The sequence below is a fragment of the Ambystoma mexicanum genome, chromosome 1q (genome assembly GCF_040938575.1).
Source record: "Ambystoma mexicanum isolate Mex_15411 chromosome 1q, UKY_AmexF1_1, whole genome shotgun sequence".
Classification (NCBI taxonomy): domain Eukaryota; kingdom Metazoa; phylum Chordata; class Amphibia; order Caudata; family Ambystomatidae; genus Ambystoma; species Ambystoma mexicanum.
Genome location: NC_090922.1, coordinates 653,027,849 through 653,172,027, shown reverse-complemented (window position 1 = coordinate 653,172,027; position 144,179 = coordinate 653,027,849). Strand labels below are relative to the sequence as shown.

At 45.0% G+C, this 144,179-nt stretch overlaps 1 protein-coding gene across 1 annotated transcript; it reads right to left on the bottom strand.

The window, feature by feature from the left end:
• Positions 1–35,599: 35,599 nt before the first annotated feature.
• Positions 35,600–115,286, bottom strand: LOC138534660 (V-type proton ATPase subunit G 3-like). The gene is made up of 3 exons (XM_069641239.1): positions 115,132–115,286; positions 65,208–65,308; positions 35,600–36,090 (listed from the first exon to the last, which is right to left on the bottom strand). Exons 1-3 carry the CDS (start codon positions 115,211–115,213, stop codon positions 35,917–35,919), a joined length of 357 nt encoding a protein of 118 aa, XP_069497340.1. The 5' UTR covers positions 115,214–115,286; the 3' UTR covers positions 35,600–35,916.
• Between the last annotated feature and the right edge of the window lie 28,893 nt (positions 115,287–144,179).

Sequence of the window (144,179 nt, the reverse complement as noted above, 5' to 3'; positions counted from 1 at the left end):
GAGCTTGCATTACAAAAAAAATGTTCTTTTTTTTAGCGGTCACAAGGGAGACCACAGAGGTCGCAAGCGCGACCTAAGAGGTCACAGTTGCGACCTCTGGCGACCCCTAAATGACATCCCTGGCTGCCATCAGTGTAAAGACTGGAGGAGGGGTCTGTACTTCCGCTCTCTATATGGTAGAGGAGAGGCACCGAGGACCCAGGCCAAGATTCTCTATTATTCGTAAACGTGGGAGAGCAATCAAGGTCTAGCTTCTCAGGAGGTGAGGCAGGCTGGTTCTTAAGTACAGTGTAGTCCCCCAGCCCCCACAAAGGAATGTCCACACACTGTATTAGTTAAAGCACAGTCTTAATATAATACTGGCCTTGCTACCTAGACACAGGTCTGTGTGGAGATCCCCCACCTGGGCAACCTGTAAAATAAAGCTATATCACAAGCCCAGTCAATATATTGTCCTATAAGTCTTATTTCCTTCTACAATGTTTCTACCACCCCAATGTACCTGGAATAGCAGAGTTCGACGTCGGGTCGATGGATCATTCTTGAGCGGCTCCCTTTAAAGCAGGAGCCACAGATCGTCGAGATCCCTCGAAGAAAGTGAACTTGGCGTTGAGGCCGCAGCTTCGGTCCTAGCGTTGCTCGTCAACGACGGTTCGAAGACATCCTGCAAGGAAGAGGCGTGCGGGGCACCTCAAGGTCGATAGCTCAGGACCGCAAAGACAAAGAGATTGTGAAGAACTGTGGCCCAGCAAGGGCGTCGAGTCGTCCAGCGTCTCTACGGTCTTTGGGTGGCAGGAAACCCACCGGTGGATGCTCTTTTGCGCATCAATGGTCTGGCCTTCTCCGGCAGGATGAGGCGGGCGGCGGTGCGGACGAGTGAGTCTGTGAATCTAAAGTCTTAGGCAAAGGAGCGTGCGGCTCCGGTCATTGGCGGCCCATCGTCAAATGGTCCCCTCTTCTGGGCAACATGGCTTTGACCGGCCTCCAGCGGTTACAGCAAGCTTGCGAACCCTGGGCGACGGCGGTGGACAGAATGTCCGGTGCTTATCTTCGTTCCCCTTGGCAGTCCCAGTCTTTGGTCAGCAGCCTTTTGAGGGTCTGACTTCCAGGGAGCTTCGGCGAAGGTTAGCGGTGCTCGATGGTCCCTCAGAGCACGGGAAGTGGGCGCCTAACCAGGTCCTCTCTTGGATCAGTCTTGACGGATTTCGGCTTTCGGATTTCATCGAAGGGAGACAGCAATCAACGTTCTTCTTCCGGCTCGGCTTTGAGATTAAGCGTCAGTTTCAACTTAAGCTTCTGAACGATTTCTAGCAGTGAGAGGCCGCCTATATACTAGTTGATCTCCCATTCATTCTGCTGGGTCACACTCAGGCAACTAATCACTCAGAAGGGAATTCAGCAGTCAGTAAGCCAATCAGGCTAACAGTGCATTCAGGCCATGCTCTTCCCTCTCAGACACTCAAAACAAGGAATGTGTATTGGGACAAGTACCCAGCCATTCAACACTACAACTGCATTCATACCAGTTTCGGGCAGAGCTGTCTCAGTCATTGTGTCAAACACCAGAAACCAGACATCCACAAAAAGAAGTGCAAATTGGTCACACACTCCATTCACCCAGGTCCCACCCACAGGGTGTACCCACAACATACAGTCACTGTGAAAGCTCCAGCCAGTCTGGTCTGGACTTCACAACAACACCATATATGGAACTTCCACCCAACAGCCAGTCAGGTGGAAGGGACAGAGTGAGGGATTCCCAGGACTTTGGGAAAACAAGGTAACAGGCAATAGAAAGCAAGAGGTCACAGGGGCCATCTTGTTTCCTATCAGGAATCAACTGATTCCAATGGCAGGGCCTGGGTATCCCAAAATTAAGGATATTCAGAGCATCTGTCAAATTCAGCATGGAGCTGCCACTAGCCCATACCCTACTCTGTGAGCCACACACAGGTGCCCAAAAACATACACTAGGGGCACAGGGATGTACCCCCACCAATGGGTGCCATAAAGGTATCCCATGGGTCTGTACACCAAACCAAAAACAGTAAGAGCTGCACTGCCTGGAGTCGTACATGGACTCCTGGGCAGAACACAATACAGAAAAAAATGAAAATAGGACTACAGGACAAGGACAGGGAGGCCCTGTCCCTCTAATGCATTTCCAGCGTCACAGTCACCCCCCCAGACTGAGGTTAGGGTGCCTAATCTCCCACGAGATAGACACCCTCATCCAGAAGGTCAACATTCCTTCTGGAAAGGCCCTGTCCCTCCAATGCATTTCCAGCATCATAGAAACATTCTTGCATTTAGGAAAGCGAGGGTGAAGACTAACCAACCCGCAGGGTATATTGAAGAAATGCATGTGAAGCTCTCTGAGAGCGCCAGGTATCTGGGATTCAATTTTGGATCACGTAAGGGATCTAAATTGGTCTCTGAGGCATTGTTGCATAAGGCCAAGCTGCTAGAATTCTAGATGATCAAAATTGACCGTAAGTTTGGCAGGTTCTCCCTCAAACCGGCGATAATGTTCTTTGAAGGGAAGATAGTGCCTAAATAAAGCTATGGCCTTGAACTAACGTCGGATAAAGTGCCGAAAATATTGGATAAATTGAGAGTAGAATATGGAGGCAGATCTTCGGTGTCCCTAATGCATTGCCACTACCCGCATTAAGATATGAACTAGGGGTTTCATCAATATGGGCAAGGGTGCAATGGTGCCTTTTGACATTACATGCAAAGACAATGTCCCCATACCCAATTCCCTGTACCAGTTGATGGGTGAAAATGTTAACTTTTCCGTGGATCTAACGGACCTTAGCGAAAGATGTGAATCCATCCTCCATGATATTGGCTCGAATCTGGAGACCTTGGTCCACAACCCCTTGAAGGTTAAAAGGGCTTTGCTTGATTTTTATTGCATTCAGATGATTGATGTGTTCCACTCATATGCATCTTTGGGTCATCTTGCACATGAACATAAACGCAGAGGATCTCTCTCTAATATTCTGCTCCAATTTCCTAATCAGTAATATTGTGGGTTGCGACTTAGGGTACGGTGGAATCTTCTACCTACTAAGGAAATCCAGTTTAGGAGGAAACTAATAATGAATTATGTAGTTGGCTGTAGGTTCTGGTTGTTGACACCTGAGTCATTACGACATTTAGTTTTGGAGTGTGCATCACTAAAGATATTAAGGTCTATATTTTTGTCGTCCCTATATTTAAACCACTCACTCTGTAGTGAGGAAACAACATGGAAGCGCGGTCTCAGTATCCAGAATGTTCATGAGGGCCTGGCTTTATCAGGTTTCATTAAAAGTCTTAACCTGCAGAAAACCTGATAAGGAAAGTCATAATGAGTGTCCAATCGATTTGGCAAGGGGACTTGGAATCGTAAACTATTCTCCTTTGTATTTGACCAGTTAGGGTGGAATGTGTATAATATTTTATTTGGATTTTGCAATTTTATAATGATATGATGTCCTCTTTATGAACTGTGTTTAGTGGGCATGTTGTCTTAATTCATTTGGATGTTCTCTGTTCTTTTTAAGGTGGCTATATTTATGCCTCTTTTGTTTTTATTTGTATTGTTCATGTCATGTATTATTTATTCTGTTTTACCCTATGGGTCTTTTTCTTTTTTTTTTTCTCTTTTTATCATGGCTATGCAATTTTATTGTGTTTGTGTTCTCTAGTTTAATTTCAATTTGTAAAGGTTTCATTTAAACCGAATGCAAAAACAAAAATTGGTTGAAAAATTGGTTTTACAATCTACAGCTCACCAGGATTTGTTTCTGCTAGAACGTCTCAGCACAGGCAGAAGGAAATAAAACAACATTGCAATTCATGGATTCCGTGTCACAGTCGTACTCCCTCATGTTTTCCCTCTTCCCCTTGCTTGTTCATGTCCCACTTCCTTTTCTTCATCGCAGTCCTGTGTTCTTGTCCCTCTTCCTCAACCTTGTCTCTCTTCTTACTCCTCAACCCTCTTCCTCATAGTAGTCCTTATCCTGGTACTTCTTATTCACCATAATCCCTCTTCCTTGTACTTCTTCTTCACCCTAGTCCCTCTTTCTCACACAAGTCCTACTTCCTCTTCATATTCCCTCATCCTAGTGCCTCTTACCCATGCTTCTTCCTCATTCCTTTCCCTCTTCCAACTCCCCGACCCTCTTTCTAAGCCGCTGGACCTAGTCCATATCCTCAAGACCTATTCTCCCTAATCCTAGCCTTTCTTTCACTTTATCTTTCTCATCCTAGTATTTATTCCTCATCCTACCTCTATTCTTTCTTCCTCATCCTAGTCCCTCTTTCATGCCCAAGACCCTCTTCCTCATTTTAGTCCTTCATTATAGTCTCACTGCCTCATCCTGTTCCTCATCCTAGTCCCTCTTCTTTTTCCTAGCCACGCTTACTATCCCCTCTTCCTCCTCCTAGACCCCCTTTCTTATCCCAGTCATTTGTCCCAGTCCATCTTTCACTTCTTCCTTCTAATCACCCTTCCTCCTCCCAGTCCCTCTTCCTCATATTTCTTCATCATCCTAGTTAATGATCCTAGTCACACTTCCATGTCCTTGTTTATTTTCTTCTTTCTGGTCCCACACCTTAGTCCTGTTTCTTCGTCATAGTCCCTCGTCCTGTGTCGTGCTTCACAGTATGCTTATTTCTGCAAGCATGTTTCAATGTATTCACAAGTAAACAAAATAATACTCTAGAGTCCTGTAAATCATGGCGTCACAGTCATAGTACCTTTTCCTAGTCCCTCATCCTCTTCCTTGTACTAGTTCTGTAAGAAAATATGGAGCCAAAGATCATTATCCTAAAATGAATTGAGAACAGAAAGTGTTTCAATAGTACAAGATAGGCATTGCCCAAAAGAGTTTCTTTATGTAACAAATGTCCACCTCTTGCTCCCACCACAATAAAAAAGGGTGCCTGTGAGATGTGGGTAATTATTTTACACCCGAGACACCAGAGACTGGAGTGTCAATTCCAAGAACATGCAGAGAGCTATTAATATTGAAATTGGAACATTGCCATGTCTAGTGTAAAAAATATGGCCCTGGCATTGAGAGTGGGAGTATGAGAAAAGGAACTCAGCAGGCCCCAGAATCTTATTTTGGGGACCTTTAGATAAATGAACAATTCCAGAATTTCACCACAGTGCCATATTTGTGAGTCAAATTAAAGGGTCAAATTAAAGAGAGAAATGTACTTGGGAACGTCAAATGTTAAATAATCTTTTATTTGTTTTCAACAATTGTATCTTGCAATATATTTCATTTAACTAAAATGATGCAAAGTTTCAATGAGGAAAAGAAACCTCATTTGAAGTTCCATTACTTTCAATAACACTACATATATTTACATTGCTATCGTGCAAGCTGCTGTCTGTAAACTGGGTTAAGCCTAGAGTAGTAAGCCCCCACCTCAGGAATTTGTGTCATAAGACAGATCATGGATGGTTCTCCACAGTAAGATTCACCTATTAAATCTTGTTGAAACTGGTTTTCCAGGCCCTAGTTATGAGATGTTTACTTCAACTGAAAGTCAGGAGATGTGTACGCTTATATTAATTAGTATTACGCAAAATAGCTTATTTGAAATGTACCACCAGTGACATCCTGTGGTCGCAATTGCCATTTATTTAAAATATACTTCTTGTCAAGCTGAGGAAAAATATTCTGTGTGCTGCATTTAAACCCAAAAATATAATAGATAAAAATAACTTTATAGTGGAAGATCCTAGGAATCTGAGGTAAATTGTGATTTGCAGATAAGACAATATTTGTTTAGCATGTACATGACCCTACTAGTTTAGAATGATGAAAGGTATATAAATATGAAAAAAAGATTTTCTTTATAAATATACATTTTACATCATCTATCCTACTGTGTGGATTTTAGTTATCTTTATTTTTATTAAACTAGCACATTAACATCAAAAGTTATATTACAAAAACAAAATCCCTATCTACAAGCCTTGGAGTGATTTCCCCTCTCTTATTTCCATTCATAAGTATAGGGGTGGATCTTACCAGCCACAAGACAAACAGTGAAGGCCCCCACCACTTAGACACAAGATTAGGGGAGGAACTTAATTTATAAAATACCTACACACAGATAGAGAACATGGTTACCTTTATTATGGATATTAATATCCCCAGCTGGCTGGGGAAGATAACTGAGACCAGCTGGACAATTGGTTTCAATGCAGGCTGCAGAAAGGAGCAAATTCATAAAGAGATGAGCAGGCAATTTTGGAGACTGGTTTCCAGACAAGCAGTTGAAAAGGACATTGCTGATGGAGTAGCTGCAGACGGAGAGGGCTCAAACTGATTCCCCAAAATGAGAACCCACATAGATATAACTCCAGATTCCCGTACAGTGCTGTCCATGGTCAATACTGGGAATAAGAGGGGCTAAGAGCAAAAGGGGAGGCTAATTAATCAGGGAAACTGGTGCAGTATCCAATACAATGTCCTGTGTCTTCTGTTTCACTTAAGTACATAGTGAGATTTCATGTTCAACAAAACTGAGTGCATTTTATAAAGTCTCGGTGTAAAACTGACATTTTGTGAAATGTAAATGCAGTTTTGTTTTTGTAAAATTAAGTACCTTTTAAAATAGAATCCATGATTTCCTATTGGCATAGAGATTGATGCAGATCACAATGTAGCCATGAAACATTATCACCTGACAGGATATAATATAAAATTGTCACTGGTGGGAGCTTGGTCCTTAAATAGATATTTGCACAACAGAAAGTAGCATTGAGAATTCATTGTATTCACAGAAAATTGTGCAAAGTGTAAACCCCATGCAATCCCTGATCCTGAAATGTACAGGTAGACCTGTGTGTGATATGAAAAACCAAGGGTGCATTTAGCATTGCACCTGTGTAAAATATTTGATCTCAATTAAAAAAATCAGTATATCTGAAAGCAAACATATAGAAATATATTGAAAGCTGAACACACGCACAGACACACATGTCCATTGAATGTTGTGCACACACAGGGGGCCTCATTACACGGTAGGCGCTAAGGGATTACTGGCACCGGTAAGATCACCATTGCCGGTAATCCCTTAGTGCCCTACTACGAGGTCCCTCAGCGGGTCCCGTCCTGAATGCCTGGTGTGACCAGGCGTTCAGGACGGGACCCGCTAAGGGACTTCAGAGCTAATAATGGTCCCGCAAATTGCGGTACTGTTATTAGCTCCTTCCCCATTCCCATTGAGCCCAATGGGGCCTCAAATGGGAATGTGGAATGGTATTTGGAATGGGGATTTACCAGGTCCTCTAGGGTCAGAATGACCAGGTAAGTCCCCATACCGCATACCCAGACCCGGTATGCGGTAAGGACGAAGCCATGCCGCTAATAGCAGCATGGTTACCTCCTACCGTGTAATGAGGCCCCGGGTAATTGAAAGCTACAGCCACATGTTCAGGAACCCCTGCACCACATTTAGTTGAGGCACTGTGAATGGCAAAACAGTCCTCTGATTTTGTAAATAGTGGGTGTCTTAAGCGAACATGCAGACTGTATTTCAATGCATTTAAAATGTGATATTATGCCTTATATTGAAATGATTTTGTGAAGACTTTCAGAGATATTTATTGACTAACAGAAGAAGTGTATTTAAAATCCCCAGTATCCTTTAAAGCTTAAGGTATACAGAAAATTGATAATGAAAATGAATGCTTTTGTGTGAATTAGTGAGATTCATGCAGGCAGGTAAAACTTTGTTTTGCTGACAAACTGTTTATGTGGATATAGCATTGTGGTAACTTTTCTGGCATAAAGCAGGAGGTCACAATTGTTTGAATTTGACTTTAATTATTTTAAATAGATTTGAGTTTTCTTAAAACTGCCTGTTCTTTTCCCAGAATTGTGAGGTGAGACAGTATGAGCGGGTGTCTTGGACCAGTGATATCATACTTGCACTGAGTCTGTGATTTAAAAGAAAAATAAATACCTTTACAGTCCATTATCCCCATCACTGTTCTTCACCCGTCTTTCTCTTTCTCATGTTCCCCTCCTCCTAATTATAGTCCCTCTTCTTTGTCTTAGTCCTTATTGATCTTATTTATACTAGCCCCTCTTCCTCTTTTTCAGTCTAGTCTCTCATCCTCCTATCTGTCCTTCTTCCATGTCGTAGGCCATCTTGCTCATCCTAGACCCTTGTTTTAGTCCATCTTCTTTGTCCTAGCCCCTCCTTTGCATCCTAGACCCTCTTCCTTCTCCTCCCCACTCTTCCTCATACTGGTCTCTAGTATTAATCAAAATCCCTCATCCTGATCCACTTCTTCATTCTAGTCCCTCTTTCTTGTACGAGTCCTTCTTCCTCTTCCTTATCCTGCTTCTTCATCTTAGTCCCTCTTCTTTGTCCTAGTGCCTCTTCCTTGTCCTTAGCCATCTTCCTCTTCCACATCCTACTTCCTTATCCCTCTTATTTATTATAGCCCCTCCTTCTTAACGCTCTCCCTAGTCTCTGTCCCTCTTCATAATCCTTCTTCTTAGACCTTTATCATAGTCCCTCATCCTTATCACCTGTTCTGTTCTTCATCTCACACTTTCTACCGTGTCCTCTTCCTCAATCTGGTGTCTCTTCCTCATTTTACCCACTATTCTGTCATCCCATCAGAGTCTCTTTTCCTTATTTTAGTCCTTCATCCTAGTCCCTCTTCTTCATATTAGTCACTCTTGCTGGTCCCTATTCTTTCTCCTACTCCCGCTTTATTCTCCTACTCCTTTGTTTTAATCCCTCTTCTTCATTATAGCCCAACTTCCTCTTCCATATTTCTCCAATGCATACTTTTTCCTCATCCTAGTTCCTTTTACGTGACCCTGTTCCTTGTCCTAGTCACTCTTCCTTGTACTAGTTCAGTTGTCTTCCTGCTCCCAGATCTTGTTTTGTCCTACTCCCTCAACCTGTGTAGCACCGTTAACCATGCTGATGTATGCTAGCATATCTCAGTGCAGTCACAAATAAACAACAGGAAACTGCAGGGCTCTGTAATTCATGGAGTATGAGTCACAGTCCTAGACCTCTTTCCTAGTTCCTCTCTCTCTGCCCTGTGCTATTTCCTTATCCTCTTCACTGTTCCTCCTCCTCATCCCCTTCCTGTTCCTTGCCTCAGTCCTTTTTCCTCCTATTTGCACTAGCCCCTCTTTCCCATTCTAGTCTATTCTCCTAGTACCTCTTCCTCATCCTAATCCCTTTTTTAATCCATCTTGCTTGTCCCAATACCTTGTCTAAGTGCCTTTTCCTTGTCCTAGTCCCTCTTCACACCCAAGCCTCTTTATTTCATCCTAGACTATCGTCTTCATCCGCTTTCATTGTTTTAGGGCTTCTTCCTCATTCATGTCCCTCTTTCTCCTCTTCCTCCTCTTACTCCAGCCTACTGGTTCCCTTTTACATCATCCTCATTCTCATCCATCTTTCGCATCCTTTGTCTTTGTCCCTCTTCATCGTCCTAGTCTCTCTTCTCTATTCTAGTCCTTCTTACTTCTCGCTCTTTGTAGTCCATGTCCCTTTTCATAGTCCCTGCCCATGTTCCTCATGCCTACCCCATTCCTTTCTCTGCTACCTAGTTCTCTGTCTTAGTCCCTTATCCTTCCCTATTATAGTCTGTTGACTTCTTCCTCTTCCTAGTCTCACTTCTTCTTCCTTGCCACTTTCTCTGTTTATGGTACTAGTCCCTCTTAATCATCCTAGCCTCTCTCGTCATCCCTCTCCCTTGTCCTAGTCCTCATTCCTAATCCTATCCCTTTCCTCATTCGAGGCACTCCTCTTCTTTTGGTCAGCCTTTGTCCTAGTCCCTCTTCCTCTTCCTAGCCTTTGCCCTTGTCCCTGTTCCCTTCCCTCATACCTCTTCCTAGTTCCAGTACCTATTCTTTGATCTGGCTCCTCTTCCTGGTCCTTGAACCATTCCTAATCCCTTATCCTTTTCCTCAACCTCATCCTCCTCTTTCTCCTCCATTCTAGTCTTCCATTTTCTAATATTTATTCCCTCTTCCTCATTCAACTTCCTTGTTCGAATGCCTCTTCCCGATCTGGGTCCATCCTCTCAGTCCCCCTTAATCATTCATCGGCATCATCCTAGTCCTTCTTCTTCATCCTAGCCCCTCTTCCTCATCCTAGAACTCTCGCTTTTGATAGTCCTTCCTTCTCATCCTAGTACCTCTTCCTCATCCCTGTCTCTTTTTCTGATCCCTATCTACCTTCCACTACCTCATCATTATGCCTCAACCTTGCCCATCATCCTCATCCTACTCCCAATTCCTCCTTCTCGTCCCTCTCCCTGATCCTCATCATAGTCCCTCATTCTCATTAGGACTCTCTTCGTCATCCATGTGCATTTTATGAGTCCCTTCTCCATTTCTTAATCCTTATCCCTTTTCCTATTCCCTGCCCCTCTTTCTAGCCCCTCTTTCCTATCCTCTTACTTGCCTTTCTTTTTTGTCATCCTCCTAGTCTTTCTTCCCCCTTCTTTTGCTTTCTTTCCTTTATTTTTTAAACAAATGTATCACGTGCAACACAACACATATTGTTTACAGGCATTGGGCAAGATGATAGTCATTTGGGGGAAGTATAGAGGAAATGGGTGTGCTTAAAAATGTATTGGAAGAAAAAAATGCTTTTAACCTATGTTTGAAAGAAGAGAGAGGTCTTTAAAGGTTTTCTAAATTGTAGCCAGGGAGTAGAATAATGGATGTATAGCAACAGACAGTTCAATAGTGAAGGAAGTGCCCCCGAGCATCTTCTGTTTCTTCTGCTCTGGGTTTGGATGGAAGAACTTTTAGAAAATCTATTTAACAGAATAAGGGATTCTGCGACAGGTGTATGTTTTGTGGGATATTTTGACCCATTCCAATGTGCCCCACTGCATCACTTTACAAATGAGGAAAGAAACAGCCGAAAATGGAGGCGCTGACTCCTGTGTGCACCAAAATCTGCAAAACTGCATTGGGGTCACAACCAAGAAAAGGCTGCACACCCTGCCACACACAGTCAGGGGGGTGAAAAACAGAGTTCTCACTGAAGGAGCATGCCAGTGGGCTCTGCAGCTATTCAGGTGACATTCAACATGGAGCAAAGCAACAGAATTGTGCTAAAAACTGAAAATGCCTTTTAAATGTTAGCTTTGCAACTTCAAAAGTGCTGTTTTGGCGCTAGATCCATTTATTTCCATTGGATCATTGACTTAAAAGGGTACTGAAATGCCAGGATCACCCAGTGTGGCTCAGAGGAACCGGGCCTCATTGACTGACAGATTTATAAAAAGTATCTAAGGAAAAAGCAGCCCAGGCACATTTGTTTTCATTTCCACAGGAAAAACAGAAAAACGCTGCTAAAATTGCAACAAGTAACAAAATCAGCTATGCAGAGAGAAACTCCAAGCAAGGGCTGGATACATGTATCTAGACTGCAAACAATCCCAGCACTCAAGGGAAGAAAGAATGATGAATAAAAGGTGCATGTACTGCATAGGAAAATCGTATTTAAAAGAACTAATTTTGATGTGTTTTTTCCATGAAGAAAGTGCAAAATCGCCTGTTTTGAAAGCATGTTTCGTTGAAAGGCCTAATTCTTTAAGAAATGTCAAAGGATTGCTAATGTAAGAATCCACCTATAAATGGTGTTCATTTTATATGTTTTAATGAAAGATTTAGGAGAACTTAAAGTAACCCAGTTTGGAGTTAAGTAAGTATTTTAAAAAAAAACTATTCTGCCTTGACAGTCCTCAGCCTGGGAAAGATTGACACTTCACTGCTGGCAGGAAAGGACTAATTGCTGCTGGGAGGCCTCACATACTCATGACAAAGGACTCATTAGACATTCATCTGTGGCCCAGGCAAAAACAATGGCAGGCTTGAACACTCATCCCTATAGGGGAGGGGCAGGATATTCCATTCTCTGGGAGGAGCCTTCTCATTGAACTTCGAAGGACTGGCCATTTGCTCACACTTGTGAAGGAAGAAAAAAAAAGACTTGTGATTTTTGGATTTAAAATGCTTATTTGCCACTGAACTTCAAGACATTTAACTTGGCAGCCAAAATAAGTAAACGAGGGAAAAATGCATACATATAAATCTGAATTTAAGCTAGCCATTTGAAGACTTGGTAGGATTTCTTCATGCGTAAGGAACTGAAGTTATGAAAAAGGACTAATTGTGCAGAAACTATTAATGCTGCAAATCTAATAGTGTACCCATGTTCTAGGGGTGATTGCGCATATATGTACCAAATTAGGAATTGTTAGGCCAAACCTTTATGTTTAAAATTGACAGAATTGCACAGAAAGACAAAGCCAGGTCCCAACGACTTGGGAGTTGGATGTAAATGTAACCCACAAAATATGTAATGTATGTGCCCAATTTTATTTTAGGGCATAATTATATAAATATGTATTTGTGGGAAAGTTACATTTTGGTCCAAATCACTGTGAGAAGTTCCCAAGTCACATCATAAAATATGACAACCATTTCTGTCATCCTACCAACAAAGAGCAAGGAGGGAACTTTGCCTTTCAGCAATCATAGCCTTGTGGGTGTGGGTTGTAAGTCTGTCCCTACCATAAACGTGTTCCCATTTCACATCATAAAATATGACAACCCTTTCTGTCATCCTACCAGCAAACAGCAAGGAGGGAACTGTGCCTTTGACCAATCATAGCCTTGTGGGTGTGGGTTGTAAGTCTGCCCCTACCATAAACTTAGTGATTTAATTTGCCAGGATAAATAAGGGAACCTCACAACCCACAGACACACTGATTCATTCCTGACTCCATCCTGATTTCTGCGTGGCGCTCTGTTCCTGAATCCTTCATCTTTTTCCTGATTCCAAATTTCCTTACCAAGCCAAGGCCTCAGCATTGCTGAACTCTTCTTCAGCTGGGCCCAAATCCTGAAACCATCCCAAAACTTAAGGGAAATAATTCTGATCCAGTCTGGCTTGTTACTATTCATGCTTGCCTGCTGAAACTCGCCATCCCGCTGATCTACAGTGCCCAGTAACCAGAAGAGCCAATGCAGTCCAGTCTGATGAGCCGTCCAATTGACCAGAACCACCCAGCTGACCTATCCCGCCAGAAGTGCCCTGCTGTCTGTAGACCCTATCCGGATGACCAGAACCCTGACGGTCCAAATCTTAAATTAAAGTGGACTGTAAGTATCAATAGGAATCATAGTGAACCATAGCATATATTGCCTTGTCCTATCCCAACCTATAACCTACCCCATCTTTAACTTAAGAACCATAATATTGTCAGAACCATTCTTGCAACCGTGTCTGTAATTCTTAGTGTTAGCACAGAATTTATCTAATTTTTGTTTTTCTTGAACATAAGTCATTAGTGATTTTGAGTAAATAAAGTAATTCCCATAAAGAACGGGGTATCCATCGCATGAAGAGTTACAAGGGGCCGTGCTTAACTGTGGAGATTCATGGATGGCATTCTCTTTTTCTTAGCAATTAATATAGCTTGAGTCAAATCAACCTGTCATTTTAAACCGATTTTCTGTTTTTCACTGTTCTATTTTTCTAAAAACGCCTCTCTTTCAAACTTGCATAACTTCCTCACTGTTATAGCTCCCAAAACAGTGTATTTAACCCGTTATTATTATTATTAAACAATGCATAGGGACATTTAGGCAGGAATTTGCAATTTTGCAAACGTTTTACACGTGTGTTTTCCCATTCAAAGTATTTCCAAACTTTTATTTTGATTCAAAGTGTGTACTGTTGCTCATATTATAGCTTATGTTTGTTAGGATCTTTTCAGTGTTGCTCCCTTACAAATTTATATCAATTTAAGGATTTTTATACACTTTTCATTGTTTCACACAGCCATTTTCAAATGTCATTTTAAAAAAATTAAAATGTACCAAAACGTTTTTCTCTTTGTTTGCAGAGGGTGAGATTGTATTCAAACCCTGAATGCTGTTCTATATTCCTGAATACCTGCTGCTTACTTACATCTGTGTAGAATTGCTTCTTTGTGAGTTGAGAATTTTGCAGGCGAAATCTTAATTTAAGCGCTATCTTTTCAACAAGCCAAAACTGTTCTTTTCCCTGTGTTTTATCTTCTGTGTGTTAAAAAATGAATTCAACTGCATTACCTACTTTCTGATTTGTATTTTCACCATTGGTGATTGCTGCCCCAGATAGTAAAACATACGTTGGAACAGAATTTTAAATACATAAGTAAATAAATAAATATTAACTTTACCAACCAGCCTGATTCCTGGTCCATTGTGACCTGGGGGTATTTTGAGAAGGGGTGTGATATGAGTGGTATCTCACTCAGAATATTGAACTTATAGACACAATAAAATAAGTATTTAATTTGTGCATTGCATTCTAGGCTGAGACCCGGGTGTATTGCCTGATTGAAATCCTTAACAGCCTATATGACGAATATGTTGTAGCAGCTATGTTGAGGGATTGTAAAGTGAAGCCATGCAGTTTGAGGGAGATGCAAAGTTTGACAGGCAGCCAGTGGAGTTGTCGCAGGAATTTGGCAATGGGCGTTTATGAATGCCGGCAATGGCATGTCCTGCAGAATCTTGTACCAGTTTCAGTCTATGTATTTATGAAGTGGAAGGATTGGCACAGAGGGTTGTAAGTCAAGTCTACCTCCACGTAGTAAAAATAAATCCAAAAGAGCCAAAAATTAATGCATACAAAAAGAGAAAGACAAAAATGTATTTTAGCAGCCTAAGCAGTGAATAATCTAAAACGACATTCAACTACAAATGATAACATATCTGGTTATGTAGCAAATTACAGAAATTAAAAGACAACAAATGTTGCAGTATGATCACATTAAATTGATATGTTAACCAGTTAGCTCATTTGCACTGAGATCAACTCCTTTTACATGTTTTCTGATTGGATAGCACTCTTTTAAAATGTATCATTCAAACTTGACTTCAAATTAGTTACTCCAAGAGGAGTATGTGTGTAGTGTAATGACTAAGTAAATTTCGACCAATCCCTATTTGATATTTGGCAGTGTGACATTGAAATTATAACTCTTACATCCTTTCCATTGGCCTAAGCGATTGGCACCATATTACCGTTGGCACCACTGTGAACTGCTCATCGTCAGTCCACTTTGCAACACGGTACTTGCTTCCCCTTCCTTTCTCATGATTTTTTCTATCCTGATTTTGACTCTATGCGCTAGGGCTTAGCTGCTTGCAAATTTTATTCTCTTACAATGGCAAGAATACGTCTATATGTATATGTGGGGGGCGTGGCCAACACCTTTGTAGTGAAGATGTGCCTTCTGCAGCTCCTACTCGATCCTACATTGATCCGAAGAAAAAAGCAAATTAATGAGGTGTTGAAAGACAAGAACGAGAATCGCAGCAGAAGAAGCAGCAGGGAGCAACTTGGGAAGCGTACCAAGGTTCAGGACTCACGGAAGGAAGAGCACTACTTGGCCTTATTCGGAAAGCAACGTGAAAGCAGAAGAAAGATGGCGGCTGCTAATGCAGAGAAGTGAAGCCGGGGCAGCTGAGAGGGAGCCACTGGTGGTGAGGATGGGGACCTGCGTGCCAACTAGAGAAGAACCCTACTCCCTGCAGCTACCGTTGGCTTTGGGTGGTTTGGCTTCTGCAACTGAGCGCTGCATAGATCCCTTGCAGCATGGAAGCTTTCAGGAAGTGGCGGCGGAGAGGACTGCAGAGGTGGCACTGCAGGAACTATTGAGGCATCAGAGCCGACGGTTGGCTGCCAAACGAGCCAGCTGATGGTAGGTCGGAGGAGAGCAAGCACAACTGATAAGGGAATAATGCAGGGCACAAGCTGGCATTCAGAAGTGGACAGTGATTACAGATATAAGCTCAAGCATGAGGGAACAATGTATTCTTAATGAAGCAAGGCACGCATTCTTCAAACGAGCAACACACAGTAAGGGCCCCTAGAAAGCCACTGGATAAAGTGATAATGGTAAAGCTGGACTACAAGACTCTCGAAGCAGATACAAGGCAGAAGGCTGAACTGGTGCAACACCTGGGGTACCTGGCAAAATGAGAAACAGGCGCATGTAGCAAAGTGCAACAGGCAGAACCACAAGGAAAGTGCAGCCTCTGGACTGCGAGCACAGCACATCACTCTTATCATAAACTGGTCAACTAGGAGCCTCGAATCTGGAATAACCAAGGCACCAAGCTGGAAGGCACAGATGATTCTGGAATGTGTGCAAGGTGGACAAGTGAGCTTAAGCACATGAAATGGGAGATAAAGCCTAAGGATTAGTCCATAATACAGTAAGGTCTGTGGTGCGGCACATCCCAGCACATGCTGTGTAAGTGGGAAGTGGAATGAATAAGACACACTGAGCTGGTGGCAAACAAACTAAATCTGTCTCAACTGCAAGAAACAAGGACACTCTGGGGCACAACTGGCAGTAATGCTGAGCAGGGCAGATTGCTGAAGCAGACAGGGGTTCTTCTCCCCAGATGGCGAACAAGAGCAACAAAGGGACAAGTAAGTAGACCACCATGGAAATTTATCCAAAAGGCAAGATGGCCCGAAGGGGGGACCAATGGCTGAGTCTGCAGAAGTCACGGTAAACATACAAGACAGTGGGGAGGAAAAAATACTGGCTGGTATAGCAGCATTAAAGACAGCGTTGGAAGCCAAGATAGATGAGGTGATGGTAGATTGTTGAGGCAAGATGTGCGCTTATTAGCAGAATGAACTGGACAAATCGAAGAACAAGTGAAGGATAACACCAAGGTTGTGACACAAGAAACTGTAGATGTTATAGTATTGCAGAAGAAGGTTAAATTACTGGAAGACAGAGCGGATGATGCAGAAGGCCGAGCCCACAGGAATAAAATCAGGGTCCTGGACCTGCCGTAAGGTATGGAGGGAGCAGACCCCACAAACTACATTGAAATTTGCTCGTGCAAGAAATTGGCCCAGGTGACCTCACACAGGGTTTCACGGTAGAGCGTGCACATTGATCCTTGACTAGAAAGCCACCGCTGGGGGCTCTGCCGAGACCTATCATTGCTAAAATACTGAATTACAAAGACAGGGAGAAGATATTGGCATTCTCGAGAACCAGAAAAACAATACAACGAGCATCGGCTAAACTGGCAATTTTGCCGGATTACACCTTCCAAGTACAGAAATGTTTGACCCAATTTGCCCCCACAAAGGAGAGATTGAGAAAGACGGGCCTGAAATACATGTTAATCTACCCAGCTAAATTGAAGATATTGTATAACGCCGGGCATTGTTCTTTGATAGCACAAAGGAAGCGCAAGACTGGATGGACAGTGTGATGCTGACGGCACCGGAGACAGACTGATATGCGCACAGGATACAGAAGCAACCTAAGCCATTTCAGAAATTTTGTAGGTGGTGAGTTTGAAGTTGGGGTCGCGAATCGGATAACAATGACACAAATTCAGATTTAGGGGTGCTTCATTTGAGGGGTTGCTGTTCAGAGCAGGAGATAACATGACTGATCAAAGGACCCAGAACAATGGTTGCTTTTCAGAACAGTGGTCTATTGAGCAGGAGTGTAAACCGTAAGGACAGTATTCAGAGGAGGGGTGGTACTAGACTCTGTACCACCCTGACATCCCCTTTCTTTTTGTTTAGGGTACTTCTTACCAGTTACCCCCCATTGGGCACTGGATGCCTGGTTGTTTGTCTAGTAGGAAGGGAGCTGAAACGGGCACGTATAAGCATGTGTTGCACAGCTGGGTGGTTATTGTTGGGGAAGGGACAGTTGGAAAGAGGGGAGGGTGGGGATATGTTAACGAATTGGGGAAAGGCCTGTTATTGTACTAATATGTCCCATCACCTGTGAACACTGAACCTTGAGAAACCAAAGGCAAGCAGTGATACAACAGTATCTTCCAGCACTACACGCACATTATGGCCTGCATTATTATGGTGATGACCTGGAACATCCACGGTCTTAACTATGTGAAAAGGCACAGAATAATGACTTAATTGCATAGAAATAAGATAGAGATTGCCCTATTACAAGAGACGCATCGCACTAACACACCGCAAGATACGCTGGTGTAGAAATGGGGCAGTTTGATAGCGGGATCCACATACTCAGCATATGCTAGAGGGGTTCATATTTGGGTACCCCCGTCTGTCCCGCTGAAATTTCTTCAAACCGAGACAGATGATGAAGGCAGAATGGTACAAATCTATGGTATGCTGGAAAAAAGGGAGATATGTATTGTAAACACTTATGCAGCAACCCTTGATGCCACGCCCTTCTTTAGGTCTTTATACGCAAGAATAGGTCCTCACAGAATGAGGGTCCCGTTATGGGGAGGAGATTTTATTTGTACGCTGGACCCTACGTTATGCAAATCTGATGACACATTCAGGAGGCCAGCTCTGCCGGCAAAAGTCTTGAATACCCTTCTTCTTTCCTTTCATTTAGTAGACATCTGGAGGACACTCCACCCGAATGTGCAGGACTATCACCAGCACTCTACTCCGCATAAGGTCTATACAGGATTAGATTATTTTTACATTGGGGTGGAACACATGAGGGAATTCAGAGAGGCAGAATTGAAGGCTAGGGTTTTGTCAGATCATACCCCATTGAATTCAAAGTGGACCATAGCTGCACCTAGACGGGCAATACCAACCTTGAAACTTAGAAGGAAGACCCTATTACACACAGTGTTTAAGGAACATATACACAAGCACACAAAATAATTCTTCCCGCTCAAGAAGGGGAGTGTGAAATCAGCATTCACCCTATGGGAAACATTCAAAGTAGTGAGTAGGGGTGAGATGATTGTCAAATCAGAAGGCATACAAAAAGCCATTACTTCAGAGTCAAACAGAACGGAAGAAGAGCTGGAAGAAGTGGAGAAAAGAAATAGCGCCGGAGAGGATAACTTACAGAAATAAGTAGAGCTGAGACAAAATTGCCTATTACAATGGAATAGGTTGGGTAAATTAAATTATATGATACACATCGAGAAATTGCATGCAGAAGGGGATAAACCAAGTAGACTCTTATTATAGCTATATAAGAGTGACAGTAGGAAAACATCAATACACTTGGTACGGAAAAACGAGGGCCTCCCTTGTAATACATGAGTAGAAGTGAATAGAACATTCTACGAATATAATAGTACACTGAGGGCCTGATTCATGGAAGTGTTTTATAATGGCGCAAAGCCATAGGAAAACATTCTGTGAATCAGGCCCTATATGAGGATGCCAGCTCTGTGCAGCACATAGAGCTGCAGCAGGCATTAGACGTTATACAATTGCCACAATTAGGGAAAGAGGCAGTTGAGTTGTAAGATAAACCTATAACGGTAGATGAGGTTTTAGCCACAATCAAAACATTGCCCTCTGGAAAAACACCAGTCATGGACGGACTCCAGGGCAAATTCTATAAAGATAACTTTGCACCGGCCATGCTGGAAAGGTTCATGGAAGCGTATGACATAGAACCACTCCCTGGTAGCTTAAGAAAAGCAGTAATAATAACCCTACCTAAGACCCATAAAAAGGTAACAGACTGCGGCTCTTACAGGCCCTTGTCTCTACTAAATCAGGATAGTAACATTCTTACAGCATTAATGATGAATCAGTTTAGGAGAGTAATAACTGAACTCATACATCCTGATCAAAAGGGATATGTGCCTGGTAGGAACATCACTTGGAATTTGAGAATGCTACATCATGTAATTGATAGCCCTAAGGCATGGGACCCTCACTGAGCGGTAGCCTCGCTTGATGAGGGGGAAGGCATTTGATTCCATCCATTGGGATTGGTTCTATGCAACACTGGGAAGTTTGGCTTTGGTCCAAAGTACATTAGATGGGTGAAACTGGTGGTCTACACTAACCCAATGGCTAGGGTGAGAATGGGCAGCACATTCTTTGACAAATGGGGATTACAGAAGGGTACCAGACAAGGTTGCCCGCTGGCCCCAATACTCTATATTCTAGCCATAGAGACAATGGCTGTATTCCTAAGAAGCAGGAATCAGAATAGATGGTATGTGTTATGTAGTGTCCATGTATGCAGATGACATGCCGTTATACATACCAAACCCTGAGGTGAATCTGCAACATATCTTAGATGTGCTGGATAACTTTAGCATGCTGTGAGGAATCCTGATTAGCAAAGAGAGATCCTGTCTATTTCCACTTGCCAAGTTTGCTGATAGCGGGGATAGGGAACTACCTGCCCTGGCACTTTCATGGAATAAAGACACCTTCCGGTATTTGGGGTTAGACATTTATCATACACCATGGCAGGAGCACACATGCAACACACTTAAGGCAGTGGAGGACATAGTTAACTCCATTAGATTCTGGGGTAAGCTACCATTGTCTGTAATGGGGAGAGCAGTGCTCTTAAAAATTGTGCTGTTACCCAGACTGCTACATTGCTTTGGGAATAGAGTCTGTAAGAAACTGAAGATAAAAGACCTTGCATGCCACACATACCCCTTGCTGCGGTACGGACAGGTAACAGAGGCCTGAGAGCCAATGTGCGACTTTACTGGGAAACGTGTGGGGTAGCCACAATTGGGGATCTAATGTCAAACAATACCTTCATGAGCTTTCAAGAGTTGCTGGAAAGCTCATGGATACATGATTGACAATACCTTCTGCACAAAACTATTATAAATACAGTAAAGAGAAGGTGGCCAACAGATGGAGGGAATACAATCAGGTATCAGGCTGTAGTAATGATAATAAATATATTGGAAAGAGGGCATGGTATATCAAGATTATATGAAGTGCTGCTAGAAAATCACTCAGGGTTCGAACTGCGAATTCGGCTGAGATGGGAATCTGATTTGGGCAAATCGTTTACAGACAATGAATGTCTTAGGGTGCGATGTGCATAAGTGTGTATCCAGAAACACGAGATTGCAGCTATTTCAACTGTATGTAATACATAGATCTTACTTATCACAAGAAATAATAGCGGGATTTAAAGGTGCAGATAGACAAAGTTGCCCCAAATGTACTGCTGTAAATGCTGGAATGCTTCACATGTTTTGGGATTGCCCAACTATAAGGATGTTCTGGGAGAACATTGCCCAAAAAATGTCAGAAGGTGAGGTGCAACTAAACGTCCAAACCCCAGCTTACTGCATGTCGGGTCTCTACCTGCGAGGTAAGACTGGGAAGTGTGTGGGCAAATTGTAAGACCTGGCCTACGTGTTGGCCAAGCACCGCATAGCCATGAACTGGAAATCAGGGTCAGGCCTGTCAGTTGAGATGTGGTGGAGAGATTTGCAAAAATGGACATTAGCAGAGACAGTGGTATTGAAAAAGGCAGTCAGCATGCATCAGCAGGACCCAGGGGATGATATATTGCAGTGGAACAAACTCACACAAACCTTATTTAAACCAGAAAATGCTGGATAAAGGCACCACAATGCTGTGGGACAGAGACAAGATGCATAAAAGGGTGGAGTACATGGACATAGAGTGACAGGAGTGAGGGACAAGATATTATACTAAGGACAGTTGGGGTACGGGAGAGGGAGGGAAGGGAAGTTCTTGAGGAGGGCATGTTATAAGGATACAGTTGGTAAATGTGACTTTGAAAAATGCACGAATTAGAAGCATCATAATGGGATAAGCAGGCTGTCATTGGTAGTTTTAATGACACATTTGTTTCTGTTGTTTTATTTTTGGAGTCTGACTAACTGTATGTCTGATGTTATTGAAAACAAAAAAAAATAAAAAACAATGTGTATATGTGTTTATATGACTTGTGATTTCATAAAGTTGTTTTTATTACTATTGTATACATACTGGGAGAGTTATGTGTGAGTTGATTGTACCTCCTGGGTAAAGGTGCTTGCATGTCTTTTCCCTTAGCATTTGGAGCTTTGTTAGTGAGATTTATCCTACTGAGGGCAGTGTTGCACTGTGATCATTCTATCTTGACCACTATACTTCTTCACTTCCGGTCATTTAATTCCTTCCACCTTGTGAGCTTCGTTATGATATGTTTGGATGTTCTGGCTAGGAACATAAATTGTTATAACTCTTTTGAACATGGGCTTGGGAACCCAGCTAAGCTGATGTGTTTTGATCAATCGGTGTGCAGTGTCTTGTCCTTTAGCTTCAGGGTCTGATATCTCATGTTGTTGCTCTTTTATGACCTCATTACCGCAAATCAGGCCTGGGAAGATGCTCGCCCACCGTGTCTTTACAAATCACTGTGTGGTATTCAGCCTTTGATTTTGGGAAGTTGCAATTTTGAATGTGTGTGCCTCTCTGCAAGGGTCTGGCTGATATTCTCTGCTGAATTGCTGGTGGGGGGTTTCATGCTTCAGGGATAGCTAACTAGATTTCAAGGCCTACATGCATTGTGCATTCAGCTAATGTAACAGGTGGTGATCATTCATTATCATTATGAATACTTCTTCTATGTTTCCATAACTAATGTTAAATGGTGCTGTATCTGTTTAAGGACACAAGGTTATGTTCATCTACAGGGTGTACGCATTATGGCTTAATGAAGCAAGGCTACTAGTGCCTTGTTGGGCCTATGCAGGAAAGCCTTCTTTATATGGGCCTACTTGCTTCTACGCTGTTTGCCTTTTCATAGTGACTTTCGCAGCTTGTATTTTCACGCATGTTTAGTGCATTGGACCTACTCTCCAATGTTACTGTATTTTCCAACATGTTCCCTTATGCCCGTCGCTACTGCTGCCTCACATGCGGCCTCACTCACCCCTAAAATGGTGGACATGGTTGCCCCCGAAACCACCAACAACATGGGAGCATCAGAAGGCATCACTGCCGTGGCCCGAGCCCGGATTGGGTGCTTCAACCTGCCTTCTCCTCCCCTCCTGCCTTAAAGGCAGAGGGAGAGCACTGGCAGGCAAAGCCGTGCGGTGAAGGCTGGAGGAAAAGGCCTCACACCGCTCTCTGCAGATCCACGCTGCTCGGAAAAACCACCCGCCGCTAGCCTCTCCAGCACACCTTTACACCAAGGTAAACATTCTCTTGCTATAAGAAGCAAAGTCTCCCTCTCCACTCATGCTTAGGATGTGGCCCCTGACGTCACATTACATAGATCCAGGCCAGCCCTGTTAGCTACGAGGTTTACACGCCTCCGTGTGTGCACCCTTAGAGAACCATTTTCCTCCCATTACCCGACTTCTCACGCCAGGAACTCGCGGCTAGGGTCTAGGTTTACATACCCTAGAGTTGCCCTTCATGTGCAGCCTAAACCAAATTCCCTCAATAATGTCTATACAAGTGTTAAACGGGAAATCATATTGTGCCTCCTTCTGTATATATATTGGCCTAAACCCAGTCGCTCTGCGAAGAAAACCGCGTTTCAAATGTGCTGATTTTAGATCGACTTCGTCTCCATTTTAGGATCATCCGCCATTTTGATTTCTGTTCAAATGTAACTCTGTGTTCTAAAATGGTGGACTGTGTTTCCAACTTGTAACCGAGCCTTCCCGAACCTTGCACTTTAGTTAATGTTTAGACTGCCCGTTGGCCAAATGTGTAGGCTGAGTAAAGAGACCTTGTCCCATGCCTGACTTGTAGTCTAAGGATTGTCTGCATCAATAAGCCTGATCCACGGACACATCGACACAATGTAAAGTAAATATCAAACGTGGACACTGGCTGAACTGCATTGTGAAGGGACATGTACTAAGGCTTACTGCTAAACCTGGAATACACTGTTGCCATTGTAACTTGTTTGTATGTAAACTGAAGATAATCCGTGTGCATATTGTTGTATGAGCCATAAGTGAACTAGACACGAACTGTAGACCATGGATTATTAACTTGCAGAGGGGCTGGACATTATTACTGAAAATGTATAAATAACCGAATGTCCAGATGTCCAGTACCTCTCACTTCTCACACTGAAGGGCTGGTATTCACTGTGACGTACAGAGGGCCAGATAGCTATCTGATTTGTTTCTTTGTAAACTGCGCAATAGTAATAAAGATCTGTGAATCTTTGTAAGCCCGTGTTTGGTGTATTTCCTTTTGATGGTACTCAGCCTCAATATTTCCTATTGCTTTTACACGAGTTCCTTAGCACTCGCAGTCTCCCACATGACACCCGTGCATTTGACTATGCCGGCTTCCCGTTTCATTCAACCGGAGGCTACTCCAATTAATATGCCTCCCGCCCAATGCTTGGCACCAACTGCTCCTACCACTAATCGTGACAATCCTAGTCTCCCCCCAACCTTGCATACTCCTTTCATCGATATAAATGCTCAAATACAAACTAAGGCGCACAGGGCTTTACAGCTCTCACCAGTACCATCTTCACAAAGGAAAGATTCCTGGCCTGCAAGACCATCGCTCACAAAAGCAACCCACGCCACTGTTGCCACCACCTGGCACTGACTTTGCCCGCAAATGCCCTTGAGAGTACAGTGCTCACCTTAGAGGATGCATTATTTGCACGTGTGCTAGCACCTATGGTCACTATAACCATGTCTGTGCCCGATACCAACCAGGATACTACACTGTAGGCCACTATGATACTACCTGTTGCTGTTTCCACCATGCCTGTGCTTAATCATTCTGATATTGCTATATTGAATGCACCTGTACTACCTCCTATGGTTACTACCACCATGCTTGTGCCTGATACTGCCCATGATGCTACTATGTATGTACCCACGATTCCACCTGCTATAATGACTACCATGCATGTGCCTGTTACTGCCCATGATGATATGCTGTATGCCCCTACTCTACCACCTTCCATAATGTTCACCATACCTGTGCCTGATATTGCCCATGATGCCACATTGTATGTACCCATGCCACCATCTGTTGTTATAAATGCCACACCTTTGCCGGTCATCTCACATAAGGCCTCACCGAATACACCCTTGTTACCATCTACTGTTATCAATACCATGCATGCATCGGCTAATGCACATATCACCAGAACATCCACATCTGTCACACGACCCTCAGCGGTATCGAACGACAACCCACCCCCTTGGTCCACTCCCCGCCTATCCCTAAACTCAGCAAATCCCATACCCTTCTTCTCAGCTGCACCCTTATCAACGCCCGGTCACTTCCAGCCCATGCCTTGGATGTTCACGATTTTATGACCAGCTGCAACCTTGATCTCTTCATAATCAGCCCTTGCATTAGCCATCTCTCTGGGTTACACTATTTTTAGGCAAGACCACACACTCCAGAAAGGTGGAGGGGTGGCTCTCATAGCTAAAGAGACCATACCGATCAGAATGGTGGAAGGGGAACTTGGCTACAATAGTGACTACCTTCTCCTTAAAGTGAACCCCTTCCCAAACTGCACTATTGTCCTCCACATTGTTTACTGACCACCAGGGACAGTCACAGACTTCCAAGATGCCTTTGTACACCCCTCTCTGATCATCTAAATAAATCCACAAAAGCCATCCAACTAGGAGACCTCAACCTAGGCCTTAATGACCCTAACGACTCCCAAGCAGCCACTCTCAATAACGCTTTATCCACTCTAGGGTTCAAACAGGCCTTCACGGAGCCCAGCCACATCAAGGGACGCACCCTTGACTGGGTTGCCTGCCACTATTGCCCTCTCACGGTCAGAGCCATTTTGCCCATTCCCTGGTCAGAACACCATTCCATTTGATGCGATCTTAACTTCGCCAAGGGGTCCACCAAGAAAGAGATTTCCCTCCCATCAGCTCCTACTATGAGCTCCTGTCTGCTCACCAAGGATAGGCTCACACCCTACCTCTTGGTGGCTGCACTCCAACCCCCTTTTTCCAGTCACCCTGAAATTCTTGCATCTAGCTTCAACATCATCATCACTCATCATCACTCAAGTGGTTGATGCCATTGCCCCTCTCACCCTGAGGAAAGCCAAGTGCACTAAGCACACTAATGCTTGGTTCTCCTCAGAGATTCTTGAGCTGTGCACCAGAAAAAGGGCAGCGCACTCCTCCTGGAAAGTCAACCCTAGTGACTCCTGAAAACTAGCATTCAGGATTATCTCCAGAGAATACAAAGACGCCATAATTAAAGCCAAAGCCAACTCGTTTAACACTAGGATAGCAAATGCAAAATCAGATTCCAAAGAGATCTTTGCCATTTTCAGGGAGCTGGAAACACCCACTCCCACCCAGCCGACTCTCACCAAAGATGAAGACTGGTGTAACAACATCCAAGCTGCTATGCATCATAAGCTCAACAACCGTCAAACAAAATCCTCGCCCGCCAAGAGGCCCTCAGCCACCAAATATCCAACCTCCACAATAGCTCCTCCTGCGATTCCTCCTCCTTCACCTTCAAATAAATGAACAAGAAGTAATCGCCCTCTTTAAATCCATCAAACCCTCCAATTGTAAAGGGGACACCTCCCCTGCTCAACTCATCAAAGAATGTGCCTCCAGCCTTTCCCCTTTCCTTACCACCTTTATCAATGCCTCATTCACAACAGGTATGTCCCAACCTGCCTCAAGGAAGCATAGGTACGCCCTCTCCTGAAGAAACCCATGCTCGACCCAACTATCCCAGGGAACTACAGACCTATAACCACAGTGTTTTAAAAATCCCCGACAAAGCAGCCTATATGCAAGTCCAAAAATTCCTCAAGGCTAATAACCTTCTCGGTCTCCGGCAGTCAGGTTTCCGTCTTGGCCACGGTACCAAAACCACATTATTAGACCTAAAAAATCAAATGGATGATTTCAGAGACTCTGGAAAATCAGCCCTCCTTCTGCTCCTTGACCTGTCTGCAGCTATTGATTTGGTGGACAACAATAACCTTTGCCACCATCTCTCTTCCGCTGCCAATTCTTCCCCGAAGGCCACAGCTTGGATCACCTCCTTTCTCCAGGAAACAGTTATGAACGTTTTTTCTGACCAAGCCTGTGCCCACCCGAGTCCTATCAAATGAAGAGTCCCACAGGGCTTCTGCATTTCACCCACCATTTACAACCCGTTCACGAGGCTACTAGTCAACATTCTGGACGCGCTAGGCATCACATATACCAACTATGCTGACAACACACAGGTCCTCATCCCCCTCATCAACGACTATGAGTCTGACATGGGAACCCTCAATTTAATTTACTCCACACTCCAAACTTGGATGGCAGAAAACTGGCTATGCCTTAACGGCGAAAAAACCGAATGACTACTTATTGGATCACCTGCAACCCTAAAGAAGCTCGACGGACAGTATAGCTCTTTCACAATCGACAACACTAAAATCCCTGTCTCCCAAGCGGTCAAAACCTTGGGGGTCTACTTAGACTCCAACCTCTCAATTATAAAAGACAGGTCAACGCCATAGCATCTTTTGCGGAATACCACTCGAAACTGCTCAATGCAGCAAGACCATTCCTGTCAGAGCAGAACTGCCTCACCATAGCGAAAGCAATAATCGGGTCTCGGCTTGATTATTACAACACCCTCCTAGAAGACACTTCCTCAAAAAACATCAGTAAACTCCAGACTGTCCAAAACAATGCCCTCAGGGCCGGCAGTGGAATATCCAAAAGGGACCACATTTCAGCAACAAGGAAACAAGGAGCGCATCATATTCAAAACTCTCACCCTCATGCACAAATGTACCCATAACACTGCGCGCCTGTACCTATCACAGAGAATCGCCAAACCGATCACAAACAGACCCACCAGAACTGCACACAGCAACCCGAAGCACCATTCCTAAGACCCTGAGGATTCACATAGGAGGCTCTAGCTTCCCTGTCATGGCCGTGACTCACTGCAACGCTCTACCTCTCCACCTCAGAAACATAGATTTCCAGAAAGCTATATAAACTCTGCTGTTTGTATAAACGGGACCCTACTGGCCTTGCTGATTTGCTTTGCTGTATGCTACTACTCATCATGTGATGTAACCTTCACTGTTACTGTGTGATAAATGTAACCTGTAATCACCTATGTAACCATCTACATTTCACATTGTAAGGTTAGACGCTCGCTGTAACCCTGAGCTAAGTACCCGTCCTTGTAACTAAGACATTTTCTTGCAACAGTGCCTCGATGCCCCTGGGCTGGTAGTGCGCTTTACAAATTTAAAAATAAATAAATAAATGATTAAAAGGATGAGGATAGGAAACAAAACTCTGAAAAAGTTTGTGAGCCATTGGGATTTCCATGATGTAAGCATTGCTAGCCAGTAATGATCCTTAACAATTACTCCTGCTTTCTCCATGTCGGTTCTCAATCTGGCCATTTGCTTAATTGTGTGTGTTAGAGTTCCCATGTCTGCATCTTTGGGAAGCACATAGGTACAGCAGGTGCTGCCTATCTGATTGCAGACCCTGAGCTCAATTGCTGTAAGTAGGTCGAGAAACATTGGATTCTGGAGTGTCATGAGCCCGAGTGTGCGAAGTTCCTCGCAGATTGCATTGAGACCGTTTTGTGTGGTGTTTGAGAGATCCATTAAGTTCCAGCAAGTAATCTGAATCCATTTTGAATTGGCAGCAGTCTGTATCTCTGGAGCTAGAAATGAGGCAAAGAATACCTCAGTCTTTGAAAACAATCAGGAGTGTGCAGGTACCTTCCGCCAGGCTTCATCGGCTTCCTTTGAAAAATACCCTGAACATTTCATTCTTTGCACCCTGGGTGAGTTAATTTGTCCGACAATCATTAGGGGACTGGGATTGTCCTTTAGGCAGAGAGAGATAGAAAAATAGACAGCATATCCCTATAAACACATTCTTAACATTTCTACAATTATTTTCTGTGCACATTGTTTGCAGCACTTGCTCTGTTGTGCCCAAAAGGTTTAAGTCTCATCTTGTGCTTTTTCTACAATTCAGTACTAATACTCAACTTTCATTGTTGCTCCTTTATTTGAGTCCCAATGTTTATTGCTCAACAATATTACAGTGCTGAACTTGTGACTTTATGCAGTGAACCCAGGTGTGAGGTTTCTTTAACTTGGCCGCTGTTGGTGATGATCGTTCCACTTCAAAAGGCCAGCAAACATGGGTTGTTTCCATTGTTGCAGGTGCTGTCTGGTGTGAACTCTATCTCCGGGTTGTAGCTGAAGAGACACTCTGTTGCTGTGTTCTGCTAATCAGGTGGGGCTCTTTTGCGCAGTTTGATGTCTATCTGATGACATCCATATGAAATTAATTTTTATGAAAAGTCCCTGCAAGGGGTTGTTTTTATAATGTTGGTAACAAGATGTCAAGGGTGCTTGTGTAATGTCAAACATGTAATAACTAGCTAACAATTCAAGACTTACTACACACTTGTGCTAGTACAAACAATACATGTGAAGACCCACAATGCATACAAATCAGAAACACATAGAGGGAAACTAAAGTAAGGAAGAAAGAAACCGAATCAGAAAATGTTAATAGCATTAAAGTTTATCTTCATGTATACAAATGAATTTTGTGTTTGAGGCCTGCTATTGCCCCATGCATGTGCACCATGAGCTGAGACCAAACCCTAAGGAAAGTACTTTAAGAACATATGACAAGGTTACCGTCTAGATATACAGCACCTTTTGAATTTTAATATTCTGAATGTCAGTGAACAAAACCACCTGCCCTAGATATTTCAGTGAACCAAAATAAGTGAGCCAGATACGTGATGTCATCAATGACATTTGTGATGTCATCTTTGATGTCCTGGGTGTTAGTTTTAGCAGTGCATGGTGGTGGTGTGAGTTATGGTTGCTTAGCTTACCATAATTGGCGAATTTCTGAGATTTTTCAGTTTTACCTGTAACCATAATGTCCCTGTAACAATGTTTTTCCATTGAACTTAATAGGTTTTTATTGGTGCAACTTAACCATAACTACGCTTTTTCATTGAAAATATATATATATATATATATATATATATATATATATATATATATATATATATATATATATATATATATGGAAGAACAATGTGTTCTTGATTGCAAAAGAACGTGCAATAGATATGATATCAGATTAGATGATATGATATGGCATTTATAATGTGCCTATACACAAGTGTATAGGCACAAGATGGTCTTGGAAGGATAGCTCAGAGGCAAAGTGCTCGCCTTGGAAGCAAGATGACATGGAGCAACACAGGTTCGAGCCCCTGGTCCGCGCTTAGAAACTTCTGGGTATTAAGCGTGTTATAAATAACCAATCATATCATTAGATGGGAAGCAGTGAGCTTCTTACAATAGGGTGAATTTGAGTGACATTCTGACCAGGATCTGGTTAGGAGTAAATACATGGGTGGATTTACATGGATTAAGGACAATCAAAATTAGACATTTTTAAGTGCAGGCAGGCAATACAGCCAGCTATGTTAGCGATGTGACCGTAATGGATTAAGTGCTAGGTTGGAGGCAGAGAAAGTGAGGGACAGAGGCAGGTTACAGGTGAAGGAAACATGTAAGATTGAAGGTAGATGAGAAGTAGGTTAAGAGGGTAACTCAGATGTGAGGAGGTAGGCTTTCAATTTGGCTTTCAGCAAATCGGTGTGGTTTGTTTCTCAGATTTCCAAGTGAAGAGAATTCCATGAAAGTGGAGCAAGAAGAGATAAAGAGCGGAAGTTAGACGAAGGACAGGGAAGGCGAGGTTCCACAAGAGTAGTCGAGGAAGCAGAGCAGAGATTACAAGAAGGCTTCCAGAGTTGGATAGAGGATGATAGATATTGTGGTGCCTTACCATGGATAGATGTGAACCAGGAGAAGACATTTAAATAAAGCCCTGTTTTAGAGAAATGTAAGATTGCGAAGGCAGCATGGGTTAGGGTATTAACCAGGACTTCCTAAAGACCCAGTATCAGTGGAGCCTTGGTAGTGATTACTGAGTCGATTGTCAGTGGAAACTCCCCCTCAACATTCCTTTCAGCAGATCATCAGACCACATGAGAAGCCAGTCCCATAGAGTAGGGGTTGATATTATGCACACATGGTGAGTATTTGTCCATTTTAGCCCAACTCTGTTTTTCACCAAGTCTGTTCTTCACCCATTCGACCACCAAGCCAGTCCCATAGGGGCCCGGGTAGCAATACCCCTTGATAATTAGCTTATTGGAGCCAGCAACCCTCTTTTCCTCCGACTACACCACCAGACCAGATTGTGTGAGTTGAGTGTGCAGGCATCCTCGTTTCATTCCTAATAGATCAAAATGCCATCAGGGGAACCTAGACCTTTGTTATGTTATGTTACCTGCATTTCTAAAGCACAACAACCACCAAAAAGGCATCTTGGTGCTAAGAGAAAAAACCCAGAAAGTACAGACCAAAAGCAGAAATGGTCTGGAAGATATACTTTTTTAATGAGTGTCTAAAAAGAAAGTAATTCTCTGTAGCCCGGAGAGGGAGAGGGAGCTGATTCTACAATCTAGCCGGAGCCCAGAAAAGGCACTATCCCCAATATGAGAGTACTTAAAATGTGTACCCTGGATGAGATAAGCGTCTTGCGACCTAAGGGTCCGAGTGGGAGTGTAGGGATGGAATTTCAGCTGGAGGTATTCCGTACCATAAAAAGCAGGTTGTACTATACACACGGATTTAAAAACAATCTGTTTAGGTACCGGGAGCAAATGTAAAGTATGAAGAATTGGAGAAATGTGGACTCTAAACTGAGTCGCTACTCTGGCAGCCAAATTCTGGAGGACTTGAAGGCACTAAATAAGATATGCTGGCTGTGCCAGAAAAAGGGAATTGCAATAATCCAAGGAGACAAAGACCAGTGAGTCCATAACTAGGGCCCACAGATGGGGCGACAGAAAGGGGAGGACTTTCAAAAGCACCTTCAATTGGAAATTACTTGATTGGCACACCACACACTCACCTAGGTTTCAGCTGATAGGGAAGCTAGGATCTTAAAGCCCAAATCCTTAACCATAGAGGTAGGTGCTGGACACGGCCCAAGGGAGGAAGGCCAAATTGATGAAGGCCTAAAGAGAAGTAGCTAGGGGAGGACCTACAAACAACATCTCTGTCTTATCACTGTTTAACTTTGTATGATTATAATGTAATTATAATTGTTCTTTTATAAGACGCTTAATGGAGAACAGTTCCTTAATGCTAGACTGGGATTCGAACCTGTGGTGTTAGGAGTTGTCTTGCTGCCAAGACAAATGCGTTTTGCCCCGAGCTATCCTCCCGGCCCAACCAACTTCAAACAATTGCTACTCATCCCATTTCCTACGGATTCTAAACAAAATGTCATATGTCATACAAAAAGAGGTCTCAGCTGAACTAGCCGAACATGATCTGGGTATTGTCTGTGTATGAATAACAAAGACAACCATGGGAGGGGATGAGTTTCGAAAGTGGTTGAATGTACAGATTAAACAGGACATGGGAAATAGCGCCTATACATGGAAGAGCATACTGTGAGAAAACATAATTGTACAACTCACTAGGACAATAGGGAAAAGTGCATGGAATTGTGGGCATTAAAAAGAGGTTATACACCCAACTAGACCACCAGTGTTATGTGTGGTCTTATAGGGACAATTTAAAGAAGATATCCAGTACACTAGACCACTGGAGTCGTCACATGCATTATCAGAGGGTGTCAAACACTGGGTGTTGATTGTATCACTGTAAGCCATCTAGACCCTCAGAAGTTGTGGTATTTCTTTTATTGTTATGTGCTTCTATAGTGCTGCTGCTAATGTACTTTTCACTTGAATTGCTGAACAGCGACTCATATGATTTTGGCCAGGGGGCAAACCTGTTGAATGGAGCATCGTAGGTAACAGTGCCTATTTTGAACAAAACTAGCCTTATGTTTCTTTAACCAGCCTTAGCTCAACACAACAGGATGCCACCAGCCAAAAAGACCCCCAAACAGCTTGCTGATCCTCTTGACCCCACAGGCTGGACATGGCATTAGGATAATTCAAGGGTTGGATTTAAAAGAAGATGGGAGAGATGCTACAGCAATCAGTGAAGCCAAGGAAGAAGCAGCACAGGTGGGGAAGAAAAAGGTACAGCGTAGAAGGGTGACAGAGGACTATGAGATAGGGGTTAACATTACAAGAGGGGACAAGTAAGAAGAGGCACAGATAAGGGTCTCCATCGAGTGGAGATAACATTCTCCTTAATGGCAAAGAGGAATCTGGGAGCTCTATAGGTACAAAGAACAGGTAAGAAGAAACTGATAAGTGAAAACCCAACATACAGCCTATGCATTTTGAGAATCCCTCTAAAAGCAGCGGGAATAAACCTAGAGTAGATTCAACAGGAAACAAGGCACCTACTAGCAGGGAGATGGGGCAGAAGACGAAGAGGGTGAAGAGAAGCCAGAGGATGAGATGATGTTCCTAACAAGAAAGAAGAACATTACCAAGAGTATGTTGGGGCCTAGAAGAACAAACAAGGTGTTTTGAGTGTCATGGATTGGGTATCAAAAGAGTCGAAAATAACCAAGATTTTGCAAAAAAAGAACTGTGTAAGAAAGGCCAAAGAATGAATAAGCAACATAACTGGCATAGAGTATGGCCCTTCCAGAATTGCAATGTAGTGATAAAACTCTCCCTTCACATTATCCTTCCTGCGACCACAGACACTGCAACTCTCCATGCGGGTAGAGCTCCCTTACAGTATTCTCCCTTCAAAGCCCTCTTCCTATAGTCGCAGCACTGTCCATTCAGGGCACTCTTCCTTCACAGCACTTTACCTTCACAGCACTCTTCCTGCAGCACTCTTCCTGCAGCTGGAGTCCTCTCCCAACGCAACATTTCCAGTCGTACACTGATTCGCGTTGTGTCCTGGTCATGCATAGCGGTCCCCTTGGTCAGTAGATTAATGTAGAGGACCATAGATAGAACTATCACAGGTGTTAAGAGACGTGTCGTTCCTACCACAAGCTTGATTGCCTCATTGCTGATAAACGGGAAGCCTTGAACTGCTTCTTCCTGCCAGCATGGTTGCAGCTTCCTTCTAGACACCTCCTGTTACCCCTCTGCTGAAAGGATGATGTCAGGCTGATCACCCGATTCCTCTCACTTTAGACCAATCTCGAACCTACCGTACCCGGAAAGGTTGATGGGCATGCATCATGCACTGGCTCTAACCACCTATCACAGCAGATGCAGGCAGGCTTCCGGCTACTCTACAGGATGGAGTCAGTGGTCATATCAAACCTCGATGTCTTCAGGAAGTGAATGATGTCGGTGGAGCAGGGCTTGGCGCTATTAGACCAGTCACCAGTATCCGACAATGTAAGACATTCTACTCTGCTTTTCCATCTCTACGGTGTGTGGGGGGTGGGGTTGTGGAATGGCCCTTCGGATCCAGCTTTTTGCACCAGGACTGAGGGTGCCACAGGGGTTTGAGCTGCTCCCGCTCCATGTTAACATCTATGTGACCCATTCATAAAGATCCTTAAGACACTGATGGCCTGATTTACAGAAACGTTTTACAATGGCACAGTCCCATTGGAAAATGCTTTGTAAAGTAGGCCCTGCGTGTCAAAGCATATAGCTTTGCAGGTGTCAGCTGATTTTCAAACTTGACTTGAAACTTGTAACTCATCAGATAACTTCACATGGTGCTTCCTATTAGTGAACCAGTGGATCAATAAGAACAGCTTGAAGAATAGCTGGATGGAATGAGCGATTCTAGGGGGCGTGTGCCGCACCTGCCCACCTGACTTAGGGGCGTGTCTCCAACGTGCCTCACTGGTGAAGAAAGAAGAGGCACTCCTCACAAATTGATATGACTCATGATTTGGCCTTGTTAAGAATAAAATATTTTCTGTAACACATTCTGAAGGACATCTTCTGTTTTCCATGTTTCCTAGGCAGAGTAAAAGCATTAATGACTCTCGTCATGTCCCACTTGGATTAAGAGAACATCTTTTAGCACTCCCAAAATATCACCTCATAATTCATCTGTACCTTTGATCCTTGGGTTGAAATACTCGGAGCATATTACACCGGCATTATTCCAGTTGGATTGGCTGCCCGATGATGGAAGAATCCCTGTGCATGGATTACTTAACCCTTTCATGGTAGCGGACACCATTTCCAACTGGAACAATTGAAAAACTACCAATACACACGTGCCGCAAGATCTTCATAAGTCCTTCCTTTGACGCTCGCGAGAGTACTCGTTTTCTCACCTGGTCAACGGCCTGTAGAACGCTGTGCCACAGAACTTTAGGCCCTCTCACGACAGCGCAATCTTCTGAAGACTCCTTAAGACTTTCCTCTTTCCCTGCTAATGCTGCTGGCAGTTATGTTACGAGGCATTTTATACTAACCCAGATCCTCACTGTAGTCGTCTCGGAGTGCCCAGGTCTGCCCGTAAACTGGCGTACTGTGCCCTCACTAGCAGCACCCAGACCTTAGTCTGCAGAAGCAAAAGGAGCAGGCTGAAGAGAAGAGATGGGGAAGAAAGAATAGGGGCGACGCTGTACTTCGATACACATTTGGAAAATGCTATGTTGTGCCCGTTAGCTTTGAGGTCAGGGGCAACTGGAGTGGCCATAGCAGCGCTCTAGAAAATATAACGTAACATAACAGCTTGATTCATGGAAGTTACAAAATGCGTTGCAAAAAAACATAACATGTGTCTTCAAGAAGCCAGGTTAAATATGGGGTGTGGCGTGAACCACAGAGGCCATTCAACTCAACCACGTACTAATACGTTTAGCACAATACAATTTTATTTAAAAACACAAAAGAAGTACAGATTGAAAGTAAAGGAGGGAACACATTGTGTCTGACGGGTTAAAGTTTCTGAGACAAATAGGATGAGACAAACAATTGTTTCATTTTTAATATTACCATCATTGCATTTGCTTCTCATCACACTAATAACACATGCTGGATAAAGTAGCAGGGCCGTATGTGGCATCAGACACAGAAGTACCCGGAAGTACAATGAGTGAGGTTTGCAATGGAAACGAGGAAATGAAACAGGCAGGTGTAAAGAACGCAAGGCGGTGTTCTGGTCTCCACTCAGAAGCTGTCCCTGTAGTTTGCGTGGAGTTCGGGGTTGATGTCGTAGATGAGTCCCAGCAGATCTTGCATCACTTTCTCGCGGCACTGCCCGTAGCTGACCTTCAGAGACTGGATCTTGGCCCCCGTTTGTTCGTCCACTTTGACAGCAAGGTTACCCTGAGAGCCCAAGATCTGGAACAAGGCCATGAAAAGCAGGTGAAGCAAAAACAAGGCAGTGATTACTGTAAGCAAAGGAACCGTGTGCCAAGTGTCAACATTAGAAACGCAAACAGGAAGGCATTCTCAGGTCCAAGTATGGCCCACACGCATCTTCAACCGCGATTTAGCATTTCCAACATTCCTTTAAAGGCAAGTGACATCCATAAAAATGCAATTTGCAAACAGTTTGGAGTTTTCTAGAAAACGTTCTCAGGTAGGTTTTAAAATAAAAAGAGGTACACTGGACCGATAGAGCTTTTTGAGGATCTGATTCCAGGAGAATGCACTGGAAAAGAAGAGGGGCATCATGGGATCACTGGCCTGCTTACATTAAAGGTGGTCACATATGAGACGAAATTCTTCAACTGGACATTATGCGAAATTCCCTCAACTGGACATTATGCGGGAGGATAGCTCAGTTGCACCGCACTCGCCTTGGAAACAAGACGACGCGGAGCAACGCAGTCTCAATCCCGGGGTCCACGCTTAGAAACCTCTGGGTATTAAGCGTGTCATGGATAACCATTTATAAACGCTAAGTGCTAAGGGCGCCTATGTTAGTCCTGAATTCCCATAAGAAATCATTGTAGGCTCCGCCCACTTCCGCAGCAACCTTAACACTTACGACCTTATCAGGGATGGCTTTAGCTCAGCCAGTGCCCAGAGCGAGCCAAAATGTGGTGCCCCCCCAAAAAAGCTGCGTCTCATTAAACCCAACAGAGCAATACTCATAATCCTTGTCCACATGGCAAATCGCAGTGTATGTGGATTTGCCTTCATGTCACAACAAAAATGCAAGGTTGCTTAATTTGATGAACCCAGAAAACATCTGCTAAAAACAGGAGCAAAAATAGTCACAAAGAAAGTTGAAAAATACAATCTGTAGTGGCATATATTCGTATTGGACTGGTATTGAGCGACAGCAATGATAAAGAAATGCTGTTCCAGGGATTTGAGGAGGGCAAGAAATGTTTTTAAAAAAGGCAAACCCACACAATTGGGCAAAAACTGGACTTCAAAACGTGAGACCTGGTCTTAAAAGGCGGATGATGCTGTCCTTGCTGTTGCCAAACGCAGTTAAGACATTTGAAAACTGTATATACTCTTAGCCATGTCATTTACAATTTAGAGCACTTCCCGTTACACAAGCATCTTTGCTCATGTTTGAGCGGGCATCGGTTTTCATTAATTGCAGTTGGAGAAGTTGATTATTCCACTGGCTACAGAGACTGGAACCTTCAAAAGAAGAAATGTGCAAATGCTTGGGTTGAGAAGCTCATATGGAGACACAAGTTGGCCCTGCCGTTACTGGAGATAGCCAATCCCACTATGGGACTTTATATGCGGAGACAGTGTCCTTACTTCTGACGTCCAGGGAAGCCCTCCTCCTTTAACACGTACAGCGCAAGGCAAACCACTTACCATATACTTCAATGGCCTCTCCAATAAACCATCCTAACCTTAAAACCTGGAAAGATGAAGATGCCGAAAGGACATGGGGCGGCAAATGAGAATGAGTGGGCGGGGTGCGGGGGGTACTCCTGGCGTTATCAGACTCCAAACTGCCCTACGCTGCGATGTATGTCAAGCTGCACACTGCAAGCCTGCAACGCTTATTCAATTGCCAGTGCATTTCATGTTAATACATACTTCTCTCAAAACAAACAGCAGAGCTCTAGAAATGTATACAACAAAACTGTTGGGCGATTACATCTTTTCAATCCCACATCCGATTGCATGTAGGGGATGTGTAAAGCTGAAACCTAGCTGGGAAGCAAGAGAGACTGCGCATAGGGGATGAAGCGTGTAAGCAGGCAAGGAGCGTGGTGGCGCGGGGTGGCAAAGGTATATGAAATAGGTGGGGGGAACATGGGAGTGGAAGTGCTTTGGATGGGGGAGGTCATAGGGGACGCCACCTGCAGTTACAGGCAGGGTGCAGTGTAGAGGTATCTGGGATGGGTAGTGGGCACAGAGGAGTGGCAGAGCTCTGGGGTGGAAGAAGGACTGAGTACAGCTCTCAGCTTGGAAGCACTCTCTGAGCATCCACTGATAGCACGGATGAAATAATATGTGTAATGCATGGGATGCAGAGAGAATTCCAGGCGTTCGACCTACACTCAGGGGGCTATGTCCTGGACTATAGCTGTAGACACGATGAGTGATTGCACCCTTTCTGCTCAGAATGGAACTAAAATAAGATTCCGGTGATATAGCTTGGTGGGTAAAAGCATTTGCTGCAGAAGTGTGTTAACAACTCACACCACCTCTCTGAATCTATTTGTAGCTAGACTTTGCCTTCCACAATTAATACAATTGGGGACACGATTGGTAACATAAACCCTTGTCATTTACTACCATGCTAAAAGCCACAAGGGTTGTACATAAAAACGCAATATATAATAACTACTTTTGGTTACAATACGAATACGGCCAACCACTAATGTGCTGGGTGACCTACTTGTGACGCCATTCACGCAATGAGACGTGTGACCCATTATATACGTGAGACAAAGCCTCGTGCAAAGTGACCATTTCCAAGTCTTCTCATTTTAAAATCTAAAAATGAAGTAATTTTGTTATGTACTCCTTGACACTAGCAGTCCCTTCAGCCCCTTCAAGTGTGCATGGCAGTGTAAACCATAGCACGCAGGGCATTTTTACAAGACTTGAAGAGCAAGCGCCTTCCTAGAGGCACTCAGCAAAGGCAGCTAGGATGTTTGGCCGCATTCAGCAGCCGACGTGAGAGCAGACAGTGGATGCCGAGGAGTAACAGAAAGCCCCTGCATAAACATTGCCTTTTAAATGGGGACTGCATTTAAAAAACAGGTTTTGGTGACTGCTACCATCCTCATTGGCCCACGCCTTCTCAGTCCCCTGCTGCTGGCACAGAACCCCACTGCACTGGCCCTCCTCTGTGCCGCTCTGGTGCTCGTTAGGTGTCCCTCCTCTCTCTTCCTGTGTAAAGTGTGTCACAGGATTAGTCCAGCCCACAAAGCAATGGGGATATTTTCCAAGCCCAGCTTTGGTTTTAAAACGACCCCACCATGCCTCTACAACCAATGGGAGTTTCGCTGGGGCAGGCGGGTGGAGGAGGAGAGCAGACAACCTGTGTGCCCCATGCATCCCCCACACTCTACTTCAGGTGCAACTAGGCCCACCAATGTGACATGGCGCCTCACAGTTGTTTACTTTGATGATCATTTCTTTAATTGCTGTGCTCCCCCATGAGTCAGCACCCACAAAGCTGCTGGTCTACACAATCCTTAAGTAAATTGGCGCCCTGGGCAACCACTAAGGTGGCCCATGCCTAAAGTCGGCCCTGGACCTTATTTTCCAAGTGTCTGCCATTAGCACAGAGGGGACTGCAAACATGACCACGTACAGGCTAATGTCATTGTTTACATTGCGAATTGCAAGCAAGCAAGGAAGGAAATTCGAGCAGACCTGGATTTCCAGCTTCCACCAGGTATGTGCATACTGGGGGTCATTTACATGGATTCCTACATAAAGCAACAGCTTTTAGCAGGTGCTAGTAGCTGGTGGATCCCAGAGGAATCCAGATCATCGCTTCCACCATCAATATCAGAGCTGGCGGGGATGCTCACATATTGGGAAAGCGAAGTGGCTGGTGGAGACAGAAAGGTCCTCCTGTGCTTGGCTCTTCCATTCAAATACATTAACATCTCCTGAAATGGAAAATATCAATTAAACCAAACATAAACCCCTTACACGTGGCTTTAAAATCCCCACCTCAGAGCTCCAGGCAGTTTTAAATTGAACACTTTAGAATTCAAGCGAGTGTGATTTCATGATTCAATGTCATTTTTATAATAAAAAAGCACAGCTTACTGCAGTGGGCTTCAAAAACTTTCAACAGCATTTCCATGTGCGGCCAAACAGTGCAACATTACAAGCCAAGTCGGGTAGGAAAGGCAGCTGTTCTCGCCTCACTGAGCTGGTGCTATTGGGAGGGCCAGGGGGGAGACAGACAACCTCCGAGCCTCCGGAAGTGAGCCAAGCTCCCATCCCCGTGCAGGTGAGAGAGTGCAGTCTTTAACTGCACATCCCTGTGCGCATGCTCAGGAGATTGCCTATGCACATACTTTGATAACTCAAAGTAGGTGTTCCAAAAATGTGGAGTCACTCCTTTGCACCGGGGCACACCCAGATACAAATGCGGTTCTTCCCTTTGAATGAGCCCCCAGAACGTTAGTGGGTGTACATTTGGTATTACAGATGGGGCCTCTGGGACTTTGGTCCCCCTCTGGAATACCAATGAGCGTCTGCTGCTGCACACCAAATACAAAAATGTCCCGTTTGCATGGGGGGGTGTGGGGGCAAGAGGGCGCACATGTGTAAGGGGAAGCCTGTCCAGGGCACTACCATTCTTGCTCCACTGGCCCACAACACAGAACAGCAAGCGACTGCTCCACAGCCTGATCCTTAAAGTGCTAATGTTGTATCCACTAAGTGTTACTACTTAAAATTCCACACGACCAGGAGGTAAGGATAGGACGTAGTGTAGCCCATAAAGACGTTTTTTGCTGAAATGCTGATTTTGATGTGCAGATTTAGGTAGTGAAAGTCTCATGTGTGCATTAATTTTACAACATATTATTGGATGAGCACTGTTTAAAGTGTTTCTCTTGATTACGACTGTGTTTTCAAGACCAAGATTATTCCACATTAAAGATGGCTGATAGGACAATCGATAGGTGGAGAGCAACTTATGCTCTGTGGGAGCAGTAATGTGCAAACACATCCAGTCCTGGTTAGCTTCAATTATTCTCAATAGTTTCCCTGCCTAGTCCTCGGATTTAGTTATTTATTTACTTGAATAGATTTTTTTTAATGTACTTGTGAGACAGCACAGCCCATAGGCATAGACATGCTCTGCCAGCAATGCAACAAAATGTTTAGAGCCAGAGTTTAGAAAAGGCAGGTTTAATCTCATTTCGGATAGTCTAGAAGATCCAGGGTGCTTTTCAAGGGGAAAATAACACATTTGGCTTTTATATCGTGCATAATGCCGGAGTCCAGCCTCTAAGCTCGAGACTGGGTATCAATGTCATGATGCCTACCCCCAGGCATCCGGACCAAGCCCATCAGCACCGGGAGCAGGCATCTAGACATTTAGTAAAACCTCAGCAGCCCCGGCTAGGGGCTATCTGGGTTCAGTCCTGGCGCCTTAGGCGCCAGGCTCATAGTAGGAATCAGTCCTGGCGCCTAAGGCGCCAGGCTCATAGTCATTACTTACCTCAGGCAGACCATGCTGCAAATGACTCCAATCCAACATGAAGCCTGAAAGAGACTATTTTTCTACAGGGACTATTTTTTTCTCGGGTGTGGTTCTAGGGACTTCTTACCTGGGACTACTTTTTTTTTTCATAAAATACTTTTTATTGTTTTATAGGTACAAACAAAACACAACCAAAATACATAATTCACCCTTAGTCATTATGGTTAAACACACATGTATACAATTCTTCCCGGCATCTGGCCTGTCTTTGCGTACATTATGCAGTTATCATGAGTTTGTTTCGATCACTTATCTAAGTTCAGTGCTTGGCATTCAGTGTTTTATGGCTCTTCTTTATCAGCCTTCAGTTGACCTGCCATCTTTGCCATATCTTGGTCGCTTTCTCTGGGCATCCCCTCGTAGTATACACTCTTATTTCCATTGGCACACATCCATCTACATCCGTTATCCATTTTTCGTACCTGGGTGGTGTGGGTGAGCCCCATAATTGAGCAATGTTCCTTTTGGCAAGACTTGTGGTTGTTGCGAACATGAGTTTTTCAAATCTTGATAGTTCTATCTCTGCATCTATCCCCAGTATTAGGAGTTTGGGATCCATTGGAATTTCGCGGCCAAGTACTGTTGATAGTCTATCGCAGCATCGTTGCCAAAAGTCTTGTATCTGCGAACATTCCCATAAAGTGTGAAAGAAGGTTCCTCTCTGGTGATGGCATCTTAGACAGTTGGGGTCCGTCGCTCTCCCCCATTGGTACAGGTCTTCCCTGGGGTAGTATATCCTATGTAGAATTTTTAGCTGAATCAGCCTAATTCTGGCTGAGATTGCTGATTCTCGGGGGTACATAAGAGCCACTGTCCAGTCTTCTGGTTGTATTTGACCCACGTCTCTTTCCCATTTCTCTTTGAGCCTTGTGAGCTCCTTTGTGGCAAACAAATTGATGGCGTTATAACCTGGGACTACTTTTGAGGCTATTTAAACCACGCCCGACCAGCAACACACGCTTTGCGTTATTCTGCATCCAGCAGTGTAACACTCACTGTGCCTGCAGCCTGCATCCAGTCTTCTGCCACGCCCGCCTCGAATCCGGAGCTCCTAAAACAAAGAGGAAAGAAAGGGACAAGGTTAGAAAACAAACTTATTTCTATTCCACACCTGATTCTGGATCCATCTTGTCTCCGGACCTGTAAAGAACATCATTTCTGCACCCGCCGCACCTTCAGCTGCAGCGCCGCGCCATACTCACCAGTCTTCACAGCATCCTTTGGGTCGGCGCTGCCTCCATCATTTCTTCGCCGAACTTCGGCACCTAGGAGACAAAAGAAAACCACAAGGCGAGCCGATGGAACCAACAAATATAATTCTTACCACCATAGACTTACCTGATTTACCACCGGAGGCATCATTTTGTGACTCTCCATATTTTCACGTGCCACATCTGTAAAGAGAGACAAAACACGTTTTCCTCGTGCAACATTTACCGGACAGCGCCGTGTAATACAGACTCTTACCTGAGCGCCACCAGCTGCCACAAGAGCATCTTTTCACGAGCCAGCTGCAAGACAAGAAAGGAAGGGGGGAACAAGAGTGAACATCGGACATATTGAACTCTATGAACTTAATACTTACTTGTCCTCACCAGGAACCTCACAGTCAATACTCTCCGGAACTCTCCCGAGCCTTCAAACCAGTGAAGTAACTGGAATCGACGCGCCCCTGCAAATCCACGCAGGATGGAGAGCTCATCTTTCAAGAATATAAGGTGAGATTGCTGTGAGGGCATTTTGGATGTGATTAGTTGGGGAGGACTGTAGGGGTGCCATCACTTGAATCCACAAGTAGCTAAATCCATCTCTCCACTTGCAGGAGAATATTTCTACGGGTTAAGCAGACAAGATTAGGAGGGCAGATGTAGTCAGTCATCGCTGCACTACGCATCACGTGGGTGGAGACCGCAGCTGTCCGGGTCCGACCGACACCCCTGTGGGAGCCAGGTGAGCGTAACAGAACGCAAAACCTATCTACAAATCCCCACCCGGGCGTTATGAAAACCTCAGAAACCGACCAACTAGCCCTATTGTTAGGGGAACTTAGGGCAGAAGTGCACTCTGCGCGCCAAGAGACTAATGCCCTCAGGAGAGAACTGATTGTGTCAAAGGAGCGCACTGATGATCTTGCTAGACAATTACTGCAAAACCAAGCTGGGCAAACACCATTACCTGGACTCGGGGGGAATCCATCTCCTGCTTCATCGAGCAATCCTGTGCAAGTGGTTCTACCATGGAGCATTCCTTTAGCTCCACCCGAACGTTTTGCTGGGGACCCAAAAAAGTTTGCCGTGTTTATGAACCAATGCCGCTTGCAATTTTTATGCAGACCTGGAGCTTTTCCGAATGATCAAACCAAAGTAGCCTTTGTACTATCATATCTTAGTGGCAGCTCAGCGGATTGGTCAATTCCATTGGTTAACCGGGATGACCCTCTTCTTCGGGATTTTCAAGGTTTTCAGTTGAGCATGGAAAGACTATTTGCCAGACATTCACAGGAACAGGCCCTGGATAACGAACTTTTATCATTACGACAAGGTAACCAGGATCTACTAACCTATATCGCCACTTTCAATAGGTTAGTGGTGGAAACCGGATGGCCAGAGGTAAAACGAATTACATTATTTCATTGTGGACTTCGGGGTGAACTTAAAGACGTTTTGGCCGAAGTTGTGAACCCACCTCAGGATTGTGCAGAATATATAGACTTAGTGGTCCAGTTAGACCACCGACTTCAGAATAGAAAGGCTGATCGAGCTAAGTTCGAGAATCGGGTATTGGTTAAACCCAATGTTACCCTCAAAGGAACAGATGTATCAGAACTGATGCAGATCGGGGGGGGGGGGTCAAGGGAACCTTAACTCAAAATGAAAGAGAAAGAAGACAGCAGATGCAATTTTGTCTGTACTGTGGGGCCTCAGGACATTTTCTACAGGATTGCCCTATAAAACCATCTAAAAAAGTAGTCAGAGTTGAAGATAATAATCAAACAGAGCCTGATTCGAGAAATGACCACGCCCGACAAGCGTAGTGGTCCGCTTGCCAAGCTTGAAGAAGGATACTCAGACCTCGCACTTCCTCATACCAATGGTCCTTATAGATCCAAGGCAGCCATCGCGTATGCACGCAGTGAGGGCATACATTGATAGCGGGGCCATAGGAAACTATGTGGACCACGAGTTGGCTTCTAGGATGAATCTATCTCTCTCTAAAAAGACCACTTCGGATGTCATCACCACAGTCGATGGAACTGAAATTGCCTCTGGGCCTGTAACTCATTCCACCGCAGAGATGACACTATTGGGTCAGGATGGGCATTGAGAGACTATTGTGTTTGATTTAATCAAAGCCCCGCAGTTCCAAATAATACTGGGGATACCTTGGTTGGAAACACATAATCCTTGTATTTATTGGCGAGAGAAGAGAATAACCTTCCCGGATTGTGCACATACTTGTTACCCAAAAAAAACCTTGAACCAAGGCCTGGCCGCAGTCGCTACTCCAGTCGTGCAGTTACCTCAGGAATATCAAGAATTTCAGGATGTTTTCCAAAAGGAACAGGCAAACACCCTACCACCTCACAGATCATACAATTGACAAATCGATCTCATACCCGGTGCACAACCTCCATGTAGTAGGATCTACGCCCTTACGGAACCCGAAAACCTTCACCTATGACAATACTTGGACCAATACCTTGCTAATGGCTTCATTCGTCCATCCAAGTCCCCTGCATCTTCAGCTTTGTTCGTCGTGCCTAAAAAGGAAGGTGACCTCAGAACGTGCATAGACTACCGCGCATTAAATCAGATCACGGTTAAGAACCAATACCCATTGCCTCTGATCCCCGAATTACTAGACCAAGTAAAGGACGCTTGCATCTACACTAAATTAGATCTCCGAGGGGCATATCATCTGGTATGTGTAAAGAAAGGCGACAAATGGAAGACTGCTTTTTGCACTAAGTACGGGTTATTCGAATACCAGGTGATGCCCTTCGGGTTGTGCAATGCACCAGCAGCCTTCCAGTATTTTATGAACGATGTCCTTCGTGAACTCATTGACGTCTGTGTTGTCGTATACATAGACGATATTCTAGTGTACTCCTCTTCAGAATCAGACCATGTGAAGCACGTATGTGCAGTCCTTGAGAAACTACGCCAGCACAGGTTATATGCAAAATTGGAAAAATGCGTTTTTCATGCTATGGAAGTTGAATTCCTTGGATTTATCCTGACTCCAAAAGGAGTCCGAATAGACTCTCGAAAGGTGGACCCAATCCTCAAGTGGCCATCACCCAGTTCAGTTAAAGGGGTACAAAGCATGCTCGTATTTGCTAATTTCTACCGCAGATTCATTCCGGATTTCTCACATGTTGTACACCCTATGACAGCACTTTTGCAAAAAAACAAACACTTCTTGTGGACCAAAGAAGCTGAAAAGGCCTTCCAAGAGCTGAAAGCAAAATTCACGTCTGCACCTGTCTTAAAGCATCCACGCCCCGAACTTCCATACATAGTTGAAACTGATGCATCCAGTTTAGCCATGGGAGCTGTCCTGTCCCAGAAGGATCCTGAAACCGGTCAACTTCACCCAGTAGCATTTTGGTCCAGAAAGTTCTCGGCACCCGAGTTAAACTATGTGGTTACCGATAAAGAATTATTAGCCATCAAATCCGCCTTCAAGGCTTGGCGGCATTATCTTCTCGGTGCCAGGCATACCATTACGGTAATCACCGATCACCGGAACTTGCAGTATTTAAAAACAGCCAAGGCCCAATCGTCGCGTCAACTTCGATGGGCATTGTTCTTTGCCGAGTTCGATTTCGTGATCACTTATCGACCAGGTTGTAAAAATGGCAAGGCAGATGCCTTATCCAGAATAGGGTTGGGAGAAGCATATGCGAACCCGGAACCGGTGCCTATAATTTCAGAACAAAGAATTCTTGGCATAACCACTCTACAGACACTAGAGGATATTCAAGTAAAGATCCAACAACTCTTCGATCCAACAGCCCTGCAGGACTGGGTGAAGAAAGGCCCGGACTACTCAGTCATCAATGACCTACCTTATTATCAAGGGCGACTATTTCTACCACACAAGGAACTACAAGAACTAGTCATCTCCAATTATCATGACACCCTGATGGAAGGACACCCAGGTATCGCAAAAACTGAAGCTAAAATTAAGAGACAATTCTGGTGGCCCACCTGGTGAAAAGACGTAAAGTCATTTGTAATGTCTTGTGGCATTTGCGCCCAAAACAAAAGTCAGAAGAAAAAACCAGCTGGCCTCTTACAACCTTTGGATATTCCACCTACACCATGGCACACCTTATCGTTAGACTTTATTACAGATCTACCTCCATGTAATGGATTTAACACCATTCTAGTTATTGTGGATCTTTTTTCCAAGATGGCCCACTTTATTCCTCTAAAGGTATTACCTTCTGCTTCAATTCTGGCCAAGCAGTTCCTCGAAAACATTGTTCGAATACACTGATTTCCTTCCGTGTTGGTCTCTGACCGAGGTAGTCAATTCATTTCACATTTTTGGAAGAAATGTTGTCAACTGGCGCAAATCGACGTGAGGTTATCAACCAGTCACCATCCCCAGAACAATGGTCAGACGGAGAGGACCAACCAGACCCTTGAACAGTACCTTCGTTGCATGCTACACCAGACCGAAAGTAATTGGAAAGATATTTTATGGATTTCCTAGTATGCATACAATAACTCTGTACATTCAGGAACCGGACAAAGCCCATTTTATACCATATATGGACATCACCCTCGAACCTCAGAACTAGATTCGCCTCAGCATTTAGAAATGCCTGCAGTTAGTAATTTGCATTGTACTATTACACAAGCCTTTAAAGAGGCAACAGAACATTTGAAACAAGCAAAAGAGAAATATAAGAAAAATGCTGATCAACATAGAAGTGAAACTCCACAATACCAGATTGGGGATCAAGTTTGGCTGGCTACAAAACACATAGCTCTGAAGGGAACTCTGACTTTTAACCCTAGATATTTGGGACCTTACACTATTAAGGCCATTATCAACCCGGTAGCCGTCAAATTGGAATTACCCTCTAATGTGCGCATTCATCCTGTCTTTCATGTTTCACTTTTAAAACCAGTTCAACCAGGAACAAGATTAACCAAACCACCCGACCCCATCTTGATATATGGAGAACCTGAATTCGAGGTAATAAATATCCTGGACTCCAAGATGGTTAAATCAAAACTCTTTTATTTAATCGATTGGAAGGGCTACAGACCACAAGAAAGGTCATGGGAACCTAGTGACCACGTCCATGCACCTCGGTTGGTGAAAAGATTCCATCGGAACTTCCCAGACAAACCAGGGCCCAGGTGAAGAACAACTTTAGGAGGGGCCTTGGGGGTGGGGGAGTGCTGTCATGATGCCTACCCCCAGGCATCAGGACCAAGCCCATCAGCCCCGGGAGCAGGCATCTAGACATTTAGTAAAACCTCAGCAGCCCCGGCTAGGGGCTATCTGGGTTCAGTCCTGGCGCCTTAGGCGCCAGGCTCATAGTAGGAATCAGTCCTGGCGCCTAGTCATTACTTACCTCAGGCAGACCATGCTGCAAATGACTCCAATCCAACATGAAGCCTGAAAGAGACTATTTTTCTACAGGGACTATTTTTTTACTCGGGTGTGGTCCTAGGGACTTCTTACCTGGGACTACTTTTGAGGCTATTTAAACCACGCCCGACCAGCAACACACACTTCGCGTTATTCTGCATCCAGCAGCGTAACACTCACCGTGCCTGCAGCCTGCATCCAGGCTTCTGCCACGCCCGCCTCGAATCCGGAGCTCCTAAAACAAAGAGGAAAGAAAGTTGGAAAACAAACGTATTTCTATTCCACACCTGATTCTGGATCCATCTTGTCTCCGGACCAGTAAAGAACATCATTCCTGCACGCGCCGCACCTTCAGCTGCAGTGCTGCGCCATACTCACCAGTCTTCACAGCATCCTTCGGGTCGGCGCTGCCTCCATCATTTCTTCGCCGAACTTCGGCACCTAGGAGACAACAGAAAACCACAAGGTGCGCTGAGGTAACCAACAAAAATAATTCTTACCACCATAGACTTACCCGATCTACCACCGGAGGCATCCTTTTGTGACTCTCCATATTTTCATGTGCCGCATCTGTAAAGAGAGACAAAACAACATGTTTTCCTCGTGCAACATTTACCGGACAGCGCCGGCTAATACAGACTCTTACCTGAGCACCACCAGCTGCCACAAGAGCATCTTTTCACAAACCAGCTGCAAGACAAGAAAGGAAGGGGGGAACAAGAGTGAACATCGGACATATTGAACTCTATGAACTTAATACTTACTGGTCCTCACCAGGAACCCCAGAGTCAATACTCCCCGGAACTCTCTCTCAAACCAGTGAAGTAACTGGAATCAACGCGCCCCTGCAAATCCACGCAGGATGGAGAGCTCATCTTTCAAGAATATAAGGTGAGATTGCTGTGAGGGCATTTTGGAGGCGATTATTTGGGGAGGACTGTGGGGGTGCCATCACTTGAATCCACAAGTGGCTAAATCCATCTCTCCACTTGCAGGAGAATATTTCTACGGGTTAAGCAGACAAGATTAGGAGGGCAGATCCAGTCAGTCATCGCTGCACTACGTATCACGTGGGTGGTGTTGGGTGTCCTGACCCACATTTGGACTATTAAGCTGCAACATTTGGTGCTGTGGGCTTAGAAAATCCAAGATGGCGGAAAAGCCCACAGTTGCGCCAGAATCCGGGAAAACCACGCAGTTTGTGCGCACACCAAAATGGTTGCCTAACCTGCCACCCACCAGTGCAAGAATGATGGGCCAGGAGTGCCATGAGTGAAATGTGTGCCAAAGGAAAAACAGCAGTGCCGGTTGGCTAAAAAGGCGCTTTAAAATCACCTTTGTTTCCCTGAATGCAAGCTCAAAATGCCTATTTCAAACATTGCAGGATATTCAAAAATCTTACTGAACACCAGCAGACATCTGGCAGAATGAAGTTTTGTGTGCATACAAAATCTGGAAAGATGAAGAGCCCAAAACAATGTTTATAACAAAACTGGCTGAGCTGTGGATGTCAGCAGCTTAACTGAAATTGGATTTAAAACCCCTAAAATCGAAATGTTTAAATTAAATGAGTGACCTACTTTTGAGTGTCACATAGTTTGCAACTGTTAAATGTCATAGTTTTGAACTTAGAATCAGCATTCTAGCTGCATGTGTAAAAATTGTGAGTTTGATTTGAATGAAGAAAAACTGGGAACAAAAGTGACATTTAGCTGAAGCCTGGCTTAATGAAACTGGATTCTGCCTGACAACTACCCCCGGCAGGAGAGGGAATTCAGCAGCTGTGTTCCCAGGCCTGGCTGCATCCTGCTGCCCCTGCCAAAAGGAGATGACACCTCTCTGATTGAATTAGGGGAGTGGTACCTGCAGACTGCAGGAAATTGAACAAAACCCTGTCCTGGACTCAGGCAAATGTTATATTTGGGGGGGGGGTCGTAAAATGGCTTCCTCTTGTGAGAAACTGGGAGGGGCACTGCATCTGTGAACAAGCTGAGCTTGGGGGAAGTGGATAAACCAGAAATTCCACCATGTGCTTTGGAAAACCACACCCCTTTGGGGCCAGAGCATAATTTTAAAAAGATGGATAATTCATAGTGCAGACTTGTAAAAATTATATAAATAACATCATCATTCTTGTGATTGTTCTGTGCACCTTTTAAGAGGTGTTAGGACCCTGTCGTATGTTCTTGGGGATAGTAGCGGAAAAAAAGGTTGTTACTCCAAATGTATGCATGTTAAAAATCTGACACTTTATCATCTGAAACCCATATCCCTGGTGCACATTTGTGTAAAATCTGGAAAGGTTTAGAGGTCGTGATCTGGATGAAATGGGCAGAATTCTGTCATAAGTGGACACGACATCTTACAAAGACAGGGATCGGATGGTTTGGTGCTACAGAAAATATGTTAACTGGACGTATAATATTAGAAAAATGGTACATAGATAAATATGTATTTGGATCAGAAATAGATGTGTGCAATTTGACAAGGGGAGGATCCTCTGACCATAAACCTACCTCATCACTCTGACTCACAACCCAGTTCCCCCAATCAAGGAAGAGAGGAGGAACTGGCCAATGATAAGTTGAGAGGGTTGGGCATGCAGAATTAGCCGACCCACCCACTTTCTAAACACATAAAAAGAGCCACTGGAAGCCAGATAGGACTTTTCTTTTTCACTTTCTGCGGAGCATTTTGACTTCAGACTTCACATCCAGAGATCCAGACTTCAAATCCATCAATCTCCAGAGACCAGAAATTAACTCCAGAATTTGTAGCAGAGAGGCCTGAATCCACAAGATGAATCCTTTTTCAGCAGGCCTCCAAATCATTTGCAAACTATTCAACAGCCGGGCGAGCTGTTTGAATTTTTTCCAAGAACGTTTGTCAAAACCAGAGACCAGACCACCGTGCAGTGCCGAGAACTTTTATCAGAACCAGAGATCCAGACCGCTGTGCAGTGCCGCTAGCAGAGCTGACCCAGAAGGTAGAATTATCCAGTGAGCAGAACCAGGCCGAGACCGTCCGTGGCGAGGGAACCGCAGTCCAATCCTGACCCGATTCGTGGCGAAGTCACATTCCTGTCCAAAATATAGTGCGAGTACCGCCAGAACTGTGCAAAACCCAATCTCTTAGTTTAAAATAATCTGATCCAAACTATTCTAACCTATTTAGAACTGCCTCCTAGAATCGTGTCATTCTGTCATCTTTAAACCTGAAAACTGTCATCTGTCATTCTGAGCTTTAAAATTTAAAATCCGAAAAACTACCTTTACTAAATCAGCCCTATCTCTGGAACCGTTTATGATAGAGGATTTAACTTTTATTTCGAAGCTGAGATTCTAAGCTTTCCAACAAGCTCTAAACTGACTTGCTACTCCTCATACTCCCTCCGTAATTGCGCTCGACGCACGCGACTAAATTGCCGCGATTTGACATTTTGCTTAATTTCAGCCACGTGTAAAAATATTTGTCCTTGCTTTCCTTTGCTGAAATTCGTTTGCAACCTGACAATCATTCATAGAGCATCGCTAAAGTGATCCTGAACTAATACAAAGTAGCTGTCACCCACCCTGAACCTCTAGAGGGAATTAAAAGCAATTTTAGCACATTTCTCACTTCATTGTCATCACATTCAAAGCATTTTGGGCCTGTGTTTAAAACTTCTACCTGTTTTCCTCTAAGCTTGCTGGGGGGGGGGGCGGGGAGGGACTGAATTATATTTGATTGCATTCCTGAGAACTGTGTGCTTTCCTTCCATCTCTTTACCTTGCATAAAGGGGGCGGGGGGGGGGTGAATTGTCAAAGAAAAGTGATTACATTGTCTTTTGTTGAAGTCAGATCAAGTTTATTTTCTGTACTGCATTTTCATTCATCATTGCATTGCCCTTGAAGCCATAAAAGCATGCTCAGCTACTTTATCCTCTCTATATCACTTCTAAGCCATCAAGAAGAGTGTACCACTGTAACATTATCCATTGTTGATCACTATCATCCTCACAAGTGTGCTATCAAATATTAATTTACTATAAAAGTGTGATAGATATATATTGTTTAATTTTCAAATAAACCTTTTAAATTTGCAAAACAAACCTACTTCTTGGCTCAGCGGGGTCAGGGGGATTCTGAGAGGGGTGTTATATAAGGGTTGTCATCCAGAGTAAACGAACTGGACATTAAAATACATCAATAAGGACTTCCATCAGCATCCCAGACTAGGCATTGACTTAGCTGTAGTGTTGAATTGAAGTCTCTTACAGTGGAGACCGCAGCTGTCTGAGTCCGACCGACGCCCTTGTGGGAGCCAGGTGAGCGTAACAATCAAACCCATACTGTTCAGTGTTGCTACAGCATGTTTTTCCTGAATTCTCCTCCCGGCAAGTTCCAATGGAGAAGCGTGTTCCAATGCTTACTAGCATAAACCAGGTGATATCAGAAAAGAGAGACATGCCCGATCTAGGTGCCCGAGTAGGGATGCATGTCCACATTCAATTCTTGATGTACAGCGGATAGTTTCCATGGAAGGCCTTGTGTGCTATTGTAAGAAGTTTGAAGGTCCTGATCCTGGTCTTGATCGGGATCCAATGTAGTGCCCCGAGGTTAGGAGTTATAGGTGAATGTCAATGAGTATTAATTATTATGTGGGCTGCAGTGTTCTGCAGCACCTAAAGAGATGTGACTATATTACTAAGAGACCATGCCTATAAAGTATTTCAGTAGTCTAGTTTAGAGCCTATTATAGCTCTCGCAAATGTTGCACAATGGTACCCTGACAGCAATGCGTGTAGCTGTCTCAGCGACATTAGATGGTAGTTAGTAGAAATGATTACTGCATTGCTCTGCAGGATCCTGGAAAGGGTGGAGTCAAGTAGAACACCCAGTGCTTTGACTTTTGGTCGGATGGGTATTGAACAACCTAACTGTTTACTTCAAGTCACAAGTAATAGCTCTGTCTTATTTGGTTTTAACCCTAAACAGTTGTCAGACATCCACCTTTCTAGTTTGTCTGGAATACACTAAACTCCTGTGATGCTAGTCAACTAATCCTTCCCAAGTTAGGAGACAAGTTGAGTATCATCCCCAAAACTCTGGAATGTGATATCAAATTCAAGAATAAATTGTGCAAAGGCTTTACATAGATGTGAAATAACAGTGGGGACAGGCATTATCCACGAGGAACATTCAACAATTTCTTTCTGGAACTGATATGGTCCTATTTTGACTGCAGACGACCGACACGTAACAAATGAGGCACGCAACTGAGCTGATTTCTTAGAAACATAAGCTACATCTTTAATACGATTGATTTAAATGTTATGGTACAGCCTTGAAAGGTGATGGCAAATCCAACAGCATGAGAGGTCCAAGCTACCCATTGTCAATAATATTGAGCGCTGAATCTATAACATCAATGATTGCAATTCAGTAGTTCTGACTGGTCTAAAACTTGGCTGGCAATCTCAAAGTAGATTATGTTGTTCAGCAAAATTACTTAGTTTGATTGTAGCCACATTATCCAATACCTTCAGGAAAAAAGGGCATGTGTCTGATGGGGATAGCTAGAACAGAATGTAGGATACACATTATGCATCTTCAAACAAGGTGTGACCCATGACTTTTTACAGACGGAGGAACCACATCCCTATCGAATGATGAATTTAGGAGTGCCGTTATAATTAGATACAAAGTATTAGCACATTCTTTTATAAGTGTTGAAGGACATGGATCATCTGTACAAGTTGGTTTTAGACTAGCTAAAATGGATATGGTCTCTTAACAGGAGACTTTAGTAAAACTGAAGGCCATGTCTAGTGAGCAAGAATAGGCAGTGTCTTGGCCAGGCCCGGTAGTGGAGGGTGGGCAGTTTAGGTAGTTGAGCAACATCGTCTATGGGTTTAAAATAACGAGCCAGCTTCGACAGAATGTTGATTCTTTTTTTCTCCCTGAAACAGGACGGTATGGCATTACATCATTTCTCTAATGGCTCTTGTGAAACAATGACACAAGTACTCTTGGACAGACAATGTAGAATGTCAAGTCATGTTTGGTAGAATTTGGAGCTAAGTTTATCTCAGTAGCATTAAAGTTGTGCTTGGTTTCTACTACTGCATGCTCATACTCGGAACTAAATAATCTGTATTTTATAATATTTTCTGAATTTGGATTTCTCCCACATGTTCTCCTGCATATTATTAGAGTGGATTTCATTACTCCTAAATCAGTGTAGTGCCAGTTTGCAGTATTATTTCTAGGAAGCACACACCTGGTTTGCATTGGGGCAATAGCCTCAATGATGTTAGAGATCTTTTGAATATACAAATCAATAATATGGTCCTGATCTGAAGTACTAAAAGGGTTTCAGTAAACATAATAAAATGTGGTGTCAGGCATTGGGCATTGTTGGGCATTGAGATGGTGTTTATTCCTAAAAGAAATCTGATTGTTACCCTGTTTGGGTTTGACATGGGTGAAAAGCCTAGATATATTCAATAGAATGGCAGGGAGGTCAAACCATGGCAACCTAAAGAGACAATGGGCCTCATTATAACTGTTGTGGAATGCGTTTAACGGCACCGGTAATGCTGCTGGTGCCGTTAAACGCATTCCGCACTATTACGAGGTTCCCTCGCGGGACCCGATGTGGATGTCTGGTTTATCCAGATGTCCATAGCAGGTCCTGCGAGGGAACCAGGGAGCTAACAACGGGCCATCTGGTAATGGGCCCGTTGTTAGCTCCCTCCCCATTCCCATTGAGCCCTATGGGGGCTCGAATGGGAATGGGGAAGGTCCGGGTTCCCTAAATGGGGAAACACCGGGCCCTCCATACTCGGAATGGCCCGGTATTTCCCCATTCAGGGAACCGGGACCCGGACACGGTTTTGGAGGCAGCCATGGCGCCAATAGCGCCATGGCTACCTCCAAAGTCGTAATGAGGCGCAATGATTAGCAATAGATATATTACTGGAACGACCCCAATGAATAGTGCAACCCTTATTTTGGGTTGTGTCTGTTGTTAAGACTACAAATCTCAATTAGAGAGGATGGACGATCTGTGGAATCATTACAAGCAAGTCTGAAGTATCCGAAAATTAAAAAGATGGCTGGGGGTGGGGGATTCATAAGAGGCAATATAGCTTCAGCAAAGTAGTTAAGGAAATCAATGTAGCACTGGGTTGGGTCGTAGACCACCTTCATTTCTAAGGATGATGTTGGGTCAAAGAGCATTGAAGAGTTAAAATTTCACATTGTGGAATCACTGAAGTTTGAATGGGATGAACATCCCTGAATGGGCAAACTTCCTGGCCGATACTGAAACTGCAATGGTTACCTGGCTACCCTCAGGCCCAGGCCCCCTCCCCCACCAGTCACACTCCTGCGCTGCCTTCCTGGTAACCCCCGCACTTGGAGACTGTTTCTGTATCCCTACAGTCCCACTACCAGCACTTGACACATGCTGTCTGCACTTACCCTTGAACTTGCCATCTGCTGGCCGTACTTTTACTTTGTTATCTATTTTATTATCCCAAGCACTGTACTATCCCCTCCCTTCACACTTTCCTCCTACTCCTTCCCATGCACTTGCACGATCTGAATGACACCTGGCCTAGTAGGATCATTGTCTGTCTTCCCTCTGTTCCCCCTCCCTTGCCTCGTCGCGCCTTGAAACACTTGTGTATAGGCACGTTATAAATGCCATATCATATCAGAGCTACCATTGCACCCCTCCTGTGGGTCCTGGTAAATGAAAACATAGTATAGCCCTCTAGCTGGTCCAAAAAGTATGTTTTTGCCAAGACTCCGAGATGGCAAAAAAGTCGAGATTCTGATGTAAAATAAAGTCACGGACATCAATAGCATGGCCTGGGAGAGAGCGAACATTTAAGAGAGCCCATTTTAGGGTTTTCAATGGGGGAGCAGACGTGCCAGAGACTAGAGTGTGTTTAGAAGAGCAACCTGTATTGGTAGGAACGGTATACTTTACAAACGAAGGAGACAGAAGGTTATCTACTTGACAGAAGTAGCAAGAACCAATTGGATCGGGTACATCGGGAAATAGTTTTAAATTACCTGATATGGATGGTCTAGGTCTGCTACCTTGATTGAGGCTCAATGCTAATGGTGAAAATAATGCCTCTGCTCTTGGTTTTGTTGGAGCTCAGGGCAAGGTGCAAAAATTGACACGTTGATATAGAATTCAAGTGATTAGTTAAAGATGTTTTCCTAAACGAGGTTTGAATATTCTGATAAATGAATAACCTAACACTATTAACAGGCTGTCGCTGAATGGCTGGGAAGATTCCCTTATTATATATAACATCCTTCATATCATAACAATATTGAGACAAGTATATATTTAATTTGGCGCCAAGACGGTTATGCTAAGAATTCGACCTGTCCATGCTGTGAAACTTTAGTAGAGGATCTTTTGCATTTTGTTATAGTTTGCCCCAGTTACCCTGAGATTCGGAAACGGACTATTCCACTGTTAAAACTATCACGAATCACCCATTGTCACCCGGCCCTCATTTTTTTACTATTGGGTGGACTTGCTGTTCGCTGCCTGGTGTTTTATAGTATTCCTGAGGAGGGCTTGGTATTTGAGGAAATGTATTGTTGCTAGAATGGTGTAGTATGTTTTAATTTTTGGAAGACTGTGATTTTAATTTGTGTGATAAATTGCTGTAAGATTTTAACCTGATTTTAGGTTTACTTGCTTTTATGGTATATTTTACCAAGATAACGCTGATATGATGATAAATATGACACAATGGCGTTAGCTATAGGTATCCTAAATATGGGGCAAAGCTGTATCTATAATGATAAACTAAGCGTACAAGAACTGGAAGGAACAAAGACAAGCAATGACCAGAGGTTGAGATAGTACCAGTCTATCTGGAGAACGGGAAAGAAGGTGCAAAGCAAACAAGCAGGACCCGTGGCCCGCTGCCCTGGCACAAAAGGCACAACAGGCTTTGGTTCAGCGATTTTGGCAGAAACTGCTCAGGTATGCCTGTCAGCACCTGAAGGTAATGTTATCGTGGGTGGCCCACGTTCACAAAACTGGTACAAATCTGGGTAATGTAGTTCCCAGTAAGGCTAGCTCAATCGAAGTTGTGGCATGCAACAAGGTAAGCCTAAGGACCTGAAATTCCCTAACAAAGCAGTGAATAATCTCAGAGCACCGACATTTGACTAACAACCCTATATGTATAATTCAAATCAGCAATACAGTATGACAAAGATGCATCAGCACAAACCAGATAGCATCTCCCTACTCTTGACAAAGACTACTCATTGAAAGCTCCATGACTAAGGAGACTCAGATGGCATGGTATTCGCTAACAGAACTGCATCACAAGGCTTATTTCTGTCCCCTGGTTATCATGACAACCTCACACATATTAGATCATCCAATCTGGCCTCTAGAAAGCCATGTAGCAGCACAACGCACCACTAGAACAAAGACATTAAATTACATCACAAGGGTGCTCAGAAACCTTCACTGCCTAGCTTGTCAGGCCTGCATCCCCGTCCATCCATTACCTACTGGCATGCAATTCTACCAAGCTAGGAAACCCAAGATCTCTGCCTCATTCAAAGTCAGAGCTTCATCAGCATGGGATTGTCAAAAGATATTCAGCCACCCCACATCTCCCCCACTCGCCTTAGTAGCTCGTTCTTCAATACAATCAATACCATCAGTGGGAAACATGACTCTGTCCACGTTCAGCTTGAAGGGCAAGAAGGACAGAGATTGTGCTAATTTATTTTGTTACCCTGTCAACCTTAGCATTACATTCCACAAACAATCATATTTTAATCTTCTTTACGACACATCAGGGAAGGTAGTATGAAAATGGAAGGTCCAAGAGGAACCAAACATTAGTGCATGGAAGGATTATTTAATGAATCTGGCAAAATTGGAAAACATTTTTTCAATGTGGAAAAAAGAATAGACCAGTATGAAGTGAATCTCTTCCTAAATACTCCCCTTCCCGAGCCCTCCGCTTGTCTTCCTTGAAATCTCTGAGGGTGAGCTGCTTCTCCAAGAAGAGACATGGGGGGAGATCTTTATCCACTGCAGGTGCCTCCCTCTGGAACAGCCTCCCTGCCTCTCTCCAGAGCCGTATCTCCTTAAATTCCGGAAACTCCTCAAGACTTTCCTCTTCACCTCTTCCTTCTCTCTCCCTCTCCCCTGCTAACCACCTCTTTCTGCTCTCTCGCTCTCTCTCCTCTACTTCTGCTCAGTTTCGCTGACTGGCTGCCTGATGTACCTTCAGAGCCTCACAGGTCCCAATCTTTCCTCGCCAGCACTTGCCTCCGGCCCTTGCACTTCTCGCAGCACTACTGCACTTCAGAAACAACCTATGACAGTGGTATCTGTCTGCTCTTAACCCATGTTCTTATGGGACTGGGCGCACTTGGTCCCTAATGCCCCCCCACACTTCCTGTTCTGTGCATCTGCATGATCTGAATCTACCACGCCTAGTAAGAAAGTTTGTCTTGTCCTTCTTATATCTTCCCCTCTCATGGATGGTTGCGCTTTGAAACACTTGTGTATAAGCGCATAATAAACAATCAATCAATATGTCTGAGGTTTGAAAACTACTGCAGAAACATATGAATTGCATGGTACTGAATGCACATAAAAATGTCAAAGTGATACAGTTGCAGCTCTGACATCCAATTACAGGGTTATGCCAATTACAGCCGGAAACAATCTCTACTATCTTATGATCAGGACATATGGGAAACGAAACACCCTAAAAAAAGAAAAGGACTACCACACAATAATTACTTTCAGCCATTTCCGAGTACTGGAAGCAGGGTATGTTACCATACAAAATCTGAGATGCAGCGGTAGCCAGTCCTGCTGAGATGGAGTAGCACGTAGCTCTTCCCACTGGCAGCAGTGGCAAGAAAAGAACAATATGGTGGATCATCTCTGAGCCACCATATTGTGTGTTCCCCACTCATTTCAATCTTTGCTTGTTAAAATGCCCATCTACACTGCAAGGTCCATGCAAATAGTGCACCCTCTTTCAGTATCCACCGAATTGGTAGACAGAAATATCTCAACAAATCTGGAGTTGTATTCTTAGAGGGCCAGAAAAGAACAAACTTTTTCTTTTTCCTTGGCTTGGGGCCTTCACCACTATATTCCCAATTTACTCTTTTTTTGCTACAGTTGCCATTTGCAGTGTTGCCTAAGTATGCAAGGCCCCTCACCCCAATTTGGCACTTCTCCATATTCATTGTCAAAGCAATTTCTTCAAGATATACACATAGTTCTGAGGGCTACTTCAGGTTTGTGACATGGTGCCCAGTTCTGGAATCCACATGCATAATGTATCATCCAGTGCTGGAGGCCTCGTCTGAAGTTTTTAGCCCCAAGACCTCACCTGGTCTACAACTGCAACCATTTCTGCAATCCTTATATAGACTGTATCATCCGATCTGAAGTTATGTATCTAGATCTGAAGGCCTTATCTGTGCTGTGCCATTATGTCTAGTTCCACAACCCACATATGGAATATAGCACCCATTTCAGGAGTAATCAACATATGGTGTAATGAAGACAGTCCCGGAGGCCTCATTATCAAATAAATCCCCCCTCTCTTTTCTTAAAGAGTGTAGTAAGGTCAACAATGATGGCAGAAAGGTGTCAGGCGGAGGAAGGGTAGCTCAGGGGTAACGTGTTTGTTTTGGAAGCAAGACAGCACAGCACAACACAGGTTCGAATCCTGATCCCCGCTTAGAAACCACTCGCGCTTTATAAAGGCAAATGATAATTATATAATGCAAATTTTCATTACATAGCATACTGCATGGTACATGGTCAGGCCTTATGTAGCAATACTAGCCCCAGATTACAATATACTGAACCCTGCAGGGTCAGGCTTTAGACATGAGACATATCCCCTAAATTGCATGCACTGCACCTTACATGGTGAGGCTTTAGATAGCAGAGCTACCCCCTGAATGTTTATTATATAAGAAAATTTGGTTATGGCAAACTAACTGAATTCCCCCATGAGCTTCTCTAAATATGTATCTTTTGCATAAAATATAGCTTATCTTGGCTTTAGCACAGTCTCTAATTTATAAAAGAATGTAGCTCTGCCAACAGGTTCAAAAGTGTATTACTCAGTTGAAGCCACTGTTTGTTTACTATGCAAATGGATTCCTGTTTCAGTTCCAAAAAGGGCAATGCGCTATTTAAAATAACTTTCTAGACATGCTACCAATACATCCTTTTGAGGCTACCTCCCTGATGGTGTCTGGAATGTACCTACTTATGCGTTGACTGCTAGCATTTTTCTAGCAGGAATGCCAACCATAAATTGGTTCCCACTTTGTAAGTTTAACAAATCTGCTCAGCACTTTTATTGGTGGTGGAGGGGGAGTGGATTGTAATTTAGTGGTGGGAACCTGGACGATGCCAGTCAATAACAAGATATGTGATGTTGGTGTTTCTCTCACACAGAAGTGATCATGTAGTGGTTGTAGATGAGGTCAGAGTGGTAGTTTCCTGGCAGAGACATGGTATCTGACATTTAATTATGGGTCAGGTGATTTTGAGGGTTCTAGGACACGGAGGCAGAGGAGTTCAAGACTCCTAAATCCCACATCTGCACCATTTGACAGACCCACATGCATTTCTCCCCGATTGACTTGCCATTCTGGCTGCCCTGTGGTTTTGGGCAGTCATGTAAATGCCGTCTGGTATGCAAGGACATGACAGGTGGCATTAACAACTTGTTTTGTGAATGGATGTAAACGTAACTCACACACCTGGGTCTAGCCAGATGTATGTGTTAGATATGCAACCAATGACACACCAACTATTCTAGCAAGGGCCGAACTGATTACACAAGTGTGCACCTATTCAATCCTACACACGCGATTTAAGGGCTCAACCAAAATTAGCCCCAGTGCTGTATCTGTTTGCTTACCTCCCCTCCAGTCATTAAAGGAACAGGACAAGCTCTGCATCATGGTTCTGTACAAGCATTGTAACTACAAGCATTTTCTCAGAATTTGGAAGTCAGTTAGCTTTTGTCTTGATCAGATTTCTGACATGTATGTTGTACATTCGTTCTGTATTTTAAAAGGTAAATAAAGAAACTAACATACAAATAGGAGAAATCAGATCCAGACAACGGCAAACTGGCTTATAAAGTCCTACCAAGGCGCAATAAAAATGCACTTTGACGCAGGAAAAGCAATACTGCTTGAGCCGGACCCTGGAAGCCACTAATAGGACACCAGAGGTATTCAAAATATACAATGAACTCAACACACAACACCAAATCCAACAAAGTATGCTGCCCACCCATAATAATTACACACAACATATTTGCCTTTGACACATTCTATTACATCAGCATGAAACTGGGACAAAGGCTCTCTTCCGCACCTGCATCTAAGCAAGACTCAAAGACAAGCAATACCTTCTCTTGGTTCTCTTTTGTAACAGAGAAAATGCTCAACTAAACTGAATAAAACCACCAAGGCCTCCACAGTTCAGAAAGACCCCAGCCATGTGAGTTTAATGAAAACCCACATCTCCACCCTGGCACCAACGTTCACCTCTCTCAGCAATGCCCCGCTAACAAAGGTCTTACTGGTCAGAGCCCTGAAGAGAACCACGGTCCTGATACATTTGAATAAGCAAATCCAGATCCTAACACATATTTTCCCAAATACCACTCCCTCAAGTGACTGGGGGTCCTTCACCCACCACAAGGCTTCCTTGCTTGATACCTCGAGGTCCAGAGGGTGCAATATCACTGCTGCCAGTGGAGGTGGCTCTATTATGTTCCAAACACCAAGCAATGACCCTAGGAAATACATTTTGCATGCTAGAAAGTATATTTTCTGCAATGATAATGCAGATGAGACAGGCCGCTCACCATTCCATAACAGTTACAGTGGAGCGCTGCCGTGGGCAGACGTGAACCATAGAGTTCCAAACAGGCAGTACCACTAAATACAAGTGAGGATCCAAGATTGTGGGAAGTCTTAATCATGACTTAAGCCCGATTTTCACAGACGCAGGGGAGAGGCAATGGCAGCATGAGAGAATGTGTGATTAAAAGAAGTCCAGCCACTCAGCTCTGAAACATAATTCTGACCCACACCTGAGAGTGGTTAGGCACAGGTGGTCTCCACAAGCAGGGCTGAAGCCCTACATATCAAGTTAGCCGGCAGAGAGGGGAGTTTTGGCAAAGGGGACGGAGAGTGGGAGATGAGCAGGAAAGGAATTTGAGGCAGAACCAAAAGGTGAAGTCTGGAGAAAGGTGGCCAAAAGGAGGGTGAGGAAGAGTGAGGTGTAGAAGGAGGAGGAGGTGGTAAACAGGAATACCAGAAGAAGGGAAGTGTTAGGAGAATGAGTCCAGGAAGGGGAGGAGGAGTTTGTTGGAGAGGCAACTGGAGGTGATACCTTGAGGGAAAGGTGGAAAACATGCAGATGGTTGGAGAAAACATGAAGATGGGTGAGGAAGAATTCATTGAGATGGGGTGTAGGAAAACCAGCAAGAGGATAGATATGAATAGCGATGAGGAGGAAGAACCCCATGAGAAGCTGAAGATAAAACAGGTGGAGAGATGGGAAAGGATAACAACAAGAGAAAGAGTTGAGAAAATGTTGGACATGAGGAGGAACAGCATGAAACAAACCTGAAAGGATAGAGTTAATGAAGGGTGCAGATATGTTTATATATTATGGTATCCAGGAGGCACAAAGGGAAGGGTGGTAGAGGGGTAATAGAGGCGAGAAGAGAGGAGGTGCAGGAGAGATACCCTTCCTTTTGAAACGATTGTGATTCATTGAGCGAGCAGCCAAGGACAAGGTGATAGGGATCACGGCTAGAAACAAAAGACATGGCGGAGGGAAGGCAATATGACCCAATCTGCAGAAAGGTTAAAGTGGCCAGCCTTTCAGGAAAGAAGGTCTTAAAGCTGTTGCTATTAACCCAACCATCTGCTGCCCTGATCACCCTCAATGTGTTAGAAGCAAATTACACAGCAGATGGGAATTTTTGGAATAACTATGTTGGGGATCTCACTGTTCCTAATGGACAGTGGTCCTCAGATGTCCATGGGCCAAGTTTAAAACAGTCGATCTGCGTGAAGATTGGTGACCCACGGTGATTGGCACTCTCACCCTGTTTGTCTGACATATATATGCACATTAGCGAACGTGAATGAATCCTTTTCCATTCCAGTAAACGCAGATGAAACCAAATCCTGGTTCACCTGGACAATGTGACCATCCCTGTGAAAGACATTACATTACAACTAAGCTTGATCCACAATTGGATGTCTAGCTATAACGCTTGTCTACATGGATACAAAACACATATCTAACAGTTAGGCATTCTGTACCGACACAGGGTACCACCCTGGATGATACATACAAAGACTATATAGGTTACTGTTCAAACTCTTCATTAGAGTATTGGTTACACTGACAGGAAACTCAAATTAAAAATGGGATCATGTCACACAAAACAAAATGCCAGCATGGGTCATTCTCCTAGTGGTCCAGTTCCATTTCTATCGCAGACCCTCCCCTTATAAAAATGTATTTTCAGTGAATGCAAGTTTCTCAGCCTCTTGAAGCAAGATGTCCCAAGTTCAAGCCCCCACAAGGGGATGCCTCAGCTCTTCCTGGTGTTGCCAGATTCAGGGTGACCCAAACCCTTTTTCTTGAACTAATCTAGATGCGCGGTTTTCAGGATCCTGTACCCCATGACTCAATGTATCATCATTTCTTCAGACTAGGTGGCTAGTGGACACAGATGGCAGGGAGAGCTAGAGAAGGCTCTAGTCTAGGGACCTGCCTGGACCTGTTTGTGGTCTTTCTCTATTCCAACTTGTGGCTCCTCCCATCATCTGGTCCTGAATAGGGTCAACCGGGCCTGCAGGTACCAACCTGCTCTAACTAGCTGGGTATTGGCGTTCTTTCCCACCCTGATCTTTCTCCTTCCTGCCTAATGATTATGGCTTGTCCTTCTTTTCTGTCATCTCTTCCTAGAATCACATTACAGAGTGCTAAGTCGGGTAGATAATTGCAGCATTCGGTTCGCAGGGCTCCTAAAGAATACCTTAAGACAACTTCAAATGGTTTAAAACCGGCATCTCATCTGGCTCTAAAATCGCTACACTGGCTACCTGTCAAACAGAGAGAAATCTTTAAAATCCTATTCTTACAGTATATAAAGCAAGGCAGGGTCCCTGCCCTGAATACCTATCAACATTATGGCACAGATATACCCCTGCTAGCCCATGCGAGTTATATGGTTCAGGCCAGCTGGGGTAGTGTAATCTGGAGAAAGAATGAAGTGGAAATAGAACATTGGCACATGTTGGATCCAAGCTAAGGAGCCACCCTCAGAGAAACTGACTTCAAGAAGACCACTTATAATTCAGAAAGTGCTGAAAATGTACCTGTTTTACACAGCTTTCTCCCAAGAGATGCCCCTGCTCATATTGCCTATATGTCCATCTTCACTTCAAAGGGCCACACATCAGGTGTGATGTAGTACACACACATGTTGCCGTTTTCAACCATTCTATTCCACAAGCAGATCTTCTTAATATGGTCCACTGATCAATATGACACAGGCATTTAAACCCATCTCTGAATGTGAGGAGGAACATCTCAAAGTGTCTTATGTTACATCCTATGGGTATGCAACTATTGTCCAGCCGTGAACAAAGCCTTCTATGTTTTTTCTCTGGTGTTCACTTTTTCACTTTTCTTCCTCCCTGTTCCTTACCGACCTTCCAAACCCATGATGCTCCACTCTCGGTGATCTGAAGTAGATTGGGATCTTGATCGCCTGTTTGCATAAAGCATCTGTCATAACCACTCATGATTGCTGACAAATGGCCAACATCAGAATTTCCACTTATAGTCTACTGCTCTCCTGCCCGTGCATCAATTATGGGGTTAAGCATTTGCCAGAACTGATGCTTATCATTGTTGCTCATAAACTGTACTCATGTAACTCGCCCAGAACCAAATGACTGTGATAATAAACTAAAAATAAAAAATATAATAAAAAATAAGGATAGTTTCAAGCATGTATTAGCCATTGATCGCAAGCCATGGACCTGCAGATTAGTTCTTCCCCCTTAGCAGCATACTCTGTTCTATTCCACTTACCGTCGATTGTATCCGCCTGAAGTCATTCTCCCTCTGTAGCTTGTACTGGTCAATCTCTGCGATGGCTTCTTCTTTTGCTTGCCTCAGTCTTTTCCCTTTCCCTTAATGAAAATAAAAAACGAAGTATAAGGTCTGGAGTTTGTAATTTGGTACTTCTGCCAGCTAGCCTGGTACTCACAGATTCCATCAAGGTGGAATCAAGTGGGGCATTAAAAACGGTTTCTGTTGAAGAAGTCTCCACACTCCAAGGGCATGCTTGAGCACAACTCTAGTCCATCAGACTTAATATATATTTGTTTGTGTCTTGCCATGATGGGTGCTTTTGCAGCCGACATACATCTGAGGGTTTAGCCCGCTTTTGACCCATATAAACAGGAGTAAAGGCTCAGCAGAGGGCCTTTGTTTTCTGTGTATTTTGCATGTGGGGCCACAGGGGCGAGCTGGGGTGCAAGTTTGAGTGTGGAACTCAGCGTGAGGGTGTAGCAGTGCTTAAGCTACTTTTGCACGGCCTTGCCCACGTGAAAAAGCCATTGTCCCGGCACTGACCTAAAAACATCAATTCTACAGGGGATGCTCGCTAACATAATAAATGTGGCTTATGGTAGCAGAGTTGCGTTTGCACAGCTATGCAAAGTGCTAAGGAATGCTGTAGCTGTACACCATTCCTCAGCACAGAGCTTGAGTGGCTATCATACCGCTTGCTTCACAACATGGAGGTCAAAGAACATAATTCAAGATGCATGTTAATTGCAGTGAAAGGAACCCTTTTGCCAATCTTCAAAACAGTACTCCAGTTTGAGACCAGACTTATCAACTTCCAGAAACCTTAACACAGTCAGCTGAGTATTGCACTGCGCTATATAAACTAGATGATTGAAAGTTTGTAAAGCAGGACTACCGTAACAAAGCTCTACGTGATTACATCGAAAAGGATTAATCGAATACGATTTCGTCCAATTTAATTTTTTCTAATTCGATTTGCCCGCAAATATATGCAGCGGGAGACCACTCCGCAGCCCCCTCTTGACCATCCCCTATTTTTGTTATCACGGTTACACCCCCCACACATATATGTGTGGGCAAATGCGGTTAAAAAAAAAGGACAAATTTGAATTCGACCAATTCTTCTGCATTGTAATCTTCCTATCCCCTGCTACAATACCATATTCATGATATGACCTAAGCCTGTGCGAAAGAGCATCTCAAGTTCAATTCAGACCTTGGCATGAAACATGTGCAGGTGTAGTCTATCTACTTTCTTTAAGATTGGCCAGGTCTAACAGTCCCCTGTTCACATCGTGTGCATTTGTCTTTGGGTACAATTAATACTTAATTCGATTGTGTTAGTCTACACAATGTTATGTTGACAAATGTGGTGTACACACTTGTTGCAAATATTAATGATGATAGAATGTTGTAACTAAAGGAAGGTTTCATGATCTTTATATAGTACTTTAACACCGTCTATTTTAGGTAGAACAGTTCACACACATTTGTTGAAAGTTATTTATCAGTGAAGCACAATGTTTCCCCACTTTGGAGTCACTATCACATGAGCACTGTAATGACTAGTACAAACACAAAACATAATTATTCTATAACTTCAATCAAATAACGTTTTAAATAACTGACGAATTTTCCTTCACAGAGATTTGCCTAAATGCAGTATTATTTAAAATTCAAAACCATTAGAACACTTTTCTTATTGGCTTCACAATTCCATCAATTGCTTATTATTATATGCCTTCATGCTTTTTGTCACGTCCATTTATGCATAATTAGTGGTCCGATTATTCTGATAAATAATCGATTCGTTGGACTTGCTTTTTATCCCTTTGGGCTCTGATTTACACCCTAATCCCACTGAACACCTGTTGACAATTGTTTTGACAGTAAAACCACATTTTAGTCTGCCTTCTTCAGGACACGCCAATAAAACTGTGTTTTTGTAGTCTGGTTGGCGTTCAGCTTCTTCATCTTTGCACATTCAAGAGAACAGTATTAACTGAAATTCAACCTTTCAACTTCTTTTGCTTGACTGCATCTCTGGAACCTCGACTCTTGCCATATAGAATTTCAGATATCTAGCAGTCTGTAGACTTGTATGCAAGTGTCTAGCAATTCAAGACTGTCAATACCACTGATAGACCAGCCTGCTAATGAGTACAATCAGAAATATTGCAAACATTTCAAATAAGTGAGGGAAAGTCTATTTGCAGGTTCAAGCCTCAGGGACCCGTCACTGCAAATGCAATTTCCGGCATGAAATTAAAAGAAGGAAACACTCATTCTTTCCATGGGTATCTCCATGTAAAAGCAGACAGGGATTATTGCAGACCAAAGCAAGCATTACAACCTTTATTTCGTTCACCTGACTTCCATCAGGAAAGACCAGACACCGAGGAATCAGTTACAGAAACGTGCACAGTTCGGAGTAAGTCCACATCTGAATAAGGGAGATACTCACAACTGTGTTTTGCAGGCGTGCTGTAAAATACCAGATGCAGTGCTCTTCAGGAAAGAGTAGAGATGCTGGAAGAGCACAGTGAGGGGTGATCCTGCCAGAGTGGAAGAGTACACCTGGCAAACAGGGTTCCCTGAAAGGCAGAAGTGGGGATCCAACCAGAGAAGAAGTGGGATGCTCATGAAGTGTTTGAGAAAGATATAACCCTCAAAAGCACAGAACAATCAACACTGAGCATAGTGAGATAGAGCGGAGCCTCACACTGCATCCTAGTACCTGGAATGAAGATGCTCAAGCATGCAACGGTCAATACTGAACATTGAGAGCGGGAGAACTCACACATTGCATCGTGGACCCTGCAATAAAGTTACCCAAGCATACAGCCGTCATAAATAACCACAGCGAGAGAGAGGGACCCCTTGCACTACATCCAGTAACCTGGAGTGAATGCTCCCAAGTGTGCAACTGTCAGAAATAGACATTGTTAAAGCAAGAGAATACATAGTATGTAGCTTACACCAATTCTATAGCTAAAGTAAATCGTGTGAAGTTGTGCTGCAGATATTGTGTCCATCGTGTATTTTGCTCACAACCTGAGATTTAGTAATGAAAGACCTGAAAGCATTGAGAGTAGATCATCTAATAAAAAGGTTAATGCTAGGGTACCTTTCTGCAAACCACATGGGCAACAATTTTGTGATCCCACCAAGCAAGCCTTCCTTGTCAAACCCAGGATCAATTTTCCATGTACATAATGGATCAGGAGGACTGTGTGTGGGCTTCAGCCTAGTGGACCAACTGGAAGCTCGTCAAAATTCTAAGCTTGGGATTCTGATTGTTGAACACATTTAATTACCCTGTTGGACACGTCTTGATACTGCCATGATTATGCAAACATTTAATACATAACGATTCTGCCTGCAACTATCTGCAATTATCTGCCTGCAACTATCTGCAATGGGATAGGGAGGTTTTGCAGCAGCAGAATTGGTAGAGGGAGAATTCATCGATTTATTTAAATAATATTTGCTGCAAATACATGTGGGGGTTGGGTTTAGGTTAATAATTAATGTTGGAGGGTTATGAGGGGGAAGGCTGTGGGGTGTCTTCCACCCCCATATATTTGTGGCAAAATCAAAAGACTTTTTTTTTTTTAAATCTCCCTCGAGCAATTACTTTTGAGGAAATCACATACGACCATATCCCACAATCTGTTTGCAAATATTCTGATTGAGTGTGAATCGCGTAGGACCCTGAAAAGTTAACCCTCCAGCTAGCCACCACCATGTTTGTCAAATGTTAGTGGTATCCCCACCAGTATTAGCCCTATGAGTGACTGAATGATGCATCATAAAACACGTCTGCTCTTACATTAATTCTTGTCAAATTTGTCACCATATTCACAAGTGGCTCTTCGCATTTCGGCTTCTAAAATGAGTGCATCACATGTTCATGTGATTGTTCTCAGGGCACCAGCATTTCCCCCAGGATTTGCAGTATGCAAGATATTAGGAATCATCTCTAGTCCATACCCATGAGTTCTGCGTAGGATGACCAAAATCGTTGACTGAGAAAATATTTGTAACATCCTTGATGATAAAAAAAAATATTCTACTAAAGATCTGTGGGCCATTTCTGAGCCGGCAAGGGAAGAGAATTAGTGGGCACTACTGGTCAGATATATATTGGATATTAAAAACGGTGGGATGTTTGGTAGATCCCACTGTGCGGGGCTGTCACATGCTCGAAGATGTTCAGGGATAGGGGGAGGCCGGGAGCCTGCATCTGGAGTTCATGCTTGTTGCTCATTGTCAAATGTGCCCTGAACAAGTGTGCCTAGAACAAGAAGAATGAAACAGAGTTATTCAGAACACTAGTACTACACATCATTCAAAGATGGCTTCCGAATGGGGGGCCAATCTCAGAGATCTACATATGAGGATCGAAAAGCATCTACTTCTGGGTCGGCACAACTATTGCCAGCAACTGTCCTATCGGAGATAAGACACTGGTAGCCACTCATACGAAAGCTCAGATATCCAGGTCTAATTTGATACTGTGAATCCCTTTACTCATGCTGCGTCTTGCCTGCTGGGACTTCAACTGCTATCTAATCCCCTCTTCCTCCTCTGGGGTTTCCTTTTGTGTTTCCTGCCTTCTGTAATCTCTTGCCATTCCTTGGAGAGTTACATTGCAATGTTGTTGTGTCCCTTGTTCGTCAGTTTATGTTTTGCCCTATGCACGTTTGGCATTGCCCAACAGTCTCTTACCTGGATCCAGTCTCTCTGTTGCCTGCCCCTTATGGGTGTTGGTTAACATCTCATCTAACCCAAGATTCTCCAGTCTGGTTCCTAGTCATTGCTTCGACTGGCAAACCGTTGAATGCCATACCATTGAAAGAAATGCATCGAAGAAAAAGCATTGAATGCATTAAAAACATATATATTTATGGGGGGTCCCCCCAGGCCCCTGTTTGTTAACCTTTAAAACTCATTATAATGAAACTAAACCCTTTATCATTTAAAAAAATGCATTCAATGCTTTTTTTCGATGCATTTTTTTTCAATGGAATGGCATTTTGCGGTTTGGCAGTCGATGCAATGACCAGATACCTCCTGTCCACCCAAGCAGACATCAGAGTGTATTACTTTGGCATTTTCCTCTTGCTGGGCCACTCCACGGGCAGCTGGGTACCAGCACTAACAGTGAGGCGACTGGAAGGGATAGACCATTCCTCGCCACCTCAAGAAGACTTAAGCATTCAGAGGTAAGGTCTGTCGCTGACTGGGGCTCAGCAAAGGGTTACAAAAAAGGTGAATAATGTGTGAGATGAAGCCTACCTGCGTGCACACACCAGCGAGTGGATCAATCTATCACATTGATGTTAATGAAGGATATTGATCTAAAATGTGCACATGGCGGCAGATCCAGTCAAATCTTTCTTCACACCACGACCTTGACTTTCCTTCATAAACTGTGTGACACATGTGCACGTTAATACCAGTGCTTATATAGTGGTTCATGATGGATTCCTCCTGCGTTTGACGGCTGCAATGTTAGATGCTATTATGATTTTGATCAGTGGCACTAACCTTGATTGTTTAAAGGGGGAATTGCCCCTGTTGTGACAGCAGGTTGCACAGCCCCTCACAAAGCAAGTGATTAACTCACCCTGCTACCTTACTGGCTTAGGAATGAGTTTGAGAATCAGCCTGTTTTAGAATATATTATAGGACAGGACTTCCACCTCTTACTTGATGTATTAGTGAACACAGTGGTGCAAAACGACATTCTCAGGCCCAATCGGGCATTGCAATCACTGCAGGTAACCGCATGGGTGTGGTTGCCAGGGAGAAGTAGACATCGCGATCTGAACGACACCTGGCCTAGTAAGATCGTTGTCTGTCTTCCCTCTGTTCACCCTCCCTTGCCTTGTCGCGCCTCGAAACACTTGTGTATAGGCGCGTTATAAATGCCGTATCATATCATATCAAACATTACATTTAGGAAAACTGAAAAGTTGGTTGCAACAAGTTTAAGGCTAACTATACAAATCCTGACTCTGTGCAAGATAAATGCAAACAGCACGTCCTTCATTCAGGTCATGGGTTTGAAGTCATGCATTTCAAGATTGGAATACTGTGATAAGACTGCATTTTTTCAAACTTTATGGTGCTTAATTTTGCTAAAACATTCTGTGCAACTGTCTCGCGTGAGTAATTCGTGCTTGCTTACATTGCAATTTTACACAGTAGCGCAAAGTGCCTTTCTTAGGCCTAATTGGCGTTGCAATAACTGCAGTGTGGCTGCCAGGCGGATGTAGACACGCATTATATTTGGACAGAGTTGGCTGCGGAAATGTATATTTACGTCTACCTATCAGCAGCTAGATAGTCTGCGCGAGGTCAATGCTAACACCACATATTCCTTTCAGGTTGTGTTTTTTTTTTTAATAGTGCATCTCAAGATTGCCCTACAGTGCAATAAATAATGTTTTTTTAAACATACTAAGTCCCACTGTAAAATGACTTGCATTTAATTTTGCAAACACATTACATGCAACTGTGTTATCTAGTAACTTGACGCCTGCTTAAAATGTAGGAATTGTAAATTGTGTTTCAATGCACTCATTTATATGTCTGGCCTGTTCCCTAATGCATTGCTCAGTACATAATGTGCGTATCTGAGGACTGCTTTCCAGTGGATTTTAAAGGGAACATTTTCTCTTGTTTTCTCTATGTGAAAGGAATGCCAAGCACTGTTCGAGTGCTGCACATTTTATTATGTGAACCCCATTCACGAAGATGTCTAAGGGACTTTGAAAGGGAATGCATTGAACCATTTTAGCATAATAATATAAGTTACTCCAATATAAGGTATTGTGGAGGGTCAAAAATGTGAGGCGGACAACTTTGTGAAGGTTTTTCAACAGATGCCATTTTATTATCTTAGAATTGGATACACGCCTCACTATCCCTACCCTGATGAGGATTTCCCAGCTGAAAATAAACGAAAGTTAACACTCTAATAAAAGAATTATGTCCCTCACACTTAATTCTACACAACTTACCAATGCATACATATGGCAGTTCTGCAACAAATATAACAGTTAAATACACATCATAAAAAATGGTTCTCATTCTAATCTGGGTGAATTCCCCTTCCCCAGATTGAAGTAGGCTTTTGTTCAACAGTTCCAAAAAGGTTAAGGAAATTCTGTATCGTAACAATGTTCTCTGTGGTTCCAACTTTGAGAGCACACAGTTCTGATTTGATAACACCAAGCTCTTGAAATAACTTCTGTTCAGCAACTCAGAATATTTATTTACTTAATTGGTTTCAACAAAAAGGTATTTGTCAGGATAATTTTGCACCAGTTCATAAATCCAAAAAACATTTGTTTGATAAGATTTAAGATTTCAGTAGCAGTTCACATAACACTTGCTTCAATTGATGATTAAAGGATGATTCTGCATCATTCAAAACAATGTTTCAGTCGTTCTTCAAGACTTTTAACCATACCACAGTACTTCAAATGCTACTACCTGGCTCATTCACCTGCCAGCCTTCATTGATACAAAGTTCTCTCTCTACCAGCACAGATCCAACTACTACAATAATCTCTGACCCAGGTGTAATCTCCTGCCCATAGTAAACTACTACTTGTCAGTACTTCAGTGGTAAAGTTTGAACTCAAAACAAATTAGGTGGTTGCCAAATTCTCTGCAGGTTATGCTCAACTCCCTCTGAACATCTTCCCTCGGAAGGGCAGCCTTCCTGCCACTCTTGTTTCTTCCCTTTTCCACTGACCAACAACTGATAAGGTTTTTGTTTCAATTTCACACTTCTTTGGCTTTGGGAATGTAGGTTTAAGTCCATCTCTCTGAGGACCTCCTTTTACTATGGGCAATCATTTTTATCAACAGTGAAAACACCAGTTGTCTTCTTTTGACTTTGGCAATTATGGTTCTTACTTAATTGCTTTGGTATATTTCTCTTTTGGCTTTGGCAATGAGTGTTTATCTTTTCTGTCATAGATATTGCCCTTGTGTGTTGCTGGCTCTAGCTGTACGCCCCGCAAAGTCACAATCGCCTGCTTCTGATATGGCAATCAGATTCTTATATTGTCATGTGTGCCCTTTTAAAATCAGCTTGGTTGTTAGCATAGGAATTTATTTGAATTCTGTTAGTTGGGTATTCAAAAGGGTTCTTTTACACTTGTTTCACTTCATTTATTACTTTACTACAGTTGAGGCTCCTGGACTTGGCCACAGTAGCGAAGGCAGTGGGGGAAAGAGGGGTGCTTGCACCCCTGGCTCCAACCTGGTACCTGGTGCACCCTACCAGGCTCCTGCTGGGCTGGCGCTCCACTTGAGGCAAGAGCCCAGTAAAAAATACATGCAAAAAGGCACTTTAAAAAGAATACCTGGGGCACGGTGGCAAAGATACTGTGTGTGCCGTGAGCCTGCAGTGTGACCAAGCAGTGGGCGGTCCTTCCCTGTTTGTCTCTGGGGATGCCGTCCATTTGGAAAAACAGAGATCACCATCTGTCACGATTCCTGCCCCCAGCCCCCTGGCATATCAGGCTGGAGCCAGGTCACGGCCACCTAATCGGCCCCTAAGGGCCTCTTCATCTCCCCAGACACCTACTTGGACTCAGACTTGGTGCTTTTGGCACCAAGCTCACACACAGTCCTGAGATCCACTTAGTATTGGACTTGCAATGTATTATGGGGCAATGGATGCCCCCATGTAATTCAGTTCCTTGAACTGGATGAGCGGTCTAGTCTTTCGGGTGTGGCACAGCACCGGGATACCTGCAGACTATTTAAACCACACCCGGCCTGAGAAACATGCTTTGCGTTTTTCTGCACCTGCAGCGTAATACTAACTGTGCTCGGATCTCCTGAAGAGGCCCACTTCTTTCTTCAGCGCCAGCGCACCCGCAAGAATAAGAACTTTGTTGCCAATACTCACCTCGAAGAGCATCCAACTTCTGTCCAGCTCTTCCCAGTCTTGCGGATTCCTATGGCAGAGTCATCTCCATCTCGGCACGCCGCGCCCTACCAAAGGGGAGAAGAATAGAAGAAAAGATGTTAGTAAGCATTCTGCAATACTTAGCTCTCTCGAATTTGCAAATAGAGTTTAATCCTTACCTGAACTCCCATTGATCGGACAACTTCTGCTCCGGAGCATCCTGTCAATCTGAAAAAGGGGAAAAGACACATCAGTTTAGCGCAAAACATTTAAGAGGCGCCGCACATCGCGCTTTCTCACCGCAGCTCATCTCCTCAGCTCGCTTCCATGCTGGGTTACTGCGGCACCTAAAAGGACACGGAAAAGACGAACATTGGTTAGTGCTAAGGAAGCCAATAAGCATCACGCTCCGCATTCCTACTTACTTCAGCAGCGCATCACCATCCTCAAGACCTTCATCACCTAAGGAAAGAAAGACACAGTATTAAAGGGACTAGAGCCATCAGAACTTTTGTAAGACTCATTCCAATTACCGGTCGGGCTGATGCCGCAGCAAGCCTCGTCCGCCGGGCCCGTGCCAGTGAAGCAACTAGGCACCCTCCAGCCTGCATCACCCAACGCACCTCTGCATTGAAGGCAGGACGGAGAGCGCCCAACATCAAAAAACAAGGCCCACTGCTTGGTTGAGCAAGTGCAGGGAAGGGTTCGAAGTGGTCGGAAGTCCGGACCGGCTGAGTGGCGTCCCCGTGGATATCAGGTGAGCATTACAGAACGCAAAGCCTCACACCAAAAATCCACCTGGGCGTCATGAAAACGTCAGAAATCGACCAGTTAGCCCAAATGTTGGGACAGTTACGCTCTGAAGTACACGCAGCCCGGCAGGAGACCAACACCCTGAACGAACAGAGACCTAAGACGACAACTTCTCCAGTCTCAAGCGGGACATGCACCATTGCCGGGAAACGTGCCTACAATGCCAGTACCATCAGCTAGCCCTGTTCAGATAACCCTTACTGGGGCAGTTCCCTTGGCGCCACCGGAGCGATTCACTGGGGATCCTAAGAAATATGCCACTTTTATGAACCAGTTTCGTCTGCACTTCCTTTGCAGGCCCAGGGCCTTTCCAAATGACGAATCACGGGTCGCATTTGTGCTATCTTATTTGAGCTGAAGTGCTGCAGACTGGTCAGTACCATTTGTGACTCAAGACGATCATCTGTTACGCAATTTCAGGGGTTTTCAACAGGAAATGGAAAAACTTTTCGCCCATCGTACTCATGGACAGGCTCTAGACAACAAACTTCTATCCATTCGTCAAGGGAACCAAGACCTATTGACATACATCGCCACATTCAATAGACTTGTGGTTGAAGCTGAATGGCCTGCAGAGAAGAGAACCACGTTATTTCATAGGGGTCTGCTGGGAGAGCAAAAGGATGTCCTCGCACAAGTAGTGGACCCCCCTCAAGACTGTGCAGAATTTATTAACCTGGTGGTTAAGCTAGATCAAAGATTGCAAGACCGAAGAGCAGATCAGATCAGACCCAACTCTCGCCCTATTTATGTGCGTTCAAGGGACAATGTTTCTCGATCAACAGAAGGCTCAGGGGAACCAATGCAGATCAGAGGCGTCGGGTCACCCCTGACTAAGGCGGAACGAGATAGGAGGAGGCAATAGCAATTATGTTTGTACTGTGGAAAATCGGGTCACTTTCTAAAGGAGTGCCCAGTGAAGCCACCGAGAATGATAGTAGGAGCTACGGACAAGGAAGACCCCACCAAAGAGTCGGAAAACTGCCCAGCCCGGCAAGTGTATGGGTCCACTTGTCGAGCGAAGAAAGTGAACTACAGACCTCCCATTTTGCACTACCTGTGATCCTGATCGATCACCAACAACCATCGCGGATGCACGCAGCAAGAGCGTACATAGACAGTGGAGCTGTTGGGAATTACATAAACAAAGATCTTGCAGCAAAGATGGGACTTCCTTTATGTCCAAAGTTACCCACAGACACTGTAACCAGTCGATGGCACAGAAATAGCCTCTGGTCCAGTATCCCAATGCACTGCAACATTAACCCTTCTGTGCCAGGATGGGCATCAAGAATCTATCGCTTTCGACCTCATCAAGGCATCTCAGTTTCGACTGATCTTAGGGATGCCCTGGTTGGTAGCTCATAATCCTCGAATAGATTGGCGAGCAAAGGAGCTGGCCTTCTCCAAGACCTGTGCTCAAACGTGTTAACGTGAAGAGAAACAATCAATCAACACCAGAATCTCTATGCTGGGAACAGTGGCGGCCAGGACCCTACCAAGAGAGTAGCAGGATTTTCAAGACGTGTTTCAGAAGGAACAAGCTAATACCCTACCTCCACACAGACCATACGATTTCCAGATTGACCTGATACCCAGCGCCCAGATCCCTTGTGGACAAATCTACGCACTCACAGAACCAGAAAACCAGCACCTGAAGTCCTATCTCGACCATTACCAGGCAAACGGGTTCATCAGTCCCTCGAAGTCCCCGGCGGCCAGTCCTCTGTTCTTCGTACCAAAAAAGGAAGGGGACTTAAGAACTTGCATCGACTATCGCGCATTTAACCAGATTACCGTCAAACACCATTACCCCCTGCCATTGATTCCTTAACTACTTGACCAAGTCAAAGACGCCCAAATCTACACAAAACTAGATCTAAGAGGAGCATATCACCTTGTCCGAGTTAAAAAGGGGCACGAATGGAAAACCGCCTTTCGTACCAAGTATGGCCTGTACTAATATCAAGTAATGCCCTTTGGCCTTTGCAACGCGCCAGCTGCATTTCAATATTTCATGAACAATGTTTTAAGGGAATTAATTGATGTCTGTGCTTTAGTATACATTGACGACATCCTAGTGTACTCCGCATCAAAACAAGACAACTACAAACACGTTCGATCCGTACTGGCAAAACTCTGCCAGCATCAGCTCTATGCTAAGCTTGAAAAGTGTTCATTCCATGTTTCCGAGGTGGAGTTCCTTGGTTTCATTCTTAGTCCGAAGGGTATCCGTATGGATGTACACATGGTAGATGCGATCCTAAACTGGCCATCACCAAACTCGTTCAATGGAGTACAGAGCATGTTAGGTTTCGCAAACTTCTACTGTCGGTTCGTCCCGGAATTCTCACAGATAGTACATCCCATCACATCGTTACTAAAAAAGAGCAATAAAAAATGTCAATGGACAGACGAAGCAGAAAGAGCTTTCCAGGAACTTAAGGCTCGATTCACTTTGGCCCCAATTCTATGCCATCCTCGCCCAGAACTCCCATGCGTGGTGGAAACGGACGCATCAAACATGGCCATGGGAGCCGTCCTCTCGCGAAAGGATCCTGAAACGGGTCGGTTACACCCGGTTGCCTTCTGGTCGCGTAAATTTACACCCCCCGAGCTCAATTACACCATCACAGATAAAGAGCTCCTAGCCATCAAGTCTGCCTTTAAGGCCTGGTGCCATTACCTTCTGGGTGCAAGACACACCATCACTGTCATAACAGATCACCGAAATCTCCAGTATCTAAAAACTGCTAAGGCGCAATCTTAACGACAGTTACGTTGGGCCCTATTCTTTGCTGAATATGACTACATGATTACATTTCGACCTGGAGTCAAAAACAGGAAGGCCGATGCCCTTTCCCGTATGGGTATTGAAGAACAGGACTACAAACCACCGGACCCGATACCTATTATCCCATGTGATAAACTCCTGGGAATTACAGCAACCATCACTCAGAAAGAACTGCACAAAAAAAATCCCAAACTTGATGAGTCCTAAGCAATCACAAGAGTGGTGCACACAAGGGGAACATTACACGATAAGGGACCAGTTGCCCTACTTCAGAAACTGCTTGTCCTTACCAAATCAGGAACTACGAGAACAAGTCATGTCCAGCTATCGAGATTCCTTAATCGAAGGCCATCCGGGGATCGCAAAAACTTTAGCCAAAGTAAAACGGAATTATTGGTGGCCCAAGTGGCATAAAGACATTGTTCCATTTATCCGATCTTGTGGAGTATGCGCTCAAAACAAATCATCCAAACAGAAACCGACAGGACTCTTGCAACCGTTGGATATCCCACCAGTACCCTGGCACACGTTATCCCTCGACTTTATTACTGACCTAGCATCCATTCAGGGATTCAACACCATTCTAGTAGTTGTGGACCTGTTTTCAAAAATGGCACACTTCATCCCTCTAAAGGGGCTCCCAAACAGTTCCACTCTAGCAAAAATATTTCTGCAATGCATCGTACGGCTCCATGGTTTCCCCTCGGTATTGGTTTTGGATTGTGGTACTCAGTTTGTGTCCAATTTCTGGAGGAAGTGCTGCTCACATTGACATCCGACTATCCACCAGTCACCATCCCCAAACGGATGGTTAAACTGAGCGAACGAATCAGACGCTCGAACAGTATCTCCGCTGTATGTGCCATCAAGCTGAGGAGAGCTGGTCAGATGGGCAGATATATTATGGATTGCTGAATATGCCTATAACAACTCCCTACACGCCAGTACTGGGCAAACACCCTTCTATACCATATATGGTCGACACCCACGCACGTCCGCGTTGGACACCCCTATGACCTTAGAAATGCCAGCAATTAAAACCTTACATACAACCATTTCACAAACCTTCAAAAGGGCAGCAGAACACCTACTCCAAGCTAAGGATCGTCAGAAGAAATTTGCAGACCAACACTGAATCAAAGCCCCTAACTACCAAGTGGGAGACAAAGTCTGGCTGGCATCCAAGCATATACCCATTAAAGGGACCTGAACCTTCCATCCAAGATACCTAGGCCCATACACTATCACCTCTGTGATAAATCCAGTAGCTGTCAAACTAGCCTTACCAGCTAATATGCTAATTCATCCTGTGTTCCACGTGTCTCTCTTAAAGCCTGTACAAACTGGGACCCGTGTGACACCAGCACCGAAGCCAATAGAGATCGCAGGAGAGCCAGAATTTGAGGTCAAGGACATCCTGGATTCCAAGTATGTCAGATCCAAACTATACTATCTAGTGGACTGGAAAGGGTACGGTCCCCAGGACAGAACATAGGAACCATGTGAATACATCCACACACCTCGTCTGCTTAGGAGGTTCCACCAAAACCACCCAAACAAGCCGGGACCTGAGGGGAAAGCCACCTTGAGAGGGGCCTTGGGAGGGGAGTGCTGTCACGATTCCTGCCCCCAGCCCACCGGCATATCAGGCTGGAGCCAGGTCACGGCCACCTAGTCAGCCCCTAAGGGCCTCTCCATCTCCCCAGACACCTACTTGGACTCAGACTTGGCGCCTTTGGCACCAAGCTCACACACAGTCCTGAGATCCACTTAGTATTGGACTTGCAATGCAGCATGGGGCAATGGATGCCCCCATGTGATTCAGTTCCTTGAACTGGATGAGCGGTCTAGTCTTTTGGGTGTGGCTCAGCCCAGGGATACCTGGGATACCTACAGACTATTTAAACCACACCCAGCCTGAGAAACATGCTTTGCGTTTCTCTGCACCTGCAGCGTGACACTCATCATGCTCGGATCGCCTGAAGAGGCCCACTTCTCTCTTCAGCGCCAGCGCACCTGTAAGAATAAGAACTTTGTTGCCAATACTCACCTCGAAGAGGATCCAACTTCTGTCCAGCTCTTCCCAGTCTTGCGGACTCCTATGGCAGAGTCATCTCCATCTCGGCACGCCGCGCCCTACCAAAGGGGAGAAGAATAGAAGAATAGAAGAAAAGACGTTAGTAAGCATTCTGCAATACTTAGCTCTCTTGAATTTGCAAATAGAGTTTAATCCTTACCTGAACTCCCGTTGATCGGACAACTTCTGCTCCGGAGCATCCCGCCGATCTGAAAAAGGGGAAAAGACACATCAGGTTAGCGCAAAACATATAAGAGGCGCCGCACATCGCGCTTTCTCACCGCAGCTCATCTCCTCAGCTCGCTTCCATGCTGGGTTACTGCGGCACCTAAAATGACACGGAAAAGACGAACATTGGTTAGTGCTAAGGAAGCCAATAAGCATCACGCTCCGCATTCCTACTTACTTCAGCAGCACATCACCATCCTCAAGACCTTCATCACCTAAGGAAAGAAAGACACAGTATTAAAAGGGACTAGAGCCATCAGAACTTTTGTAAGACTCATTCCAATTACCGGTCGGGCTGAAGCCGCAGCAAGCCCTGTCCGCCGGGCCCGTGGAGCAACTAGGTACCCTCCAGCCTGCATCACCCAACGCACCCCTGCATCGAAGGCAGGACGGAGAGTGCCCCATATAAAAAAACAAGGCCCAGTGCTTGGTTGAGCAAGTCCAGGGAAGGGTTTGAAGTGGTCTGAAGTCCGGACCGGCTGACTGGAGTCCCCGTTGATATCGGGTGAGCGTTACACCATCCCAGGCATGAGCGTTTGGTCCGAAATGTGTTGGGAATGCGATTTCCTCACGCCACCCAGACCCAGGCTCAGTGGAGCCAATGTGGACAGGCAGGCACTAGGCAGGGAACATTTGTGCCCATTCATATATCATGCACCAAAACACTGAACACAAACCCTTTCTTTCCATTTGATCTCTGTCCTCCATCTCTCTCGTTTGCTCCTGCAAGAACAATTATTTTCAGACATTTCAAAGAAATTTTTGAGAAACCTCCTTGTCCCATAATTCCTTTAAGCACGTGTGTAGCCATTCCGCATTTCTGCCCCAATGCAAACAAAGCAAACACATTAAAGGCACAACCTTAGCACCACTCACATCACCCCCTCCTTCCCTCACTCTCCTGTCCATACTCCTCGCCAATTACAAAAATATCTCCAAGGCACTTGACAAAATAGCACCTCTTAAAACACAAAAACTCCACAACCACCATCAGAAAACAGGGTTAAACAATTCCCTCCTTGCCTTAAAACAGAAAGTCAGTTGCCTTGAAACAGTCTGCAAAAGATCCCATGTATCACCACAGGACACCACTCAAGTACTGCTGCAACAAATACAAGATGACCATATGTGACATTGAAGCTCTCCACTATCTCCAAGGACTCCAATTTGCCACCAATCACCCGCAGAAATGTTTCAGCGTCATTAAGTCGCTCTTCAAAACTCCTTCAAGCCCAAATCCACCTCGGTATGTAACTGCCTCATGGACTACTTCAACTCTAAAATATACATCAGACAAACCCTCCCTTTCTGCAGTCCCAATCCGACCCCTAATACCAAATCTTTATACCCAATTGACCATGATGTTCTCATCGTCTTCAGAGCAACAACATAAACAACACACTTTGTGGATGGTGCTTGCCCATCCCAAGCCTCATCAAATGGTATCGCCACAGTGGCTCCACACTGGCTCAACATCAACATCTCATGTCTCTCACATAGTACCATCCCATCCACACTCAAAACAGGACGAATCTCCCCGTCCTCCTGAAACCATCTCTCGACCCCACGCTCCCTGCAAACTACCATCACATCACTATCCTGCCATACCTAACGAGAATCATGATTCCTAGTGTATTACCAGAATCATGGAACACTTTGTCACAAGCCAACTCCAAGAACAACTTACCACTAAAACCATCTCAACCCTTCTAATCTACCTTTCAACCCGGCCACATCACAGAGACTGCTACACTTCAAATCTTCGATGACCTCCACAACATCACTGACAAAGGACAGACACACAGCTCTCATCCTAGACGTCGCTGGAGCTTTCAATAACAAAAACCACCATCCACAACATTCTAAGCCAGAGGAGGATCAAGCACTGTCCTTGACTGGTTCGCCTCCTTTCTCAATGACAGGACACACTTGGACTCTATACCAACCTATCAATCCAACCCCAGTCAGGGACAAAGTTCTGCAAGTGTCCTCCCTGTATGCCCTCCTCTTCCACCTATATCTGGAATCACCTGCATACATAGTTAGCAAGCTCAACATCCATTTACACCAATAGGCAGAAAACATTCTAATATACTTCCAAATGTACTCCCTCTTACTTATCTGCACCCCAAACAGCTGTCTCCCTACCATTAACACCCAAATGACCACCCACTTCCTCAAACTCAACCCTTCTAAAACAGAATACCTCCTCATCTGCAAAGCAGGCACAAACCAAACCTCACACCCTGGATCAATGAACTCGCCACTGTCAACCCACACATATACCTCTCCACACATTTTAAGTACCTAGGCTTCAACATCGACCCCCCCACCTTTCCTTCACTCACCACATAGCTGCCATTAGCAAAACATGCAACTTAAAACTATACCTGCTATGATGACTTCCAAACCACAGTCCAAGCTGGACTGTGGGAATGCTCTCCTTACTAGACTCCACAATAGCACCCTCGCCCCCCGCAAACCATACAGAATGCAACAGGAAGATTCATCCTGCACCTACTCCCACATCATACCAGCTCTCGCCCATCAGCACAGGCTTTCCGTACTCCTTAGAAACCCTTTCAGGGGACTCAGCCTTTTATACAAAGCCATCCACCTTAAAACCCATCCTACCTTCATAACAAACTGAAGTCCATCACCCACACAAACACCAGTCAAGCTATCCAAAATATCGTAAACATTCTGCTCTGCAAAGTTACATGCACACAGAGCCAAAGATCCCCTCAGTGAGCACCCAGTGCCTGCAATACCCTACCACTCCACATCCACTTCACATCCTCCATCACCACTTTCTGAAAAAGCTTTAAAACATACCTCTTTACCCACACATGATCCACCACACGACCCCCTAGCGTCACCTGTCTATCCTATTTTCCTATCCTCCCCTGACAAATGTCGTAGCTTCTATCTCACCTACCAGCTTTTGAACATTTGCACCTTGTAAGGTGGCCTGAATCTCACTGGATAGGACCAGCGCTTAATGAAAACTGTATCAAATAAAACAATCAAATACATTAAAGCTGGGGGACATCTGGAGATGCCCGCAGCATCATCTTGATCCTCAGGTGCAAACGTGATTCACAAAGACATTTACAGGTATGCAAGAGATCCTACAGGCATCTACATACTTGCTTTAGTTCTAAACTCACTGAAACATGTAAAGGGTAGCAGCTGCAAATCTGAAATGCTCACAGGCATCTCTTGATGTGCTCCTGTACACAATAAGGTCCAATCTGTAAATGCTTGCATTTAGACATACTTTGCTAGTTCTGTACACATGTTGTAATAGCAAAACGTACTGTTTGTGTGTTCACCAGCAGTATAGGAAAAGTGATACGTTACTATTGCTGGGGTCTTCTGATTTAAATAGCAGACTTTTGTCTTTTTGAGTTTGAACCTGCCATGAGTTTACCTATATTATTTCTGTAATTGTTTCTTATCTATAATATGTCCCAAGACACATACACACTTTTTCAAATAGACTGAAAGAGTCTGAACCAAATGACTTCTGACTTAAACTAGAGTTACGCACCAGCCCCCTTCCCGTGAATGCACAGGTCACCATCTGTCCCCTGGAAAAGGTGAACACGTCATCTCTCCAAGCTATCCTATCCAACATTATCCAGTCCATTCAGGAGTTGTTAATCCAGTCCTGGTTGTAACTTTGCATCCTTAGACGTCCAGTCCTGGATTTATAATAAGGTTAATCCAGGACTACAAGCCCCAGAATGAAGTTACCAAATGGATTGGATAATGTTGGCATGTATGCCCCCCCTCAGGCAGAAGCCGCTATGGTGCGTTGTTTGTATGCGGATAGAAGCGGGCAAGCTCAGGGCTTTTGTTGGGAAGAGGGACTGTGGGCACCGTGGCCCACTCCCAAAACACAGGGTGCAAGGTTGCAGGAAAGGCATCAGGGGTTGCTGAGATCGGGTCTAAGAAATGAGGGTAGTGGAATGAGTAATAGCGGCACAACATGGACATTTATGTGGGGGAACACCCTGAAAAATGTAATTACTAGGCAATGGTGAGGCCCGTTATGGAGGACCTATAAGGGGGGCACCCATTGAGGAGGAGAGGGTGGGGATTCAGAAGTATGAATGGTGGTGAGGTTGGGAGGGAGTGGTGAACTAAGTGGGACTCAGACTGAGGGGCTCCTCTTTGTCATAAGCAAGGTGAAAAAAGCTGTGAGTGTTGACCACTTTAATGTTGGTGACGAGCATAGGCTCACGTTCAATGCAATAACTGCATGCCATAGTCATACATGGGGAGCTGTAACATGACAACCTCCTGCTGCGGGATGAACATTTGCCACGGGTTTAAGTGGGCTGGAGCTAGCTACAGTTCTGTCCGAACTGATGTTCCGGAATAGATCCCTTCTTGCAGTAATGGAAATACAAAGCTGTGTCACAATACTACTTTAGGCCAGTAGATGTCACTATCAGTCATGTTTACAAATTACATCATCAGTAAAATACATTTTAAAATGGGTTGTTTTCAAACAGGTTTGATTATTGCAACTATGATGTTTATTAGTGCATAAGAAACATGGATTTCTTTCAAAGGGTCTATGGGATTGCTTGGTGACGTGGCCTATTTTGATTTGAAGTTTATGTATGGAAGTAGAATGTACTCCCTTTCATTGCACGTGTAAACACTTGATTGGGTCGATTAGGTCACTACAAACTACATAGGACCCACGTCTTTTAAAGGTTTGGGATTTGAGGGTGCGCAAAACTTTATTAGGCCCCGCCCCCAGAACAATGCGTATCATGGAGTGCCAGAGCCTCCATACCCCTCGATTTCGTATCCCACTTAAATCACTGACATTTGTGGATAAACTGTCATACACAGTGGTCGAAGTGTACGAAAAGAAGTAGTGGAACTATGTTCCCTGCTGGTCTACCCCGATTTCCCCAAACTCCATCCCTGTGCCTCCTCCCACACACAATCCAAACAAACACACCTGCTATTTATGGAAATGTGCAGTGCAGTGCAGTGCAGCAAAGTGCAAGCTTCAACTTCTTCCTACACTTCAATTTTAAAACTAAACCATTCCAGAACGGTTTCTTTTTCAAATAAAAAGTATAGGAGCTGTGAAACTTAAAAATAAAAAGTATGGGAGCACCGCTCCCGCCCACATCGACCTCTGGTCATACATAAAAAAAAAGCAAGTGGTTTAAATACCTTATGGGCCTCATTACACGGTAGGCGGTAAGGGTTTACCGGTACCGCTATTTTACCGGTACCAGTAAATCCTTACCGCCTTACTATGAGGTCCCTTTGCGGGTTGGGGTATTTAACGCCTGCTTTTTGCAGGCGTTAAAAACCAACCCGCAAAGGGACCCAGGGTGCTAATTACGGTACCGCAATTTGCGGTACCGTAATTAGCGCCTTCCCCATTCCCATTATGCCCTATGGGGCAAAAATGGGAATGGGGAAGGGCAATGGTGGAAGGGGGAATTACCGCCCCGCCAACCTTCGAATGGGGCGGTAATTCCCCTTTCCACCAAGGCGGTGCCGGTATTTTACCGGCATGAACCATGGCGCTAATAGCGCCATGGTTCTCCGCCATCCGTGTAATGAGGCCCTATATCTTTAAAACATCGCCTAATTACAGCTCGTGATTACACGGAGTATTTACTGGCGAACAGAGCTGGATAATGTGCAAATATATTGTTACATTTGATGGATGGCTCCTTTGTTGCAGAGTATGTAAAGGAGATTTATAAATGAGAAAATAATATCCATAATCAGTCAATACATACGGGGCTTAATAGTTCTCCACATGGAGAGAAGGGGAAGGCACGTGCTGTATAATTCCTAACGGCCCAAAACATGGCGCGCGCGCACACAGGCTGCAAGAGGATGCGGAAACTCTCAGTCAGATGGCACACACCCTCCTTAGTTTTGTCAGGAGCCGCTCCAGTGACTGGCCATGCCACTACTCTCGGAGCCTGAGCAGACCTGGCCACTGGGAACTGGGGAGAACTAGCCTGCAGTGGGTGCAGGCAAGGGCTGCGCCGCGTGCCTGCTGCTGATTGGAGCTGTTTCCCCCTCTGCGTTTTGTAAACAAAGTCACTGCGTTCTCAAAGACAAACGCCAACGCGACCTTTGCAAAGGCAATGCGATTGCAAACAAGGCCCCACCAATGTCCTTTTCTTCCTCACCGAGGAACCCATCTTAAATGAAGACAGGGGGAAACACAGAAAACTGTTCCTCAATTTATATCGCGATATTTTAAAAAATGATGACGTGAACGCCAATGCGTATTTTTCCATCCCCATTTTTCAGTAGCAAATGGATGTGTATATCAAAACAATTACAAGACCGACCGAAACACTGGGTGGGCACAAGACAAATATGCATCACCCCATCTCATCAGTAGTGCCTGATACAGGGTCCCCCAACTGCAGCCACTGAAACCTATGGATCGCCAGATGTGTTGGGCTAAACATCCCATCAGCCCGAGGCAGCACGGTAAATAGCGCTGTAATAGTTCAAAAGACATGGAGCCAAAGGTCGCAGACACCAGCTCTACTACTTTAGGAACAAGCTTTGACACAGGCAATAGTTTTCACTAGCAGGTAAGAACTGTGTAGGCATTGGTGCCATGTCCCCACATACACTCACACCTTGACAACCATCTCCTCATTTGTCACAATAAGCTCTGGTAATCAAATGTCAGAAAATGCTATCACACTGTAAACCTGGTAATGCATCAAAGGTCACAAGAGGAGCTGGAAAGCCTCAAAGCTCAAGTCCAGGGTAGACACGGGTGGATGGTGTCCGCCCACATTTTTTGTCCAGGGTAGACACGGGTGGATGATGTCCGCCCACATTTTTCAGAGGGCCCGAGATATTAAAGAGGCCGTGTGTAAAATGGCAAACTGGGACCGTTTTTGGGAATTAATGGCGACCTGGGGATTCAAACCGCAGACGCCAGCTTCACAGGTCAGGAACTTCACCACTGCACCATATAACAGATGGAAAATTAGCACTGAAGGTGAAATGTTGCATTCGGGACCGCATGTTCCATGGGAAAACATTGACATTCATGATTGGAGTACAAAACATACACCTTTTAACATTTTCAAGTACTAATAGAATAAAATATCCTCTATTAGTACCCGGCGAGGGCGCAATCAGAATGAAAGAGCCATTCTGATTGGCCCTCGCCGAGTCAATACCAGGCCGGGAATCCCTCTGTCGGGATTCCACGGCCTTTATCCCCGGCGAGGGGCGTGGCAGCCCCTCAGCCAATGAGGATGTTCGAAGCGGGGCCATCCCTGCTCGAGCCTCCTCACAGCTGAGAGGCTACCTTCGCCCCCCGCTAGGAACAGAGGTAAGGCTTTTTTTCCCCTCTCCTTTCCTCCCTCCTTCCACCTTCCTGCCCTTCCTACCCCACTTACCTTCTATGCCTTGGTCCCCGGCGGGGGACGATGGCAGCCTCCTGCCGTGTGGAGACTCAGAGCGGGGCCATCCCCGCTCGGACCCTCCACACGCAGGAAGCTTCCATCGTCCCCCGCCGGGGACCCAGGTACGTTTTTTTTCCCCTTCCCCTCACTTCCGCCCTCCCAACAGACTTACCTTCTTTTTTTTTGGGAGTGGATGCGCTGGAAACGCTTCTGTTTCCAGCATGTCTGCTCCCGATGGTCGCCATGGAAAGGGAAAACGGAGTCCGTTTTCCCTTTCCCGGCGGCCATTTTCTTAATCTTTATTTATTATTTTTTATTGCAGCGTTTCGGGACAAAAAAAAATCTTTTAGTGCCCTGGTCACGCAGTTTTTGCGGGCCGGGGTACTAATAGCTATATGCCCCTCGCGGCGGGGGCATTACTGACTCTGGTAATGCTCTGGGGCCTTCATTAAGGCCCTCGCTTCGCTCGGCCCTATAACTATGGGTCCCGGGGCATTACCTGAGTCGGTAATGCCCCTGCCGCTCGGGGCATATTGCTTTATTGTTTTTTCGTGTGTGTTGATTTGATGAAAGGCATTCGCCCTGTGCAATTTGTATGGTTAGGCAAAGCCAACTGAATGACATTTGCTTAGTTCACCTTGATATGCTAATTTATGGTGACATCAGATACCATTGCATAGGTTAATGAGAACCCCCACTTTTTTTTTTAGGACTTGACCCCGGGATACGGTGCTGCATGGGGAGCAGTGGTGGTGGCCTGCACTGCCATTTTTCCAAGGAAAGTGTGGACTGCCACACCACAAGCAGCATCTGGCGCTGCGCTGTCGGAGGCGCATGTCTGGTAACAAATGTGATGAACATGCCTCCAGGGAGTTGCAACACCATCAGGGCAAATAGAGGGAAACATGCATAGGATAGCGCAGAGATCAGAGTATTGTGAAGGAGAGTCAAGAGAGTGGGCCCATGCACCCCCTCCTGGTAAAGCCATCATTACTGACGAGCTGCTGCTGTGCCAACTGTGAAAATAGGACTCCGGTGAACTAACAAGCACTTTCGCAAAATGGCAAAGATGAAAGTGAAACCGGAAAAAAAGCATTATGACATAGAACCTACCATACAACGTCCAGGTGCTCCACCTGTTATCAAGGCTATTCATATTTAGTGCAGCAGTGCCAAATTCCAGTATAGCCAGTAAGCACAGCAGTGCCAGATCCAAGTAAGCCCAGTTTGAAACCAGATGCCATCATGTCAAGTTAGCAAAACAAAGCAAGATTCCATTGCAACCAATTGGAACAACTTTGCTATGATACGTTATACATGCTTAACACAGTGTGCCCAGATACTAATCTGGCCTGTTAGTACAGATATACTGGATTCCCTTGGATCCATGTGTAAATATCCCCGGAAAAATATTGCGATACAAAAATATCGCCATATTTTTGCGGCAATATTGACCCATGGACCCTGCGGGGAATACCCCCAGAACCCCTGCATTATTTTAAAATGTGCGGGGGACACCCCCGCAACCCCTGCTCCCACAAATGATCACCCCCAAAAATATCGCCTATGATGAGACAAACGGACATATGTACAGTGATATTTTTGGTGGGAATATTTTGTAGGGATACCCTTCCCTTATGTCCAGCTAATATACTAAGGCTGCATTGCATAGTATGTAGTTATCACAGTGAAGTAAAGACCCTCCTCTTCAGTGACTGGCTTCTCCTTAACACCTAGGTCCACACCCCTTATACTCTCCACCTATCCTTGACACTGGCCGATCTGCTCCCAACTCTCCCACTCCCCGTTGTTGGCTCCCTGCTCCCTTGTATTGATCCCTTGCGATCTGCTTCCCTCACTGTGTACTACCCCTATGACATAAAGTTCTGTGTTGCTTCCCGGAGCTAGGTCTGCACTGAATACATATTACAAATGAAGAAGCCAGATCCCCTATACACAGTCATCCCATTCGCCAATATTCTCAGTTACCACCATGATCCCAGATTCAGTGGAGGCTGCTTGTGTGGTTGTGGGGGAAGTGTGTGTGCGTTACTGGGGGTTGACTATGCAGTATAACGGTTGGTTTGCATGTGCACAGTGCGGTATTTGGAGCATTGTGCTTGTGTGTATTCATGTGCGTGCATGTGGTGCTGGAGGCAGTGTGTCTAGTGGTAAGTGTAGTGTGTTGAGTGCAGTCATGTGGTATTGTCGGTTTAGTTGTGGGCTTGTATGTCTGTTTAGTGCTGAGTGGGTGTGTATGTGAAGTTCATTTCTGGGGGCACTGCATTGCAGTGGGTGTGTGTATAGGGCAGTGCTAGTCATGGAAGTGTGTGTTTATGCATAGAGCATGGGTGGTGGGTGTATGTGTGTGGCTGTGTCAGTGCAGTTCTGGCAAATGTGTGTGCATGGATGTGCATGTGTGTGTTTTATGCAGTGATGGGATGGTGTTTGTGCATGTGTACTAGGGTGGTGTAGGCGATTGTGCAGTGGTTGGATGTGTCTGTGTTGGCGTGTTTATGTGCATGCAGCACAATCAGCTGCTGTGTAGTACTGCGATGTACAGCAAAAAAAAACGTAGTCACATGACGGTTACAAATGGCGCATGCCTAAGAAATGCCTGCACCATACACGCCCAAATCTATTGTGGGAGCAAGGGGGCAGAGAGTGCTACTTCATTGCCATCGGCCAGGGGTCTGCGACCTTTGGCTCGACAGGTGTTTTGGACTTCAACTCCCATAACCCTCTCCACCATGGTCTGTGCTGGGCAGGGCTATTGGGAGGCGACGTCCAAAGAATTTGGAGAGCCAAAGGTAGCAGCCCCCTGGCACAGGCAGTGTAATTTTGCGGAGGAAAGAAATGCTAATATCTGTGGGATAATAATCAAAATATGCAGGTAAAAGCACTAAAGCTGCATGATCGCTGGTAATAAGTGTACCCCTTGGTTTCTCTATTTAATAGACAAACAATGAATATAAATAACTCATTACGATTACAAAATTACTTTAAACTGAGCAATTGTAATTTAATTTCCACATGTGTGCTTATTTATAAAGACAAGCAATTTAAATAGTCCTGTCCTAAGCACTCTCTGTTAATCACCCTTTCAGGTAATATGTTAGAGAAGCACACAACATAAACAGTACACAATTAAATGATTGCACACTATGATAAAAACACACACACACACACTTATGGTAATGAACGGAGTTCCCTTGATTTTGGACCTGGCTTCAGACTGCATTCTTTTTGATGTGGACTGCAGGATTCTCAATTGGACCGCAGACTAAGCACATCAAGTCCTAGCTGTGTTCTTTGCATTTTGGTACTTGCAGTCCTCCATTAATAACAGAAGGGGCAAAAACTATAAATCCAGATTGCAGAGAAAATCCAGGACTGGTCATGCGTCTAGCTGAGAGCAATGCCAATGGTAAATAGAATAAATAACCTTTGGAACAGGTGTGCCCGAGTCATGCTTTAAATGTAAGGAAGCTCCATGCGGCTGAGCCTGTGATGGCTGGTGGACATGGGCAGGGCAGGGTGGAGCAAAGGGCAATGCCGTGCAGGGAGGGACATTGCATTGAAGATTTTACTCAGGGCTCCCCCGGATGCTGCGCTCTGGATGGTCCTAGGTGGAAGTCTGAGTGCAGGAGTTGACGTATGCACCTGCGTGCCTGGTTTATTGTGACAGCTTTGGAGTTTGCAGAGCTCCAGGGAGGAGCTAAAAAGCAGGGGCGCAACAAAACCTACATTTCAAGGTGGAAGGGCGGGGAGGGCTCACTCTTCAAATGTTGGGAGAGATGCTAACTTCAGAGACAGTGGGGCAGGGGCAAACTTATATGTGAGGTTGGCATCCAAGTTCTTTGCGCATTCTGATTAGACTATTCTAGAGCACATTCGATGTTACAAACAGTTAACTCTCTCCTTTAAGTCTGAGAGCACCCACTTAAGGACTGCTGTGAGAATGTGGGGTCTCCTGTACCATCTCTACCCTTCCAATCATGCATGCAAGTACTAAACCCACATCACGATTTCAGTTGCCTGAAAATGTATGCATATGAAGGCAGGTGCTAACAGTGAAATGCTTTGTGTTAGTAATTGAAGGGCCTATGTTAACAGCGAAGCCCAGGCACCGTTTAACATCTGTGTTCTGTTCTGTCCAGCCACGGCTCTGTAGGTCAGCCAGGTAGAGTCAACATAGCCCAAAATGTCGGGGGGGGGGGGCGTTCTGGGGGGTGTGCTGAAACTCGTCAGCTCAATGGTGTTACACCACTGCTATGGAAGATCCTAGGGTTCTACTACCAGTTAGTTGGTCCTGGAGTGTAGGAGATGGCTATAAAGGGAACATGGAATTGGAATTCTGTATGGACCACTGCTGGGGCTGGCAGTGATGCAACTCCCTGAATAGCTGACTGTGCTCCCCACGGACTCAACGGTACAGGTGCTGAGGTTATCTGCAGTGGGTGGGGGACTCTCTCCGGTGCCAGTAATTGCTTTTTTGATGTGGGGTTAGGACAGGGACGTCAATTGGGTGTCTCCAGGGGTCGCCATTGCAATCCCTGCCAACTCCTGTGCTACCCCTGGCTCTGCCTCTGCGACCCCTGGGGTCTGCAGAGGCAGAGAGAAACCGAAAGTAAAGAAGGCTCTCAGGGAAGAGCCCTCTTTACATTCATTTCTTTTTTAAGTCAGTCTGATTTCAAAAATACATTATTTCCATTACTGTTTTCATTTCCTTTTGAAGTTAGAATGACTTAAAAAAGAACCCTCTCCTGTATTGGCAGGAGAGCCCTATTTCAGATTACCTTCCAGTGGCCACTGAGGTGATCATATCTATTCTAAAGGTTCGGAGCATTGGTTCACCGGGAGAGATTCTCAGTCTAGCACAGAGTTTGTACTGATTACCGGCCTTGAGTTTGTCTTTCCCTGTTTGGCAGTGTCATTGGTGCTGAGTGGCCCTATTCCTAATTTTTATTGGGTTAAGCGAATTGCAGATCTATGGTCATCCCTGTGTCGCGTTGAGTCTGCCATTTTTTATTAGGAAGATACTTTCTCATTGTACAGTGACATCCAGTTTTGTTCTATCATACATACGAGTCCTAGCTAGATTCGATAACTGGTGTTCAGAGGACCCAGGGACCAGCAACAGCCACTATGGTCAGCTCTGTGTCTTGTTGGGTGTGAAGATTGCATATTGGAGAACACCTTCTCAGTGTGAATTTACTTCAGTTCTGCTCTATTAGATATACAAGTACATCCTAGGTATGAATACCAGTAATCGGTATGCCCGAAGCTCATGCAACAGATCAGGCCATGATGTAAGTGGTGTGTCTGAACTAGCAAAGTTATATGCAGCAGGGGTTAGAGTGCTCATGATCTGGTGTGCGTTGAGAGTATTGATGACATGTGGCAGCACCTCAATGTCACTTGCAGGAGCTTGCCTTGCCAGATTCCTCGCTTGTTTCAGAGAGAATTCCCTTGAGATGAAACAGTCAGTCCATTGCTGAAGCTCGGTTATAAGTGCCAGTGGGCCCATTTTCCCGGTCCCGGGTAATTCTTTACAGTGGGTTGATGGTTATTCCTGTCGTAGTTTAAGGTTTTAATTGCTGAATTATATCATATCATTGTCCTTTCCGAAAGCCGAGAGTGCTAGGGAGCTCATCTGATTAGAGAGCACAGTTTATATCTGCAAGAGAAAAAAGAGCAAGCCCAACCCAAGCATACTTGATACTGTGCCCCGGGTGAAGGAGTTAATGGCATCAATTCCCAAGCAGATCAGGGTAGCATGCGTTGATCAGAGACCACATTGGCTAATCTTCACAATTCTATCTAAATGTGACGAATTGCTAATCTTCACAATTCTACTTAAACGCGATGCATGGCTGATCTTCACAATTCTATCTAGATGTGACAAATGGCTAATTTTCACAATTCTATCAACATATGCCGCCTGGCTCTTCTTCGCAAATCTATCTAAATATGACGCAAGGCTAGTCTTCACAATTCGATGTAAATGTGACGCATGGCTAATCTTCACAATTCTATCTAGATGGGCTGCATGGCTATTCTTTGCAAAGATACCTAAATGTGACGCATGGCTATTCGTCACAGATCTATCCAAATGAAACACATTGCTAACCTTCCTAATATGTCTGTTGTAACACATTTCCTGCCCCCAAAATACATTTGGGAGCAACACATTTAATTTCCCGCAAAATACATGTATATCCCGCATGAAGTCTGCCCCTCAGTATACATGTAGGTGCAACACATTTTCTTCCACAATGCAGTACAATGGCCAACTGTGAGGTGTATATCAATTGCTGACTATGGAGGGTTGCACAATTCAACTCAGAGGCCAATTATATCAGCAACGTTTACAGAGTTGTAATAGTGTAAGAATGGCTGGGTTCTGGGCAATAGTAATGGTTGTGCTTCCCGTCCATATCGCCTTACGATGGCTAGTTACAGGGCGTGACAACGTTCAATACAAATCAGCGATGGTGTCGAACATAATGACTAACTATGGGGCGCGGCACAGTTATGCAGAGTGCAGCAGGTACATATAACAAATCTACACCAACAGTTTGGGCATGAGGTATTACTTCCGTACGTAATTTAGGCTCCAATTAGATTATAGCTATTTTACACACTTAGACTGGGTGCCAAAATGGGTACATTACACAATGAGGCTTGATAACAGGTAATAAGAGTAGTGGGGGTTTTCTGGAGTAGAGTAATGGATGTACTCCTCACCCACACCACACTTACCTTACCCATCGCTGTAGGTTGTCTGCGTCAGGCGTCCCAGGCGAACACGAGCAAACATGGAGTGGAGCTGCCCTTTGGCTCTGGCCCTTAGTCGAAGGTTGCCCTGGGAGGGCTGGTGATGAATGGTGTTGACTGGTCATGTGGCCAAGGACGCAGGCCAATCGGGAGTAAATGAAAGCAGGCTGTGGCCTATGGATTTCTAACTGTAACAGGGGAAACTACAGACAACGACAGGCACCCCTGACTCCTTCAGCCAATTCCTATCAAACATGGGAGGGGAGAAGACATTGGAACAGAAACAAACAAAGGACTACACCTCCCAAGGCAGACCTTTCTAGAAGTTGAACCAGCAGAAAGAAAACGATTTTAAAACTCCACTTAAAACACAGATAAAGCCCTTTAAAAAGGACCTAACTAGGCTGGAAATGTATTATCAGGTTCCTGCTGCGCAGGATGCCTATGGATTACTAACTGTACCGGAACCAACTTATGAGCCTGAGGATCCTACATTATTTCACTTTCTTATGGTGGCATTGCATTTTTAATAGCAGAGCTGTAAGATAGCTCAGCGAGTTGAGCGATCGCTGTTGTGATCTGTGTGTGAGGTGGAGGCCCAAGGTTAAAATCCTGGCAAGGCCAACTCAACCTTTCATTCTTCTGAGGTTAATAAATGAGTACAGTTCGGTTGGGATGATAATTGTATTTAAATATGAGCGATGTACAATGCTTTTGCAAAAGCACTATATACATTTATTTATATTTTTAAAGCACTCACACAACCCACGGGCATTGAGGCGCTGCTACAGGAATTGTTTTTAGTAGCGTAATTGTATTTTTTGTCTTAGGTCTTAGTTGCATATTAATAATGTGCATAAATATCCAGAGGTTTCTAAGGCGCGGACCCGGGATTCAAACCTATGTTGCTTCGTGTCGTCTTGCTTTCAAGGCGAACACGTTGCTGCTGAGCTATCCTCCTGTGACATACATAACAAATCATTATCATTAAAGCATTAATGTTCATGTGCACTGAAAGTGACTTGCATCTATTGGATTTCTGGATACTGTATTATCGCAGTAACAGGTAATGTAGGAGAACTACTTTTTATATAATGACAATACCCGACATGCAACTATAATTAGCATAATATGGAAGTAACTGGCCATGCAATGCTGAAGTGGCATATCTATGGCAGTGCCTCTGTCTACTTTTGTGTGTTTATAGTTTATAAATACTTTAAAACATTTTTAATCATATACTTCACAACACTTGGTTCATTACAAATGGCAAAAAATTTACTTCAGGCACAACATTCTAAAACAAACATTACAGATATTAATTTATTCGACACAATACAATATAATATCATATTCTATATACCTATCGGGGCCTCCCTTTCTAACCCCCCAAGATTACATGTTCTATCTATCTGAAATATTTCTCCCTTCCCTACTTTATTATGGTGGACTAATCGAGAAAACCCTTTTTCCCCGAACATTTTGTGTATCAGTATTAAATAATTCACTAAAGCAATGGCCATTGAGATAAAGTGTCCATACAAGAGCATAGCCCATTTGACTTCACTGTTGAAATCCTCTAATCTCCTTATGAATTTCCCAACCACATTTCCCTTGGCCCTAGTGTTGTGCTACAGCCAATCAGCCAATGCTTTAGTGTTTCTGCCTCCCCCCGCTTTTTACAATGTCTTTCTTTCTACGGGATCCCTGGTATGGAACCACACCTTTTGGGGCCCTAGTAAGTTAAGGCGAAAGCACACATGAATGTCATGATATTTTGGCCCTGGGAATCTCATCACAGAGGGCTGCACCTCCTGTTATGCCCTCAGGTTTGTGGTTAGCCCCCTTCATAGATTATACAATGACATTCTCTGTATATCTTTCCCCATTTTACAATTTTCATTTTGTTTCACTGGGCTTTGCATCAATGTAAGCTCCAGCAAGGTGCAGATGCTGAAGGGGGAGCACCACAGCAGAAGATATGCATGTTCATTTCAATAGTAATTATCTGACCAAATGTGAATGGTGAGCTTGTGGGCAGAAGGGCAGTTCAGTGGCAAGCCATAGGGTTACTGGGGGATTCACACCACAGAATGGAGGGTTTAACTGAGCTAGCGAGAAGGAGCGATGTAATTCAGAAGTCACTGGAGAGCTGGGATGGGTAAGCATTTGCTGAATTGGAAGGGGTAAACATGGTGGAAGGAGGGCAGAACACCAAACAGGAAGTAAAATAGTGGATTTGGAAGAAGGTGGAAGAATTGGAGGGGACAATAGATGAAGAGGGGGAGAGAGGTGGGAGCAAGAAGTGAGTGTTTGAAAGATTGGCAAATGAGAGTTTCTGGAAGGGGTTGGAGTGGTGAATGGGTTTTGAGAGACTCTTGGCGAAGGTAGGAGTTGGAGTGTGAGGTGGGAACAGTGAAAGATGGAGGGTGGGAGTAGGAGGTGCAAGAGAGGTATAACTACGGGGAACATTATAGTTTCTTTAGACCATGTGCGTTTCGATATGGAGATTCGGCTGTCATTTCAATGGAAGCACAGAGGGCAGGCCCCGACTGGGCAGCAACCTAATTTAGTTCAGCTGGTAGCTTTTCCTGAGACGGACAGACATGTAAAAGCAGCGTCTGGATCATTTTTGAATTAGAAACTGTAAGAGAAGAAACACATTAAATGCAAAGATACCCTTGCATACGAAGAAACACACTTTTCCCTTGTCACCTGTGGCATCTTGAACCACTCTTGGTGCCTTCTGGAACATGTAGATTTGTATTTCTCACTGAAGGGGTTGACGTAGAAGTCCTAAAACGCTAAGGGAACTAACAAGACTTTCACAAGGATTTTGGGCATGACACTCCTGGATATCCACAAGGTTTTTTTCAATGATCTCAACCTCATCCTTGAGTCCCACCTCACACAGGATCGTCTCATCCTCATAGGTGACACTGTTAAAGTACAACTCCTCGAGCTTCAGTCTGTCCTTATTCGTCACGGTCTGCCCTTCACAACAAATGCGCATGATCCAGGCCACCCCCCCTAACCTCGTCCTACTTCCACATCGCTTAGCTCTGCTCCTCACTCCATTGATCCCTCTCACTTCGACCATGCCTTGCTACACTTTCCTACCATTCCTCCTGTTCCACTCCCCACTCTTCCTGCTACCCCCATCACTAAGGCCACATTCACATCAGGCGTGATGGCTGGCTACCTAGCCAAACCCAGACCTTCCTTCCTTACCATCGCTCCACCCCACGCCAGTTCTATTGAACAGGCCTTTGCAGATGTCAGCTTGGCTCACTTAAACTACTGCCCTGGTGGCTCCAACACAAAAGGTTGCCTGCACATCCAGCCTAGGAGCACACCACTCTTACACCAGCTTGAGACAGCTGCTCCTCTCACTCTGTCAAATACTAGTTCTCCTGCAAGGATAAATGCATTGGCCAATCTCCTACCCCCCTCCTACATCTCGCATTTGTCCCCGGCCATTATGGATCCTTTCTTCACTACAATCATTCACACACCCTTTCTCCTAACGAGCTGGCTCCCATCCTCTAGGACGACAATCCATGTGGTGCTCCAACAACTCGTTTCAGCCCCAGGTAATCAAGAGCCTAGCATAAGTACATGGTTTTAATTCTCCTCTCTGTTTAAACTCTCTCTTGCCTCTGATACCAGATATGCCTACTATAATAAAAAGAGATTCTTTTAACTTTTCCAAAGAAATTCTGTCTGCTGACCGAATAACCCTACCAACTATTGGCAAGTCTCTCGCTCTCTCTTTGGCTGTTATGGTACATCTTGGTATGTTACGATACATTATGTCATGTTTCATTATGCCGGATTTGCAATGTCGTGTCAATTTGTACAAGGCTGCCAAGGGCTGTGAAGCAGCAGGCAAATAACAGAACACTTTGTAGCCCTCACATAATTAAATAATGCATGTTGGCAACACTCACTTCGGAAACATACAAACATTCTGCCCCTAACACTGCGACCTTACCTTCCATGCACCTGTGTGCCCTACTAAAATGCTGACCCCCCAATAGACTGACTAATGTGAGTGGTGTAGCAGGGGTGTCCCCTTAGTCGGTGTAGTGGGGGTCACGGGTTGCAGGGATGTCCCCCACTTCCATTAGATGGAACGGGGAACAATACAGACAAAACCCTGCCAGTTCAGACCCACGTTAGTGGGAGAGAACTGACGCTGCAGGGAAGTAGGAGAGATGGCAGCACACACAGAAGTGCGCTGCCGAAAACATAAGTAGGTAGGGGGATGCAGGGCACAGTGATCCATGTGATCAATGTGCCGTGCTATAATGAGCAATTTGAAAGTCGACGTTATGGATAGCGCAGTGATCACATAGAATCCTCACTTCAGGGAAAGGGTCACTGTGCCTACAGACCTTTAAAAGAAAACACCACAACCCTTCGGAATATAAGATTACCCTGGTGCACTTTGTTATCAAGACAAGGTAACTGCACCCCAGGTTAATAAGGGTAGGTAAGGCTGGATTATGCAAACAAACTCCAGAAAGAGCCTCACGCCAAGAGGTAGCCAACCTCCCACACTACCTTGACCATCCCCATAAAGCGGGTAGAGGGCCTAAAGAAGCTCCAGGCCGTTCCATCGAGGGCTTTGTTTTTAGTGGTGCCACAGACCAAAAGCCATCCTCATTAAAAAGTGCTGGTCATTCCGCCCAGTTTTCCCTTCTATAGAACCAGGTAGTTCATGGTGTAGGGAGTACGTGAAAGAGTTTAGGTTTCCTGAATTCACATAGGCAATGAAGGAAGACCTTAAATCCTGTGATTAAGGTGGCAGACAGACAGCCAGGCTCGGACTGGTCTATAGGGCAATAGGGCAATGCCCGAACCAAAAACGCAAAATGCTAGTGTGGACCAGTTTTTTTGGTCAAAGTGGGCCACTTTTCTGGGCAATGTGGGCCAGTTTGATGAGTTACTTCACTATGCGGCTAGTAGTTTTGACCAGTGTTGCTGAGTAAATATTCTTTAAATTGCACAATTTGCATCACACTTGATCAAAAAATCACACTTGATCAAAAAACTCCCCCTTGGGTGCTATTCAAACAGTGTCACAAAAGGAATGAATGGCCGTTTGCAACTGTGGGACAGTTTTTAATTGGTGCCCGGGACAGTTTTATGCCCCAGTCCGACCCCGCAGACAACCTCTGCATATGGGCCTCACAGTAGACAGTTACCCCACCCCCCCCCACAACTTTTGTCCTTAGAGTTGAAGGTCTACTCTGACCTAGCTAACATGGCATGCATCATTTGACACATTGCCTCTAATTGAATTCTATCACACTGCATTCCAGTGGCATATTTACCAATCCACAACATTAAAGGAAAGGACAACACTCATTCTCTCTCCTCCACCCACGACCAAGCTGGTATGGCATGAGGTGGAGGACTTTGTTTTATAAAACTCATTCGGCACACAGCCAATGTCTGGCTTGCACACCTTCATCAGGAAGGAGTCCAATATGAGTATCTGGATGATGGCCACTACAACGCCTAGGAAGCCTTGAGCACACCTGAATCCCATCATGCATCCTTCAAAAACATAAAACCACCATCTCGCTAGTTAGGGCCTCGATAACAATTCTGCTGGGCAATACGGAAAGCTCCTGTCCCTTCTTTTGATTACATTTTCTTCTGGTCATAACACTGAAAACTATACATTCAGCCCCTCGATTACTAAGCTGAGCCCATATGTGCAACTTTAACTGAGAGTGATAATTCCTTCACACACCAAAACATGGTTTGATTGTATTGTTTTGCACATATTACACTGCATTAACATATGGAGAGTGGGGAGTGGAACAGGAGGAATGGTAGGAAAGTGTAGCAAGGCATGGTCGAAGTGAGAGGGATCAACTGTAGTTATCTGGCCTTTGAATATTATATAGGTGTGAGCATTCTCATGGCCTGACAAGTGGATATGCAGTGAAATTGTCTTTGACATATTTGACAAACGTGCATGTAATATGCACGCAATTGTATGTTATTCAGTGTGCATGTGTTCTGCATGTGAAGAATAGCAGAGCCCTAGACTCTAGACAGTAGCACTTGAGGGTCATAGTCTGATTTATACAAGCCTCCGTTTTACCATTAGTGATGCACCCTACATAATAAAGCAAAGTCGTCTGACAAATCAAGGTCATGACACTGACCTTGATTGAAACATCTCCTACCTAGTAGACCAGTCCTTCGTCATCTAATGCAACAATGACACCTGCTGCGCCATGCGCCCTCCCCGTTGGAGGTCCCCAGGTCGTTGCTTGTTGGCCCACTTCTTGCCAGACTCTATGCCTCCACTCTCAGCAAACTTGCGTCATGCTTTGGCTTCCGCTACCAATATGTTGGTGATGACTTGGTCAAGGATTTATCTCTCTGAAACGACTTCAGTGGTAATTCGGTGCATTACTAAAACATAATAACATCACACAACATACACATATCTTGTTTTATCCCATCCTTAACCCAGAATGATCCTCCAGCAGATAAAGGAGTAGATATGCTGTGCATCACTGCACCCTACCTGTAAACCCCTGGGTGCATATCCTTTGTACAGCGCTCCAGTCTTTCCCAGATAGGTTTGCGCTGTATAAATACCATACATACATGGAACTTTAGTGACATATGCCTAAACTCATCCAATACCAAAGTCGTCTGCAGCACTCAACGCCCCACTCCTTTTCCCCTCCCCATTATGCTTTAACCGCAGATCACCTGTGCCAACCCCTGTGGTCCACAACACGGGCAGCCTATTTAACAGCAATTTGTAGTTTCAGGATCTCTACCTTCACTGCAAGTGCTGCCAGGCCAGCCATAATGAATGCACTCAAGACCTGTGTCACCTCACATTTCACTCCACAAAACCCACAATATTCACTCTTGTTTTCAGTCGTCTGGACTATTGCTCGAGTGTCTTCCTATCCCGCACCATCATAACTCAAACTCTCTGCCCCCTACCTTGCTTCTCTTGTTCCTCTGTCCACCTTCTATACAAAGGTTGGGTCTCTGTGCATCACTGGTCCCTCTTCAAAGGTCTCCTCCTTGGTTTCGAATTCAGGGTCTCCTTATTCCTTCTGTAGTGATCAGCGCCTGGACACCCTTGGGCTTTGGCACCATATAAATGGTTTAACATAACATAACATCCATGGGCTTGCATCCATGCGCTAGGTTCCACCCACACCTGGCTAACTGTATCACTTTACCCCCGACCTCACATGACGCTACCTCAAGCCCTGGTGCATCAGTCTGTTCCTCCCCTCTCCCATGGTGCCTGCCGCTTCTATTCCTTCGTGCTCCCCTCTGCTGGAACTTCCAAGACCCTGATATCAAGGACCCGATCTCTCCACAGTCATTCAAGACTGGGCTCAAAAAGCACCGGCGCTCAAGGGACAGGGCCCCAGAATCCTCAGTAGCATCACCACACTTCCCTAACTCTCCACCCTCCCAAAGTACATTATTGTAATACGCTCGACACACTGTACATTGATATGTGCTTAACAGTGTTTTGCCCGCGTGTCATCCGTAGGCCCTGCACTCACGTGTTTATTCTACTTACACACACCGCTACCATCATGGGAGATGTGGTCTGTGGAGGAAGGGCGACTCTGGCGTGTACTGTGCATGGCAGCTAACAGAGGCGGCAGACATATTATGGAAACCTCCACCCAGAGGTTCTGAAAGACGTCTGAGACACACACAGAAATGTTTGTGATGTGTATAATGCCATTCAGAAACCGGGCTGGAAATCTTTCCCCGTTTGATCCCCAACTATCTAGAAATAAATTTGGTTGTGTTTAGTCTTTTCATTTTGCTGATTAAGCTCTTAAAAGGCACTTCTTTTAAAGCTCTTGTTGGTTGTCCAATGACTTCCATCTTTGAGAAATGCTTCATGTCATGAGGCCCAAACAGGTCAGATGGGCTATTTACTTATCTATGGATACGTTTGTACAGTGCAGGATCTTGGAAAGCCTTGCAAAGTTCAAACGGAAGGAGCTGAAACCGAAGTTGCAATGTTTTCAGGACAGGATAGGAAGATTACGATAGGCAAAGGATAGCAGCCACGGTGGTCTGGTTGGCCAGGTACGGGGAAAGTGATACATTTTGAGGCCGGCCGTTGTGGAAGGTGATGATGGCTGGTGCGGCACAGATGTGGGATGGGAGGATGTTCCAGTCTCTGGGTGCGCACTGGGTGATGGCGTGTTTCGGTGTGCAGGTTGGCTTGCAGAGGGAAATGCGTAGGAGATTTTGGTTGGCTTTTCTGGAGTTTGTGCAGGTTTCCGATGCCGTGAATATAGGATGTTTTTTTTTTGCTGAATGTCCTTATCCTTGATGGAGAGTCCTTTGCCCGTGATTCTCTGGGATATTGGTAGTCAGCGGTGTTGGGAGAGAACTGGGGAGATGTTTGCATGTTTGGGAAGGTGCAGAGTGAGGTATGTTGCTGCATTCTAAATGTCTTGCAGGGGGTGCAAGTGTTTTGGGGGGCCCAGTGAGGATAGCGTTTTGGTAGTCCAGCTTGGAGAGAACTAGTACATGGACTAGGGTACAGACATCATCAGGGAGAAATGATGTGTCTTATCTTGCACAAGAGTGGTTCCATGGTGAAGCCTACGTACTTGACGGTTGTGGAGAGGGTGATATGTGGATTGTCCGTGGTGAGTACTTTGATTCAGTGGAAGGACGTGAGAAGGTATTCCGTTTTGAATGAGTTAAGTTTGAGGAAGTGGGTGGCCATCCAGGCGGTTATGTTGGAGGGACATCTTTTGAGGGTGTGGAGTTCTGAGGAGATGTGGTAGTACATTTGCATGTCGTCTGCATATTGGTAAACGTGGATGTTGTGGTTGATAACGTAAGCGAGCTCTTGAGTATGCCCAGCAGCAGTGAACGTACATTTATGCTGCTCTGATACCACACTGGTAACTTTGGTTCTACACAGGTGTGATGCCCTAGAGCTGCAGAACATGTTTCACATTCTACTGATATGTTACACTTTAGAAATGTGGGCTGTCATGGGTGTTATCAGCCCACACCAGAGGGACGTGCTTCAGTCAAGGTAGGCTCTACCTTGACTGAAGCACGTCCCTCTGGTAGAGGGAGCATAACGACGATTCGGGATGCAACCATCCCATTACAGACAGCCTTTATGAGCTTTAGCGCCATGATCACATTGCCTCTGCCCCCACCCACAAAAAAAAAAATTATACTGCAAGGCTTCCTGAGGGCGACAGCCTGAAGCCTTCTGGTAGGCAAGGATCCAGCGAAGGGCGTTAGATGAAGCAGGGAGCAGGACCAAGTAAGGAAGGTTAGGAGAAAAGGAACACTGGTAGCCATGTCCAAGAGAGAATGTGAGGACCCAGAGGTATAGTGACCAAGAAAGCAGATAAATCGAGCACTGACCCAAAAGAATCCAAAGGGGAAGGCTTTTTTGGATTGTTGGTGGGGAGGCAAGAACAGGTGTTGGAATTAGGCAATAGTCACTGGTGTGGCGGGCTTCACTGGCTGAGATTGGCCCATCACCTGAGCTAATAGTTCCAAGTAAAGTGGGGGGCTTTACCAAGGGCTGACGGTGCTGGTACCAATTGGTAGAGCCTGCCACACCAGTGATAACGGTCACTACCACCAGGGGAGACATTGCTTTTTTTTTGGCTGAATTAGTTTGCAAGAAGTGAAAGCCCATTCACAAATAGAAAAAAAATGCAAAACACGATGGCTATCACGCGAACAGGCAAGGGAGTATGTTTGTGGTTTCCTTGGAGACACAAGGGGAGAAGGAAACTGTGCTGTCAGGAAGTGAAAAGCATCATGGGGCGTGGCAGCCCTGAGGGGTAGTTCAACAGTTGATTTGGGAGGCCAGGGAGATGGGGGGAGCACAAGAAAGTGGCCGGGAGGCCACGAATTAAGTGGGTGTCACAGCAGCAAGTAGGGACGGACAACTGCCCCACTGTAGCGACGCCTAGGCCCCTCCGTGTCCCCCACACGTGCCACATCTTCCTCCCGACATGCTCCCCCACATCCAGCCACCACACGAGTTTGGCTCGGCCTACTTTGGGCTCCGAGACCTAGCCCAGACCCCCAGGATCGGCCTTTGTCCAGCCCTACCCCAGAGTTTCCTGGTTCTCTCACTTCTATACATATTAACAAAATATGGGAGGTGCAGGGCTTTAAGTGGGTCGTCTCGAATACGTCTTGCGAGAAGCTCTGCCGGGTTTTTCCCTCCACTACTGATATTTTCTGAAAAAGTATGCTGCGGCAGTCTTCTGTTGCCACCAAGTGGATAAAATATGAAGTGCATTTCGGATTGGTGGCTCTTCAGATGTATTGTGAGGGTTGCAGGGGGTTAAAACATTAATTCTATGGGCTCAGCACTTTTTCTTTGTTTTAGTTGGCCACAGCCCGCAGTGATTACTTTCGGCCTGCAGGACAAAGCAGGGTCCTCCTCACTGTGATGGGGGAGGGCGGTCATTGACAAGTGACAGTGAAATCCCACCTGCAGTCAGACTCAGCTGAAAAGGACAACAAGCACACATGCATGTAGCCCGCTCCAGCTAACCGTCTGTGACAGCAGGCGATGCCCCTTCAAGACTGTTAATGGCATTTCATCACATCACTGTATTATTTGTATCATTATTATGGTATTTATTGAGCACGGACCTAGCTTCAAGAAGCAACCCGGCACTTTATAGAAGTATACACCATTACAGATACTTAACAGAGCGCTTTAGAGAGGCGTACAACATCACAGATGCACAACGGAGCAGTTTTCAGTGGTAACAACAGAACAGATATACAGCTGGGGGTAGGATATAGAGGGGTACAGAGGAGGGGTACAGCTGTACCGGGTGTCGGGGTGGACGGCATCTAGCAAGTCAGGTGGCGTGAGGGGCGACGTGATGGCCTACGTGTTGAGGAACCGGGACACCTTGAAGAGGTGGGTTGAGTTATTTTCTGAATTGCAGGAGCGTGAGGCCGAATCTGATGCCGACAGCATATCACAGCCTCTCATCACACTACTGAAGAGCCTGGTTTGATTGTTATAGCTGAAAATAATCTGATTTTCAGTTTAAGCAAATGATTTTACTTAGTAAAAATCTATTGTTTTCTAGAGAAGTTGGAATACTGTGCTATCACAAAGATAATTGCAAATTATTATTTTAAGCAAAGCAAGCAAATGATCTTTAGAGTTGTGTGGGATGTTTTTACCCATGCATACAAGCCCTACCATAAAACTGTGCAGTACTGGCATGGAAAACATCATGATGGCCAGAACTCCCCGGAGAGTGCACAGGGAAAACATGAAGAATAGGCTGCCACCCATTTTTGCCTATTTTGTGAGCACAGGAGGGCACTGCCTAAAACCACCATTGGGCTACACACACAGTAGCCTGAAACCATTGGGAATGGCAATGCTGATTGCCAAAAAAGCAACTCAGAACTGTGGGGAATTCATTATCTTAATCCCAAAAATGGTTGCATTACCAGTACTCACCGCTATCAGAAAGCCGGCGTTTTAAAACCACCAGACTTTTGTGTAAAACTGCACAAATGAAACAAAACCAGACCAAGGAAAGACTTGCTAAGTGGTGGAAGAATGTAAAACCATATTCTGAAATGACTTGAAGGAAGTAATTATTTAATGTATAGGTACAAATTGTCAGTTTGATTTGAATGTAGAAAACTGGGAACAAAAAATGACATTTAGCTGAAACCTGGCTTAGTGAAACTGGATTCTGCCTGACAACTACCCCCGACAGGAGAAACCTGTTCAGCCACTCTTCCCAGGCCTAGCTGCATCCTGCTGCTCCTTGCCAAAAGGAGTTGTCATCTCTCTGATTAGATTAGGGGTGGAGCACCTGGGAACTGGAAGGAACAGAACAATGCAACTCCCTTGACTCAGGCAAATGTTATATTGGGGGCGTCGTAAAGTGGCTTCCTCTTAGGGGAAACTGGGAGGGGCAGTGCCTCTGCTAGCAGCTGAGCTTGGGGGAAGTGGATAAACCAGTTATTCCACCCTGTGATGTGGGAAGCCACACCCCTTTTTGACCAGGGCATAATTTTAAAAAGATAGATAACTCATAGTGCGGACTTGTCAGAATTATATAAGTAATATCATTATTTTTGTGATTTTTCTGTGAACATTTTGAGAGGCGTTAGGACCCTGTAGTGTATTCTGGGGGGTTGCTAGTGGAAAATAGGGTCTCACTCCAAATGTCTGCATGTTAAAAATCTGACACTTCATCAATTAATGTCCATACTCCTTGCGCACATGTGTGTAATTTTGGGTAAATGTCCGATATTGCAAAACCAGTTATAAAGCGCAAAATGTTGTCATTTTTGAATGCAAGCCCCCAGGAAGATCAGAGGCGGACAAGCATGGACCATAAGGAATATATAATGTGCACATGTAATTTCAACAAATTGTATATCTGGGAAAGATGTATTTGAATCAAATATAGATTTGTGGGCAAACTGACCAGGGGAGGATCCTCTGACCCATAAACAGACCTCATCATGATGACAATCCATTTCCTTCCCCCAATCATGGGAGAGGGGAGAATTGGGCCAATGACAAGTAGAGAGGGGCAGGCTTAGCTAGGCCCAGGCACACACCCATTTTTAAAACACATAAAAAGAGACTGCTGGGACAGGTAGACTTCCAAGCTAAACAGAGACTACAGAACTTTGAACCAAGAAGGCCAACTGCAAGCAAAAGTATTTGTCAGCAGGCCTCAAAATCATTTGCAAATTATTCCACAGCCGGGCGAGCTGTCTGAATTCTTTTGCAAGAACCTGTAGCAGTACCCAGAAAGCAGTGTTACATCCAGAATCCAGAGAGGCTAGACCAGCAGAGCAGAGCTGACCCAGATCGCTTTGGGCAGAACCGGTGCCCGATTGACCCGCTGAGCAGACAGAACCGCAGCCGGAAGTGTTGACCAGATCCGTGACGAGGCCTAGTTAAAATTATATTGTGAGTACCTAGCAGAACTGTGCAGAACCAATCTCTTAGTTAAAATAATATAATCCAAACTATTTTAACCTAAGTAGAACAGCCGCCTAGAAATCGTGTCATCTGTCATTTGTAAAGCTGCACAACTGTCACCTGTCAATTCTGAAGCTGCAAGGTGTCGCCTGTCATTTTGAGTTTTACTTTAAATCTGAAAATCTACTTTATTTAATCGTCCGTATCTCTGGAACCGTTTGGGCTAAGAACGCAATTTAACTTACATCTGAAAGCTTAGAATCTAAGCTTTCCAACTTACATAAAACCTTATACTTTTGCCGTAATCGCGATTCACGCACTCGCGAATTTTTCCGCGATTTGCAATTTGGCCTGATTTCCTTACCTGTAAAAAGATAGCAGTTTTTTTGCTTTCCTGTGCTAAAAATTCGTTTGTCTCTTAATAACCATCCCTGAATCATTGCTAAAGTGAGCCTGAGCTCATCCCAAGTATCTCTCACTCACCCTGAACCTCCTAAAGGGAATTAAAAGCATTTTCAGCATATTTCTCAATTCACTGCCACCACATTCAAAGCACTTGGGCCTGTGTTTTAAAACTCATACCTGTTTTCTCTAAGCTTGCTGGGGTGGGAATTGAATTTCGTATTGTATTTGATTGCATTCCTGAGAACTGTGTGCTCCTCTTTCCATCTCCTTCCATTTCTTACATTGCATAGGGGAGGGGGGTGAATTGCCAGAGAAAAAGTGATTATCTTATCTTTTGCTAAAATCATATCAAGTATTTCTGTACTGCATTTATTCCTCATTGCTTTTCCCTTGAAATCATAAAAGTGTTTTTGCTACTTTATCCATCCTATACTAACTCCTCATTGATTGTAAAGAAGTGTGCTAGTGTCAGATTACCCATTGTTGATCAACATCATATGTCTAAGTGTACTATCAGATATTAATTTATTATAAAGTGTGATATATATATATATATATATATTGTTTAAATTCTCAAATAAACCTTTTAATTTGCAAAACAAACCTACTTCTTGGCTCAGTGGGGTCAGGGGGATTCTAAGAGGGGGGTGTTATACAAGGGTTATCATCCAGAATACTGAACTGGATATAAAAATACACCAATAAGGGTTTTCCTCAGCATCCCAGACTAGGCCTTGACTTAGCTGCAGTGTTGACTGAATATCGCTTACAGTTGAGTAAGTATTAATTCTCGAGATCATGTTTTCTGTGTTAAATATAAGTTATCTGAACTGTTCATCTTGGCAAGGTGTTCCAACTTCCCTAAAAAAAATAATACTAATGTACAATAGACTCTTAAGAAGTAAAGCAATTTTCCTAAACTGAAAACCGCCATGTGGTTCCTGTAATATTGCATACATATTTTTTGTGGGAATGATACTTCCATTCACATGATACGCAATCTCCCCCTAACCGCCCCCCCCGGCCCACATGGTTATGTATTGTTTGTGGCAGGCAGCAGGCACCCATTGCTCCACTTTTGGCAAAGGCCAGCACTTAGGTCACGCCCCCTTGTTAGAGTGCCCTTCCCCGATTTCTCATCCCACTTAAAGCAGTGGGGAGGTGCTCTGCATGCGCCCCACCTGACCCTGGACATTTTGCAGAAGACATGATGGCAAAGTGAGGCTGGTTGCACCACTTTACTATTACATTGCCTGGTGCAGGCTCAGGCAGTGTCAGAACTACGCAATAGAAATACGCAGACAATTCTGAAGAACATCAGAAGTGCTAGACTATAAATGCTAGAAGGCAAAGATAATGACACAGCTTGGCCAGTTAACTTCTCTGGAAATGGAATAGTGGATTGTGTGTAGCAGCGAATCCAATTCTCGCTGTGAGCTGTTTTACAGAGAGACCACAGTCCGTGATATCACCCCATCACTGCGCATACATTCACTGCTGCCCTTACGAAAATGATGAATTTCACCCGCCATGAATGTGGTGGGATGGGTAAAGTGAATAATACATGTGGGTGGGGGGGATATGAGGGAGCTGCAGGGGTTCTCCATGCCATGCAGTGAAAAGGGTGAAACTACAAAATAAAAACGACATTGTCATATGCACAGTAAGGAATGCGCAGTAATCACACAGATTCCAATCAGTTATTATGCTGACAAAATGGCAGCATGCATCTGGGAGATTATTGACTGAACCTCTGGTCGACAACGCTTCTTATCGGCTGTAACCTGATTTATGGATGAAGGTGCTAATGGGGGATAAATGACCTAAACGTGCGTTATTACCTCCAAGGTCAATAATGTGATGTTAACACCCGATCCAGCGGTCATTGGCACCCCAGGTTACCAAAGCGGTAACTCGGGGTGCTTTAGAAAAAAAAGAATTTTCCCTCATTCAACAGAACGCCACGCGTGTCCAATTGAACGAGGGAAAATCCATTACAAAGATGGCCACCATGGAAAGGGAAGGCAGGGCTATGTGCTGAGCCCCTGTTCTCTTTCTGTGGCGGCCTGTGGGACGCAAGGAGAAGGAGCGGATGCGGCGGCGGTATTCACCACCACAGAAAAAAGGTAAAAAGAGGGGATGATAAAAAAAAGGAATGGGAACATGGGCTGGGGGAAAGATGGCGCTGGGGGAAACCAACATTCAGTTGGTTGGAACGCTGGCTTGTACCGGTGGTTCAATCCCACGTTCCTAGCATCTGATTGGCTGGCTCCCCCCTCCTGGGTGCTAATGCCATTAGAAGACTGCATTCATGTTTCAGTTGCCCATCTCCTTCTCCTATACATAACAGCGCTGCCCCTGGCCTGCTCATTGCCAATACTTTGAATGATATGCTTGATCTGAGAAAGATGTCGGATCAGTCCTTAAGCAGCATTTACAGACTAAACAGCCAAACAGTGCATAGTAGGTAGCGGGTACAGAGATGAAATCACATGCGACTATGACAGGTCGCATTAAGGTGTAGCCTGCCTGAGGTGGAACAGCATGTAACCATGATTGGTCACATTAAGGCGTAGCATGCTTGGGGTGGACCAGCACGTGACTATGATTGGTCGCATTAAGGTGTAGCTTGCTTAGGGTGGACCAGCACGTGACTATGATTGGTTGCATTATGGCATTGCATGCTTGGGGTGGACCGGCACGTGACTATGATTGCTCACATTAAGGCTTAGCTTGCTTGGGGTGGACCAGCACGTGACTCTGATTGGTCGCATTAAGGCGTAGCATGCTTGCGGTGGACCAGCACTGACTATGATTGCTCACATTAAGGCATAGCTTGCTTGGGGTGGACGAGCACGTGACTATGATTGGTCGCATTAAGGCGTAGCATGCTTGCGGTGGACCAGCACTGACTATGATTGGTCGCATTAAGGCGTAGCGTGCTTGCGGTGGACCAGCATGTAACTATGATTGGTCGCATTAAGGCGTAGCTTGCTTGTCAAGTACTTTGCTTAATGTTGTGCACTGTTAACATGTCTGGTGACAGGCTATTACCATGGTACCATCATTATGCAGCAAACAAAGTTTTAATACACTAGTTTTGTCTTCCCCTTGTCTGTCTAATTACCTCTGTATCTATGTTCATTATAACCTTCCTTACTTATTGAAGGATACCCAACCACATGCCCGCTACGTATGCCTAATATGTACATTTCACATTTCTTTTTCCCCCATAAATAATTCCTCTCATCCAAGGCACCTGCTGTTCCGCTGTGGCTCGATACTTTACTCGCTTTGGTATCCCTTGAACAAGTAAACGAGGGGACACGGAGGGCGGGTGCAGAGGTCATGTTTGTATTACGTATGGAAATAGCTATGACAGTAAGTCTTTCTCTTCCTCATCCGATTACTTAATACCATCCTTCCTTCCCCTTGTTATGTTGTATTGAGCCCCTTGTCGGAAGGCTTGGGTATATAGAGGAGGAGGAGCCTAAAAGGAGAGTGAGGCGTCCTTTAAGGGAGAAAGAAATAGAGAAAGGCCATTTGAGGGTTACGAAGGACATCCATCAATATGTAATAGGATGAGGAAAAATAAGACTGGCGTAATGGAGGCTATCATACGTTTTTGTAAGCGCTCTCAATTGTGGCTACTCAGGAATTAGGATCAGGAAGGTCGGCTTATGTGCTCACAATCACACAATGTGTTCAAGTAATCTCATTATTTATATCTTCACAAGGATCAGTCCCGCAAACTCTTGGAACCTGTCCTTTGCTGCACTCTGCTGACGCTTCTTCCGGAGCAAAGACCTGCAGTGTTTACTTCCATTAGAGGAGCCGCGCACACGTGAGGGAGAAAGTCTCGAGACTAACATACAGAAGCCCTTCTTCACAGAAAAATGAAATGCTTGGTCTCCATTCCCAGCGCCACAATTGGATAAAGCTAGCAATGGCGCAGTGAAGATTCACTGATATTTGAGCTCAGGCACTTCCTGCCACTGTGCAAATACGAACTGAAGGTGTCTTTTTTTCACCAAAGTCAGTTTTTTCTGCAGTGCCAACTTACAGTGCACATTTGATTAATAGGGGCACAGAAGGAATGTTTGGCAACATTAGTAACATAGTTCATAAAAAAAAAAACACACACACACACACAGGGCAGTTTCTAGCCAACTTGGTGCCCAGGGTGAAACATTGAAATGCACCCCTGCCCCGAATGGCACACATCACTCCCAAACAACACCTATGTGACGTTCGACAAAACCCCTCCTCAATATGAATACATAATTGAAGAATTCTAATGTGACAACACAGCTGTTGTCCAAGTAAATGGCTTTTCTGTCACCTGCTCTTAGTGAAAGCCTTGCCTGAATGCAGTTTCAAACTGTCCATACCTGCATACTGCGGTGCGACCAGCCTACCCCGGGTCTGAGGGCCCACTGACCACTGGTCCTTGTGTTGCAGGAGTTCTGTTTGTACCATCTCACTTGTATTTCGCAAGGGGCAATACTAGACTAACCATATTAATTATTTTCTGATGGAAGGTTATCATTCCAAGATGGGCATTTTTGAACACTCTTATTCTACTCTAACAAAATGCCTTCGATGAGAGTGGGAAAGGGGCCAAAAGCGTTAGTGAGGGTTCCTGTATGCTTTGCATTACATCACAGAGCCTTTGAGGACTACAGCAGTGATCAGAGATCTCTATATTAGATAAACAAGTCTGTGATAAAAGGATTGTATGTGTGAATCTATACATTCATAACAGATGCATGGCTTGGTGCTAACATCACTGTTCACAATACTCACCCTAACATTAAAATATTTGTAGCCATAAACCATACATACTCATTTGGACAGCTTAGGTGTTTCGATGCGAGTATACAATGGCTGCAACATCAGACACTCAAATGCGGTACAAGAGCTCTTTCGCTTCTCTAGTTGTAGAAATTTAGATGAGGAAGGGCTGGTTCTCAGTGTGAGCATGCCCAACCCCCAATACAGAAGCATCTTTTGGGAATTATATCTATAGACAGGACAGGATACCCTAGAAGAGAGACCCAATAAACAATACACTGAAAGGCTACGCAGAAAAGATTGTGCCTTTTACAAACCTTAGCCTTAACAGTAATAAGCTGAGGAAGCGTTTTAAAGAAAACCGGCTTTTAATGCATGGTAAAGGCTCTACAGTTCCTCAGCCACTACCTCACTATTACGCAGGCCTCATTGGTTATTTCTGCAAAAACTAGCAGGCCCATGCTTTATCTAACAGAGCTGGCATTAGCATCTCTTATTAGTGCTGGCCTACAGCTAGTGAAAATCATGGCTTGGCAGTGAAGAAAGGGTGTTTGGCCTAGTGGATGTACAAGTTGAGGCAACTACTTTGATTGCTTCGTGAGTGTTAGTGTGGGCACAGTATGGCATGGTCGTCAGAGCCACATACACAAGACATTCCAATATGCTATTGTATGGACTTTGGGCACATCAGACAAAAACATATAGACGCCATTAACCAACAGGGTGGTGGCTTGTGCAGCGCACACAACATTGCTGCACACATATCACTGCATTGGTTTATCATGGACTACTGTCTGCATGGTGACACACAATGAACTCTACTTTCCTAATCAGGGTGCCAAGGGGTCCGCGCTAGGCAGTGGCTGGCTAGTTTAGAAAATTAAAAGACCTCTGATGCTGAGTGCAAGCATTTAGTACATGTACCAAATCAGCCACTAGAATACTTAAGCAAGAAAATGACAGTTAACCTTCCCAGGGATGCACCAAATGTACCTTAAAAGTAATATATAAAATTAAAAAAGTTGGTGTTTCAAATAAAAAGACATGAAAATAAAGAAAATAGTTTAAAACTTTTTCTGTGTGGCATTTTAATTCTCTTTGATGAATGCATAGCTGAGGTCAGCTAACTGATACTTGTGTTGACCTGGTGAATACAAATGCCCCGTGTTAAGTTCTTAACACAGTTCTTGAAACACTTGTGTATAGGCACGTTATAAATGCCATATCATAAATGCCGGTAAGATAGCTAGTGGGTTGAGCGCTCGCTGCTGCGACCTGTGCGTGATCTGCAGGTCGCAGGTTCGAATCCCGGCAATGCCAACCCAGCCTTTCATCCTTCCGAGGTCGATAAATGAGTACCAATTTCGGTTAAGTGATATTGTATGTAAATATGTGCTCTGTAAAGCGCTTTGGATTAAGGCGCTATATAAATAACACATCATTATTATATCATAAGCACATACTGTGCAAAAACAATGAGTCATTACTTATAAATTGCCCCACTTGAAAGGCTGTCAACACAAAGAATGGCGTGCACTGGGTGTGTGACTCCAGAGCATCTCACATGCTGCTTTTGGAATAGAAAAGATGAAAAAACTCCAGGACTCAGCGCCAGTGTAGAGTTGGATTGTTTAATGGCTTTTGGAATAGCCTTCACTTGTTTGCATATTCCAAACCACATCACAGTCATCCACAAGTTGGCAGAGAGCAGCCAGCCGCACATTGCAGAGGAGCACCCACTGGCAAAGCAGGCTGCTTAATCCTTTGTCCAGCAAGAACAGTCAGCTTTCTGGATGGGCCCCTTACTGCGCCCCACTCCTGAGCTCTTGAGTTCTGCTCCCCGTGCCGTCGCCCGCTAAGCCCGGGCCAAGAAACAGGGCTCTCATATATATATATATATACACACACATAAACAACACATAGGGGAGTTATTAAAACATGAGAGCCAAAACAGAGCTGGGACTAATTAGAATCTACTATTCAGTAGAAACATGCAATAGTCAGATTAAGGGGGTCATTGCGACTTGTGTCTTAATGGAAATTGCAACTCAGTGGCGGATACAATACTCCATTATTCAGGTATGGGAGGTGAATTTACCTTCGGCGGTATATCGAGGGAATACCGCCAGTACTAAATAAGGTAGATTTTCATCATGAAACCTCCCTGTTTTATCCCCACCTCAAGGGATCAAAATTCTAAATTGGCCCCAAAAATGCTAGCTTTTGTTTACTGAGCAGAATGGAAGCACAGTGGCGTCCATTCTATACAGAGGGTCAAGCAAATGGGCCATGTTAAGGGAGTGTAAAGTGGGCCTCTCTGATGCCCCCATCTCATCATCGCACTCACGCATACTAGCATAACGCGTCATGGTGGAACAAGGTCTGCATTCCCATCAGAGTGCTGAGGGAACTGGGAAGAAAAAGAAAATGGCAACAACGGTAGGAGCGGTATAGCTGGACTACGGTCAGGGGTCTCCCCGAAATAGAACGCCACCAGTGGTAAAGACTGAAGAGGGCGGATTTTCAGAGCGGTGGTGGTCATTTTCTGAAAAGCTAAACACCTCGCAATGATCCCCGCCCCTTGTAGATCCTTCCAGGTACACGCAAACGTGTACATACTGAACTGCCACATTTTAAAGTGCAAATCTCTTACGTTTTTTGGCCTCTTCTAGTTTGTCTTTGGCGCGCTTCTCAGCCTGTAGCAGGTGCTGGATCCCCTGGGACTGGCTCGTCATCGTGTCTTACTTCAGGGCAAGCTCTCCGCCGACGCATGGCTGCCCGGGTGCTTTATAGTGTCCCGGAACCTTTCCTTTGCTGTGTCAACAGCAGGCGCGCACAGAGTGCCCCCGAACAGCACTGAACCAGGCAGCCCGAACCAGTCTGCGCCGCTACAAGTCAGAGGGTGGACTTGACACACAACGGTGCGCGTGTTTACTGCCCACCCCTAGCAGTACACTCGGAGTAACCCCCGCTTACCCTGTGGAATTCGTTTTTGGCGATGCACTTATTTTGCATCCAGTTGGAGTTCCGTAGTTGCTGCGTCTTTGAAATCACCAAGTACGATTTCTCCCATACCTGACTTGTCACTAAAAATACATATTTTTTTTTGTTTTACCTAAACTCTTGATGCAAATTATGTTGAAGTCAGGGCCTCTCTACCAAATACTGGCCCGATTAGTTTAGGGTAATCTTCATTACTCTGAGTCCTCTTCTTCCTCGTACCATTTGTGGTTACATGTGGCTCTGCGATGCAGACCTCCCATAATACCTTTACCAATCAAACATGTAAGACCAAGCTCTATAGTCCCCTTTCTTTCAAAAGGCACGTCCACCAACACTCTGCCTCTTAGGCTGTCACGCTGACCCGAGCCCAAGCTAGGAGTGATTGAATTAAGACTGTGAGGGGTGACACCAGGACTCCGAATGATGAAGATTACTGGTAAGTAATCAGGCTATTACCTCCTCATCCGTCTTCATCATCACAGTCCTAATCAGATAAGGATTTACCAAGCCCCCGTAACCAAAAAGAGGATCACACCTGTAGAATAGATGTCCCTTTTTGTGTGACATTCTCTCCACCTGTGATTTCCCGAGCACTCTAGTTCTCCCGAGTGAGGGAATCTTTTTCCACATTTGCTCATTCTTTTACTTTGACCCTGGGAGCCTTTTAACCTCTTATTGGTATTTATTTTTGGAGTTATGCTTGCCTCCAACTTTTCTAGCATCTACCTTTTTATTAGTGCAGCACGCAGCACTTTCTGTGCAGTTTTCCGGTAAGCTCCTAGAGCTTCCACTGTAGTATTTCTTTATTTTCCCTTGTTTAACTCACAGTTATCAATGCAGGGGGACACCTTTTATCCTATCTGTATGTTCTCTTGTGAGATCAGCACATTCCAACGTATGTGGAGTGCTGAAGGGTTTCAATGTGACCCTTTTCTCGACTCTCCAATAACTGTTTGGTTACTGTGCATTTTGTGAACTTTTCTCGCATGCTGTCTTTGCACCTGTAGTAGAGGACACACGAGTCACCACTGACCCAAAATGGTGGCTGTATTTTTCTAAGCCTTAAAGAAGAGGACTTGTCCTTTCTGATTTCTTCGTCTACCTTTCTGGGTGGGGAGAATTATCTGGTCCCTTTGTCTTCACCGGGCTTCCTAAGGGAAGCTTGCCAAGTGTCTCTGAGTGACTGGCTGGACAGGAAGTGGGGGAGGGGACCAAAACTCCCCATGTCTTTGCCCTCAGTCTGGCCATCTGAAACCAGTTCAGACTGGGAGGCTGTCTGTCCACAATGGACAACCACTCCCCAAGATTGAATGGTGCAGGGGTCTTGATTCGTGTACTAAGCCGGTGTTCCTGGATAAAGCCTGAGGTCCTGGAGCTAAAATTCAAAGTCGACCACTGGAACAGAATATTCTGAAGAAGAAGCATAAAAGACGGATGCCGCCAGCAACTTCCAGCCACCGCCAGAGCCTGCTGGGTAACCACTGCTGTTCCAACCTCAACTTCTAAGGAACAGGGAAGATCTGAACATGACGACTTCCTCCCTTGGACCGGTGGACCTAACCAGTCCCAAGATGAACTGCATTTTGCACCATCCTTGAAAGAGACATGCACTGTCTGCAACTCACCAATAGGAAGGAAGGATAACTCGGGAGCAATACGTTTGTCTTGGAAGCAAGACAAAGCAGCGTAACACAGGTTCGAATTCCCGATCCCACACTTAGAAACCACTCGCTGGCATTAAGCACGCTATAAATGAACAATAAAATAAATAAAATACCTACAGACATGTGATGTATCGCTGTGCATCGTCGACCAAAGCGAGAATTCTCCTGGAACTCTGTGAGCATCCTTCGAAGAATGCAGTGACTTGAGCCAGCTCCCCAAAGTTCCCTCACGCAAGATGAGGACCGAGAAAGGAGAAGATTCTACCGGCACATCATCCCTCCTTCAACCAAGCCTGAAAAAGGTGCCAACAAACCTGAACAACGAAGATCCTTTCCCTGGTGTCAGTTTGAATGAGAGCTATCACTCGATCTATCACCAAGACCGAGAAACCTGTGACCATTCTGCAGCAACTGCTTCATTACTCCAAGGTACTGATCTGCTCTTAGTAAAACTTACCTGGAGCCTGCTTTGTTGATCCTGTGTTCCTGGGGTCTGTAGGTAGCTGGTATCTTGCACCCCTTCAGGGTTCCCATAGAGTTACACTGGGATGGACAACTATTGAACTCTATTCCTGCCTTAGGACATTAGTCCTTGGGGCAACCCTTCAAGGGAACGTCTTGACTTCCTTGACTTGTGAAACCTCACTTTTACTTACCTGCAAACCCAAGAAGAGATACTGTTGGACTTCTCTGCCACTCTGAATCTTTTACACTGTCTTCCTGCCTTTCTGCCCCACCCTGGTCACTAGTGACCTGAACATTGTGAGACTCTCATAAGATAGCATTGGACTCTTTTAGACATGCTGAAACAATGTTACTAAAAGTTATAAGAGTTTAGAAAGGTTTGCATAAATGTTGCAGATGGCGTTACTATGTGATTTGTGACCGAAAAAGCTATTCTAGTGTGACTGCATAAGTGATTTACTCTCCAAAGAATATTTTATGTGTTCTTGACTTGAAAATTACAACAGTGTGCCTTAGTGTATATATTAAATAACTAGTTTGTATGTAACTTCTAAGTGTATCAGTGTTTTCTTGGACCAAGTGTATGCTCTGAGTTCTTTATACCTCCTTAGACTAAGCCTGGTTTCTGGCATTCTACCAAACCTACGTGTGGTTCAGGCTAAACCTAAGTAGAGTAAACCTGTTCACCGGCTTTCCTAAGTTCTGTCTCAGACAGTACTTTTGTAAAAAAAACAAAACTAACAATGCCAAATGATGCCTCACACCCCTTTAAGGAATAATAATTAAAAAAACACTTCAGTGATTACTGGCATCCAACTCCGCAGATCCAAATCAAATAGAAGCAGGCCTTCGAACATTGCCATTTGCAATGTTTGATGAACGTGGAGGGCACTGCCTAGTTTGGAGACTGGCAAATGTAAGGGGCAACCCTCCCTGCAGTCCCTGGGCGAGAATGACCCTGGACGAGGAACCCCTACATGCAAATAGGTGGTAACAATTGTCAGCCTAATCCACTGACTTACAGTGGAAACAGATGGCTTTACTCTTGGTCTAGCTGAGCCAAAGGCAGCCAACAAGGACTGACACTGTCGAAATTCCTTTGTGCACTGGATATTGATGGGCAGAACCCTAAATAAATCCAATGCATCTGGCTCCCCATTCCCCTGCCGCAAAGTTGGAAGGACAACCTCCTGTTCCATATGAAAAGACAACATCACCATGGGCCTAATTGATGGTGGGAGCCCAGAATTACCCTTTCTCCCAAAAAGTGGAGGTAAGGTTTTCCCCATTTGAAAGCTTCAATCTCCCCCACTCACCTGAGGGTCAGAGAAAGAGGAGGAAAAGGAAAGCCAGTGAGGGGAGAATAGCCAGTGGGCCCCTATCTTATAACGGGTCACCTGGCTCTCAATAAAATAATACTTGCTGGTCTCAGCAGATCATACACCAATCTGTTGCCTTCTCTTTCTCTGAGCACTCTTCCCTCTTGCTCTCTGTCTCTCTCCTGGTCTAGCTCGCTCTCTCTCAGTGGGCAAGATGTGCATTGTTGCTGACAGCAGTGCGACCCGAGGGAAAACACAGACACCTTCAAGGGGGCTCTTTTCATTTGGTTAATGTGTATATGAACATGTGGTTCACTTCATCATTTTAATTGTTATGAACGTCATGCATGTATTAGCAGCATGTTTTTTCGATACTAAATAATTTACAATAAAAAGAATGTACAATCCTATCGATTATTTCGTCTTAGAACATTGACTACCTGATTACAAGATTGGATTTGAAATCCAATTTTGAAAGTGACACGAAAGCAAGCAAGGGTGATGTGCTAAGGCTCAATAAGAAGGGCTACAGAGGGGACCAAAGAGAGTATGGTAGGAACCCTCTCCTAGAAGAACAGGAATCTGTTAAAGAAAATCGAAAGGGACAGATAGTAAAAAGTAGAATGTGATACTTCTTTATAGATCCATGGTTAAAGGTTGCCAGGATCTTTGGGTAGAGGAATTCAGGGGCACTGGTTGCAAGGAGCCCAAGCACACCTGGATCTGGAAGCCACCTACTGGCAGGAGCAACCAGAAGGGAAGGCAATGGATCAAAGTGCACATTTGGTGGAAATATTGGCCTAACTGCTTGGGGCCTGGAGTATGTATTCTCTGTGAGGGCTGGGTACAGACCAGCCATAGGCCTAATAGATTGGAAAAGTCACAATTGGCCTAGTCATTACACATCACGTTATACCTTACAGAAATTAAATTACATGTGTCCATGGCGATTGGAAGGCTTACACCAAGGTGACTCTAGCCTCCGAGGTCAAGTGTCAGAGATGCCCCACGAAGCAGATGTGATGCCTGGACTCCCAAAGCCAGTAGTCTTGGGTACTAACTTTCCAGAGTTTTTATACTGGCTGATTATAGCACCAAACCACACCCAAAACCATTGAGAGTACTGTGACAAGGTGCACAATGAGCACAAGGCAAATCCAATACATTTTGAGTTTTTATTATAAAAATGTGGTTACAAAAAAACAGGCAATTGGGACTCGCAGTCTAGGTGGTATCTGTTTACACATTTCCCTCAACCTTTGAGGGGACTCCTACCTCTGTAGCCCAGTCTTCCTTCTCCAACAGGTCATATTCCAGTACCAATTCACTGAAGCCAGGGTACCCCTACTGCCTGCTCTATCCCTGTCCTAGGAAGGGTCTAAAAGCTGTGGCTGTATCGCTCTGACTCCCTCAGAGACTTCTTCGGTGACCTAGCCTGATACTCTCTTTCTGTTGCCACCCTTTTTCTCCAGATGACTGTCTCTCAACCTCTTCCACTCACTATGCGTGTCTTCTCTCTTCTCCACCCTCTCTCTGTTTGTCTGTGTCTGTCTGTCTCTCGCTCTGTACACACTTTCCTAGCCTTATCACCCACTCCCCCTTCTCCTGTCTCCCTCCTTCACCGCTGTCCTAATCTTGTCCACTTCACTCACAATCTCGCTCCTTTAAACATTACCATTCCTCTACTCTCCTGATCCCTCCTGCCTCTCACTTCCCTTACTTTCTCACAAACTCTCTTACCTCTAATAGTCCCCCCCTTCTGCTCTACCTCCAAAACTACCTTTAATCACCCCCTCATACACACAATTACAAAGCCAACCGATTCCTCGGTGCCAACACTTACCTTCACTTGCTCTAAATACTCCAAGAGTGATCTCCAGGTCCTCCTCCATCTGGTACATCCTCTCTGGCCTCTTGGTCTCCTTCCAGCTCAGCTGAACTCACCCCAACACCTCCCTCTGTCAGCTGACTCTGTTGGGTTTTTATAGCCCTCTCCTTCTTGCCTAAATGCTTCCCTCTGCTCCCATAGGTTACTCAAGTCAGCTGTTCCCAGTGCTAATCTCTTGCTGAGCTATCCCCTGGCGGGCCAGGACTTCCTCTGGAAGTCTTCTAAGGACGTGTAGCCCTGCTCGCTTTTCAAAATCCATCCTTGTCAATGCGGTCCATGCACTACCTGTGTTCATTTGTTCTGTAGTTCTCCACTTCACTCTGTAAGTCAGTGGTCCAACAGGGTTTGGGGAGTGTTCTGGTGTCTCCCCTATTTGTGGCCAGTCCCTTGATAATCCCTGCTCTGCCGCAGCTGCCCCATTGTTACCATTATCCAAGCTTTGGTTTGTGGGATAGTAGTCGGGTATCCCATTCAGCTTTAGAATGAGGAAGCCTGGTGCATTTCAATTTGAGCAATCAGGTTGTTCCTCCTGACCCAGGCCAGGTTTATTCCGTCGGGACTTGGAGTTTTGGTCTGAATGGTTCCTCTTCACAGGAACTATTGTCCATCCAAGGAGTCTGAAGAGTCTGGTGCATTCTGGGTGCTATGGAAAAGAAGAAAGTGGGCAGTAAGTGTTCTACGGTACCCTGCATTGTTGGACAATTAAGCTACTGCAGCTTTAACTCTTTTTCCCAGGAAAACACGAGTTTCAAGTGTTCTATGGTGTGCGGCTGGGCTTCGGTGGAAGAACTCTCGAGCTGATTGAACATCCAGCGCGGTTCTATCAAGTCTCTACCATCAGCACCAGCCTTACGTTAAGCCTCGTCTCCGGACCAGTCGCTGACAGAATTGACTGCATATATGATTCTTTGCAAGAATTCTATGTGCAATGCTTCTAATAGACTGTGGATTCAAATGTCAGTAACTGCAGGTATTTACCTTTCAACCGACAGTGCGCACTAACACTGTGCTTACCCCATAGCACAATTCAGCACTCAGTGCTTTTTGAACACTTGCTCAAACAGCTCAGGATCCACAACCTCCAGCACCCCATTTCTAACTTATTCCACGGCCTCCTGCACAAATCTGTTCTTCAAAACTGACCACACAATTATTTGCCAGTTGCACCTCCATTTTTAAATATCTTTTACATCACTGCAGTTGCAATACCAGTGAATTACACATTACTGCATATCCACCATACCAAGACTGCTTCCCATACCACTTGATTTGTATCTTGGATTTTAGACATTTACGGTTGATCAATTCCTCAGAGTTATTCTTTAAAAACGAATATGCCGTTATCATCAAAAAACACCATTTCTCTGGATCCTCATTCCCCTGATCCAGCAACCCAACAACCTCCTGGTTATCAAAAAAGGGGAGTTACTTTCCCTGCTAGTAGGGCAAAGGACATTAGACAGTATTTGCGAAATAACAGTCTGTAAAACCCATACACAGAACCAAAAACAGAATGAACCAGCCCAACCTGCCACCGGTGAACACATTTCAAACCCTTTCCCCTGTCCAGTCGCTCGATTAATATCATTTGTTGGCATCTCTGACTATACTCTCATGGAGAAACCGGCTGTCTCAGAACCACTCGATTAAAATCTCTCAAGTCTGCAGTCTCACTTACAAAAGGAGTCATGATTAATCACTACACCTAAAGAGAACGCCGGGGATCCAAAATCATTGGTGACAAATCTCAAAACTCTGTCCACAGTAGCTGTGCAAGCACACGCTTCAACAAACAATTCTACCCTTCATCCTCAATTTGAGAATACATTGTTACTGCCCCAACCAGAAATACAAATGATTAAAACACAAAAAAAACAGACACAAAACTAGATTCAACAAACCAATTGGCTAGCAGTCAAGATGATGATCTCCAAATTGAACAGTGAAATGATTCAGAGACTCCATCTGTTTTGCCAATCAAGAACCAGAATTTATCGGTATCCCCGATATTAGGACAAAACTCCCTAGATTCCTCTGATCTTTCAACATCATCGTCCATCTTGTTTCATCATCCGACTCCGAGATGTTCCTTTGGATTAACTAATCCTCTTCCTTCCTATTTGGAATTAACACTTACAGCAATGAACACATCTCTTGGCATACTCCTGGAACTTTATCATCTATCCAACAAGAGAATTTCATCTCAAGCAGACTTACTTGCAACATTGACTTCAAAAGTGACCGTTAATAAGAAGAATTATGAAAGCTTGCCATGAAAACCCCTTAGCTCATGAAATTTTATTATGCAATCAATGGAAAACTGGTCAATACCACAAAGTAAAATGACAGAGAACTTCACCATCAACACTGTCGGATAATGAGCAAGTGTATCTACACCCTCCACATTCTCTTCCAGATGCCACACAACTGAATTGTATTACTTCTGAAACAAGTGAGACAAAAGTCATCAACATACTACAACTGAACTACCTATGGTCACTTCAGATATCGCTCATCCACTTTTTGACATCTTCCAAAAGAAGAAGGCAAATAGGGAACCCGTAAAAACAGTGAAAAAGTCAAAAAATCACTTTCGTCAAACTTCCCAGGCAGGGAACTGTATGAGTCATTCAAAATAAAGCACCTACAAAATGTAAACGTTCAAGAGGAGGAAAGAAGAATCTTACACCAGTTACTTTGGCCTCTTCCTCTAAAAATAAAGTGCTTAATGATTCTATAACCAAAGTATTAAACACATCAAATGTGATTTCAATAACTGACTTGGCAGACTTATCGACATGTTCGGTTACTGAAACATCAATCACATCACTGGATTTGCATGATGCCACACCCTTAACATCACATTATCCAGATACTGTGGCCATTCCATTTATGACATTGGAAGAAAGAAGAATTGCCTTAGTAGCATCTTCCCAAAGATCATTGCATCACTTACATGACTGTTCGACGAACTTGAGACTCGTTGACAGAGAGGCTTTAAATACTCAGAATATGCCTCGCGCATTACCACCCACAAATACAAATTACAAGAACCATAACATCATGGAATATAATTACACCTATGATTCTGTGTTGAGGTTGGTAAGGAAAGATGGTATAACAGATATAACATCCTCAGTGAAGTCTGTTAATGACTTATTATTAGAATGTCTAGAAAGAACTCCACAGCAAGAATACCTAATAGACCCAGTGTCTTGAGACTATTCCACTTAATTCTGAGTCAAGACGCGATCATATCCAGTGACATCCAACAGGTGGAATTCGTAACTAATAATGAAACAGACCGAGTCTTTTTACATATCCCTTCCAATGTGGTAAAACAAGTAATCATGGACGCGGGGTCACATCTTCTCCGCCTGAGTTATGGGGTCTTCAAAATCACAGCTTGGGAAAATGCATCAGGTTAATGTTTCTCTATCGCACATTTAACAGAGAGCTTTGATTGGGAAACACAACAGATAGAGAACCCTCAAGTTATATCCACATTGAACCTTGGTTGTCTTGCAGATTATGCCCCACTAAGTATAACCTGCTCCATGGACAATCATCAAACTCTGAGGAACGTTGAGTATCTGTGATCAGAAGAGAACTATGATGAAGTTCAAGACTGAACCTGGCTAGCAGGTGCCTTAGCAGTACCCAGAGATAATAAGTAGCTAATAAGTGAAAGCAAATAATCATATATACAAATGGGAAGTTGGAATATATACAAATGGGAAGTTGGACATAAACATCTCTTACAGAAATTCGATAATCGACTGAGGTGTCTAGATATTTTCTGTCTTCAGGAAACATGCCTAGTAGTCCGTCCCATTTTTGATGGCCATACATGTTATCATATTCCAGCCTCTAAGGGTATGAGAGGGCGACCGACGGCCGGGTTGCCAACAGAATTCAAAAACAGACTAGGTTTACAACAATTTCCATGGGACTCTACAAACGGTTTTTCACAATCATCAAAACTAATCTGCCCTATGAATAAACATAAATCACAAGGAGTACCGGGTCTTATAAATCTGTTCTGGAACCCAGCGAGAATAAGCACTACCATCTTCTTGACAGGTGTTGCTTCGCTCCTCGACACATGTGCTCTCAAGCCCGAGTTGCTAGGCATAATCATCATGGGAGATTTGAATATCTCATGTCTAGACCCCCCAGATAACAACTCAAACCTCGAGAAAAAGCACCTGGTTAGAGTCTGGTTAGAGTCTGGCAGAGTCTGAGGAGTGACCAGTAACTCTTTGCTTTCTACTGCTGTGGGAGTGACTTTTGCTTAAAACCTGCCTCTCCCCGCGGAGCGGGCGCGGAGTCTGGCAGAGTCTGAGGAGTGACCAGTAACTCTTTGCTTTCTACTGCTGTGGGAGTGACTTTTGCTTAAAACCTGCCTCTCCCCGCGGAGCGGGCGCAGAGTCTGGCAGAGTCTGAGGAGTGACCAGTAACTCTTTGCTTTCTACTGCTGTGGGAGTGACTTTTGCTTAAAACCTGCCTCTCCCCGCGGAGCGGGCGCAGAGTCTGGCAGAGTCTGAGGAGTCCGAGGAAGTCCGTGGAAGTCCGTGGAAGTCCGTGGAAACCGGGACTCTTCCCTGGACTCCCCTGGCTTCCTGCACGCTGTGTTCACCCCCGCTCCAGTCACAGCTATAATGCGAACCAACGCACACACGGCTCCGATGAAAGGGAAGACTGCGAGTGACGCTATAAAGACTCGAGCCCAAAGGAAGCGTGTACGCGAGCCAGCGTGCCCTGACTCCGAACATTCATGGACTTCGGCGGAGTCTCCGGTCACACTTTGTACACCTACCCTTGCTGTCGCTGCTGTCCCTAACAGTCTGCAATCCAAGAATGAACGTGAGTGTCTGATGCAGCTAACATCGACATATACACACAACGACAACGATGGTGAAACAGTAAGTGTTTTTGTGGCAACTACTTCATGTGCGGACCCGGTCTTTCCCTCTCACTCCCGGCTAATGGGAGGAGTGGTAGAGGGGTTGGGAGCTGAGAGAGCGGCCGAGGTAACTGCTTTACAGTCCACTATCCACATCGTTTCTACCCAGCCCAGTCCTTTCAAAATGGCCGCTCCCCATGCTTTTTCACCCCACTCCCCGTGTCCAAGTAAACGTGACGGGCCACCTGTTAAGTGTGCCAGTGACCAGGAAACACAAGATACTCCGATGGACATGTCTAATTCGGCCCTAACACTCGGCCCTTCCGACCTTCCAGCCAGTACTTCATCACATGACAGTAGCCCAATGCGATATGATCCCGCTGTCATGCAAACGCCTCTTTGCCAATTCAATAGTGTGACGTCTGGTGTCCAGGTGCTCCAAATAACCCCTGGTGATTGCGATGTAGTAGGCGTCTTAACACAGAAAGAACCAACTAATGATTCTCCACGCCCACGATTTTACAGTGCACACGAGAAGTTGCTACCCTCCCCGGCGTCGCCACTAAATACGCTGCACGAAGGTATTTCTCCTGACACAGCGTTCACATTCAACGAAGTGATTAAACCGGTTTCAAACCTGGTCTTACAATCCTTTACCCGTGACTCCCTTATAAATGCTCAGGGAGAGACGATGCCGACTCTGCAAGAAAAAGATTCAACCAACCGCAGGAACTCCTTGGAAGTTGTTAACAAGCTCTTGATGGACCTCAAGCACCTGAATAAAAGCAGATCAAATATCCTGGCCACAAAACACCTCACGCCGGCTGATATAGCCCCAACGAGAGTTCCGACTAACGCTGTGGTTAGTGTGCCCCTATCGGAGTTGTTGGCCAAAAGCTCCCCGTTGAGCCCTCCTACGATCAACTTGATCGAGAGTAGAAGCGGACGCTCAAGTCTTTCACCTAGCATTTTATGCTCACGGAAAAAATCTGTCACAACCAATCTGAACGAAAGCAGAAGTGGCCGCTCGAGTCTTTCATCGAGCATTCTATGCTCACAAAAGAAATCTGCTTTTGCGAAAGGGGCTGACCTCATCATATCGCAAAATGGTGCATCGTTTAACCTCCATCAACGTATGCATGGACCCTCAAGCGTGAGTTCCCAATCTGACGACAAGACAGATTCATCTTCATCGGACTCATTTATAATGGAGCGCCCCTTTCCCAAGATTAGACGCCTCCCAGTGGGCAAAAGGCGATCTAAAGGCCATACAATGGACAGCACCGGTAATGCATGCCATACATCAAATATGCAAGAGCTTCAAACTCTCATTATGTCATCAACCACAATTGCTTTGGCTCCTTTTTTAAAAATGTATGAACACATAAACGACACCATGAAAGATTTATCAGCTTCAATTAGTGGTCTAAATGCGAAGATTGCTAATCTGGATAACTCTCAAATGATCCTAATGAACACATCCTTACACACCAATAAACAGGTGGAAATGGCACTCAATGCTCTAATAGACAGTAACAAAAACGCACTATTAGACAGAAAATTATTGGCTGAAGTGGCTAAACAGGCATTACACCTCTTTCAACAAAAAGCAGATCATCTTGACCACAATGAAGCTCCTGGAGACAGAAATGCACAGACCTCTCGAACTCCAAATAACCATGCAGCATATCCACCCCTTTGGACACCAATAGCCACGTGCGCCCAGATTGCAGAACCTACTGCTCTCGAGTGCGACAGATGTGTAGACAAGGTAGCTTGTACTGAAAAGGTTACACTCGAAGATGGTCAGGAGCAATCGCTGTTGATACTTAATCCATGTGCTACAGGCCCGCAAACGGTTGAGCTTGCCTCCGCCGCTACTGATCTGACTACACTTGCGCTGACCAACTTCCAGGCTATCTGCCTGGAAACTCAGGATGCAGAGAATTCGGCCCTCCATGATACTCAAGTGGCTGCCTCTTCAAACCTAATTCTTGGCCCTGCTCCTGTTAAAGAGGTGTCGGTCGACACACTAAAATCTGGAAATGATGCTGCCGTTGCAGTCTTCGACATATTTAAACATCCTACAAGAGGGCCCAGCACTGGCCTGAAAACTGGAATTCACAGAGGCAACGAACACAAAAAACCAAAAAACATCCCAATGAAAAAAAAGAATCGAGGTAATGATTCCAGGAAATTCTTGCGTAATTTAAAAACTCTGAATGTAATTGTCAACAAAACAACTCCAAAAGAGAAACAAGATGTGTATGCACCTCAACCAAACGACAGTGACACTGAGCTAGATCCGGTCATTGAACCTATAATTGACTTATGTTGCATATCGGAGGAGCTGTTAAATATGTCGGTACACGACGAACAAGTAGCCGACATAGCGGATGGGACTGCGGAGCACAACCTGCTGTCAGTTACCCCCCTGGACGTTTCCAGGCAGAAAGATAACGCCGCTGTTCTCTCGAATGTTGTCTACCCTACAATAAACAACCAGCCCGACATTGGACTAAATTTGTCTGACAGTAATTCCTCTCCGTCAAAAGTGCCGGCCCGAAAAACATCTAGAATCATATCTATATGTGAAGCAACTGGGCCAATCATCACTTCCGTAGACGATATGAACTTCTGTTCTAAATCCTTCATGACGCTCGAGGAGAAACGACGCAAGATCTGCAGCCAGTTCAATAAGGGCCCTTCTAAAATGAAAGATACAAATGTGGGCTCAGTAGATTGCCCGATCGCGATCTGGGAGGCGTATAAGACAGTCCTTCGGGGAGAAGCTATCTCGGCGGTTTCGGCCCACCAAAAAAGACAAATCCAGAAGATCAGAGAGGCAGAGGCATATGTCCTGGAGTGTGAAAAACAGACCCTGGAGCGCAACGACCGAGAGACAAAGGATGCCCTGTCCACGGCACAAGATGCCCTCAGTAACCTGGCCCTGGACACAGCACGAACTGCCCACCAGCTCGTCCGGAGTCAAATCTATGAACGTGGCGACAAAGCAAATAAAACACTGGCCTGGCTGGAGAGGCGGCAACAAATCAGGGGACATGTACACGCCATCAAGTCACTGGATGGCACACTACTCACGGACGACCCTGACATTGTCGAAGCATTTTCCGCCTACTATGAGAAGCTCTATACCCCACCCGCCGAGAACTCGCCGGCTGCACCCTCCCATTACCTCGACCGGATCGAGATCCCGAAACTCTCGCGACGCCAGTCGGAACTCCTGAATGCGGAACTCACAGAGGCCGAGGTGCAAGAGGCGCTAACACAGCTCCAACCCGGGAAAACCCCGGGCCCCAACGGCTTCCCCACAGAAACATGGAAATACCTCAGAGGTGGGCTGTCGACCCATATGCACCGCATGTTCCTACGTAGCAAAGAACTCGGGGCGCTCCCCCCGGACCTCAGGAAGGCATGCATCATAGTTATACATAAACCTGGGAAACCTCCGGAGGAGTGTGCCTCCTATCGCCCCATCTCATTAATTAATGGGGAAGCCAAGGTCCTCGCCAGAGCACTCGCCAACAGACTCCTGAAAGTAATAGGGACCCTTATTCATCCGGACCAGTGTGGATTTATGCCCAACAAGTCCACTCGTATGAACCTACGCAGGGTCCAACTGGCGCTGTGCAGAGCCAAAGAGATACCGGCCCCACTAGCCCTCCTGGCGGTGGACTTTGAAAAGGCATTTGACTCGGTGGGGTGGGATGCTCTGTGGGCGATCATGGACCGGATGAACCTGGGACACGCTTTCATATCCTGGGTCAGGCTGCTATATGCATTCCCAGAGGCCACGGTAAGGGTAAATGGTAGATCCTCCAAATCATTCCCACTGGGTAGGGGTACGAGACAGGGGTGCCCGCTGTCTCCGCTTCTCTTTCTCCTGGCGATCGAACCACTTGCTATTGAGCTCAGAGCTAACACCAACTGGACTGGGTTCGCCTGGCCGGGGGGGGGTGAAGACCGCCTTTCGTTATACACGGACGATCTCCTCGTCTACCTTAGTAACCCTTGCATCTCATGCCCTATTGTTTCCCATATCCTTAGGGAATATCAGATCTTTGCGGGTCTGAAAGTGAATGAAACCAAAACTATTTATTTCCCAGTCCAGGGTGGTCATTCCGCGATCCCTGAGCCCTGCCCATACCACATCTCTATCAGGGAATTTACATACTTAGGCATACGACTCGACCCGACACTTGAAAGGTTCCCCCAACTGAATCTACACCCTGTGCTTGAACGGTTCAACAGAGACACTTCCCACTGGCAATCACTCCCCCTATCGCTGTTGGGCAGAGCCGCACTATTTAAGATGATGACCCTCCCCAGACTCCTCCACGTCCTCCAGAACGCCCCATTCTCCATCTCCAAGGAAACCTTTGCACTTATCGATAGGAATCTCCGCACACTATTATGGGGAGGGAAGCAATCCAGAATCGCCCTTGATACTCTCCAAAGATCGGTCTGGGAGGGAGGGATCGGCTTGCCCTGCATACGTACATACTACCTTGCAACACAGATCGGTGTGGTAAACGATTGGCTGCATGCAGACCCCACATTACCGCACATCCGTATCGAGCTGGAGACTATAACCCCGCTATCCCCACTCCAGACATTGTATGCCACCCACGACCAACTCCCGAGGCTTCCCAAGACGATTCACCACGTCCGCCGAGCTTGGCGAGAGGCACACAAACTGGTCGGCTGGAAGGGAATCCCAACACTGTCCCAACCTATATGGCACAACGCACTCCTCCCAGAAGTAGTGAAAATGGGCGCTTTCGCTCACTGGCACGCAAAAGGGATACATACACTGGCACATGTAATACAGGGGGGGCGCCTCCTAGACTTCGAGACTATGCAAGTACAGTTTGGTCTGACGCCCATGGACCGGTTCCGACACGCACAGTTGGCCCACGCCATCCACGCCCAATTCCCAGACATGACGGACATACCCCCGAGCTCTCCCATTGAGACCAACATCCTCCCCCAAGGCATTCCTTCAAAGGTCACCTCCACTCTCTATCAGGCTCTCAATTCTTTCGGGACTACGCAACTTGATGAGCTCAGGGCGAAATGGGAAAGGGATGTGGGTCAACTGGAGCCGGAAGATTGGGTAGATGCATTGATGTCCCCCAGGGAAATTGGGATAGATAACAAACTTAGACTAATACAATTGAGAATACTCCACCGCTCGTATCACTCACGAGCTGCGATGGCCAGGTGGGGGGGACTAGATGATGGGACATGTATCAGATGCCAAATCGAGCCCGCCACCTTCTACCATATGATATGGGAATGCCCTGTGTTACAGCTCTTCTGGGGGGACTGTATTAGTAGGATCTCGGCTGCCATGGGAACACCAATCCCTAGGGACCCCAAAATGGTACTCCTGGGCATCTGGGGAGAAGTAGACCTGACAAAACATGGGAAAATGTTCCTCTCAATAGCGTTTGGGGCCGGTAAGAGACTTATCGCGGCTAAATGGGGCTCCGCTGACCCACTGTGCCTGAACCGATGGAGGAATGACCTAGACAGGTGTGCGGCCTCGGAACGCCGGATCTACAATGCGCGGGGTTGCCCCCGCAAATTTGAGAAAATATGGGGCAAATGGCTAGATGCGTAGTAAGCCCCGCCGGTCGATACAGCTCAACATCTTGCTTAACTTCACCTGCCTGCCTTGACATGCAATTGCCTTTGGCCCCTGGCCCGGTGTTGCCCCTCTTGCCTCAGATATTGTTTTTGCTGCTGCTATGCTATGCCTTTCTCATTTATTGAATGTCGATGATTCATGTTGCTTGTTATGTTGTTATGTTGTAAAACTCAATAAACAGAGTTAGAAAAAAAAATAAAATGAAAGATACAGAAACTCAAGCCTCTCCCATCCCCTGTATCAATCTACAACTACCCAAAGCCTTTAAGACTGATCCGTCAGGTCCTAAATTACAGGACCCGACCCAGACTAAACTACTGTATTCCAAGGACCTGAGTGTGCCGCAAGAAAATCCCACATTGAAAAAGCACATAACAAACGAACATCATAAGAGTAAACATTGGAAGAGTGAGTCTTCTTATCATCAGGTACTCTTAGAACGGATCGATTCGGATGATGATTTGATACTGAATCGACACAATGTGCTATGGCTATGTCATCTGATCCCAAGCCTTCGGGCAATTGAATCAGGTGACCTGAAAATTGTAGAATTCCTTGAGGAAACCAAAAATGATGCAGTTATTTTACATGTTCAGTCAAAAATCATAGCTGACACTTTGCTCCAAGCCGGACCTGTGTTAATGTCGCTAGGGTTTGATATCTCACTAGCTCCAACAAGGGCCTCAACAGAGACCCTGAATGAAGCCGCAAACCAGATGGAAGCTGGTAGAGATGATAAAATTCCTCCAAAGTGCTCAAGTGAACGGGTTACTGCGGCTTTCCATTCAAGACCCGTTTCCCTGATACAGAAACCTTGGAAGCCTATGAATGAGTTACCTAGCCAAAACAACATCAAGATTACAATCCAAGGAGTCAGCCAAACACATCGAACTGAAGACCGGCCAGTGTCTGATACATCATCTATGACGCAAGGGAATGACTGGGCCTGGGTTGCTGAAACCCTAAACAACACAATGTCTTGTTAACGCCAGGCCCCCAAGAACCATAACAATAAAAAAACCCTCAACTTGGGCTCCTGGAACACAAGAGGGTTCAGACACCTGTTTAACACCACCTGGGCCGATGATTTGGATATTATCTGCCTACAAGAGACATGGCTCTGTGAAAAACCTATTTTGGAGGGTTTTGAAATTGCCCATACACCGGCGCTCAAACAGAATAGGGGGAGACCAATGGCAGGTCTACTTGTAGCTGCCAGGATCAACTCAGGTCTTCGGATTCTAAATTCAATAAGCATCTCTCCATATATACAGGTGACTACGGTCGGGGTGGGAAGTACACCCGCTGGAGCTACAACTAAGATCTGCATTTTTAATCTCTACTGGAACCATGCAGTGAGTAGAACCACAAACTTCATAGATGAAGTCACGAAGTCCTTGGACGAGTATATGGAAGCTGGCCCCGCAAATGAGTTGATAGTCTGTGGAGATCTTAATATTGACTGCTTTGAGCATTCGAACGAATCAGGCTACAAGAAGACTGTAAAGAACTTAGAATTCCTTCCGGCAACCCAATGGTGTCTGGAAATGAAGTTACGTGACCTGATGATGCTGAATGGTCAAACGATGGGAGATATTCCAGCTGCTCCTACTTGGCGTCGAGGCGACCTTAACTCAACCTTGGACTACATATTTGTATCCAGTAGGATCCACATGAGAACGACTAGTCTGTCTGTCCAAACAATGCAGCACAGCGATCATGACATGGTGGTCTTGACATTCATGGAAACAGTTGAAAACCCTCGAGATCTGTGGGCCTTTCCTATCAGAACAGGAACCGGTAGGATTCGCTTAAATCTAGACTGTAATGAGACAAGCAACATCCTGAGGGGCCTTCAGACCTCTGATTTCACGGAATATGATCACCTTTTAACTCAATACCGTGAAAACAGGATCCACATGGGCAACAGTCTGTTCTCATCGAAGCACAAATTTGATCTTGAGGGGCAAAAACGGAAACGACTCCTACGCTGGCAGATAAGATCGGCCCGCAAACAAACCCCCAGCGTTGCCAACGGAACTGTCAAAAAATTTAAACAACGCTATAAGAACTGGCTTAAGTCCCACAAAGGTATCATGTTGCAGAACGATGCAGAGCTAATGTTATCAAAAATGAAGAGCTCAAACACCGCTGAATACTGGAGATTGATAAATGACAATCTTGCTCCTCAACATGCTCTCCAAGCTAACTTGGTCTCTGAGGCCGAGTGGGTCTCCTTCTACGCAAACCTCTACTGCAGCAACAATGAGGATGTTGCTTGGAGACCACCTGCACTGTCACATTGGGACTTGGTTTTCGACCATGATGATATACTGAGAATCATTAAGAACTTGAACAACTCAAGAGCCCCTGGCCCTGATGGCCTAACGAACTTTACACTCAAGCTCCAACCTGAACTATGGACCTCCTTCTGCGAGTTGTTGTTTAAAAGGATAGTCAATAACTGTAAGACTCCCAAGTCCTGGAAATCGGCAGTGATTATACCGATTTTCAAAAAAGGCGATCGCCACAATCCAAAGAACTATAGACCAATTGCTCTACTTGATGTATTGGGCAAAGTCTATGCTACTCTTCTCCAACAAAAACTGACGGAATGGTTAACAAGCTGCAACCAGATGGACCCTAGACAAACTGGTTTCGTCAAAGGTTTGGGCTGTGGTATCAACCTCTTAACACTTAACCTATTGAAAATGGAAGCCCTACGATCTAATTCCAAGATTTATCTCGCCCTCGTGGACTTGTCCCAGGCATTTGACACCATTAATAGAGAACTGCTTTGGTCTAAACTGATCAAATGGAATTGCCCTGCAAGTTTATTAGCCGCTATTCATGATCTTCACACGGACACGAACATCAGAGTTCGCCTAGATCAAAAGGGCAACCTCTCTTCACCAATTGACACCTTTCGAGGTGTCAAGCAAGGATGCCCGCTTGCGGCAATCCTATTCAACTTGTTCATATCCGACATTAAGAATGTATTCTGTGGTCTCCGCACTTTCCCGCCAAAACTCCACGGCTCATACGTGGACTACTTAGTCTATGCAGATGACATCATACTGATAGACTCAACTCCTATAGGTCTACAGCGGAAACTGAAAGCCGTGGAGAAATATCTGACAGAGAACGGGCTGGTTATCAACAGAGGGAAATGTGAAGTCGTGGTCCTTGAAAGACTCCATGGATCCAATATGCTTCGGCAGAAATTTAAATGGTATGTGAACAAAGAACCCATTGGGCGTGTGCTTAACACCAGATACCTAGGCATGCAGATAAGTGCTAGCATAAATGATGCACCCTGGGTTGATTCAGCTAAGAAAAAATGCCGTCAACTGGCATGCCAAGCAGTCTTAATCAACAAAAAGTTTGGCAAATTTAGTTTAAGACCAACGTTAACTTTCTTCCAGCAGAAGGTGGTACCGTCTCTGATATACGCTGGCGAAAATGCCTTTGGGTGTGGATCTGGTGTGTGAAAACATCTTTTGGTCTAGGGTTCTCCATCTTCCCAAGGGCACCGCCACAGTGTGCATTAGATATGAACTTGGATACATATCTTTGCAAGCGAGAGTTGCCTGGAACCTCTTAAGCATCTTCAGGAAATTAAACATGAAGAGCACATTGCCCCAGATGGATATTTTACACAACCTACAGTCTGCCAAGGCCCCTACAATTGTATTCCAATGGAACAAGCTATGCCTTGACGTGCTTAACACGTACGACACCACGATGCAACTGCTGCTTGAAAATCCAGATGCGGCAAAACTAAAGATCTGGAGAAATGACTGGATTCAGACCTGTGACAAATGAGCCAAATCGAGGTCTATGCTCGAAGCGCTCATGACAACCAAAGAACGCCTCTGCTTCTGGTCACAATCTCCGGACGTAGATCTGACCTGTCGTTTTTGTGCTTCCTCTAAAGAAACTCTGAAACATCTAATCCTAATGTGCCCTGTGTTTGAGTCCAAAAGAGCTAACATCTTTAGTCCAATAACAATGAACTTTCAGTTCCTCACCCGAGATGATTGGTGGAGAGCCCTGTTTGAAGGATCAAACAGAGCAATGCTATATGCACTGGTATCCTTTCTTCGTATTATAAAAGATCATCTACACGATGTCTCGTGGACACGATTGTTGGGTCGCTCTGCGATCCACACCCGAGCTCATGTTAGGGGAAATAGATGGGGAGATGAGGGCCGGCACTGATTCGAGATGAATGTTAAGGATTGGTTTGTGTCTGTTCTTTCTTTTTAAAGGGTTAAAACAAAACCCAATAAAAATATAAATAAAAAAAAAAAAAAAAAAAAATTCAAGAGGACTCCTGTTAGTCAGTGGTACTCTCCCAGGAGACACCCCAGCGGCCCGACATGGTCCAGAGGTTCACAAAAAGCCACTCTTGACTATCTCTATGTATCCAGAGAAATATACTGGTGGATTAAAGACCTAGTCATTTCTCCACAAGCAAATAGCGATCATCATTTGCTTACTGCACGCTGGTCACTTTCATTAAAATGGCGAAGTACTGACCACAATAGTTTGTTGGTAGAAGTGTCTGCACGAGGAAATCGTCTTGTTTGTACTAACTTCTCATTACATCTTGAGGATGAACATATAAAAGAATATCTGCATGACAATAAAACATATCCAGTAATATTACAACGATTCATAGCCCGACAATCTGTTCACGGGCCACCTTTTGAAAAACAAATACAATTTTGACATAGAAATACAGGGAAAAAAAGAGAAACAAGGAGAGAAATTAAGAAAATGAAACAATATTGAGGATTAGAAGGCATATGTGAAATTAGTCGATTTAAACAGAAACTGAAGAACTGGTTAAAGAGCCACAAGACAATTGTGTTACAAAGACAGACGGAACAAATGTTGACTACATCGATATCTAATAGCAGTGCAGCCACATGGTCCCTCCTAAAGAACACAATTAGCTCATGTTAAATAGCCTCTCAAGCTAATCTTCTGCTCAACCGATCTTTATTGCCTCCATTGACTTAAAATAAGCACTTGACAGAGTTGATCACACTATGCTTTGGTCAAAAATGGAAAAGTCGGGCTGTTTCGATTCATCTCTTAGAGATCATAATGGGTCTGTACTCACGAACAACAATTTGGATCTGTTTGAATCAACAAGGACTCCTAATCCGTCGGATCAAAACGACCCGAGGACTGAAACAAGGATGCATCCTGGCCTCAATTCTATTTAATCTGTTCACAAGAGCTCTCCGTCCGCACCTAATGAAAGTCCGAACTTTTCCTCCAAAATGTTGACGTCTTCCTGTACAATGGTTATTATATGCGGATGATCTTGTCCTCATGGACCAAACACCCATTGGGTTATAGAGACAATTGGACGCATTATAAGGATATTGTCAGAAAAATAACTTAACAATCAACATTAAGAAACCAACCATCCTGATCTTCACTCCAGGAGGACGGAAAAAATTAACTGGATTGGCCTGGAAAATTCACAGTGAGCCTCTGATTGTTGCATCTGAGTATAGATACCGGGGATTTCTCATGAATGCAACTCAAACTGATTTGCCCTATAGAGAGAATATAAGAACCAAAGTAGAAAATGCCGCAACACAAGCACTGATAATACACAAAAATATGGTACCTTCTCATAGCTCCCTGTAATATTATTTTATAAACAAAAGGTTGTTCCAACACTTACTTATAGAGTAGAAGCAAAACTAGCCAGGGAATAATTACATTGGAACAAAACAGAAAAAAATACTGAGAGTCCCAAATGGAACTCCTATTCAGATTCTAAGGTATGAGATGGGGTCGTTATCATTACAAGCAATTGTCAAATGGAAGGCATTGTCATTTTTAAGAAAAATTACCATGGGGCCACAGGATTCGATTGTAGCCTATATGGCCACTGTATTTGAAACATCCCCTCTGTCCATTTCAACTAAATGGAAAACTCAGTGGGCCTCATCACGAGTTGGGCGGTATTCTCGGCGTATTTTCCGTCGAGTACTGTTTGCGTTAACACCACAATGTTTGGCGGAAACAACACCAGATCATGAGTCAGCGTGCATGCGCACACATCACTGGTGGTAACGTAAATAGCTTCCGGCGGGAAAAGTGTCTGCAAACCTGTAAATCCAGCACACATTGCACTAAAGCTGAGCTACAGTGCTAATAGCGCCATGGGAAACCCGTCACTGCCGGAACGGAAAATAAAGCGGCAGCCATCTTGGAGATCACAATCCGATGAAAATCTCAGTCTCAGCCCCTGTAAGCCATCCACTCTTCCAAAGGCTGAAAAATGTTCCATGAACGTACCAGTGGCAAGTCTGCCCTGGACAGGGTCCGAAAACCCAAGTTCACAGATCAGGAGCTTGCTATACTTATGAAGGAGGTGATAGGCCATGAAGAAGAGCTGAATGGGCCACAACAGCGCAAGACAAGTATACACTGGCGAGCACAGACCTGGAGACAAGTGAGCCAGAAGGTGTCAGCGTTGGGCCGTGTGCCGAGGGACGGGGAGGATTGCCGGAAGCAGCTGAACTACTTGCGGGTCTGTGTCTCTGGTCCCCTAGCCCAGCACTGGAGCGAGAGCATGGCAACTGGAGGAGGGCCACCACCACCAGACTTGACACCTTGGGAGGAGCAGATGACCACCCTGATAGACATAGGCACAATCGAGGGTGCCGGTGGAGCAGAGGCAGGCACCGGTACTCAGGGGGCTGCAGGTGACAACCCCCCCCACTTTGAAAATGCATAATCTTTTAGGCCCACCCCTTCAATCCCATGTATGTGTTTTCAATATGTGTGATGCACCACAGCCACCCATTAGTGCTCCCTTGACCACCGTACACTAGCACCCCTTGGTACCATGACTAAGTACCTACAATGTACCAATGTAAACCCCAAGGGAAACAGAACCATGGCCATGCCACAGCAACGTGATGTGTGTGTGCGTATCAAGCTGCCCCCTCACGCACAGCAACATGGGAGCTGTGCATTCACAACAGACATCCGAAAATGTCACACCAACATGTCTGAGCCATGTCCCTCCCCTGTGGGACGTTGCAGCAATCACAAGATGGTGAATGACAAATATGCAATGCCCAAGCATGAAACAAACGGTTTCATAAACCAATGTAAGACACAACATTCATGATACAAATGTAAGCTGCCATCAACTCATACAACACCCTAGGTACCCTACAGGCATGCAGCGAATATCCACTGAGGAAGGACACAGTGCACTGCTGTGCTCACCCAGCCAGGGTGCCACATTTAGGAGATGCACACACCTGAAGGGAGCCCAGAGCAGGTGCCAGTGGAAGCACATACTCCCCATTTCCCTATGCATGTACGTAGTGCCCGCACACCCCAGCCCGATGTGGACACACCTTCTTATGGTTCCCCTGAAGGCAGCCCCTCCAACCGCAACAGCCCCATCAGAGGCTGCAATGTCCCCCTACAGCTCCCCTGCCACCCCGCGTGGAGCTGTCAGTCCAATCCACAGCACACCAGACAGACCCATAGTCACAGGAGCTGCTGTAATGGGACGGCTGGACGTGATAGAGGAACGACAGCAGCAATTTTAGGCCATGGCGGCTGAACACAGCAACCACATCAAGGCGATAAGCCACACCATAGGTAATGCAGCCAATACCATGGCCCGTGACAATGCCTGCACCCGTAGAGTGGTGGAGGGCTGTACATCTGACCTGACAGGTTTTGGACAGAGAGTTTGTGAGCTGCGTGAGGGCCAATCTGCACATGCTGAGCATATGTGGGAGGCAAGCAATCTGCTCCACCAGCAGCTGCAGTTAGAAGGTGCAATTCCATATACCTCCACCACACCCACAGAGGGATCCCTGGAGGCTTTGTCCTGGCGTAGTTCCCTGTGCAACCCACCACACTGCTCACCAGAGGGACCTGGGCATGGGAAGCGTCCATGACCATCATAGATGACATGGCACAGTTGTGCCGAGGCATGGGAACATAGACCCACTGGCACTGTCTTGGGGTATTCACAGGGGGAGGAGGGATTGTGTGCTGGGGTGTTCACAGGGGGAGGGGGGATTGTGTGCTGGGGTGTTCACAGGGGGAGGGGGGATTGTGTGCTGGGGTGTTCACAGGGGGGAGGGGCGATTGTGTGCTGGGGTGTTCACAGGGTGGAGGGCAGATTGTTCCACAATTAATAAATCCTGTTCATAATGCATACAAAGCATGGACATTCATAATTGTGTAAAAGTGCTCTTTATTTTACAAGTAAAATGTGGTACATGTACCATCCACCAGATCAAAAATAATGGCCTATCAAAGCCTGTCTGTCTAACCTCCCCTCCCTCACCCCATCCCTGTGTGCATTTGCCCCGGCTATGGGCACATGCTCATCGTCACGCTCATCCCCAGGTGGCTGCCCATCAGCATCGGGTGGCAGCGGCACATGCCTGCGACAGCAAATGTTGTGCAGCATGGCACAGGTGAGTATGATTTTGCCTACTTTCTCTGGTGCATACATCAATGCCCCTCCCGTACTGTCTAGGCACCAGAAGCGTGCCTTCAGCAATCCAAATGTCATTTCCACACAGCAGCGTGTACGCCCATGGGCAATGTTATATGCCAGCTCAGCTGATGTGTGTGGATTACGCACGGGGGTCATGAGCCATGTGTGCTGTGGGAATCCAGAATCACCTGCAGGGGAGAGAATGCGTACATTAGGCATTCAGTGGCTGTTCAAAGACATCAATGACATAAACATCAAAGTAATGTATGTGCAGAAAAGGTACATGCTATCTAACTGCAATGGTTCCATACATCCTTCACCTTCCGGGACATGCATGAGCTGAGGTATTCATGCAGCAGTGTATCAATTAACATGTGTGTCACACTCATGCTGTACAAGTATGGTCATTTTCAGATTGCTGCTTTCATCATAGTGTGTACTGTGCAAGGTGCAGCATTCCATTTATGAACTACTTACTGCATGCACCACCCCTGTGTCTAAATGATACAGTGGTCTGTCCCTCAATTCAGGATGAGGGTACCCTTATATCTGCCTGTTCACGTGACATGTTGTTAGGTGATAAGTTGTGGTTGTACCTATGGCTGGTATTGCGCTTGCTACTTGCCACAATCATGTACATTTGGCCAGTCATGTGGATGTCCATTCAGGGGTCACCATCTCAGGGATGGTCATTGTCGTGAATCCAACTTCTCGTGTGAAGTGGTTTTCAGGATGTGCCTACATTAGGACTCTATTGGCATGACTGTCTGGTGGGCTATTTCATTTGTGTCAGGGTGATGAGCAGCACTGCAACACACACGAGATACATTGTGGTATTTGGGTTTCCGTATGTGACAGTGCATTTACAAGTGTGTAGCATTCAGATTTGTGTTCTGATGTGTGTGCAGGGATTCCTGTGTCTCTGCCCCCCCTTAGAGTGAACATTGGCATGCATTTCACTCAAGATTTGTACTCACCCAACATCCATATATTTTGTCCTTGGTGCCTCTCCATTTAGGCTGGCAGGTAACTGTTGTGCAGTACCATGGAGTCGTGTGTGGATCTTGGGTAGCGAGCGCAGGAGTGACTGAAAGTCTGGTCGGGGCTGCAGGTAATCTGCACATTCAGGGAATGGTAACTCTTACGGTTCCTGTAGGCTGCCTCATGTTCCCGTGTTGCTACTAGTGCAACATGTGTGCAGTCTAGGGCTGCTATGACGTTTGGAACTTGGGCAATGGCATGGAACTCTGCCTTAAGCTGGTTGACCTGTGCCTGTGTGGCAGGCAATGCAATCTGCTCATTGACATGGAGCAGCAGTGCATCCAGCACCTGTCTCAGGATGGCACTGAAGGTGGACAGGGCCATACCAAGCATCATGGCAACGGTGTGTTAGAAGCTGCCAGTCCCGAGGTACTGTAAAACGGACACAAGCTTCACAAGTTGGGGCACAGCAGTGCCGATGGCTATACCGCTGCCTATGTCAGCCTGGATTGTGTCCAGCAACTGGGTGATGGTTGCCCTGTCCAGCTTGTACTTGGTCACCAACTGCCCATCAGTCAGGGCCCAGGGCGTTGGCCTGACCCTGGGGATTGCTGCCGCCTTGGTGGTCTCCTCCTCCTCCTTCCCTTCATCCCCAACACCCTGTGTGGTCCCAGGGGCCTGGGCTGGTTGGCAGGCCTCTGTAGCTCCAGGCGCAGCAAGTACATGTCCACATCAAGGCTCCCGGCTCCAAATTGAAACATGGGGCCTCATTAGGAGTGTGCCAGTCTCAGTAACAACGGTGCTGGTAAGCTACTGGCACCGTTTTTACCTGACCCGCACACTCCGAGTTCTGCGTGCGGGTGCCTTCCCACCCGCCAGCTCTGACCTTTCGGGCGGAAAGGCACCCGCTCGCAGATTTGATGGATGCACAACCAATGTTGCACACAGTGCCAGTGCATCCGTACTCCCCATTCCCATTTAGTCCTATTGGACTCAAATGGGAATGGGGAGTACCTTTTTTCTGACGCCTGGCTTCAGGGACTGGCACTGTAATGCCCCGGTGATTCCTCATTGCCAGGCGCCTGAAAAAAAATAACTCTGGTGGCAGCCGTGCTGTTTTTACCAGCACGGCTACGGCCGGGGTTATAATGAGGCCCATGGTGTTGGGAAGGGTGTGTTGTGCATGGGTGGGTTTTTTGTAGGCCTCTTGAGTGCATTGCTTTCACCTAGGCCCTTATTACTGTCTCCTTCCTGCTCCTAATGGTGATATGGTGTTGGGGCGGGCATTTTGTGCATGGGTGGGTTTTTGTAGGCCTCTTGAGTGCATTGTTTTCACTTGGGTCCTTATTACTGTCTCGTGCATTTTTACCTCCAGCATTTGGCCAGGGGGGTTTTCTGGCAGTATTACCGCCAGTTTTCTGGCACTAACAGCACCAACGCTGTACTTGTGATGGCTCTGTGATAGTGCGTTTGTTTGCCGGCGCTCTTACAGCCAGCGGTGTGACAGCCGGCTGAATTACCGCCAGCTGTAATAGCACACCGGGATTTGAAGTTGTGATCCGGCGGTGCGGTATTGGTGGTGCTAATACAGTTTCCTCCGCATTTAAGGGTTACCGCCCAACTCGTGATGAGGCTGAGTGTCTAAATTGACTGGATGAAATTGGATCCACTTGGGAGACCTTGTTAAAGAGACCCGATTCAGTTAAAATGAAAATGTGGTTAACTGATTGGTGTAAAACAATCGAAGAATGTCAAAGATATAAAGATTTCACAAACATTCGATCAGATCCAAAAGCATGGAACGTGTTACCAAGCTACTTGCAATATTTTTTGTGTTGACATAGATGGACGAATTTTCTAAGATTCCATTTAACCTGGTGGAAAGCAAGGGAAATACTGGCAATTAGAGATCGCCAAAATGATTTATTATATCTCTGTCATTTTTGTGGCAAAGAAATACATTCTTCAAAAAACATTTGAAAGATTTTATTAATATTTCAGTAGACACAATTTGGTCAATGATTTTTAAAGGGCATCTATATCTCTTATTTTAGACACGTTGTGATTTTTAGAATGTGTACAAATTGAAGTATGAACCATGAACCATCAAATCCACTTAAATTATGGAGGTGTTTTTATCTGTGAAATCATTGTATAATTAATTGTTTGTTTGGCATTTTTAAATAAGTTCTCTTTTTGTGTAGAGGTTTTGATGTGACCAAAATACACAAATAAAAAATATTTATAAAAAGGAAGAGAACGCGACTACTCCAGGACAGAAGCTGATAGGCATTGGGTCAAAGAAAGGGGCACCAATATACATACATGGCCTCAGGCATACCGGCGAACCAGGATTGTGGTACCCCTTAACTCTCACTAACCACCTCTGAGGTAGGTGTGGCTCTGGCATTTGACATGGTAGGCTGTCTACCCAGTGGTGTATTTAGACTTTCTTATGCCCTAAGCACTGCTCAGGAAATGAGCTCCCTCTCCCCAAATTTAGTCCACCTTTGCCAGACTCTGTATGTTCACCACATTCTGCCCCTTTAACTGTCTTTGTCTGCCTTGGCCAAACTAGGCCCCAGAGCCACCATTTTGCTCCAGTCTGGCTCCATAACACTTTAAGGACATTTTTAAAACTGAGAGGAATAGAACCTTGTTGTTTCCACTCTATTTATCCAAGCCTGTTATCTTCTATGTTATGTTAGATGAACAAGTGTTTTCAGATCTCTACTGCCCAGGATTTGGAGAAGGTAGTGTGTTCTACAGTTGAGTGCACTAGAGGTATTTGTTGAGGCCAATTGCCTGGTTTCAGTTAGGTCAAGTAACAAGGACGTGATCATAGCATAAGCTGTCTCCCAACTGGACATAAGCGAGGGAGGGCTGGCACAAGGCCTTTGGGTTTCATTGCTAATACCAGGTTCCTCGTGGATTGCCTGCAGTCACCACTTGAGAGCACCTAGACTGGTCTGTAATATGAATGTTTCAGGCCACATAATTTAATGTCTACATGCGGTCTTGGCAAATGGCTGTTTGCCTGTGAAATGTATGCAGCAACTACAGGTACCTCTTAGAAAAATGTTAATTAAACCTTCACATGGTTACAGCTCTGGTGTTAGAAGGGGGCAAAAAAGTGATAAGGCAAGTTACCAACCTACTGCATCCCATGTACACTCAATCCCTTGCGATGAAACATCAATACAAGATGGAAAAATCAGAAGTATAATGTGTAAACTCTACCTGGGCAGAAACCCATTAGTGCAGTAAAGACAGCTGGAAAAGATTATTGGAA

What these genes read in the sequence shown, in the direction of transcription:
- LOC138534660 (XM_069641239.1), bottom strand. Translation starts at nt 115,213, where the DNA reads ATGACGAGCCAGTCCCAGGGGATCCAGCACCTGCTACAGGCTGAGAAG. An exon ending in ACTAGAAGAGGCCAAAAAAC is followed by an intron (nt 65,309 to 115,131) that starts GTAAGAGATTTG and finishes ATTTTCATTAAG; the next exon opens with GGAAAGGGAAAAGACTGAGG. An exon ending in TCAGGCGGATACAATCGACG is followed by an intron (nt 36,091 to 65,207) that starts GTAAGTGGAATA and finishes GCCTTGTTCCAG; the next exon opens with ATCTTGGGCTCTCAGGGTAA.